At 38.7% G+C, this 129,710-nt stretch overlaps 1 protein-coding gene across 2 annotated transcripts; it reads left to right on the top strand.

Annotated features, from left to right (window-relative positions):
* The first annotated feature begins 18,939 nt into the window (after positions 1–18,939).
* On the top strand, positions 18,940–101,026 carry PRKCI (protein kinase C iota). Of its 2 annotated transcripts, XM_082624228.1 has the most exons (18): positions 18,940–19,285; positions 33,568–33,689; positions 57,993–58,082; positions 59,998–60,048; positions 62,461–62,546; positions 63,810–63,950; positions 66,806–66,860; positions 67,925–67,983; positions 77,538–77,714; positions 80,121–80,218; positions 81,182–81,268; positions 83,100–83,235; positions 88,927–89,014; positions 90,028–90,153; positions 91,307–91,386; positions 93,169–93,258; positions 93,637–93,752; positions 98,374–101,026. In XM_082624228.1, exons 1-18 carry the CDS (start codon positions 19,182–19,184, stop codon positions 98,459–98,461), a joined length of 1,794 nt encoding a protein of 597 aa, XP_082480354.1. In that variant the 5' UTR covers positions 18,940–19,181; the 3' UTR covers positions 98,462–101,026. The 2 variants fall into 2 exon arrangements, with proteins under 2 accessions (XP_082480354.1, XP_082480355.1); XM_082624229.1 differs by lacking the exons at positions 18,940–19,285; positions 33,568–33,689 and adding an exon at positions 57,317–57,335.
* Positions 101,027–129,710: the final 28,684 nt, after the last annotated feature.

Genomic DNA, 129,710 nt, shown 5'->3' with positions numbered 1-129,710 from the left:
ATGTATAGTCCACTTCCATTGATGGTGGAATGCTGCTATGCACACCCAACTTTATGGTCTGGTGGACCAGATGACACTCAGTTCACAATGAGCAGCTTGCATGGTAACTTGGTGACCCATAGTTAAGCATTCAGTCTCTACTAAGGTCCAGTAGCAGGCCAAAAGCTGTTTCTCAAAAGGAGAGTAGTTATCTGCAGAGGGTGATAGGGCTTTGTTCCAAAATCCTGAGGACCTGTTCTGTGACTTCCCTATAGGGCCCTGCCGAAGGCTCCAAACAGCATTCCTATCTGCCGCTACCACTTGGAATGGAGTAACACACCCAAATGAGGAATATGTTGCCTCCAAAATCCAAAGAGGCCCTCTAGGTGTTAGACTTCTTTTTTTGTTTATAGGAGGGGCCAGATGCAACAATTTATCCTTCACCTTAGAAGGGATATTTCAACATGCCCCACACCTCTGGACCTCCTAGAAATTTCACTGACATGGAAGAAGAAATGTCGCTGAATTTTTCTCAGATTTATTTCCCACCTTCTGACACACAAATGTCTTACCAATAAGTTGAGTAGTTGCTACTTTTTGCACACTACGTCCGATCAGCATAATGTCGTCAATGTAATGGACCAGTGGACCAGTGTGATATGATGTGAAAGAAAAAGTTGATCAAAATTCTTGCAAACTGGGGCTTCCCTGGTGGCGCAGTGGTTGGGGGTCCGCCTGCTGATGCAGGGGACACGGGTTCGTGCCCCGGTCCGGGAGGATCCCGCATGCTGCAGAGCGGCTGGTCCCGTGAGCCATGGCTGCTGAGCCTGCGTGTCAGGAGCCTGTGCTCCGCAACGGGAGAGGCCACAACGGTGAGAGGCCCGCGTACCACAAAAAAAAAAAAAAAAAAAAAAAAAAAAAAATTCTTGCAAACTAATTATGACACAGGGTTGCAGGGTTGATTTAGGCCTGATGTAGGATTGTGAAGGTGTATTGCTGGCCTTGCCAGCTGAAAACAAACTGCTTTTGATGGTCTTTACTAACAGGTATCAAGAAAAAAGCATTTGTCAGATCAATAGTTGCACACTAGGTACCAGGGGATATATTAATTTGCCCAACCAATAAAAACCACATCTGGTACAGCAGCTGCAATTGAAGTCACCAACTGGTCAAGCTTAGAGTAATCTACTGTCATTCTCCAAAATCTGTCTGCCTTCTGCACAGGCCAACAGGTAAGTTGAGTGGAGATGTGGTGGCACTAATCTCTGCAATCCCTCCAGGAATATGGTATTGCTTTTGCTTTACTATTTTCCTAGGTAGAGGCAGTTCTACTGGCTTCCACTTGAACTTTACCACCATACTAGTCCTCACTCCACAGGTCAGGGAACCAACGTGGTGATTCTTCCAGGTGCTCAGTGTATCTATTCTTTTTTCGGGGGGGAGCTGTGTCGGGTCTTAGTTGCAGCATGCGGGATCTTTCATTGCGACGTGTGGGTTTCTCTCTAGTTGTGGCACATGGGCTCCAGGACTCATGGGTTCTGTGTTTGTGGCACGTGGGCTTAGTTGCCCCGTGGCATGTGGGATCTTAGTTCTGCCACCAAGGATCGAACCTGTGTCCCCTGCATTGGAAGGCAGATTCTTTACCACTGGACCACCAGGGAAATCCCTCAGTGTATCTATTCTAATTCCTCATTCCAGGACTAGGGAAATAACCATAGGATGGGCTTGGGGACCCACTGGGCCCACTGTGAGACAAACTTGAGATAAAACTCCTTCAATCACCTGACTTCCATAAGCCCCTTCTGTGACTGGTAGACCACAGTGATGTTTGATCTCCTGGAATTAATGTCAGTTCAGAGCCAGCATCCAGTAGTCCTCAGATGGTCTGATTATTTCTTTTTCCTCAGTGCACAGTTACCCTGCTAAAAGGTTGTAGGTCCCTTTGGTGAAGTCTGGAGAAAGATTAACTGTATAAACTTTGGCTCGTGTACCAGTGTCCTTTCTGTCGGGGATGTAGCCTCTTCTTTATTTAAGGGGTACTGAGGTCTGTAAACCAGCTCACGTCTGGGAATTGATTGAAGGGATATGACTCTCTTTTTATGATTCAGGTTAGACTTTTGTTTACTTGACCTAGAACTTTTCTACTGATACTGTTCAAGTAAGAATTTAGTAGGTTTCCTATCTGTTTCACTTCTAGGAATACCATGATCAACTAGCTAATGACATAGGGCTGCACAAGTCAGACTATTCTGATTGCTGCTCTGACTCTGCTGTCCACCAGTGCTGCCAGTTGGTCCCTGCAACCCTAGGATCCAATTACTCCTATTGCATTTAGGTTCCCCAATTCAGTGGCTACAGTTCCCACTGTAAGGTCTGGCCTACAGAGAAGAGCGATCACAGAGCCCTTCATGGATGCTGGAGCTCCCCTCACAAACTGCTATGGAGTGAGTATTTGTGTCCCCCCAGCCTTCAAATGTTGAAGCCCTAATCCCCAATGTGATGGTATTTGGAAACTCTGGGTGGTAATTAGGTCATCAGAGTTGAACCTTTATAAATGGGATTAGTGCTCTTAGAAGAAGAAAGATGAGAGATGATCTCTGTCCACCATGTGAGGATACAGCAACAAGGCGGCCATTGTCTGCAAACTGGGAAGAAGTTTCTCACCAGACACCACATTTGCCAGCACCTTGATCCTGGACTTCCCACTCTCTAGAACTGTGAGAAATAATTGTTTGTTGTTTAAACCACGCAGTCTGTGGTATTTATTATAGCAGCCCAAACTGACTAACACAAGCCCACAGGCCAAATCCAGCCTGTCGCTTCTTTTTATACAGCCCTCAAGCTAAGAATGGTTTCTACATTTTCTAATGATTGAAAAAACTATCTAAGGAAGAATATTTTGTGACGAGTGAGAATTATGTGAAATTTATATTTCAGTGTCCATAAATTAGGTCTCATTGGAACACAGCAATACTCACTCGTTTATGTATTGTCTACAGCTGCTTTCGTGCTTCAAGGGCAGAGTTGAGTACTTGCAACAGACACTGTAATGGTCCACTTGACAGAAAAAGTATGCTGACCTGTGTCCTAAATCACTGATCACCTCGTGCTGGACACTTGCAGGGTAGTTAATATAGTACATACACTGTCCTACACCCCAACTAGACTTGATTGCTGTCCTAATATCCTATATGGGGAGACAGAAGGTCAAGTGGCCCAGATTTGAATTCTGGTAAAGTACTGACCCTCCTTGGGAAACCGCTTCACGTTTTAGTTTATATTTTGTTGTTTTGTTTTGTTTTTTATTTATTTATTTGGTTGCGCCGGGTCTTAGTTGCTTTTTTTTTTTTTGAGGCCTTAGTTTTATAATGTGAAAAAAAGAGGGACAACACCTTACAAGATGGTTGTACAGCCTTAAAAAAACCAAATGTAAAGTCTAAAAAAGTTCTCTTTTTTCTTTTTTTAACTTTTTATCAAAGTCTTCCTTCACCTGAATTTGTTCAATAAATGTTACTGAGTATGCCTAATACTCAACAGGTTTTAAATGCTTGTTGAGGGAATGAATGCTTGAATATTTGGATGAATGAGGACTAAAATTCTAGTATATCCTGTAGGTTGGAATGACGCAGTATATGGACTTGCTTTCTCTTTTCCTTGAAAGTGATACAGTATACTAAAACCAAATACTTTCACTAAAGCAAATAGTACTGAAACTGAAAAGACAGTCTAGCCCCGCCACCTCTCATCTACTCTTACAATAATCAGTATGTTAATCATATGCTTATCAATCTTATCTTCCCTTGTATACCTGTGGTTGGCACTGTTACTAGTTGGCTATGTTTCCCCAGGTGCTGAATAGCAGAAACTGGGAGCTTTAAAGCTTAAAGGGACATTAGACGTCAAGTGACCCATGCTGAGGAAGAATCCACGGCAAAAGCAGAATCTGAACTCTGATCTCCTAACCTCCTATCCATCCAGTCCGGAGTTCTTTGCCTTGTGCCACAATGCCTTACTTCAAGCATGTAGGTACTTGATAAACACTTGAAGCTGCTATGGACTTTCATTTCCATTCTGCTTTTTGCTTAATGTTTACTCAGCATTGTGGCAGCCTGGAAGAGTTGTGCTACGTAGAGCTGTAGAAACAGACAAGCTTAGATTTCAATCCTGACCTTGCCATTCTCTAGCTGTGTGACCTCTTGCAATGTTATCAGTTCCACCTTCAAAATATAACCTCATCATAACGGAATCACTTTGCTGGACACCTGAAACTAACACAACACTGTAACTCAACTGTTTTCAAGAAAAATTTAGATATATATACAAATAAAACCTCATCTCTGGCCACACTATCATGAACACGCATGAAATTATCAAAATACAAACCAAGTCAGTCTGACACTCCTCACCACCTCCACAGTTATCAGCCTAAGCCAGGCCACCATCATCTCTCCCCTGGACCACTGCCAGAGGCTCCTGACAGGTCACCCGGCTTCTATTCTTGCTCCTCTGTAATTTACTCTCCGCAGAGCAGTCTAAGTAAGCTTTACAGCTGTAAATCAGATCACATCACTGTCCTGCTCAAATCATCCAGTGCCCATCACACTCAGCAGAGAGTTTTCTCTTGTTCACTCTGCTCCAGCCTCTCTGGTCTCCTTGCTTTTCCTTATCACACTTGCTACTTCCCAGTTGGGAAAGCCTTTTACACAGGTCTCACTTCCTCACTTCATCCAGGACTCTGCTCAAATACTCCTCAGAGCTCACTCCCCACCACCTAACCCAACGTGGCCTTCTCGTCGCTTTCCTTCCCTTATCTCACTTTACTTTTCTTCATGACACTTCAATGCTCCATATATTATGTTATGTACATATTTGTTTATTTATCTACTACTCCCATCAACCTCCAGGTTATAAACTACACATTTTGTTTACTTCTACATTCCTAGTTCTTTAAACATTAAGTGTTCAATAATTATGCATTGAATAAATGAAGTTTACTTAACTGCTCTAATTCCCAGTTTGCTAATCTGAAAAATGGGGACAGTATTTACCACACTTATTGTACAAGTTGAAAAAAGATGAAATAATGTATCTAAACAGTAGAGCATAATAAACGCTCACTAAGCATAGACGTAATTATTTTAAAATGTTGCCACAAATTATTATGCTTAAAGTAAAGGAAAATAATCCTCCTATTGTATTTCCAAAAGTTATACAATTTTTATGAGGCCGTCCTTACTTTTTCCTTTTTAAGATTTATTTATTATTTATTTATTTATTTTTGGCTGCTTTGGGTCTTAGTTGTGGCACACGGGATCTTCGTTGTGGTGCATGGGCTTCTCTCTAGTTGTGGTGTATGGGTTTTTCTATTCTCTAGTTGTGGTACGTGGGCTCCAGGGTGCATGGGCTCTGTAGTTGTGGCATGAGGGTTCCAGAGCACGTGGGCTCTGTAGTTTGTGGCACGGCGGGCTCTCTAGTTGAGGCATGTGAGCTCAGTAGTTGTGGCACGGGGTCTTAGTTGCCCTGAGACATGTGGGATCTTAGTTCCCTGACCAGGGATCAAACCCGCGTCCCCTGCATTGTAAGGCAGATTCTTTACCACTGGACCACCAGGGAAGTCCCCCTTACTTTTAAAAGTTAGTTAGCAGATACATTTTTTAACATGCATATGCTGTATTTTAAAATATTTAGTGTCCGTATCTGAGAATAGATTTTTGCCTGTGTGCTCCTAATGTATTAAAATAAACAGTGTCATATCAGTTTCATATTAAATCTTAATTGTAATGTTCTATTTATGGTAGATAAGTCTCTCTTAATTACATAAAATGCCAGAGACAACAGGAGGCAGAACAAAATACATTACAGGGAACAAGCAAAGCTAGTGAACAGGAATGAAAAGTTAGAGAAGTTGGGGAAAAGTTATGTAACAGAAGCACACAATGATATAGAACTTAATTTTAATATTTACCTCTAGCAAATCCTGAATACAAAATTGTCCAAAAATCTAAGTAATGCAGAATAGGAAGTGAAAGTCCACTACAATCCACGTCCAAAAATAATCATTAACAGCTTATTTTATATATTTTTTGATTTTCTATCTACTAACATACATATAAGTATATGTATCTCTTTATCAAAAATGGTATTGGACTATATACACTCTTTTGCAACCATTTTCACTTAATAGTATATCCTTCCATGTCGGTGTATGTGGTTTTCTTCCAGTTCCTCAAAGATGTCACTTTGCTTACCTCATGGCCTTCCATACAATCCTGGAATATTCCCTCCCGTACTTTGCAAATCTAGTTCCTTGTTTCCCTTTAATTCTCTGCATAAACGTCATTTCTGTAGAAAGGTTTTTCCAGATCAATTTATAGAGTTCTCCCCACCATTATTCTCTATCACTGCACAATATTTATTCCCCTTGGAGCAGGTACCACAGTTTGTAATTGTTCATTTGTTCACTTATTTTCTTGCCTATTTTTTCTCTCTAAACTGTGAATCTCACAAGGACAGGGAATAAATCTGTTTTCTTCATGACTGTATATTCAGTGCCTTGCACAGTGCCAGGCACCATAGTAAGCTCTAAATAAATGTGTTGAAATAAATAAGTGTGTAAGTAACACACCGAAAAAAGGGTATTTGTTCTTTCACTTCCTGTCCATGATGGATAGAGCATTGCTTTCTTTTTTCCTTCAGTTCTTTACTTATTCTTAGTTAAGAAACAATACTGTACAGTTGACCTTTGAACATCATGAGTTTGAACTGTGCAGGTCCACTTTTACATGGATTTTTTTACATGGATTTTTTTTCAGTAAATGCATACTACAGTACTTACAAGATATGTGATTGGTTGAATCTGTGGTTGTGGAACTATGGATACAGAAGGTCAACTGTAAAGTTATACACAAATTTTTGACAGCACGGAAGTTAGTGCCCCTAACTTCCTACATTGTTCAACTGTACTTATCTTGATTCACACCTGGGATATGTTTTAATCAGGTATGGTAAGGTGACAGACACAAGGACAACTGCTTTTGAAATAAGAGTTTATTATTTACAGTTCCCAAAAAAAGGGAGCATGCCACACCATGCAGGGCCACATGGAGAAGCACCAGGGTCAGTCTGGAGGCAGAAGGAGTGAAAGAGAAAGCATGGTCCAGAGCCTTTATTGTAGTTTCTGCAGAAAGGAATGGATGAGGCAGCATATGAAAGTTTAAGTAAATTTGGGATTGGATAGTTTGAATACTTTCAGCACGCTCTGGTCTATAGCGGTGGTCTCTAGTTGTCCAGTACCTGGCCCTGGGTGGGGAGGGGTGATTTAGAACAGGGGAAATACTGGCTTGGTGTATGAGAATTAAATAAAGGAGGAAGTTGGGGATATGGGCTTTGGATTGGTTGGTTTGCATATGAAAGGCACATTCACAGAGGAAGCCATTTGCTATCTCTAGGATAATTTTTAGAGATAAAAGCCCTGGGAGGGGCAGCCTCTCCTCTGTCAGTAAGACCACCAAGATATCAAAGCATCATAAAATATACAAAATAAAAAGCATGATTAATACATTTCCAACCTAATTTAGGTATCATGAATGCTCATTCCCCAGTTAAATTTTTCAGATGAAAGATATAAACCACATCTGTGTATATAAATCTTTGTCTCATTTAATGCAGGAAGATGGGCAGGGCCTGAAATTTGGAGTTAAGAACCTGAGTTTAAGCACTGATCCTTCCCATTTCCAGCTGAGTGCTCTTAGTCAATCCAATTAACCTCTCTGAACACCAAGTTCATCATAACTAAAGCAGGGATAACAGTAATATTTACCAGAAATGTGATTGTATTTGTCAAAATGTTTTGTAACTACAATGCACCATGTACATGTTTAAAGTTTTACTGCAATATACTGCAGGGACTTTTTCTCAGAATAAGAATTTAGGAGGTTTTTTTTTGTTGTTGTTGTAATTGTAGAAATGTTCAAGGGCAAGACTGGAGGGGGAACACTAAAAATTTATTCAGGAAAAGAATAATAATTCACTGTCTAGTTACATAGTGCAATTTTGGATTAAAGGGTACTTTCCATCCATGGACTTCAAAGAGCTTTGAAACGTTTATTTATTTTTATAATATTTTGAAGTCAGTTAGGTTAAAGTTGTCGTCATTTACTGTCTGAAAGGGAAATAAATACACAGCAAGTTACATAACCTGCTTGAGTCAAAATTAGAACCAAGGCTTTCAATTTTGCCACATAGTGCTCAGACTGGAGCTGCACTGCTCCCCACAATAAGCAAGCACCTTCTTTTGCTGGAATCATCTAAGGTTTTGTTTTATCAAAATGTTTGCTGGATCAAGCAATTTAAGAAACATTAGAAAAGCTGTCATCAAATAATCATTAGCAATTCATTACCAGCAAATAAGCCTCATCAAGTGCTTCTAAGATGTAGGCATTGGTTTTACTTAATGAAGTTAAGAATCTGTGTCCTCTCCTGAGGTCCTAGAATTTTTTTTTTTTTTTTTTTTTTTGCGGCACGTGGGCCTCTCACTGTTGTGGCCTCTCCCGTTGCAGAGCACAGGCTCCGGACGCGCAGGCTCAGCAGCCATGGCTCACGGGCCCAGCCGCTCTGCGGCATGTGGGATCTTCCCGAATCGGGGCACGAACCCGTGTCCCCTGCATCGGCAGGCGGACTCTCAACCACTGCACCACCAGGGAAGCCCAAGGTCCTAGAATTTTTGTCTCTTCTGGGCCATTCTTCCCTCTGCTCTCATCTAAAGAACCAATGTTTTTACATTCCTCTTCTCCCTAAAATTTCAGGTGATTTAGGACTAAATCCAAAGCTCCTTCTGTGGCTTATAGAGTCTTTATTTTCTGACTCTAAAACACCTTCTTCCTCTGCTTCCAATTGCCTTTATACTTAAGCCTCATTAAATTTCTCATCAGGCAGACAAAAGCTAGGCCTTTTCACTGCCCTGCCTTTACACCCAACTTTAACTCACCTAAAATAGCAATAAGGGGAGGCTGAGAGGAGAAAGAGAAGGCTACACTCGTTAACTACAGCTGTCGCTCGGTATCCACCATGAATTGGTTCCAGGACCCCCTCGGATACCAAAATCCATGGGTTCTCACTTCTTTTCTAAAAAATGGCGTAGTATTTCCATATAACCTATGCGCATTCTTCTGTATACTTTAAATCATCTCCAGATTACTTATAATACCTAATGCAATGTAAATGCTATGTAAATATTTGTAAATACAGTGTAAATGCTATGAAATAGTTGCCAGAGCATGGCAAATTCAAATTTGCTTTTTGAAACTTTCTGAAATTTTTTTTTTTTTTTTTTTTGCGTTACGCGGGCCTCTCACTGTTGTGGCCTCTCCCGTTGCGGAGCACAGGCTCCGGACGCGCAGGCTCAGCGGCCATGGCTCACGGGACCAGCCGCTCCGCGGCATGTGGGATCTTCCCAGACCGGGGCACGAACCCGTGTCCCCTGCATCGGCAAGCGGACTCACAACCACTGCGCCACCAGGGAAGCCCTGAAATTTTTTTTTTTTAATATTTTCGATCTACAGTTGGTTGAATCTGTGGAGGCGGAGCCCGAGGATATGGAGGGCCAAGTGTCCTTACTGAGTGCTCTACGTACAGTATCCTATCTAATTTGCACAGCAAACCCATGAAGCAGGTATCATTATCCTCCATTTTGCTGATGAGGGTGCTCATTTTAGTGGGATTAAGTAACCTGTTCAAGGTCATACTGCTAGTAAGTGGCAGGATGAGCTTTGGAACCGAAGTCCACCTGCAAAATACATGCTCTGGCCTCTTCCATATGCTGACCCTCTCCACCCACTATTGTCATCTGGCATTATTCTTCAGGTTCTGCTCAACCTTTTCATCCTTTGGGCTTCACAGCCTCACCCAGATGGAGTTAGTGCTCTCATAGTACTCTGTTTATACTCCTCTAATAATACTTACCATGTATTTACTTTTTTTTTTTTTTGCGGTACGTGGGCCTCTCACTGTTGTGGCCTCTCCCGTTGCGGAGCACAGGCTCCGGACACGCAGGCTCAGCGGCCACAGCTCACGGGCCTAGCCGCTCCGCAGCATGTGGGATCTTCCCGGACCGGGGCATGAACCCGTGTCCCCTGCATCGGCAGGCAGACTCTCAACCACTGCGCCACCAGGGAAGCCCCATGTATTTACTTTTAATTGAGATATAATTCACATAAAATTCATCTGTTTAAAGCATATAACTCAGTGTATATTCACAATGTCATGTAACCATCACTATTATCTAATTCCAGAATATTTTCATCACCCCAGAAGAAACTCCAAGACCTTTAAGCAATCACTCCCCATTCCCCCTTTCCTGAAACCTCTGGCAACCACTAATCTGCTTTCTGTCTCTATAGATTTGTCTATTATGGACATTTAATATGAATGGAATTATACAATACGTAGCCTTTTGTGTCTGGCTTCTTTTGCTTAGCTTAATGTTTTCAAGGTTTATCCACATTGTCATGTGTTTCGGGACTTCATTCCTTTTTTCAGATGAATACTACTTCATTTTAGGGATATACCACATTTTGTTTATCCATTCTTCAATTAATGGCCATTTGGTTCGATTTCACTTTTTAGTTACTGTGAATAATGCTTACATGAACATTTGTGTACTGCTTTTTGTGCAGACGTATGTTTTTAATTCTCTTGGTTATATAACTAGGAAAGGAATTGCTGAGTCATATGGTAACTCAATATTTAACATCTTGAGAAACTGTCAAACTGTTTTCCAAAGTAGCTGCACTTCTTCACATTCCCACCTGCAATGTATGAGGGTTCCAATTTCTGCACACCCTTGCCAACACTTGTTATCATCCGTCTTTTGATTATAGTCAACCTAGTAGGTATGAAGTGATTGAGTTGCATTTCCCTAATGACTAATAATGAATTTTTTTAATGCTTTTATGGCCATTTGTATGTCTTCTTTGGAGAAATGTCTATGCAAATTCTTTGCCCACAAAGAGAAATTAAGTTATTTGTCTTTTGTAGTTGTAAGAGTTACTTGTATATATGAATACTAGTCCCTTATCAGACATATGATTTGCAAATGTTTTCTCCCATTCTATGGGAAGACTTTTCTCTTTCTTGATTGTGTCCTTTGAAATACCAATATTTTAAATTTTGATGAAGTTCAATTTATCTTTTTCTTTTGTTATTTGTGCTTTCGGTGGCAATCTAAGAATCCATTGTCTAATCTAAGGTCACAAAGATTTCCTGCTGTGTTTTTTTCTAAGAGTTTTATAATTTTAGCTCTTATACTTAAATCTTTGATCCATCTTAAGCTAATTTTTGTAAATGGTTGAGGTAGAAGTCCAACTTCATTCTTCTGTATATGGATATTCAATTGTTCCAGCATCATTTGTTAAAACAAATTAACCCCCCCCCCAAAAAAAAGACCTATTTTTTTCCCCCACTGAATTGTCTTGGCCCTTTACATTGACACATGTCTGCTAGTGTGAGCTCCTTGAGGGCAAGGTTTTTTATATTACTACCTGCATGTCTAGCATGGGACTATGATGTAGTAAACCCTTAAAAAACGTGTTCAATAAATGAAAAGCTGATTTGAGAATCCTAGTGTCAACCTACACGGACCAAGTGCCATAGACTTTGCTAGATGCTGGGGAAGTTTTATACATGAACTCACAGTCTAGTAAAGTTTTCAAACCAGAAGTTTCCAAGGGGTCCGAGAATCTTACAATCCTACACTGGAATGGGTCTTGGAGGTCACGGTTCCAGTAAGGAAAAGCAGACCTGACAAGGCTTAATAGCAGCCTGTGGCCTATCTCATGTTAATTTGCCAGAGATCCCAGGTCTCTTTGAAATTACATTATGACTTTACAACTTAACAAAGGATTTTTTTTCAGTTAGGCCTCCATAAAGCATTTTTTCAGTTAGTAGGCCTTGAGAAAGTCCTCTCCAGATGAAAGACCGCTGTTTCTGTTTCATATCACTCTTATCTTCTGAGATAACTGCTATCAGAGATTAAAAAATTTTTTTTCTCCACCCTAGCTGGACATAATCACTCCTTTCTCTGAACTTCTATAGCTCTTACTTGCTCTTCCACAAAATTAGCAATTTGTTTTGTACTGCCCTAGTGCTTTGGATTTTTATGTAATCTTGAATTATTTATCACCGGTTTATGTGTGAACTTCCTAAGTAGACTGCCCCAACTAGACTCAGGGGCAAAAGTTGCATTTTACATTTATTGTATGAAATATAGGGCTTTGTACCTAGTGCACATGCAACAGATATTTCTTTACATTATTTGTGTTTTTATTGAATTCATTTTTAAAATAAGAAGCTATTAGGCTTAAGTTTCATTCTGTTTTTCCCTAGAGGCTCAGGGTGACAGGCTCAAAGGGAGAAGCACCTTCTCTCCTTTGGACAATTACTAGTGACCCTCTACTTGCTTTCCTAGAGGAGTGGAGACACCAGAGAACTAATAATTAGTACATGTACATATTTAAATATTTCTTAATATTACTATTAAAGGTTTTAAAATTCTATGAAAAGGATAAAAGAGATTGGCAGAATTCCCCCCAGAACCCAGTAAATTAAACTAACTCTCAGGGAAACTCTGAGCTGTAGTTTTTAAATTACTGAGTCAGAAAGTAGAGAAACAGGGACTTCCCTGGTGGTCCAGTGGTTAAGACCCCATGCTTCCACTGCAGGGGGCACGGGTTTGATCCTTGGTTGGTGGAACTAAGGTCCTGCATGGCTTGTGGCATGGCCAAAAAAAAAAGTAGAGAAAAGACATCCTGTTTCTCTTCTTATCTGAAGCTTGCTTTCTAGTTATGAGGTGGAAGAAGGAGATGGAATAATCTAGCCTCATATTGAACAGTGCCCTGCAGAACATAACCAGAATCTTTGGAACTGTTTAACTAAGGTAAAATAGAAAAGGTGGCTGAATGGAAGAGTGAGTATATCATGACATGATACTCAGTACACTGCCATGCACCTATGGGAACACAGTGAGCCTGTTAATGGATTATGATAAGAACAGATTACGTGTGGATTAAAGTGATTCTCTACTAACAATGAATCTCCACAGCATTTTAGCATGTGGTGGTTAGATCATGGAAAACAAACAAAAAACAAATCAAAACTAAGAATTTTGTGAAATTAATCATTTTTCCTCATCTGCCAGAAATCACTCAGTCCTTGTTTCAAATTTATGGTATTTTAAAATTAGGCTAAATAATGGAAAACATTGGAACAGTGATAAAGTCACTGTCATTTCAGTTCTTTGGACTTCATTTGTAAAATGAGGTGTAGATTTTTTGTTCTTCAAACTGTCATTGGGGGACCAGAAGCATCAGACCTTTTAAATCAGAATATGCATTTTAACAAAATCCCTGCCTAATCTGTATGGTTATCAAACTTTGAAAAGACTGACCTGGATGATACAAAGTAACTTCCAGCTAGTAAATTCAACCATTCCCGTGATTCTAGTTGGAAGAGTCCACCTTAGGTAAAAGGAGAGTCACTTTCTTAGGAGTTGTGTTTGACTTGAGCAAACAGATTGCTCAGCAAGTTGAACTAATTTTTCAGGTCACAGCTTTAACAAAGCAAACAGAAAATGAAGACTTGTTCTGCTTATTTGGTGTTGTCAGCTTCCTTCCTATGACAGTAAGATTAATTTTAGTATTTAAGTGGACATAAACCAACAGAAAATTATTTCAATATTAAATTAAATAATTTAAAATTTGTCGAATACCAACAATTTTCTAAGTGCCAAAAAGAACTTAGAAGGTAAGATTCCTGCTCTTGAGGCATCTAATAATGCTTTGCTTTAAAAGTCTCAGTGTCTGGAGCCCTTATTAATTTAATTATAGGCTGATTTATAATTTGTTAGTTTCCAGAATGGGAAGCCATACCAATTCAGTAGAACATCTCATGCCTAAATCACAGGGTGATAAGCACGTACAGGTGAACAAACAGGCAGCTTTATCTCTGGAGTGCTGTTCCCCTTGACATTGTACATGGGATTAAGCAGCCAAAAAATCATTACAGACTATAAGCTCTGCTTTTCCCCCTTGCTTTCTCTGTGGCCCAAAACGGGATGTGGTTTAATTCGAGGTCAGCAGAAATTCAATATGAAAAGATTTGAGTCCAGTAGGAAGTAGGTGGAGGTGGTAGAGAAAATGAGCTAGTCCTCTGTGGGAGGGGTGAAGACGGGTTGACAACCTTGTGTGGGAGAGGAGTGTACTCCAGAGGCTGTGAGAGAGAACTAGGTTATTATTTTCTTTTAATATTTATTTATTTATCTTGGCTGCGCTGGGTCTTAGTTGCGGGCTAAGAAGCACGGCATGTGGGCTTCTGAGTTGCAGCATGTGAACTCTAAGTTGAGGCATGCATGCGGGATGTAGTTCCCCCACAAGGGATCGAAACCGCGCCCCCTGCATCGGGAGCGTGGAGTCTCACACACTGGACACCAGGGAAGTCCCCGAGAACTAGGGTACTGAAGGAGGCCAATGCTGGGGTGGGTGAGCTGCTGGAGTGGGGAGAATTTATTAGATAAGGTTTACATTTTCAATTGGATACGCCATCCTCAAGAACAGGTTTGCCTCTTCAAATTGGAGGGTAGCTTACATTTAACGGTTGACTGCTGTTAGGGACAGCATACTTGGTGTGCCAACATCATTAAACAAATGATACTTTGAAAAGAAGTTTGTGTGTTTTGATGGAGGCTTTTTCAACCTGACATTTTACTAGTCAACTTTGTGCCTTTCAGTTAAGCCAGACACAGGTGGGTTCTTCTGGTTCCTAAAGAAGATGAGGTAGCACTCGGGAGCTGTTGCAATTATTCTTTGTCACTTACTGGCGCACTTTCCCATTTTGCATTTTTTCTCTTTATTGGTATGTCCTGACATCCTATCTGGATTGTAACTTTCTTGAAAAGAAGGGGAGAGCATAATGCCTGCACCAACTAACCCCATAGGAGTTAATTATGTTGAGGTTTCTCAGACATCTTTGGCTATTCAGTGACTTTCATTAAGTAAATGTTTTATATTATTTTATTTATTTATTTTGCTGTCTCTTTGGCTTAATGGAACTCTCCACTGATAGTTCATTAAAACAAAGACATTTTATTTCAAAGGCAAAATAAATTAAGGCTCAAACTGCTGTACATCATTATATGTACTGTGGGAGAGAGATTGTGGAACTGCAATGGAAATGAGTGTATGTGGCTGCAGTGAAGGGAGTACCCAGATAAAGCTGGCGGCGTCAATGGGGCAGTGAGAAGGCACAGGAGAAAGAAGGGGGAAAGGGAGTCATGGGGGTATTGTTTGCTATCTATGCTAGCTCAGTAAGGGTAATTAACAGAATAAAAACTAAACTCTTACTAACAGCTGTCAGGACTCCAATCAGGAGTTTGGGTCACAACTTTTGCTCTTGAAGGTTAAGTAAAACAATTAATGTAATACTATTAGCACATGATTACGCAGGACATGTGTCTACTATTTATTATCTCATTCCATTCACCAAGCAGCTTATTTCTTTGCTCCACATTGGGACAGGCACTCTGATAATGACAAAATGAGAGAATGTGGGCCAAAAATATTTTAAATCCCTTAAGCTGGTGGATTTGAGCATTAATTAATTTTTTTGCTATTCAAGTCATCACAGTGATCCAAAAGCAAGTATAATTTAGCTCAGAGCCCAGTATTTATCTCTACAGGTCACAGAGTCCCTCCAAATGATCAGGACTTGCAGTTGAAACACTTTTCTCTCTTTTTAGTGACATGATCAAATGCTTAATGAAACCACAGAAGAATGCTAGGTGAAGGGAGGCAGGCTTACCCAAAGTTGAAGGTACTAGTAAGCACCATTTTAAGTACAACAGAAAGAAAATGGGCCGTGGGAGGCTTTTTCACAATGTTTATCATTGACTTCCCATTTTGTATCATGTGATTCTCAGTTGAGAAACAGGCATCAAAGATCCAGCAGCAGGATTTATTAGATGGCATAAAGAACATGAAAAACAAATTTTCATATTTGATCTATGTACAGCAGGACACACTGGTGAGGCTAGTTAATATTGAATATAAAGGCCTACCTATTCTGAGTAGACATTTTCTTGTTAGAGCAGCTCAATCTACAGAAAGGAAGCCAGATTTTCCTAAAGATATGATTAATGTGATGCCAGGTTTCTTTTAAACCCTTTTAGAGTGTCCTGTTTCTTTAAACTAAAGAGATGGCTCAATAGTTTCTCATATTTTGTTACTAAAAATGACATAATTTCTGTGCCCTGATTATCCTATATGCTTAACTGTCTGTGTCTTGTATCTATTTTATTTATTTTAATTTTTAATTTTTTAATTTTATTTATTTTGTTTTTTGCTGTGTTGGGTCTGTTGCTGCACGCACGCTTTTCTCTAGTTGCAGCAAGTGGGGACTACTCTTCATTGCGGTGTGCGGGCTTCTCATTGCAGTGGTTTCTCTTGTTGCAGAGCCCGGGCTGTAGGCGCGTGGGCTTCAGTAGTTGTGGCACGCGGGCTCAGCAGCTGTGGCTCGCGGGCTCTAGAGTGCACGCTCAGTAGCTGTGGCGCACGGGCTTAGTTGCTCTGCGGCATGTGGGATCTTCCCCAACCAGGGCTCGAACCCATGTCGCCTGCATTGGCAGGCGGATTCTTAACCACTGCGCCACCAGGGAAGCCCCTGTATCTATTTTAATTGCATCACACTGACTTTAAAAATTAATGTCAGAGCACTTCCAGAATGGAAGCATGAGGAGCTCCCTGTATACTCTCCCCAATGAAACCACCATAACTGGTGAAAATTATAAATAAAAAAGGACCATTGGATCAGACTGTAGAACAATTTTATGCCCCAGGGCACTGTCAAAAACACTGGAGCAATCAGTTGCCAATTAGTGGAGGCTAACAGCTGGGAGCCATATCCATAAAGGCAAACCAGCCAAAAGCTTGATAGGGAGATGAGGAAAAGAGACAGTCAAAGAGAACCTGACTAAAACCACTGTCATCCCCCAGGGGAGGGACAAGGAGTCAGGGTGACGGTGTGCATGCCAAAGTTGCACCTTCTGAGGAGAGACATTAGAGGCTGCACACTGCGGAGGAAACAAGAGTCTACTGACCAAGTCTGGCCAACTCACAAATAAACAAGCAAACAACGACAACCACAAGCAGACCTAGAGCCAATCTGGATAGGTCTTCAGAGTTGCTACCATGGAAATGTACAGTTTGCAACAAAAAAACTTATGAGACATACAAAGAAACAGGCAATGGGACCCATACACACAGAAACTGTCTTTGAGAGGACCCATATGTTGGACTTAGCACACAAAGACTTCAAAGCAGCTGTTACAAACATGTCTAAAGAACTAAAGGAAACTATGCTTATGAGTGTAGATTCAAAATTCCTCAACAAAATATTAACAAACCGAATTTAGCAACGTATAAAAACGATTATATGTCATAACCAAGAGGGATTTTTCCCAGGAATGCAAGACTGGCTTACATCTAAAAGTTAATGTAACATATCACACCAAGAGAATAAAGCACAAAACAACATGATAATCTCGATAGACACAGAAAAGGCACTAAACAAAACCCAACACCCTTCATAATAAAAATAGGCCACAAACTAGGAATAGAATGGAACTTCCTCAACCCAATAAAGGGCATCTACAAAAAAACTAAAGCAATAATCACATTTAACGGTGAAAGACTGAAAACTATCCACATAAGACTGAGAACAATACAAGAATGTTAACATACTTCTCTCTATTCAACATAATACTATAAGTTCTATCTAATGCAATCAGGCAAGAAAAATAAAAGACATCCAGATTGGAAAGGAAGATGTAAATCAATCTGTACTCTAAAATGGCATAATCTTGCACACAGGAAATTCTAAGGAATCCACCGAGACACTATTAGAACTAATGAGTTCAGCAAGCTTGTAGGATTCAAGATATATACAAAATCAATTGTATTTCTATGCACTAGTAATGAATAATAAAAAATGAAATTAGGATGGGAATGTAAATCGGCACAGCCACTATGGAAAACGGTCGATATTAACAATGTTTTAACGATGTTAAAAAATGCTGATGCATGGATAGTTGGATGGGTTGACTGATTGGCTAAATATTCATTGTGCACCTGTTCCATGCAGTGGCAATCCACAAGGGCCAAGATATGGGGGGGGGGGCGGCGAAGGAAGAAAAGTCAATCTACCATCATACCTTCCAGTTGAGTTTCTTCCTTTATTACATTCATTATTACATTTGTTACATATATTATACTTAATTCTTTTCATAAAAGAGGCTATGCTGGGCAGTAACCAAATTCTTCTATCCAGAAAAGGTACTGTATGATTGAGATGATTTATGCAATTGGAAGAATTCACCAGAGAACAAAGTCTAGATTGTGACGAACCCCAATCATTTCCAGTGTCCTCAGGTGCCCACGGTGGATTCAGGACTTCCACGCCGACGGCTCCCGTGGCACAAGCTGGAGACACGGTCAGCAAGAAGGCGGGACGCTCTACACGTAAAGAACCTCAAGTCCCAGAATCCCATGGGGACTCCAAGTCCCAGAAACCCGCCCGGCAAATCTACTCCGAGTCCCTAGCCGTCTGACCGCGGACGCGACCAAGACAGGAAACTGGGGTGAGATGCCGCAGAATTTGTCCCACCACCATTTTCCTTGTAGGGAGGGGCTTTTTACAGAACTACAGTTACCTCAGTCTTCACATTCTCTCAGTTACAGCCCACAAAAGGCCCCTGCCGGCAAGTTTTTTGTGATGTTCAGCATCCCCCCTCCTCTCTCCCCTTTTCCTTGCCCCCGTAAGAATGGTTCAGCCGGGCATCTTGAGTTGGATCGATGGTTTCACCCGCCCTTCCCCGGAATGTGGGCCTTTGGAGCGAGTGAGGTGGGAGGGGCGGAGGTGGGAGGCGTGCTGGGCCCCGGCGGCAGCAGAGGCAGTGTCGGCTGCTGGCGGTGGGGGGAGCCGTGCGGTTCCGGCTGCCCCGGCGAGGCGACCTCTGGGCCCGCGCCGCGGGCGTGGAGGACAGGTAGGCGAGCGGGCAGCCGCGGCTCCGGGAGAAACTCGGGCCTCGGAGTCCCCTACGGCGCCCGGTGCGCCCCTCGCACCCTCGGCCTCCAGCGTTGAGGCGGGGGAGGAAGGAGATGCCGACCCAGAGAGACAGCAGTACCATGTCTCACCCGATCGCAGGCGGCGGCGGCAGCGGGGACCATTCTCACCAGGTCCGGGTGAAAGCCTACTACCGCGGGTGAGTGTGTGGGGTGGGGGGTGGGGGTGAGAGGGAAGGGGAGAGGCCAGCTGGACTTGGCCTGGAGGGGGGGCGGGTGTGGGGCTGGAGATGTGGAAGGGATGGGCTGGGCGGGCAAGTCGGGGGACTCGGGATGGGTGACCGAGTGGTCGGGGGAGGAGCACGGGGCACTGGATTGCGGCACCCCCAAGGTGTGGCGCAGGGCGCCCTGGAATCGCGCGGCCGAGGGTCCTGAGCAGGGTCCGAGGGAGGAGCCTTGGAGTAAGTAGGTCCACCTGGTGGGTCCGAGAGACTCGCCTACCAAGAGATTTACAAGAGCTTTACGTCTTTAAGTCTGGATGTATTGGGGGTTGAGAGTTGATTCTGAGTGATGCCTTAGTTAGCTAAGTTTACCATGGGTAAAAGACAGGATTGCTTCAGTTTGTTGACCCTTTTGATTACCAGCAGGCCTAAAGCCTCTGGTTCTCTAAGTAAGGTTTGTCTTTATCACATATAAGAGTTCGTGACGTATATCTGGACTGTGATCAGGCTGCCAGTATATTAGACATAGGAGTTATTATTTGAGTAAAGTTGATACGTTTTCAGGGATATGCATTAGGTACTTATGTCTCGCCAAGATTAGGTTGTATATGTGTAAATTAAAATTTGTGAACGCTTCTTTGTCAGTGTTGCTTCAAGGACTGTCCGATAGGGTGAGATATTGCAAGAAGAGAAGAGGATGAGCACAGGCACAGTTTTAAAATCTGTGATCTTTACTCATATTATTACCTAAGTTATAACTATTGTGGTTACCAGAAATAATCCGGTCCTAAAATCAGTGTATTAAATCATATTCCGTAGTATGACTGTGGTTTGAAATTTCTTTGAGATAAGTATATTTGGGAGCATTAGAAAGTTGAACTGTTAGTGTGAGCATAAAGGTTTGAAACTAAGGGTTAACAGAACACCCAACCCCGTGGCCTGTCTTACTGCTTGTTCAAGCAGAAGTAAATTGCTTTAAAAAACTCAAGCACTAGGAGGTTTGAAAGTGCAGTACATACTTTTACATTCCTTAGAGGATCAGTGAAGATAGTGAACTTTCAAAATGCCTCTCTTGTTTTCATTTCAAAGAAAATATAAGCCCCTAAATGTCTTACTGATTTGATGTAAGGACTTCCTAGTTTGTTTGCTGCAATGAAGCCTCTGACCTCTCTCTGTTCATTAGCTTGACTGTATTCAGGAGTAGTTTAGAGGAGTTATTTTGGACAGTAACAGTGTTTTTGCTTAAATTGATCAGGGAAGTCTTGGTTTTCAAACAATAGCTATGCACTTTGCACTGTGGAGAAAAAAAGCTTTGCTTCCTTTACCTTACCTTTGATTTGACAGATGAGATATTTCACTTTAGAATATGTTCCACTTTATAGTTGACGGTCTGTGAGTTGTTAGGTGCAGAGAATGAAATATAGTACAGTTTCTTTTTTTTAAATAGTGTCTGATTATTGACAGTTTAAAAAACTAGATTAAAAATAAATATACGCACATGGTAGGAAAGTGCAAATTGTTCAGAAGTATAAAATAAAAAGTGTTCCCCATTCGGTCCTCCCAACCTTCAGAGGTAATTACTATTGATAGTTTATTTCTTGTTCTTCTGGAGGTTGCCTTTATTACTTTAAAACTTATACTTCCGTTTGGTGATTTATCAACTTTACATGGTATCTATTGATTCCTTCCTCTGAAAGATGCGGAATTGGATGCACACTACATTTTGCTTCCTCACTCCCTGATGCCTCTCAAGTTTTGATTGTTACAGTATAATTTTTAGTTCTCCGGTTTACCTTTCTGACTTTAAATAATATAAATTTTTGACTTATTAAATTTAGGTAGTTTCCAATGATTCCAACTATGAAACACGAAGAAACTAGTGCTTCTTCCTTTTTTCCTATTTTTATTAGTTTGACAACTGTAAATAGGCCTAGTTAGTAAATTAAAATCATTGTAAGCTTCTCCTTTGGAAAGAAATCAAAGTCTTTAGAATGTAGGTATCATATAATATTTTCTTGGTTTATTGCTCCAATTATTTTTTTTTTTAAAGAGGATAAGGACGGCTTCCCTGGTGGCACAGTGGTTAAGAATCCGCCTGCCAATGCAGGGGACACGGGTTCCAGCCCTGGTCCGGGAAGATCCCACATGCCGCGGAGCAACTAAGCCCGTGCACCACAACTACTGAGTCTGCGCTCTAGAGCCTGCGAGCCACAACTGCTGAGCCTGCGTGCCACAACTACTGAGCCTGCATGCCACAACTACTGAAGCCCGCACGCCTAGAGCCTGTGCTCCACAGCAAGAGAAGCCACTACAATGAGAAGCCCGCGCACCACAACGAAGAGTAGCCCCTGCTCGTGGCAACTAGAGAAAGCCCGTGCGCAGCAACGAAGACCCAATGCAGCCAAACATAAATAAATTAAATAAATTAAAAGTTCCCTTTAAAAAATAAATTAATTAAAAATAAATAAATAAAAGAGCATAAGGACTTATAACCCTTTTACTGCTTGACTAAAACGTCTCCAAGACATTCAAGTTAACATTTTCTTTGCTTGTTTTTAAAAACCTATGAATTTTGCTAAGTAATGAATCAACCCCTTGCCCTTTAGTGCTTCTATTCAACGAAAACTTTCTAATAGTGCCTTCATTCCAAGCCTCATTTAAAGACAACATCAGCACTCTAAATTGTACCAATTTCTGTCCTCTGAAATTACATCTGTTAAGATTATATGTTTATTAACAATAGTCTAAACTGATGGTTATATTACATAGTCAGCTGCCCATTACTACAAATGAAACTAAAATGAGTCACCAGTGAGGATAGTTAATAAACAGATTGGCTAAGTAGAACACCTGCCTGATTTTAAAGTAGAAAATTCTTCCCTTACCATCAAGAAATGTAAGGACAATCTGCATTTGAAAAAGTTTCTTTTCCTTCAGATCATCTGACGGCCATTATCAATTTTCCCCCATCTCCTGCTAACAATATTTCTTTCCAGTGAATATTGAAATCCCAGAATAGCCAGAATATTTTAGTGAAGGAATTGCCGTCTCCTTTCAATGATGTGTTTAGTGTTCTCATGCTGTTTAATTTGTTCTTAGTGCAACTGGGATGTCTCCCTAGATATAGCAGATATTTAATTAGCCTTTTTCTAATTTTTATTCAGGAGATTATTAGCACTGAGAATCTGATTTTACTGGAGGCCACCTAAGAGTGCCTGTCTCCTGGCCTGTACTCCTCTTTCCTCACCACAGGAGCTTGTCAACGAGTGGCCTGCCTTCCTTCAATCATTACCTTGTGGTGTTAGTTTGGAGGAGGAGAAACAGGTTTTGTGGGTTAGTGGTAGATTGCCATTGTGTGTGCTATCGTTCTATAAAGTTACTTGATATTACAGGGTAAAATTTAACAAGGAAATGTCTGGATTACTCATTTCTTTACATTATAAATGTAAGAGAAATTTTGCAAAAAGCTTGTAAAAAAGCTTTTTAAACCAGTGCTGTTGAGCAGTTATGAATCCAGAGGATTCTTTCTGTGAACATCTACAAATAAAAACGATGAACTCCTTGCATATTTGGAAAGTATAGCTAGTTCAGTGAAGTATGCAGGATTTTTCTCACTGTGAACAAGTCTTGGCAAGACTTGTTTTTAAAAGTATTGCAAAATAATTTTAGTGATATACTTTAGCAATGGTTCTAAGGAAATAAAAATGATATATTAAGTTGAAAGTTGGGGGAATGTGAGTCATTGGTCATGGAGCTTCTGACATGTCACCTAACCATAAGGCAGCAGATCCGTAGCTTCACCAGAGAGAAAGAAGGGACATGGTGGCCTGGTGCCAAAACCAAAACAACCCTCTCAGAAATTTGGATTAGATAATGTGGAGATAAATTGCTTGTTAGCAGTGAGGACTGTAGCTGAAGAGCTTTGGGAGAGGCTGGTGAGGCCAGGATCACCCATGTGCAAACTGAAGGGCTGAGGAAACAGGAGAAAAAAGCAGCTCTCTACAGAAAAAAATTTCCTGGGTAGCTTTCTAATACAGCTCCCAAACCTCTTATTAAAGTAACTTGAGTGTTTGTTTCTTTTATGGTTGAAATGAGCCTAATCAAAACACGATTTTAAACATTCCAGTCTTGTTTAGGATTTCACATTTTACCAAAATGTGTTTAAACTCACTCAGTTTAATAAATATTGTTGAACAACTACTATAAGCCAGGCACATGGTACTGGGGTGGGCACAGAGGATGTAGAGTCGATAATACAAGGCTCTGTCCTTGAGGAACCAAGAGACTTGTGGGAGGAAAGACTTTAAAAAGTTAATAAAGGGATGTGTGTGTGCGTGTGTGTGTGTGTGTGTGTGTGTGTAAAGTACGTGCTAGGATGGCTATTGGGGAGAAGTTTGGGGTGAGGGAAGCCCTCCAAGAGGATGAAATGTTGTCTGATGCTTTTAAAGGATAAGTAGGTTTGCCTGGTGGATTATGATGTTGGGTGGGAGGTCATTCCAGGCATTGCACAGCTGCATGATACGTTTGGAGAATTAAGATCAGTTTAGTCTTTAAGTCCCATAGTCATTCCTCATTAGGACATAAAGTGTGAAGTGGGCACCGATGAGAAGTGAGCTAATAAGAAGGTTCACAAGCACTAGGTCATGAAGACTCTCAAATATCATACTTTGGGCTTCAGACTTTTTCTCGTTGGTGAAGGTTTTAAGTAAGAGGGATGCACAATTTAGATTTTTAGTTTAGAAAGGTTATTCTTGGAATCAGTATAGTAGACGAATTAGCAATGGATGAGACTAATCTGGAGGCTTTGGAAGTAGTCCAAGTGAGAGATTCTGAGGAGCTGGAAAAGAGCATATGGATTCAATGGTGATTTTAGGGGGTAGAGTCAATATGAATTAGAATGATTGCCTGTGGAGAAGAGAGAGGGTCTGAGTCAGGCATGGATTTCTCATTTGGAGAGACTAGGGAATAAAAAAGAAAGAGATTTATTAGAGAGGGTAATTAATTACCTGGAGCAAGTACTCAAATTTTGAACTCAGGGTGCTTTGGGAGCATCCAGGCGGAAATGTCTAGAATTAACTGACCAACTGTTTTTTGTGTGCCTGCTCTGTGTCCCCAGCACTCTGCATGACAGCTAACCTATGTAGGAGCATGGCTGAGAATGATGATAGGAACAAAAATGCCTCCAATGGCCAAATACAGATCACAAAGACAAGGCACTAAAGCTAAATTTTACAAATACAGAGATATATAAAGTAGCTTCTCGCCCCCTCTTCGTAGGGATAGCCATTGTTAACAGTTGGGGGTATTCTACATCATATCAATGTATCTGTAAGTGTAGGTGTGTGTATACACACAGACACACCCTTTTATTGTTCCAATAAATGGGTTCATATTTCTATACATGTTTCTTTAACTTGAGTTTTTTCATTCATGGTCATTTTTCCATGTCATGATAGACAGATAAATAGGTAGATACATACAGATAGAGCAATCCACCTCTTTCATTATAATTGGTACATAGTGTTCCATAGTATTGTTATACCATAATTCATTTAATCTTTTTTTCTGATTGATGAACTTTCATTAAATCCCTTTGTCAAATCATGTTGAAGGAACATCCTTATAGTTAATATGTATTCTTGCAAGCATGGTCAAAGATATGCCTGCTTTAAAACTTGATATTATCTTCCAAAAACATATCCATTGACATTCCCAGCAAGTGTATAAATGAAGCATTTTCCTTATGCTCCCGTTGCATGTTATTGGTCTTTAAAATTTTTGCAAATACAATTGGCAAAAAATGCTAACTTTTTTTTTTAACAATATTGAGAGGCAGATATCATTATTTCCATTTTATGGATGATAACTTCGAGGCTTAGTAAAGCATAATACAAAGCTGAGTCTTACCCTTCAGAGAAATTTCCCTTTACCCTTTTACTGTATTGATGGGGCTTTTTAAGATTACTTTTTTCCTTTATTGTCAAATTCATATTTCACAGTTATTCTTTTCAAGTCCGTTTTCTATCTCTTGATTTTTAAAAATGGAAGTTTCATTATGGTTTTCTTATAATTAACAATTAATTTGAGGAGGGATACTTTGAGATTGTATGAATATTTCCCTAAAGCCTTTGACCCAGTGGTTTTACCATCCATGGATAATCCTGCCTCCAAAACTTTTTTTTTTTTTTCTGATTGTACTATATTTAATTTAGGAGAGAAGCTTATGTTGAGAAAGCAGAAGGACTGAATATGGTTCTTTTTCAGGTTTATTTTTAAAAGCAATTAGTCCTAAGGAAAAACTTTAGATTCTATATTTTAGAACATAGGAACATAATGAATGCTTAAAACTGTTTGACTGCTGAAGCAAAGTTAAAAATGCTTTTTTTTTTTTCCTTTTTTAAAAAAAATTCAGCTAAAACTATATCTAAATTTGCCATTTTGGGCATCTTTGTGGTGAAGCAGACTGTATTCTGTTGAAGACCAGTGGTAAGCTAATTTATGCCAACACTGAAGTTAAAACCAGGAAAAAAAAGAATCTTCCATGCATGATTTGTTTTGTACCTTTAGAAGTAATATCTTTATTTTGCAGCTTATTTTTAGCTTTGGTACTATAATAAGGATTTGGTGATTGTGGGGTATATGAACATGGTGCTTTCCAATTACTTGGAGAGTTATTTATAAGAAACTCCCTTAAATGTTTTAGTTCCTGGAACTTAAGGAGTGGCAGTTGATAAATCATGACTCCGTCCTTGAGTCCCTTTAGGATGTATGTACTTATGATATTTAAAGGATTACACAGATGTTTTAAAAATATTTTTATTTTCTGATAAATATTTTACAGCTCTTGAAAAATAAGGTTTCTGAAAATTCCCTATTGTTTGCAGATGTGCTTACGTATGTGTTAATTTTAACTACGTGTGGACCTTAATAAGGAAGTCTTATTTTGATGACATCTGATCATACTAATTTTTTCTCCTTGCATTCAGAAAAGATAATGTCACTCTTGTTCTTTGCCAGGGAAATTCAGTGGGAGCCTTTTCTTCTCTTCTGATTTAATTCTAAAATATACTCTCTCAATCCTCACCCCCTCATACTAGTAACCTTGAGGATATTTTGAAAGAAAAATTGCTTTAAGGTAAGCAGGTTCCCTTTTTTAAAAAAAATTATTTATTTATTTATTTATTTTTGGCTGTGCTGGGTCTTCGTTTCTGTGCGAGGGCTTTCTCTAGTTGTGGCAAGCAGGGGCCACTCTTCATCGCGGTGCGCAGGCCTCTCACTGTCGCGGCCTCTCTTGTTGCGGAGCACAGGCTCCAGACGTGCAGGCTCAGTAGTTGTGGCTCACAGGCCCAGTTGCTCTGCGGCATGTGGGATCCTCCCAGACCAGGGCTCAAACCCGTGTCCCCTGCACTGGCAGGCAGATTCTCAACCACTGCGCCACCAGGGAAGCCCCAGCAGGTTCCCTTTTAATGTCACTAGAAGAAGGAACTATTTTCTTATTATTTTAAAATATAAATTTTAAAAATAATTAAAACAGGGACTTCCCTGGTGGTCCAGTGGTTAAGACTTTGCCTTCCATTGCAGGGGGTGTGGGTTTGATCCCTGGTCAGGGAGCTAAGATCCCCCATGCCTCGCGGCCAAAAAACCAAAACATAAAACAGAAGCAAGGACTTCCCTGGTGGTGCAGTGGTTAAGAATCCGCCTGCCAATGCAGGGGACACGGGTTCGAGCTCTGGTCCAGGAAGATCCCACATGCTGCGGAGCAACTAAGCCTGTGCGCCACAACTACTGAGCCTGCGCTCTAGAGCCCGTGAGCCACAACTACTGAGCCCGTGTGCCACAACTACTGAAGCCCGCATGCCTAGAGCCCGTGGTCCGCAACAAGAGAAGCCACCTCAATGAGAAGCCCACACACCGCAACGAAGAGTAGCCCCCACTTGCTGCAACCAGTGATAGCCTGCCCCCAGCATCGAAGACCCAACACGGCCAAAAATAAATTAAAAAAAAAAAGAAACCAGAAGCAATATTGTAACAAATTCAACAAAGACTTTAAAAATGATCCACATCAAAAAAAATCTTTAAAAAAAATTAAAACAATTTTATTTATTTATATCAGTCATTTAAAATTTGTTTTATATCTTATTTATAATTATCATAAAATCATACCTTTACATGGTAGAAAAAATAATAATATTCCATGCCATTCAGAAAGGTCTAAGTATTGGTTTGGCCAAAAAGTTCGTTCAGGTTTTTCCCTAACATCTTAAAAACTCAAACGAACTTTTTGGCCAACCCAATATAAAGTACATCTTCTTTCTATCTCTAGTCTCTCCTTAATCCCCTGTTCCACAACCTAGAGTTCACTACTATTAAAATTCTGCTTTCGGGCCTCCCTGGTGGCGCAGTGGTTGAGAGTCTGCCTGCCGATGCAGGGGATACGGGTTCGTGCCCCGGTCTGGGAGGATCCCATATGCCGCGGAGCGTCTGGGCCCGTGAGCCATGGCCGCTGAGCCTGTGCGTCCGGAGCCTGTGCTCCGCAACGGGAGAGGCCACAACAGTGAGAGGCCCGCGTACAGCAAAAAAAAAAAAAAAAAAAATCTTCTTTCTTTTATTACATCTGTTAATCAGTGTGGAAGATGAGGAATTTAGCACTTCTTCATTGCCTCCTCTCCTGACTATTTTTAGTTCTTCTTGTGGTTACATTTATAACTTAAATAATATACCTCCTCCCGCTTTTCTTTTTTATTTATAATTGTGGTAAAAAAAATTTTAATTGACCATCTTAACCATTTTTTTTTTTTTTTGAGGTACGCGGGCCGCTCACTGTTGTGGCCTCTCCCATTGCAGAGCACAGGCTCTGGACACGCAGGCTCAACAGCCATGGCTCACGGGCCCAGCCGCTCTGCGGCATGTGGGATCTTCCCGGACCGGGGCACAAACCCGTGTCCCCTGCATCGGCAGGCGTACTCTCAACCACTGCGCCACCAGGGAAGCCCATAACCATTTTTAAGTGTACAGTTGAGCAGTGTTAACTATATTCACATTATTATGTGACCAATCTCCAGAACTTTTTCATTTTGCAAAACTGAAACTACATACTAACAACTCTCCCATTCTCCTCCAACCCCCAACCCCTGGCAACTACTATTCTATTTTCTGTTTCTATGAATTTGACTACTCTAGATACTTCATATAAATGGAGTCATACAGTATTTGTCTTTTTGTGGCTGGCTTATTTCATTTAACATAACATTCTTCAAGCTTCATTCATATTGTAGCATGTGTCAGAATTTCCTTTCTTTTTAATGCTGAGTAATATTTCTTTGTATTTATATATCACATTTAGTTTATGTATTCATCTGTCAGTGGACACTTGGGTTGCCTCCACCTTTTGGCTATTGTCAATAATGCTGCTATGAATGTGGATGTACAAATATCTTTTGGATTCCCTGCTTTCAGTTCTTTTGGATATATGTACCCAGAAGTGGAATTGCTGAATCATATGGAAATACTATTTTTAATTTTTTGAGGAGCATCCATACTGTTTTCTATAGCTGCTGCACCATTTTACATTCCCACCAACAGAGCACAAGGTGCTAATTTCTCCACATCTTTGATTATACTTGTTCTATTTTTTTCATAGTAGCCATCCTAATGGATGTAAGGTGACATTTCATTATGTTTTTTTTTTATTGGCGTATAGTTCATTTACAATGTTGTGTTAACATCTTTATTGGAGTATAATTGCTTTACAGTGGTGTGTTAGTTTCTGCTTTACAACAAAGTGAATCAGTTATACATATACATATACATATATCCCCATATCTCTTCCCTCTTGCGTCTCCCTGAACATCTTTTTCCTAAGCTTGTTGGCCATTTGTATATCCTCTTTGGAGAAGTGTCTGTTCAAGTCCTTTGACTATTTTTAAGTTTCAAGTTATTTGTTTTTTTCTTGTTCCCTGCTTTTACATTTAATTATTAGTTTTAAATGTATTGACTCTCCACTAAGAAAGAGACATTTTTGAATTTACACTTCCTTTTGCTTTCTCTACATCTTGATTTTTCTTGGTAATTTTTATATTGTAAAGGTTTATAACATTATTCTGTTCTTTAACTCCTATTTTTTAAAGTAATTTAAAAAAGCATTTATAATGAATTCTTATGGAAGTGTGATGCACTTGAAAAGCCAAGAAGTGTGCTTAGATGCTTAGAGAAGGAAAAGTAATCTTGTGTCAATAAAACTTCTTTTAAGGGTTCCTGTTAACTTTAGTTTTGGGGGCTGGTATATTTTCTCCATAAATTATCCCATCTGTTTTCAATCATCTAGGATTTTCTCATACTTTTTGGTCTGCTGCTGCTGCCTTTTTCGTGTTCTAAGACTTTGATAAACTTGTCATTTCAGTTTTCTGTCATTTCATTGGGCCCTTAGGATGAAAGCTTATAGATGTTTGTTCTCTCCACCATATTAAACCAGAAGCATCTGTTTTTGTTTTGTTTTGTTTTTCTGTGTAGTTTTTAGAAGGTTGGATTATTTTTATCTAATAAGGGTCTGCTTCTATTTAAAGTGTTATATGAATACATAATGTTTTAAAATTTATTGAACACATTTAGAGTATGCTATATGCTAGGTACTATTATAAGTATTTTAAACATGAATTCACGTAATCCATTAAATCCTTAAAATATCATAGGAGATAATATTATTCTCATTTTATAGATGAGGAAATTGAACCAACAGAGAAGTTAAATAACTCACCTAAGGCTATACAGCTGGTAAGTGATAGAACTGGGATTCAAACCCAAGCATACTGGCTTTAGCTCTCATGGTCTTAACCATTATACTATGGCTGCCTCGTATATGTCATTCCTCCAGACGCTGCTTCAGATATTGGTGATGCAGCAGTGAGCAAAACAAAATGCCTGCTCTCATGGATTTTATGTTTAGCTGGGGGAGACAGACTGTAAAATATGTATAATTTATATATGCTGGCAACGTATTTTCTCTGAAGAATAAAAAAAAATTAACTAGCTTCATACACTAAAGTAGACTCATTTAATCTCGGAAACAAGGGTGACAGTTTTTATTAGCCAAACTCTTTTTTTTTTTAATTAATTAATTTATTATTATTTTTTGGCTGCATTGGGCCTTCGTTGCTGTGCACGGGCTTTCTCTAGTTGTGGCGAGCAGGGGCTACCCTTTGTTGTGGTGGCTTCTCTTGTTGCGGAGCCTGGGTTCTAGGCACGTGGGCTTCAGTAGTTGTGGCTAGCGGGCTTCAGTAGTTGTGGCTCACAGGCTCAGTAGTTGTGGCGCATGGGCTCAGTTGCTCCGTGGCACGTAGGATCTTCCCAGACCAAGGATCGAACCCGTGTCCCCTGCATTGGTAGGTGGATTCTTATCCACTGCACCACCAGGGAAGTCCCTAGCCAAACTCTTAAAAGTGAAATTGACTGACTATACATTATGCTTTTGTCACAAAATAACATCTAATGATAGCTGTGCGTTGGGTGGATGCTGCTGTGGGAGGTGGTGTTGCAGATTAGCATGCAGGTGGTTTTTCAGGAGTGCTTTTGGGGTTGACAGCTATGGAAGAGAAGGGGAGAAGCAAGCTTAGGTAGGAAAAAATCAAGATGCCCTGAAGTCCCTACAGAAGTCTTAGTTGACCCTCCAGGGAGTTCTGAAGATGAGTTGACACTTCAGAGCTTTCCTGAGTCACGGCTGGGACCTTTATACCCCCATATTGAATTGGCTGTTGGTTGTGGACTGACCAGGAAGGGAATTTGACTATAGGCGAGCAGTCACATCTCTGAAGGAGGCTGAAGACTGGGGATGTCTACTGGTAGCACTCCCGGTAGCTGGGATGGCAAATGCTCCATTGCTAATGGGGGATTCTGGAGGTGGGGTGGAGAGCAGGCAGGTCAGATCACAGCATCCACCACGAGTGTCATTAGGAGATGTGGATTTGAATTCGCATTCTGTTTCCTAACTGTGAGACTCTGGCAAATATTCCCCTGTGCTAAGCTTTTTAAATCTGTAAAACAGGATTAGTAGGTCTAGTTTGACAGTTATTATGAAGATCATATAAGATGTTTGTTCAAACACCTGAAACATGCTAAATATTCTGTACATGTTTATAGGCTAAGGAAACATAAACAGTGATATTTCCTTGTCAAGAGTGCACTTTTTAGAAGTTGGGTTTCTCCTGGAAAATACTACTTCTACATTCAGTTAAGAAATATTTGAGTCCCTATTATGTAAATAGTTATGTGAATATATTAAAAAGCAAGAATTTTTATCTTCCAGCTGTTTATAATCTAGCTAAGGATGTGTGTATATAATTAGTTGAATAACAAAAATTGGAACATAAGATACATGTTGGACAGGTTTAGAAATATAGACCATCAGGCTTATGTGGTTGAAAAAGTTTTAATGGAAGTTGATATTGAAGAAAAAAGTTGGTGTTGAAGAAAGAAGGTTGATGTTAAAGAAAGATCCCCACCTCCCTCCTTAAACTGAGGACAGGTCAGGATTAAAACTTGGATCATCAAGGTCTTATGTGTGGCGGTTTGAGTAAACAGGTGTCCGTAATAAAGAGTTTGTGTCGGGAATGGTGCGATCACATTGAGAATAGAAATTGGAACAAGCTTATCAAGAGTCTTAAATACCACAGAGAGAGTTGGAATTACAGATTTAGGAGACCCTTACATAGAGATAATAGTTAAAACATTGAATGTGAATTAGGTTTCAGAAAGAGAGAGACAATGAATATGAGAGAGGTTGTGAAGAATGTCTTGTGATTGGAGATAGAGGAGACTTAATAAGTGTTCAGAATAGTAGAAAGGGAGCCAGGGAAGCAGACTGTTATGAAAGCTAAGGCAAGAGGGTTCCAAGAGGCAGGGGCAGAAAACCATGAGATGCTTAGAAAGAGAATGATTATCCAGAAAAGGCCATTCAGTTTCTATGTGTGGCTTTCTGCTTAAAGCCCCTAAAGACTGCAGTTTTAACTTTTTTGCACATGTCTAAAATTTTTAATACCTTATTTCTTACTCTGTTCTACGTTCCAGCTACACGTGTGCTTGCACAGTCCCTAACACAGTGTCATTTCCTTCCTTTCTTCAACAAATATTTATTGAATACCCATTCTGTGCTAGACACCGCGTTGGCCACTAGGAATATAATGAACAAAATTCCTACTTTAATCAAGTTTACATTCTAGCTGGGGTAGATGGTAGACTATAAACATTGGTTTATCTGTCCAGTGATAGAAGAGGTAGGTCAGAGGGGCAGCTAGGGCCATTCACACAGGGCCTTGTAGACCCTGCTAGAGACTTTGGATTTCCATTTACTTTGGGGAAAGCCATTTGGAGAGTTTAAAACAAAGGAAAGACATGAACTACATTAATTTTGTAAAACCCTTATGACAGAGGTCACTATATGTGTGTTAAATTAAGAGTCATTCGGTCTGTTTGACTTACCTTTGAAAGGATGACTGTGGCTGGCTACGACATGGAGATTAGATCACTGGGAGCCTTCTTATGGCTCCCTGGAGGAAAACCCAGGCTTCTGTTCTAAAACATTTTGTTATGTTTTTAAGTCTCGTTGTGAATAGTTGCTAGGTGGCTTTATTTAAGTACTGTGACTTATCCAACAGTAATATAAAAATAAACACGTTTATGTCAATTTCTTCATCTTTTTTGGTGTCTACCTTAAAATATGAATCCTATTTTAAAACAAATTTTGGCAAATGAGTTGTTAATCTGGGTGATTAATCCGTGGAAGTCAGGGCTGAGGAAGAGGACATGACAGACCTTTGTCAAATTTTTGAAGGGCCATCTCTTGGATGAAGGTAGACTTTTGGGGGAGGGGAGATCTGGGACTAGAGATTGAAAGAGATTTCAGTTAAGTATAATGCAGAGTTTGTCAGTAATAGAGCTGTTTGTGGAGTGGAATGCCTCACAAAAGAGTGAGCTTCTGATAACTAACATTAAAGCAAAAGTGGAACTACTATCTGTTAGAGCAGTTAGGGTAGGCTTCCTGAATGAGGAGGGGAGATTGAATTAAGGTTTCTCACAAAATCACTATTTTTATCTTTAAGCATTATTCAATATTGGTATTTTATTTTTTACAGAGATAGTTTACTGGAAGCGACACAGGCTGGTGCACACACAAAATAACTGAAGTCCATCAAATGGTCAGGCATTCAGTAATATGTAGAGCATTATTAGTCTTAGTCATTGTCTAACTTAAAACTCCTTTTCTTTTTCAGGGATATCATGATAACACATTTTGAACCTTCAATCTCCTTTGAGGGCCTTTGTAGTGAGGTTCGAGACATGTGTTCTTTCGACACCGAACAGCTTTTCACCATGAAATGGATAGATGAAGAAGGTGAGTGAATAAAGAGACGGCTGCCTGTGTGAGCATTTGATTTAAGATACCATTTTGTAATTTTTTTAACAATAAAACTTTCAATCAATCAAAATTTTGTAGCTTTTAGAATCTATTGCTCAAGACTGCACATAAGCAACTTAAATGCAAAGTATATCAGTAGCGCTTAAGGGAAGCAGACTGTGTACTTTTCTTTTTGCTCTCCTTCTATTTGATATTTTTTTATTAGTTATCTATTTTATACATGTTAGTGTTTATATGTCAATCCCAGTCCCCCATTTCATCCCCCCCCACACCCGCTTTCCCCCTTGGTGTCCATACGTTTGTTCTATACATCTGTGTCTCTATTTCTGCCCTGCAAACCAGTTCATCTGTACCATTTTTCTAGATTCCACATATATGCGTTAATATACGATATTTGTTTTTCTCTTTCTGACTTACTTCACTCTGTATGACAGTCTCTAGGTCCATCCACGTCTCTACAAATGACCCAATTTCATTCCGTTTTATGGCTGAGTAATATTCCATTGTATATATGTACCACATCTTCTTTATCCATTCGTCTGTCGATGGACATTTAGGTTGCTTCCATGTCCTGGCTATTGTAAATAAAGCTGCAGTGACCATTGTGGTACATGACTCTTTGAATTATGGTTTTCTCAGGGTATATGCCCCATAGTGGGATTGCTGGGTCATATGGTAATTCTATTTTTAGTTTTTTAAAGACCCTCCACACTGTTCTCCATAGTGGCTGTATCAATTTACATTCCCACCAACAGGGCAAGAGGATTTCCTTTTCTCCACATCCTCTCCAGCATTTGTTGTTTGTAGATTTTCTGATGATGCCCATTCTAACTGGTGTGAGGTGATACCTCATTGTAGCTTTGATTTGCATTTCTCTAATAATTAGTGATGTTGAGCAGCTTTTCATGGGCCTCTTGGCCACCTGTATGTCTTATTTGGAGAAATGTCTATTTAGGTCTTCTGCCCATTTTTGGATTGGGTTGCTTGTTTTTTTTCATATTGAGCTGCTTGAGCTGTATATATATTTTGGAGATTAATCCGTTGGCCATTGATTCATTTGCAAATATTTTCTCCCATTCTGAGGGTTGTCTTTTCGTCTTGTTTATAGTTTCCTTTGCTGTGCAAAGCTTTTAAGTTTCACTAGGTCCCATTTGTTTATTTTTGTTTTTATTTCCATTACTCTAGGAGGTGGGTCAAAAAAGATCTTGCTGTGATTTATGTCAAAGAGTGTTCTTCCTATGTTTTCCTCTAAGAGTTTTATAGTGTCCGGTCTTACATTTAGGTCTTTAATAATCTATTTGAGTTCATTTTAGTGTATGCTGTTAGGGAGTGTTCTAATTTCATTCTTTTACATGTAGCTGCCCAGTGTTCCCAACACCTCTTACTGAAGAGGCTGTCTTTTCTCCACTGCATATCCTTGCCTTCTTTGTCGTAGATTAGTTGACCATAAGTGCATGGGTTTATTTCTGGGTTTTCTATCCTGTTCCATTGATCTATATTTCTGTTTTTGTGCCAGTACCATATTGTCTTGATTACTGTACCTTTGTAGTATAGTCTGAAGTCAGGGAGTCTGATTCCTCCAGCTCTGTTTTTTTCCGTCAAGATTACGTTGGGTATTCAAGGTCTTTTGTGTCTCCATACAAATTTTAAGATTTTTTGTTCTAGTTCTGTAAAAAATGCCACTAGGGATTGCACTGAATCTGTAGATTGCTTTGGGTAGTATAGTCATTTTCACAATGTTGATTCTTCCAATCCAAGAACATGGTATATCTCTCCATCTGTTTGTGTCATCTTTGATTTCTTTCATCAGTGTCTTATAGGTTTCTGAGTACAAGTCTTTTACCTCCTTAGGTAGGTTTATTCCTAGGTCTTTTATTCTTTTTGTTGCAATGGTGAATGGGATTGTTTCCTTAATTTCTCTTTCTGATCTTTCATTGTTAGTGTATAGGAATGCAAGAGATTTCTGTGCATTAATTTTATATCATGCAACATTACCAAATTCATTGATTAGCTCTAGTAGTTTTCTGGTGGCATCTTTAGGATTATCTATGTATAGTATCATGTCATCTGCAAGCAGTGACAGTTTTACTTCTTTTCCAGTTTGGATTCCTTTTATTTCTTTTTCTTCTCTGATTGCCGTGTCTAGGACTTCCAAAACTATGTTGAATAATAGTGGCAAGAGTGGATATCCTTGTCTTATTCCTGATCTTAGAGGAAACGCTTTCAGTTTTTCACTATTGTGAATGATGTGGGTTTGTCATATATGGCCTTTATTATTTTGAGGTAGGTTCACTCTTTGCCCACTTTCTGGAGGGCTTTTATCATAAATGGGTGTTGAATTTTGTCAAAAGCTTTTGATTTAAGGAACCATTTTGTCTTTTTTAAAAATTAATTAATTCATTAAGTTTTGGCTGCGTTGGGTCTTCGTTGCTGCATGCGGGCTTTCTCTAGTTGTGGTGAGCGGGGGCTACCCTTTGTTGTGGTGTGCAGGCTTCTCATTGCAGTGGCTTCTCTCGTTGCGGAGCACAGGCTCTAGGCACGCGGGCTTCAGTAGTTGTGGCACGTGGGCTCAGTTGTTCCATGGCATGTGGGATCTTCCCAGACTAGGGCTCGAACCTGTGCCCACTGCATTGGCAGGCAGATTCTCTACCACTGTGCCACCAGGGAAGCCCTGTTTTTAAAACGTAATAAAAGTCCTAATTAACTTAAGGAGGGAAAGGTATATTAGAAATTTGATGCCATTCTTATTTTCCTTCAAGTATTTCCTTTCAAGTATTTGAGTATCAAAGAGTACAACTTTGTTTTGCCCTTTTTACCCTTAAATATAGTGAAATTAATGTGGCTTTTTTCCAGCAATAAGGTAAACATCTCATTAAATAGTGTTACATTTTAGTTTAATTTTGAATATATGTTGCCTTATATTTTAAGAGATTACTTTCAATAATTTGACAGTACTTTACAGAAAATATTCTTTAAAGAAAATGTTTTAGAAAAAGTGTAAAAATGATTGTGACAACCATTATTTCAAAGGTGGTGGCAAAAACTTGATTCAGAAAACATTTATTGAATATGTGTGTGTTGAGGATAGATACTTTCTATCCTCAAACTCCACAGGGAGATGGACATGTGAAAAACAAATGTGACAGTTGAACCTAAATGCATAGGGGCCTCAGAATACAAAAGAAAGAGCATCCACATATGCCTGAAATATTTGCAAAGTTTGAACTAAACGTATAACAGAGTAAAAGTTTTTGAAGTGGAGTAGGTGAGGGGAGAACCAGAAAGAAAGAATAATATATAAAAAGGCACAGAGGTATGAAGAACATGGTGTGTGGGGAAGAGCAGTAATTCACTAAATTGAAAGTATGGGGAGGCCTCCTTCTGGCGGTCCCATATTGAACTGGAGTTGGAAGAGGTGAGTCTGGTCTCAAAATGGAGGTAAAACCACCACCAGGTCACTCCCAGCCTGCTGCCACCAGGAGGGGGGCCATGATCCAAAGGAACCAACACTGTTGAGAAAACTGCTTATTGGAGGTCTGAGCTTTGAAACTACAGATTATAGTTTAGAGAACATTTTGAGAAATGGGGCACACTTACAGATTGTGCAGTGATGAGAGACCACCAAACAAAACGTCCCAGGACCTCTAGTTTTGTGACTTACTCTAGTGTTGAAGAGATGGATGCACCAGTGAGTGCAGAACCACCAAGGTTGATGGGTGTTTGGTGGAACCAAAGAGAGCTGTTTCTAGAGAGGATTCTGTAAAGCCTGCTGCCCTTCTGAAAGTGAAGAAACTTTTTGTTGGTGGTATTAAAGAAGATACAGAAGAATATGAAAGACTACTTTGAAAAGTATGGCAGGATTGAAACCATAGAAGTTGGTCTTTCAACCATGGAAGACAGGCAGAGTGGAGAAAAGAGGATTTGCTTTTGTAGCTTTTGATGATCATGATACAGTTGATAAAATTGTTGTTCAGAAATACCACCCTATTGGGCCTCCCTGGTGGCGCAGTGGTTGAGAGTCCGCCTGCCGATGCAGGGGACGCGGGTTCGTGCCCCGGTCTGGGAGGATCCCACATGCCGCGGAGCGGCTGGGCCCGTGAGCCATGGCCGCTGAGCCTGCGCATCCGGAGCCTGTGCTCCGCAACGGGAGAGGCCACAACAGTGAGAGGCCCGTGTAACGCAAAAAAAAAAAAAAAAAAAAGAAATACCACCCTATTAACGGGCATAATTGTGAAGTGAAAAAGGCCCTTTTTAAACAAGAAATGCAATCTGCAGGTCTCAAAGAGGTTGTGGAAGTGGATCTGGCAGCTTTGTGGGTTGTGGTGGAAACTTTGGAGGTGGTATAGGGTTTTTGTATTTAACCTGTTAACCAGAAGCTGTGGGAGCCTAGTTACGCTCATGCTGCTTTTTAAGAGACAACTTTTCCCAAAAAGTAATTAAAATATTAATCAATTACTATTCGGATGAGATGCTGATTATTCATAAGGGATATTATTGCTGCCCCAAAAGGGCTTGTTAAAAATTGCGATTTGATGTTAATTCACTTTTTTTAAAAATGACTTTTGAGGGACAGGTTCTTAAGATAAAACTCGTTTCTATTCTTTTTAATTAATTAATTTTAAAAGTTAAGGATGGGGGGCTTCCTTGGTGGCGCAGTGGTTGAGAGTCCACCTGCTGATGCAGGGGACACGGGTTCATGCCCCAGTCCAGGAAGATCCCACATGCCGTGGAGTGGCTAGGCCCGTGAGCCATGGCCGCTGAGCCTGTGCGTCCGGAGCCTGTGCTCCACAACGGGAGAGGCCACAACAGTGAGAGGCCCGCGTACCGCTAAAAAAAAAAAAAAAGTTAAGGATGGGGAGTGGTAAGGAACTTGGGCTAGATCCTTGCTACTCAAAGTGTAGTCTGTGGTACTTAATAGAAAAGGGGGCTCTCTGGCCCCATCACAGACTACTGAATCAGAATCTGCATTTTAACAGGATCTACAGGTGAGTTGCATGAGTATTAAAGTTTGAGAAGCATAGGACTAGATCCCAGAAGGCTTTGAAGACCACATTAGACTTTATTTTACATGATGGAATGTCATTGAAGTGTAGTTGAAAGATGCCTAAATATACTAGTTTTGTATAATGGTTTTCTATTAATTGTAGTACCAATGGAATTTCATTTTAAGGAATGTCATTTTAATATTTAGCTCAATATTTGGGGCTGGCCATTTCTATGTTCCATGATATGAAGAGCCCTGAAAAGATATTCCAGCTTCAAGCTATGGGTAAACTGAAGCCCATTTTCATTTTTTAAGGCCATTTTTTAAAAGTTTCTCTAAAGTAATCCCTGTTTACTGTTTGGGAAAAAAAAGAGATGATCATGAAATTTAAAAAGAAGTCTTCTGTTTGCCCTTTATCTTCTCTCTTCCCTCACCAATCCTAGTCCTAAGGGAGGAAACCACAGCTTAGTATATATCCTTCTAGATATATTCTATGCATATACAAATATTTCTTGTTTCTATACATCACTTATAAGCACACTTTATTCCACACACACAAAAAATGTGTATGAACCATTAAGCAGTACTTTCCTTTTATATTATGTATTGGCTGTTTTTTCATTTCAGTGTGCATCAATTTGCATCATTACCTTTTTTTTAAACACTGCATAATATTCCATATTGTAGATATTTCATGATTTATTTAATCTTTTATTGACAGACATTTGGACTGTTTCCAGTTTTGGGCTAATATAAGTAGTATATAGTGAACATTTTTATATGTAATTTTGTGCTGTTGTGTGGGACTCTCTCTGTAGCAAATGTGCAGAATATGCACATTTTAGGTTTTGGTAGATAGTGACAGTTTGCTCTCTAAGAAAGTTAAAACAATTTATGGCACAACTACATTGAATGAGAGCATCCCTTCACTCCTGCCTTCACCAGCCTCAGATTTTTTGAAAATCTAGCTAGCTAGATTTGTATTTTAAATTTTGTACTATTTAGGAGTAAGCTGAGTTTTCTCATCTATTCATCTACTTTTTGACCTTCTCTATCTAAAAGTTTGTTTAAATATTGTTAATTATAAATGGTGTGGATATTTCACAGCATGTTTTCAGCCTGAAAATGAGACTATATGATTTAGCACAGTGCATAGAATATAGTTATCATAGGGAGTTCCCCGGTGGTCTAGTGGTTAGAACTCGGTACTTTCACTGCGGTGGCCCGGTTGCAGTCCCTGGTAGGGGAACTGGAATCCTGCAAGCCACACAGCGAGGCCAGAAAAAAAAAGAGAAGGAAGAAAGAATATAGTTAGCATCAATAAACTGGTTCTTACCCGAGCCAGTGTTATTTTTATGTTAATCCTGTCGTGATCATTTCATGTCATTTATTTTCCACTTAGGGTTTTTTCATTCAGTGGTTTTCAAACTGTAGTACACATAGGAATCACTAGATAATGCTTCTTTTTTTTAGAAGTTTATTTATTTAATTTACTTATTTTGGCCACACTGCGCAGCTTGTGGGATCTTAGTCCCCTGACCAGGGATTGAACCCGGGCCCTCAGCAGTGAAAGTGTGGGGTCCTAACTACTGGACCACTGTGGAATTCCCTAGATAATGCGTTTTATTAAAAGAAATTGGTTTAGAGACAGTCCATTTAAAATTTTTATAGTACATTTATACTTTGTATTGTCTTTGCCTGGAGAGTTCTGTTCCCAGACTGTCTCCTGGCTGTCTCTTTCTTGTCATTCAGGTCTTAATTCAAATGTCATGTCCTCCAAGAAGCCTCTTAACCCCTATTCACTTTGTATCTTATTTGTATGGTAGAATGTAAGCTCCAGGACAGCAGAGATCCTGTCTTTTCCATGGAGTTCCAGTGCCTAGAGCAGTACTCAATAGTAGCATGCTCAAAAAATATTTGTGAATTTTACAAAGGGTGGTAGCAAGCCTTTCCACAGTTACTTTTATGTCAGTTATTGGAGATTTAAGCATTAGGAGTTGCAGTTTATTCTGTTTTTTCTTAACCTAATAGTGTATTTTAATTAACAGATTCACATAGTAAATTAAATTAATTCTCTGATGAAACAGGCTTATCCTTTTATAGTGTAACTCATATTTCTTTCTCTCTAAATAGCTATTAAGTGTCCTGATTTTCTGGGGAAACTATAAAACTGTAGCCTTTGCCTCATTCAAGTAAAGGTTAAACTTTTCATTAAGGTCTGTTGATTCCCATGTGATCCTTTTTACACTGGTGAATTCTGATACCAGTCTTTTCTTAATTTTAGGCTTACAGAGCCAGTAGTAATTATTTTTGAGCTCCTTGCAATTATTTTTCAGTTGTAATTTTTCATCTTTATTTTTAGCCGTGTAGGCACTGGGGCATGCTTATATGGAGAAGAAATTTTCTCTAGGATCAGTGGAAGACAGGACTATAATTTGATTTCTCTGGTTTATGAGAAACATTGTTCTAGGAGCTAAACATTTAATTGTGGGATTTTATATCAGAGCAAATAAAGATCATACTTCATTTCTTTACACAGATTTATGACAACCATTCTTCTTTGTGTTCAAAACTAGTTTTACTGATTTGATGTGCATGTGAAAAAACTGGTTTGCTTAATCTAACTAAACATTTTAGAATGAATAGTATTTTGTAACAATCATATCCTGTTTCTCATATGCAGTGAGAGTGTGGGGCAGGGCATGAAAAATGTGAGTTTTTAGTTCCCTATATAAGTGTGACTGCTTTTCCTTAAGGATGTGCTTTAAAAATATTACATCTAATATTGAGTATTTTCTAAATTTCTAATTCTATAAATTCTAATTTATTCAGGGTCTGAATACCCAGTTTAAATTTAACTTCCTAACTTGCATTATAAATCTGATTTGATCATGGGGGGAAAAATAGAGTGCCAAGATGCAACAAAACCATACTTAGGATGGCAAGAAACATATTTCTCTGATGTGATGTTTTCCAAACATCTTCAGTCTGGTGTAATTTTAGCTGGTATGTTAAGAACTAAAATAGTAAATCATTCTTCATACTTTTTTTTAATCCCCAGCACTATGCACTGATAGCGGTAATCGTGTCAGAAAAACAGTGAGTGAAAACTTTTTGACTGAATGTATATTCAGTGTAACTTCAGTTATTTAGATAGCAGTATCGTGCCTCCAAACCTGAAAATTCAAAAATGAAAATCAACATCAATAAGAAAGAAAATCCGAGTACCTCTGAGCAGATCTTGTTTTGTAACTGGTATTTTCCTTCTGCTTGGAGAACTTCCTTTAACATTTCTGTAGTGGAGGTTTGCTGGTAATGAATTCTTTTAGCTTTTCTGTATCTTTACTTCTCCTCTAAAAATAGCTTTATTGAGGTATAATTAACATACAATAAACTGTACATATTGTAAGTATACTGTTTGATGAAGTTTGACACCCAGGAAACCATCACCACAAGCAAGGTAGAGAACATATCTATTACCCCTTAATGTTTCCGTCTGCTTTGCAGTTCCTCACTCCTGCTCCTCTATTCCAGGCAACTACTCATCTGCTTTCTGTCCCTATAGATGAGTTTGCATTTTTGGTCTGGCTTCTTTCACTCAGCATAATTATTGATACATGTTTTGTGTGTATCAGTAGTTCTTTTTTTTTTTTTTTTTTTTTTTTTTGCTGAGTGGTATTCCATCATGTGGATATACCACAATTTGTTTATCTGTTCATCTGTTGATGGACATTGAGTGTGTTTCTAGTTTGGGGCTATTATAAATAAAGGTGCTATGGCAATCACATACAAGTCTTTGTATGAATACATATTTCCTTTTCTCTTGGGTAAATACTTAGAGATGGAATGGCTGGATCATATGGTAGGTATATATGCTTTTTTTTTTTTAGTGAAACAGGAAAAGAAAAATTTGAGGAGATGAGATGGGGTACTGCACTCTAGGCATGTTCTCAGGCAGATGGTTTTTAGAAAGGAGTTTATATGGAAGTTGAGGAAATGGATACCTTTAAAAAACTGTCTATGCCTGGTAGTCCCTGGAAAGTCTTCCTGTACTCCCAGGGGGTAGAGGACCCCGCGAGAAGATCGCTAACTTTTTTTTTTTCTTTTATCTTTTTTTTGCCGTATGTGGGCCTCTCACTGTTGTGGCCTCTCCTGTTGCGGAGCACAGGCTTCGGACTCACAGGCTCAACGGCCATGGCTTACGGGCCCAGCCACTCCGCAGCATGTGGGATCTTCCCAGACCGGGGCATGAACCCGTGTCCCCTGCATCGGCAGGCGGACCCTCAACCACTGCGCCACCAGGGAAGCCCGAAGATCGCTAACTTTAAGAAGTCCCCAAGCACTTCTCCTAGCTCTGGCCTCTGCCCCAGCTCCATGCCCCAGACATTCTGCCTAGTAAATTCTGGCTGCTACCATTTATATACCAGGCTGTGGTGATGCCTGAAAGGCAAAAGGATCAGACTGGGGCCCACCTGGGAGAAACCCCTTGCAGTGGTGAGGTGGGGATGTGTTGAGAGGTGAAGCAAGAGAGACCATAGGAGTCCAGCAGGGCACCAGGGCTCTCAGACATGCTGTCAAACATGCTCTGGTCTCTGCGAAGTTCTGTCCTTCTTGTTGGCAACCCCATCTCCAATTGCATTGTCTTCCTTCCCTCTGAAAGAGCCAACTACTACCATAGAATAAGTTTATAGTGTAAACTGTCTTCGCACTCCTATCCCTCCACCCCTAAGCAACCACTAATCTGTCACTTTTTATATGTATACATGACAAAGTATAGTGTTTTTATGTGCTTTTATTTATTTTATTTTAGTTTTTTGGCCATGCTATGTGGGTTGAGGGATTTTAGTTCCCTGACCAGGGATTGAACCCTGGGCCCACTGCAGTGAAAGCACTGAGTCCTAACCACTGGACCGCTAGGGAATTCCCTTTATGTGCTTTTAAATTTATATCAGTGGCATTATTCAGCACATATTTTGAGACTTCCCTTTTTTTTTTCTTTTTACTGGGCCTTATATCTTGAGGTTTATTCATGTAGATGGAGTACTAGTATATTCCTTTTTTAAAATTCTTTTAAAAATTGTCGTAAACCATACATAACACAAAATTTTACCATTTTAACCTTTTTTTAAAATAAATATTTATTTATTTATTTGCTGTGTGCAGTCTTAGTTGCGGCAGGCAGGCTCCATAGTTGTGGCTCATGGACTCCTTAGTTATGGCTTGCGGGCTCCTTAGTTGTGGCACGTGGGCTTCTTAGTTGCAGCATGCGAACTCTTAGTTGTGGCATGCATGCAGGATCTAGTTCCGCAACAAGGGATCGAACCAAGGCCCCTTGCATTGGGAGCACAGAATCTTATCCAGTGCGCCACCAGGGAAGTCCCCATTTTAACCTTTTTTTTTTTTTTTGCCGTACACAGGCCTCTCACTGTTGTGGCCTCTCCCGTTGCAGAGCACAGGCTCTGGACATGCAGGCTCAGTGGCCATGGCTCATGGGCCCAGCCGCTCTGCGGCATGTGGGATCCTCCCGGACCGGGGCACAAACCCGCGTCCCCTGCATCGGCAGGCGGACTCTCAACCACTGCGCCACCAGGGAAGCCCTAACCTTTTTAAAGTGTACAATTCAGTGACATTTAAGCACATTCAGAATGTCATGTAACCATCCTCACTACCCATTTCCAGAACTTTTTATCATCTCAAACAAAAACTCTATACCCATCAAACAATAACTCCCCTCCTCCAGCTCCTCCAGCTCCATTCCCACTCTTCCAGCTCCTGGTAACCTCACTTACACTTTCTCTCTCTATGAATTTGCCTTTCTGTCTCTATGAATTGTCTATGAATTTGCCTCTAGGTCACCTTTGTTTTTTGCTTTTTTTTTTTTTTTTTGGTTTGTTTTTTGTTTTTTGTTTTGGTTTTTTTTTGGCCACACTGCACGGCTTGTGGGATCTTACTTCCCCAACCAGGGATTAAAATCAGGCCCAGGGCCGTGAGAGCGTGGAGTCCTAACCACTGGACTGCCAGGGAATTCCTGAGGTCATCTTTGTTTTTGAAAGATAATTTTGCTGGGTAAATAATTACAGGTTGCTAATTCTTTTTCATTCAACACACTGTTTTGTACTGCACTGTTTCTGATGCAGAATCTGCTGTCATCTTTACCTTTGTTTCTCATGTGTAATGTGTCTCTTTGGTTGCTTTTAAGATTTTTCTCTTTATCACTGGATAAAGCAATTTGATAATGATGGACCTTAGTTCAGTTTTCTTCATGTTTTTTGTCTTGAGATTTGTTGGTCTACTTGGATCCATGGGTCTATAGTTTTCATCAAATTTGGAAAAATTTTGGCCATTATCTCTTCAAATATTGTTTTCTGTCACCAGATTCCTCTCTCAGGGATTCCAGTTACATGTATATTAGACTTCTCAAACTTGTCATAAAGCTCACTAACTCTCTGTTCTTTTATTTTTTTCCTTTTTCAGTCTTTTCCTCTGCATTTCATTTTGTATAGTTTTATAGCTATGTTTTCAAGTTCACTAATCTTTTCTCCTGCAATGTCTAATCTGCCATGAATTCCCTCTAGAGCATTTTTCACTTCAGAAATTGTAGCATTATTTCTAGACATTAAATCTGGGTCTTTTAAAATATCTTCCATGTTTACTTAACATGCTCAATACCCATAGCTTCTGCACATATTGGATATAATTATAACTCTTTTAATGTCCATGTTTACAAGTTCTTATATTGGTGTCAGTCTGGGGTCAATTTCAATTGATTGATCTTTTTCCTGTTATGGGTTATATTTTCCTGCTTCTTCACGTGCCTGCCTATAGTTTATTGGATTCTGGACATTATGACTTTTGCCTTATTGGATGTTGAATATATTTGTATTTGTATAGATATTTTTGAGCTTTGTTCTGGGATGCTCAAAAATAGTAACTTAAATAACCATTTAAGTTACTTGGAAACAGTTGATCCTTCATTGCTTGATTTCCAATATCTTGAACCATTTTTTTTCATTTATTTTGTCTAGTTTTTCTGTTGTTTTAGGAGGAGGGTTAAATCCAGTTCCTGTTAGTTTATCTTCTCCAAAAGTGGAAGTTGAGGATGAGCAGCTTAATAGGATAGCACATGCTTCTGCAACCACTGATTTCCACCTCCCAGAAAAAGGAAGCAAGAAGCCAGAAATCTATTACTATCTGTTATGGGGCCTAATATTGAAAGGATGACCACCTAAATACCATATTATTCTTGGAAAATTTTTGCAAATCTGCATTTTAAGCAATGCAACCCTTTAGGTAATGCTGTGACTTTCAGAAGTGGCATACAGTGTCTTGAACCCAGTATTCAGAGGCAGGGTGGCAGTAAGAAGGTCTTGGTGGGAGCAGAGAGTGAATCTATAAATCTGTGGCAGGCTCAAAGATCAGGAAGAGCTATCATCTATCTATCATCTATCAGGAAGGTGCTATATCAGGCAAATATTAAACGTTGCCAACTTTGGTTTCAGGCTGTGTTGATTCTTCCAAATGTGGGGCACTGAATTCAGCCATATGCTAAAGTACCTAATATAACTAGTGTTATATATGTGTGTCATGTTCATCACCTTGTGAAGTTATCTCATAAATAATTGGATCTTGCATATTTACCAAATGCTTTGAGGTCCACCGCTCTAATTTCTTTGTTTTTATAGGTGAAAAGAAAATGTAAATGCATTGAAAAAAGAGCAGACCTGCTGGTTAATATACAGATTTCATTACCTTTAAATTCGTTGAACTGAGCAGATCTCACTCTGGGTGTATGCCTTTTTTAGGATATGAATTTGGACTTTAGTAATTGAGTGGGCTTTGAAACATAGCTTTCTGTCTCATTTTTGTTTCATGATGACTCTACATGGAATGTTCTGCTTCTGAGTTATGTGTCCTGCTTTATCAGGCATTAAGCAGTTGGCCTGAAAAGGTAATACCTGAACCAAAGACATTCAGTCCAATAAAAACAAAACAGATTTGAGTATATGCAATGTCAGTGATTAACTTTACTTTCACACTTCCTTGTGGTTTTTCAAAAGCATCAATCTCTAGGTACATACTGAAAGCAGATATTTGACCTAACTTAGGTTTCAACCAACAGCAAGCAGAGGCTGGCCTGGCATAAAGACAATATCTAGCAAAAGAGAAAATTTGATTTTTTAAAATATGGTTATTACAATACTTTTAACACTGGTTAATTCCACTCATGGCTTTTAATCAAAGTGCAATATTAAAAGCCACATCTATAATGAACCAAGCATACTATGAGTCACTTTAAATAATATGATCTTTAGTTTTGCCATTATCTTTGCAATGTAGGTAATATAACCCTTGTTTTAACATAGGAGAAAATTGTGATGGGATCTGGAGCCTGGGAGAGAACCTGTATGTAAAATACTGCAGGACACCTCTTTGGGAGATTATTTATTTATTTATTTATTTATTTGCAGTACGCGGGCCTCTCACTGTTGTGGCCTCTCCCGTTGTGGAGCACAGGCTCCGGACGTGCAGGCTCAGCGGCCGTGGCTCACAGGCCCAGCCGCTCCGCGGCACGTGGGATCTTCCCGGACCGGGACACGAACCCGTGTCCCCTGCATCAGCAGGCGGACTCTCAACCACTGCGCCACCAGGGAAGCCCTGGATCTTTGGGAGGTTTTTGATGCTCCTTTTTAAAGTCCTGACTCAGACATTTCCTAAGAACGTAATTTATTTTATATGACATTTATCTAGATGATATACAGCTTGTAATGTCTGGATGTTTTTTCCTTTGCTGCAGGAGCATGTAACCATCTAATTAGGTTGATATGAATTGAGAATACAACATTATTCTCCAACACACGACTCCTTAAAGGCTTTTCTAGACCTTTGATATCTTGTATATGTCAGTTAAGAATTTAATATTAAGTCAATTTTTAAAGTTATAAATAAAACTTCAAAAACTGCATCCATAATCCTATCATCCTGATGCAGAATTGTGTTTATTTTTCATAGAAACTTGTAATCTTTTCAGTGATCCTTTCTTAATTTAGTTGTTCATTTTATATGTATTTTGAATGTTTCCTTTGTGTTGTTTTGTGTTTATTTCTGAAGTTCCTTTTTTGTTTTTCTGTTTTATTTATTTATTTATTTATTTAGGCTGTGCCGGGTCTTAGTTGCGGCATGAGGGATCTTTAGTTGTGGTATGCAGACTTTTTTTTTCTTGAAGATTTATTTATTATTTATTTTTGGCTGCGTCAGGTCTTAGTTGCGGCATGCAGGATCTTCCGTTGCAGTGCACAGGCTCTTCATTGTGGTGTGTGGGCTTCTCTAGTTGTGGCATGCAGGTTTTCTCTCTCTAGTTGTGGCGCATGAGATCCAGGATGCATGGGCTCTGTAGTTTGTGGCACGCAGGCTCTAGTTGAGGCGTGCAAGCTCAGTAGTTGTGGCACGCAGGCTTAGTTGCCCTGTGGCTTGTGGGATCTTAGTTCCCTGACCAGGGATCGAACCCGCGTCCCTTGCATTGTAAGGCAGATTCTTTACCAGTGGACCACCAGGGAAGTCCCATGCGGACTTCTTAGTTGTGGCATGTGGACTTCTTAGTTGCAGCATGTGGACTTCTTTGTTGCAGCATGTGGACTCTTAGTTGTGGCATGTGGGCTTCTTAGTTGCGGCATGCATGCGGGATCTAGTTCCCTGACCAGGAATTGAACCCGGACCCCCTGTATTGGGAGTACTGAGTCTTACCACTGGACCACAAGGGAAGTCCCTGAAGTTCCTTTTTGTTAAGATACTCCCAGTCCATTACAGATAGCATTTACTCAATTTTTGTCTCATCTCTTCTTTTTTCTGTAAATAAGGAAATCAGGGGCCATCTTAAAGAAGTGGTTTACCTGAAGTTGCTCAGAAAGTGAGGTTGTTAAGGTTTGGGTTTTTTTAATTCATACTACTGCCGTAAAATCATCCTAACTGCAGAAGCCACTTGAACTGTGGAAGCCATAATTGCTGGGTGTTGAATTTGGTTCAATCTTATACGTTTTTTTGGAAATGTTTGTAGAAATAGGCCATTAGGACATTGAAAGCAGCTAGTGAGTCTAGAGAAAATTGGATTTAGTGTTTAAATGTTTTAAAAATCAAGATGCTTATAAGGCATTCATTGGTATCATTCATGTGTGATATATATATATATATAGAGAGAGAGACAGACAGAGAGAGAGAGAGAGAGAGATGGAATGATATAATATTTCTCATTGTTTAGAAAACAATCTGAGGTGAGCTTAAATATATTTGCCAGCATGGACTCAGGTCCCTCATCTGGAAAATTAGAAATGAAGCATTCATTATATTTCAGATTCATTCTGTTCCTAGAATTCTTTGACTGTTTCATTCTTTGGAATTAATTTAGTCAACTGGCTTGTTTTTCTTTTTTTTTAAGCTGGCTTATTTTTCTGACTGGAAGAGTAATTTGTATACTTATTGAAATGTGAAATTTTCATTATTCTTTTTTATGTTGCTTTTCTATTTTTAAACTTTGGCCTGCACTTAAATATACTTCTATAGAAGCGAAAGTTATTCTTTAAAACCTATGTCAAAAAATAGAGTGTAATTATGTGACTTACACTTTCATGTGTGTGGCAAATTGGGAGAAATTTGCATAACTGAGAAAGTGAGTCTGTATAAAAGAATTGCTTTTTTTCTTTGAGGCAAGTTAAAACAGACTTTGCTTTTGGACTGGAATATTACTTTGTTATCGAACTCACTTTTATAAAAATGCTGCACTAAATATTTTTAAATAGCTTTATTGAGATATAATTTATCATTTAAAGTGTACAATTCAGTGGTTTTTAGTATATTTGTGCAGAGACTGTGCAGCCGTCACCACAATCAATTTTACAACATTTTCATCACTCAAAAAAGAAACCCCATGCTCATTAGCAGTTACTCTCTATTTCCCCCAAGCTCCTTCCCCCACTGTCCCCAGACCTAGGTAACCACTTATCTAGCTCTTGTTTCTATAAATTTGCCTAATCTAGACATGATATATAAAGTATTAATACTTAATCCTTTTTTAATGGTTAATAGTCTGTTGTATGGATACCACATTTTATTTGTCCATTCATCAATTGATAGACGTTTGGGTTATTTCCACTTTGTGGCTATTATGAGTAATGTTTCTATGAACATTTCGTTACAACTTTTTGTGTGGACATACGTTTTCATACCTCTTGGATATATATCTAGGGGTGGAATTGCTGGGTCATATGGTAACAAATGTTCAACTTTTTGAGGAACTACCAGACTGTTTTTCAAAGCAGCAACACCATTTTACATTCCCACTAGCAGTGTATGAGGATTCCAGTTTCTCTGCATCCTCACCAACACCTGTTATTATCAGTGTACTTGAGTGTTGATCTAAAAATGGTATATCTGGGACTTCCCGGTGGCACAGTGGATGAGACTCCACGTTCCCAATGCAGGGGGCCTGGGTTCGATCCCTGGTCAGAGAACTAGATCCCACACGCATGCCTCAACTAAGAGTTCGCGTGCCGCAACTAAGAGTTTGTGTGCTGCAACTAAGGAGCCCATATGCTACAACTAAGGAGCCCCAGAGCCACAACTAAGGAGCCTGCCTGCCACAACTAAGACCCAGTGCAACCAAATAAATACTAAATAAATAAATAAATAAAAATGCTATATCTATGCAATCTGGTTGAATCATATTGACCTATTTTTCAACTAGTCTCTTAAGATATCAACAACACTAAGACAAATATAAAGTTAGTATATGAGAGAACAAATAGCTTTCCTTTATAAAGGTAATACTCAATCAGAAAGTATATCGGAAGAAAAGATTTCATCCATGTAATAACATAAATTTTTTTTGAATCTAGGAAGAAACTTTAAAGAAATGCATAGAAACCATATAAAGAAAACTTAAAAAAAAACCCATAAGTATACATATAGCTGATTCACTTTGTTGTACAGCAGAAACTAACACAATGTTGTAAAGCAATTATAATCCAATAAAGATGTTAAAAAAAAACCAAAACAACAATTGGGTGCGATAAATAAAACCTGAATAATGGGTTAGGGAGAAGGAACATATAAAAAGTAAACTCCCTATAGATCAATCTGTAAAGAGCACAGTTCCCCCAAAAAATTCTAATAGGATTTTTTAAAAACTGGCAATTTCATCTGGAAAAATAAATGCTCAAGAGTAAATGGGGGGACTTCCCTGGTGGTGCAGTGGTTAAAGAGTCCGCCTACCAATGCAGGGGACTCGGGTTCAATCCCTGGTCCGGGAAGATCTCACATGTCGCGGAGCAACTAAGCCATCTGCCACAACTACTGAGCCTGTGCTGTACAGCCTGCAACCCACAACTACTGAGCCTGCGTACCACAACTACTGAAGCCTGCACACCTAGAGCCCGTGCTCTGCAACAAGAAAAGCCACCGCAATGAGAAGCCCGCACACCACAACGAAGAGTAGCCCCCGCTCACCGCAACTAGAGAAAGCCTGCACAGCAACGAAGACCCAATGCAGCCAAAAATAAATAAATAAAATTTAAAAAAGAATAAATGGGAAAATTCTGAAAAAGGAAATGTAAAGACGGAAGACTTTTCCTAATTCTTTATATTGAAAAACATCATAATCACAGATATAGAAGTAATAACAACTGAGAAAAAATATTTGCAACATTTACAAAGGATTGCTTATCTCTAATATAAGTCAAAAAGAAATAGATGAAGTATCTACTGAAAAAGGTGCAAATAGCTAATTCATAAATGACAAAAAAGCTCAAGGACCACTAATAATTAAAGAAACAAAGATTTTAAAATAAGACATCAGTTTTCATCTATCAGATTAGAAAATAGTTAAAATTTAATCATTACCTGTAAGGGTTAGGAAAAACACACTGTTGGTTGAGTGTATATGTCATAACCTTTTTGGAGTTACTGTCATTCCAAATTTTGAAATAATTGTCAGAATTTTAAATGGGCACACTTTGAGCCAATCATTTCTATTTCTAGGAAATTATCATGAGAAATTATTCAAGCACAAATATTTCAGTTCAAGAATATTTACTATATTATTCACTAATAAATAAGGACTGAAGTACTGACACATGCTACAACTTAGATGAACCTTGAAAACACTCGAAGCAAAAAAAAATCTAGACATAAAAGACCACATATTGTGTGATTCCATTTATATGAAATGTCCAGATAAGGCAAATCTATAGAGGCTGAAAATAATCAGTGGTTGCCTAGGTCTGACAGTGGAAGGAGAGGTTGGGGGGAAATGGGGAGTGACTGCTAATTGGAAGGGTTTTTTTTGAGGAGGGGTTATGAAAGTGTTCTAAAATTGATTATGGTGGTGGTTGCACAGCTCTGTGAATACACTAACGACCACTGAACTGTACACTTCAAATGGGTAGATTGAATGCTGTGTGAATTGTATCTCAATAAAGCTGTTATTAAAAATGAGTAGATTATATCTAGCATTTTTTTTAAAAATGTGAAACATTACCCCCTCAGAAGAGGGGGTAATGTTTCAGAAGAGGTCGCATTTGTCCTGGGTCTTGTAAGATACACAGAATTTCAAGATTCACCTTGAAAGGTGGCAGGAAGGTGTTTGTAACGTAACAAATCACCTCAAAGCCTAGTGGTTTTAAAGAAACCCACCCTTTTATTTTATAGTCTTTTTACACTTCTGTGAGTTGATTGGCTCTGCTGGTCTCACTTGAGGTCTCTCATGCAGTAGCAATTGGATGGCAGCCGGGTTTGGAGTCACGTGGAGGCTCACCTGGGATGCTAGCATAGTAGGTTCTCTTTCTCTCTCTGTGTAGTCTCAGGGCTTCTACTCTCAGAGGCAGCTGAACTTCTTACGTGGTGACTTAGGGCTCCCAAAAGCACAAAAAGCAAAAGATGCCAGATGTTTATAAGGTGGAAGCCTAGAACTGGCACAGCACCACTCTGTGGCTTTTTCTTAGTTAATATAGTGATAGAGCCAGTCCAACCATCACCACCATCCAACTGCAGAACTTTCTCATCTTCCCAAACTGAAACTCTTTACCCATTAATTTTACCCTATAAGGTTACTCTTTACCCAATAAATCTTCATTCTCCTCTCTCCCCCAGCAAATGGCAAGCACCATTCTACCTTGTTTCTGTGAATTTTACTACTCTAGGTACCTTACTGAAGTAGAATCATACAATATTTGTCCTTTAGTAACTGCCTTGTTTCAGTTACCATAGTGTCTTCAAGGTTCATTCATGTTGTAGCATGTGTCAAAATTTGCTTCCTCTTTTTTTTTTCTATTTTATATATACTAGTGTGTATCTGTTAATCCCAAACTCCTAATGTATCCCTCACCCATCCCTTCCCCTTTGGTAACCATAAGATTTTTTTTTTTTTTGGCTTCCTTGTGTGTTCATTGCCACCCGCGCTTTCCTTAGTGGCAGTGAGCGGGGGCAGCTCATCATTGCCGTGTGGGGGCTTCTCATTTTGGTGGCTTCTCGTTGCAGAACATGGGCTCCAGGCATGCGGGCTTCAGTAGTTGTGGCGCACGGGCTTGGTTGCTCTGCGGCATGTGGCATCCTCCCGGACCAGGGGTCGAACCTGTGTCCCCTGCATTGGCAGGTGGATTCTTAACCACTGCGCCACCAGGAAAGCCCCGTAAGATTTTCTATGTCTGTGAGTCTATCTCTGTTTTGTAAATAAGTTCATTTGTATCATTTTTTTAGATTTGATAAATAAGTGATATCATATATTTGTCTTTCTCTGTCTGACTTCACTTAGTGTGATAACCTCTACGTCCATCTATGTTGCTGCAAATGACATTATTTCATTCTTTTTTATGGCTGAGTAATATTCCTTTGTATATACGTATACCACATCTTCTTTATCCATTCTTCTGTCGAGGGACACATAGGTTGCTTCCATATCTTGGGTGTTGTGAATAGTGCTGAAGTGAGCACTAGGGTGCATACATCTGTTTGAATTAGAATTTTCATCTTTTCTAGATATATGCCCAAGAGTGGGATTGCTAGATCATATGATGACTCTATTTTTAGTTTTTTGAGGAACCTCCATACTGTTTTCCATAGTGGCTGCACCAATTTACATTCCTACCAACAGTGTAGGAGGGCTCCCCTTTCTCCACACCCTTTCCAACATTTATTGTTTGTAGACTTTTTGATCATGGCCATTTTGACTGGTGTGAGGTGATACCTCATTGTAGTTTTGATTTGCACTTCCCTGATAGTTAGCAATGCTGAGTGTCTTTTCATTTGCCTGTTGGCCAACAGTATGTCTTCTTTGGAGAAACATCTGTTTAGGTCTTCTGCCCACTTTTTTTTAATATATAAATTTATTTATTTATTTATTTTTGGCTGCGTTGGGTCTTCATTGCTGCATGTGGGCTTTCTCTAGTTGCAGTGAGTGGAGCCTACTCTTTGTGGTGCACGGGCTTCTCATTGGGGTGGCTTCTCTTGTTGTGGAGTGTGAGCTCTATGCGCGTGGGCTTCAGTAGGTGTGGCACATGGGCTCAGTAGTTGTGGCCCGTGGGGTCTAGAGAGCAGGCTCAGTAGTTGTGGCTCACAGGCTTAGTTGCTCTGCAGCATGTGGGATCTTCCCAGACCAGGGCTCAAACCTGTGTCCCCTGCATTGGCAGGCAGATTCTTAATACTGTGCCACCAGGGAAGTCCCTTCTGCCCATTTTTTGATTGGGTTATTTGTTTTTTTGATATTGAGTTGTATGAGCTGTTTATATACAACTTCCTTTTTAAGACTATACTTCTTTTGTGTGTACAGTCATCCCTTGGTGTCCACAGGAGATTGGTTCTAGAGCCTCCCAGGGATACCAAAATCTGGTTATGCTCAAATCCCTTAAATAAAATGGTGTAGTATTTGCATGTAACCTACGTACATTCTTCCATATCCTTTAAATCATCTATAGAGTACCTATAATACCTAATACATTGTAAATGCTATGCAAATAGTTGCCAGTGCATGGCAAATTCTAGTTTTAGTTTTTTTGAACTTTCTGGAATTTTTTTTTCAAATATTTTTGATCTGAGGTTGATTGAATCCACAGATTCAGAACTTATAGATATGGAAGGCCAACTGTATATACCATGTTTTGTTTATCCATTCATCTGTTGTTGGACACTTGGGTTGCTTCTACATTTTGGCTGTTGTGAATAGTGCTGCTATGAACATGGGTGTACAAATATCTGTTGGAGTCTCTGCTTTTAGTTCTTTGGAAGTATACCCAGAAGTGGAATTGCTGGATAATATGGTAATTATATGTTTTATTTTTTGAGGTTGCTGCATCATTGTACATTCCCACCATCAATGCACAAGGGTTCCAGTTTCTCCATATCCTTGCCAACACTTGTTATTGTCTGTGAGTGTTTGTGTGCGTTTTACCAAACCTTATGGGTTTGAAGTGGTATCTCATTGATTTGCATTTTCCTAATGATTAGTGATGTTGAACCTCTTTTCATGTGCTTATTGGCTATTTGTATATCTTCTTTGGAGAAATATCCTTTGCTCATTTATTTATTTTTGTCGTTGTAGAGTTGTAGGAGTTCTTTACATATTTTGAGTGTTAATCCCTTATCAGATGTATCATTTGCAAATATTTCCTCCAATAGGTTGTCTTTTCACTGTGCTGATAGTGTCCTTTTACACACAAAAGTTTTAAATTTTGTTGTGGACCAGTGTATTATTTTTTTTCTTGTGCTTTTGGTGTCACATCCAAGAAATTGTTGCCAAACCCAATGTCGTGAAGCTTTCTCCCTGTGTTTTCCCCCAAGAGTTTTGTAGTTTTAGCTCTTGTGTTTAGGTCTTTGATCCTTTTTTTTTTTTTTTTTTTTTTTTTTGCGGTACGCGGGCCTCTCACTGCTGCGGCCTCTCCCGTTGCGGACCACAGGCTCCGGACGCGCAGGCCCAGCGGCCATGGCTCATGGGCCCAGCCGCTCCGCGGAATGTGGGATCCTCCCGGATTGGGGCACGAACCCGTGTCCCCTGCATCGGCAGGCGGACTCTCAACCACTGCGCCACCAGGGAAGCCCCTTTGATCCATTTTGATTTAATATATAAGAAAAAGGTTCAACTTTATTCTTTTGTATATGGTTATGTTTGGATATTTTATAGTGAATTTTTGTTAGTTTATATAGGTTTATAATGGTATTATGATTATATTAAGGAATTTTAATCTAGTGTTATAGGGATTTGCTCAGAATGACATGGTGGAGGAGGATAAGTGAGTGAGTCCACAGGTGAAACAGGATTTTGTAATATGTTTGAAAATTTCCAAAATAAAAAGTTAAAAGAAGAGTTGGGGACTTCCCTGGCGGCACAGTGGATAAGCTTCCGCCTGCTAATGCAGGGGACACAAGTTCGATCCCTGGTCCAGGAGATCCCACATGCCACAGAGCAACTAAGCCTGTGCTCCACAACTACTGAGCCTACACTCTAGTGCCCCCATGCCATAACTACTGAGCCCGCGCTCCACGACTACTGAAGCCTGTGTGCCTAGAGCCCGTGCTCCGCAACAAGAGAAGCCACTGCAAGGAGAAGCCCACACACCACAACGAAGAGTAGCCCCCGCTTACCGCAACTAGAGAAAGCCTGCGCAGAACTGAAGACCCAACGCAGCCAAAAATAAATTAAATGAAAAAAAAAAAGAGTTGGTAGACCTTTAAAAAAAAGAGTTGGTAGACCAGGAGAATGGTGTTTAGAAACCCAGACACAAAATTTCTGTAAGTGGATAACTTTGTTCGATGGTATAGCGAGGTCAACCAGAGTAAAGACAAAACATGCCATTGATTTCAGCAGCTGCTTCCATGACGTTAGATACAGCAGTTTTAGTAGTGTTTGGACTAAAACCTGATAGCAAAATTTTGAGAAATGCTTGGAAGATAGGAACATGGAGAAAGCAGGGTGGGTTCACTCTTGATAGGAAGAAAAGCTATTTCTAATAAGTCTAAAAGATTATAAATCTATGATTTAAAAAATACAAAAGAAAAGTATGAATTCAAAATTCAAAGTCCCTGTCCTTTTTTCTTCTGTTTCTTCTTGCTCACCCCCTCGTTTCAGTCTGTAGTTTACTCTTGAGACTTGTGGCTACAGAATGAATGGCACCCTGGGCAGGAGAGAGGTTTTTGAGAGGGAGACTCAAACATGCCTTTGCCTGAGAAGAGCTAGTGGAAAGAAAGAAAAAATGAAGATGGAACTGGGGAGGACTAGTGGAATAATGCCCAGAGAAGATAAAGGAAAGGAGGGACTCAGTGGCCAAGTTGGAGAAAGGAACGGAGGCACTCATTTCTTTGAGTCAACAGGAAAGGAAATGACCTCACTTTTCTCTCTGAAGTAGTAGACTGAGTTCCCTGCTGAGAGCGACTGAAGTTTGGACAGGGTTGATGGCATCTCTTGGTGTAACCAGTAACCACAAGAATGAGCAAAAGAATGGCAGCGTTGAGGACCCAGCTGAGGCCCAACTATGTTCAAAATGACTTTTTCATTGAGGAATGCCACCATACAGGGGGGCGTGCCATCTCACTGATTTCCAGGGATGACTCAGTTCACTGGCTGGTTGACTAAGGGAGGTGTTTCTTCCTTGTCCTCTCTGTGTGTAAGTTTACTAAACTAGGCATTTACACTTAAAAGCAATCAAGTAGGACTGCTCTTTAGTCCAGAGTACTTTAGTAGCTATGCTTGTTTTCTGTGAGCCTCTTGAGCAGGCTCTCCGGTGAAGGAAAAATTTGACAAAATGATTAAATAGAGACCTCCTCTGAGCATATTGTGGCGATGAAACCATTTTCACTTCCTCTTTTGACGAAACGGGTAACAGAAAACTTACCCCTGGCTGTTAATCATGTTGCAGTGACAATCAAAAAAAGAAAGAAAGAAAAAGAAACCCAGACACATAGTCAGTGGATAACTTTGTTGTAACTTTTTTTGCACTGACAATCTAAAATGTGGTCAGGGTAGATTCTGTTTGCTATATTTTGAATGTAAACATCATCAAGAATTAAATGGTTTTATACATTTAAAGTTTGGTATCTGTGAACCTCATGTAATATTTTGTAGAAATAGGAGTGGAAGTTATGTTACCTACTTCAGAGAATAGAATTGTCTGAATAAATATCTCAAGTTTAGTCCTTGTCAAATATTTCTCTGTAAGTATGAATTTGTTTTTCCTCAAGATTTTATGTAGTAGAAGTTGTTTACTGGTCATATGTAGAGGATTTTAAAAGTGAGCTTTACTTTTCCTTTTTATATTTTTTAGGAGACCCATGTACAGTATCGTCTCAGTTGGAGTTAGAAGAAGCCTTTAGGCTTTATGAGCTAAACAAGGATTCTGAACTCTTGATTCATGGTAAATGAGTAGTCATTTCCTACTCTTCTAGAACTATACTTCTTTAAAAACATAACCCTGTATCTTTAACCATTTAAAAACATGGTCCTGATGTCATTTTCTTAATCTGTATCCCTCATTTCTATGTAATTGTCCTTGTTCAGTAGTATCTCAAATGCTAGAGAAGACAAAATCGATCAGCTTCTTATAATTTTAGAAAATTTCTTATTTGTGTATACCTTCTTGGGTATTAAACTGTGATCATCTCAGTGTTTTACAGCAAAGTTTTAGCATAGAATTTAAGAATTGAGAGCCCAGTAGAACCTAAGTCATCCCCTTGCAGTTTTGTAATGTATGCAAATGATGGTTTCCAAAGGTAAGATATCTTAAATGTCCTTTCTTTTGTTTAAGGGTTAACTGTGAAACTATTTATGTAGTAATCATAGACATTAGTGTGTTAAAGGTCAGCAAGCCTGAGAGGTGAGTAGTTGTATAGAAGGAGAGACCTAAACTCAGCCATCATGTAACTGGTACATTGTAAACCTGGGTTGTAAATCTAGGTATTCTCTTTCCAAATCTGTGTTCTTTTCATTCTGCCATGCTACCCCTCAAATTTTTTAGGTCATGTAGAATCCACTTAATATGCTTAATATAATTGCAATACATTGGCAGTATTTCACATAACATTTTTGGGAGCCTTAGGAGACTAGACCTAGGGAACTCTTTACAACTTGAAACAAATATAAATCTCCCCTCAATATAATGACTTATTTCAATACTGTGTTATTATTCCTTTGTATTTTCCTTTACAGTGTGATTTTTTTAACAAAATAGTTTGATTTTTGTCTCCCTTCAGAATTTGACATAGTGGCTCCCATGGGATTCATACTCTAATTTGTTGAGATCCTGGAAGAATGTTAGAAGTCTTCCTTTGGTCATCTCTGTCTAGAATAAAACTACAGAGAATGTTTAAAGAAATTATTTGTTTTAAGCTTTATTGCTTTTTATGCTATATCAGAGATCTGTTTTCAGAACTTAGCTTATATTTAACTTTTAAAAATATTCCAGGAACTGTGTTTCCCATACTCTGTGCTCAAAACCATGTCCTTTTTTGTACATCACAGACTACAAAGAGTTGACTAGATGTTTATAAATGTATGATTTCATTATATTCTATCTCTTTATAAAAATGTTTTAAATTAGCATTTTTATAAGTCTATAGCTCCTAAGACAAAACTTACATTTTTGGATTTGGGTACTGTTTTTTTTGTTTTTTTTGTTTTTTTTTCTTTTTGCGGTATGCGGGCCTCTCACTGTTGTGGCCTCTCCCGTTGCGGAGCACAGGCTCCGGACGCGCAGGCTCAGCGGCCATGGCTCACGGGCCCAGCCACTCCGTGGCATATGGGATCCTCCCAGACCGGGGCACGAACCCGTATCCCTTGCATCGGCAGGTGGACTCTCAACCACTGCGCCACCAGGGAGGCCCTGGGTACTGTTTTTAATGTTAATTTATTCCTAAGTTTAGTATACATCTTTAAAAAACTGTAGTGGCTTATGTTTATATTTGTATACACTTTGTAATTTTAATTCTTCATCCTAGCAAATTTGTCACTACAATGAGGATTTAAGGAAGTAGTTAATGATTTCTCTAATGACCAAAAAAAAAATCAATTCGTGATGTAATAAGGATTGGAATGAGTAATTTGAGCTTCTAATGCATTGTTTATGGATATTCACTTTTGTAAGAATTTCTTTTATTATAGCCTTGGTAAAATGGGTCCCTTCCAAAAATAGTACTGACCATATGTTAAGTATCTTGTGTCAAGAGAGGGTCAGGTTTAAATTTAGATCAATTTATGTGATATTTGAATTTAAAATTATGTGTAATTTGTATGTTTTAAATATGCTGTATTAATTTTAGTTTGTTGTTTTTCAGTATTCCCTTGTGTACCAGAACGTCCTGGAATGCCTTGTCCAGGAGAAGATAGTGAGTGTTTGTATACTTCATACCTTTGAATAGAGTTATTTATGATACAGTGGCACGAGAGAAATCAGAAATAGAACTTTTAATTCATTTGATTTCTTTTCCATTCTTCAGTCTAATTTAGAGTATATTAGTAAACTGTCTAAAGTCTCTACTTTTCCCAAATCGAAATGAGGCAGTTTTTATTTTTTTTAATTTAAAAAAACATATTTTTTTATTTGGTTGTGCTGGGTCTTAGTTGCGACAGGCAGGCTCCTTAGTTGCATCTCACCAGCTACTTAGTTGTGGCCTGCAAACTCTTAGTTGCAGCATGCATGTGGTATCTGGTTCCCTGACCAGGGATTGAACCTGAGCCCCCTGCATCGGGAATGCAGAGTCTTAACCACTGCGCCACCAGGAAAGTCCCCAAATGAGGCAGTTTTTAATTACAACTTACTGACATAAATGTCTGTTGTGCATTTGAAAGGAAAATTACGTTGATTTTAAGTCCTTTCCTGTTTTTTTTTTAAATTAATTAGTTTATTTTTGGCTGTGTTGGGTCTTTGTTGCTGAGCTCAGGCTTTTCTCTAGTTGCAGCGAGCAGGGGCTACTCTTCGTTGTGGTGCATGGGCTTCTCATTGCGGTGGCTTCTCTTGTTGCAGAACATGGGCTCTAGGTGCATGGGCTTCAGTAGTTGTGGCACGTGGACTCAGTAGTTGTGGCTCACGGGCTCTAGAGCACAGGCTCAGTAGTTGTGGTGCACGGGCTTAGTTGCTCCGGGGCATGTGGGATCTTCCCGGACCAGGGATCGAACCCGTGTCCCCTGCATTGGCAGACGGATTCTTAACCACTGCGCCACCAGAGATGTCCCCATTTCCTGTTTTTTAATTTTGGAAAATTTCAAACCTATGGAGAAGTTGAAAAAACACAGAAACATTGAAAACAAAGATACCCATATATCTTTACCAAGATTCACCAATTATTAACATTTTCTATGTTTGCTTTATCTCTGTATCTGTGCACACACATGCATACGTGTATTTACATAACAAACACTTGTTTTATTTTTATTTTTTGTGTGTGTACCCTTTGAGAGTAAGCTGATATGACACTTTACCTCTAAATACTTTAGGATGCATCCTTAAGAATTGTTATGAAACTTTCTTTTGAATATCTAAGCTAGTGGTTAGCATTAATGAGATGAATTGAAAGAGGCAACTATTTGGTCTGATGGAATTTGAATATGTTTATATGTATATATTCATATATATATACATATGTGTATATGTATATATATTTGATATTACCGTATATATACCAAATTTGAATTTAATGTATGGTATAATTTATAGGTTGTAGACATTAGGCAACTCATTTTTATTTTTGGTTTCTGTACATATCCATGACTTTAGAAGGAATAGTAGTAAATGTTTTGCTTTGTATTAAGTGAAATAGCTCTTAACTTTTAATTCTGTAACTCTTCGTGCAACTTGGTGAAAAGGAAAAATTAAAGAACTGGGTGTTTGTATATAGTGTTGAATGAGGGCTATGTACTTTATAGGAAGGTGGGGAAATATAAGGAGTAGGTAGGCCTCTGAAGCAGTGGTGAAAAATTTAGGTTTGGATTCAGCTAGGAGTATTTCATTGGGTTTCCAGTGGCAGATGGATTACAGCCAGTGTGGGCTGCCTTCACAGAGGTGTTGGAGAAGCAGCTCTCCTTTGTCCAGGCCAGAGTTTTGGAAGACTTGCCATTATAGCAAATCTTGGTTGCAGAGTCCCATCTGCAAATCTATTATGGGTCTGTAGCACACTTGCCAGATAAAATGTCTTTTCCTACCTTTTCATTGTATTTCGTGCTCACTTTCCCACTTTAAAATTTGCTGGTGGGGATTTTTATACACTCCTCTCCAGTATAATTAATATTACTAAACTAGAGCATGGAGGAAAATTGATAACCATTAAAGTGATCTCTTGGCTCTTTTAATTCCTAGGCAACATTAACATGTTTAAATTTAAGATATATCAGGTTGTAGTTCATGAAAGTTTCTGAAATAAGATGTTCTTTTAGGTTAAGATATTTTTAAATGATTCAGAAAAAAAAAGTGTATGTGTAAATAGAGAAGAAAGCAAATGTGGCAGAATTATAGTAATAGATAAATGTAGGTGAAGGATGGAGATGTTTATTGTTCTATTCTTTCAACTTTTCTGTGGGCTTAAAATTTTTTCAAAATTAAAAGTTAGGGTACAATTAAAAAACAGAAAAGCCTAGTCTCTTGATGACTTTTATTTTTTCACTTTCAGATTTTTATCAATATATATTTTTTTCCTGCAATGAAATGTCATGAAAAAAATCACAGACAATTATAAAATGACTTTATATTCACAGTTGCTCTTTTTTTCTTCCTTTCTTTTTTTTAACTTTTAATCTCTCTTCAGAATCCATCTACCGCCGAGGTGCACGCCGCTGGAGAAAGCTTTATTGTGCAAATGGCCACACTTTTCAAGCCAAGCGTTTCAACAGGGTAAACCTTAGTCTGCTGAATATTGATAATTTGAGAAATCTGGGTTTTTCCTCTCTACTGTTATTCCTTTCTAAAGGAGTAAGTAGGGTGACCTAAAATTCCCAGTTTGCCTGGGTTAGTACATCTGTTATCTTGAGGTAATTTTTAATAGCATCTCCTTGACCCATAAAAATGTTCCAGCTTGGATGATTAGTTATATGGTTACCCTAGCTGTAAGAAAGTTGGATTTTTTTAAATATAATTCAAGACAGCCAGAAAATAAGCAAGGTTTATTTTGCAAACCATTTACTGTTGTAAATTTTTTTTAGTTTTCCCTGTTTTAGAAAATGATAATTGCAGAAGACATTTATCTAGCTTTCAGTATGTACCAGGCACTTTTCTGAATGCTTGCCATATAGTGACTCATTTAATCCCTGCAACAACCTTGTGAGAGAGGTACTACGTATTTCCATTTTATAGATGAAGAAACTGAGGTGCAGGATGGTTAGATAACTTGCCCAAGATGACACGGCTAGTAAGTGGCAGAGCCAAGGTTGGAGATCAGTCTGTCTCCAGAAGTCCATGTTTTTAACTACTGTTGATAACTTATCCATTTCCATTCTAGAACTCGTGCTGTGTTCTCAATTCATTAATGTAATAGAAGCCACCACCCGAGGTTCCCAAATTCCTGTTCCCAGTAGCACTGATATTTAAAAAGCTTTGAAGTGAGAAGTCACTTTAGGTGTTGCTCTTTAAGAGAGCAGTGATGACCTAAATGGGAAGGAAATCCAAAAAAGAGGGGATATATGTATATGCATAGCTGATTCATTTTGCTGTACAGTAGAAACTAACACAACTTTGTAAAGCAACTATACTCCTTAATAAAAATTAATTAAAAAAAAAGAGAGCAGGGCTTCGGTTTGACCTCTGAACAGACTGATAGGTTTATGTTTGCTTGGGAGTCCTTGCACAGCTTTTTCTGCCATGTGTTTTTCAAGTTTAATTCACTTTTCCTATTGTCGTTACTCTGAACTTAATTAGGTGAAGACTGAAAATTCGTGGACTTAGGAAACAACATGGTTGCAAATTTCAGTCTCTTTAAAACAAGCTCTCCTTTCTGTTTATTTTCCCATGATCATCATAGCTTTGGAAAAGTTATGTATGATGAAGGGAATTGAGTTAGAGAAGAAAGCCACTTACTTTCACTATTTTATGAGCAAACTGTTGGGAAATGATTATGACCTTTTTTTTGTTAATAAAATACTGTTGAATTACTTTCTCCAGCGTGCTCATTGTGCCATCTGCACTGACCGAATATGGGGGCTTGGACGTCAGGGATATAAGTGCATCAACTGCAAACTCCTGGTTCATAAGAAGTGCCACAAACTTGTAACAATTGAATGTGGGCGGCATTCTTTGCCACCGGTAAGACACTGTTGTCTAATTTTTGTTTATAGAGCATTTTTGATAACACTGCTAGAACAGAAGGCTAAAATAGGGGGGTGTTAAGGAATCACACAGCTCAACAGTGTTGTTACAGAATGTGGGTAGGAATACTTTAGGAGTCCAGTTAACATGTGAATTTTGGAATTGTTATTACAAATTTGTTTGTAGGATATGGTTAACTTCTTTGTTTGACCTGCTACAAAATGATTTGGTCTAAATTAGGAAAACGTAAGGAGAACCATTTAAAAGATATTTCTCTCTTCTTTAAGCTAAACTCTTTAGTTTATAGCTCGCATTATTCTAGCATCTATACTAAACAGAGGTCAGGTGAGAAGAGTCAGAGTCTTCATGTTAGCTATGTAAAGTGTGAGATTACTGGTGAGTTTTTGCATTTAAAATTTTTATTTTTCACTTTCTATTTTAAATATGAAATTAAAACAAGTTCATTATAGAAAAAATAGAGAATAAAAATGAATAAAGAAAAATTAAACAAAAACCCCCATGAAATCTACCATCTAAAGGTAATTGTCATTTAGTGTATATTCTTCCAGAAGTATGCAAATTTATATGCATAAACATTTAAAATTTTTCTATAGAGTATAATGAACTTCCATATACCAGTCATCCAGCTCCAACAGTTACCACCTCACGACCAATCTCGTTTCATCTATACCCCACCCATTTAACCTGCCCTCATCCTATATTGTTTTGAAACAAATTCCAGATGTATTTCTGTATGTACCTCTAAAAGATAAGGACTGTTTTTTAAAATTAGCTAAAAAATAAATTCCTTATATCAAATATCCATCCAGGCAATGTTCAAAATTTCAGTTGTCACATAAATGTTATAATTTTGTTTTCATAATTTTCATTGTGATGAATCAGGATTTAAATGAAGTTCATATTTGCAATTGATTGACCATATTTACAGTTGATTGATATGTCTTAGATATTTTTAAATTTACTGATTCTTCATCTCTCTCTCTTTTTTCCCTTACAATTTAATTATAGAAGAAACTGTGTTGTCATTTAAAGTGATTCAGAATTTTTCTCTTTGCTTCTCCATGGTTATGTTTAAAATGTTCCCCTGTCCTCTTTATTTTCTGTATATTATAGTTGAATGTAGAGGTTTGATTAGATTCTGGTTTTTGTTTTTTTGTGGGTTGTTTTGAGACTATTTCATAGAAGGTAGTGTGTTTATCCATCAGAAGGCATACAATGTTTGGTTATGTCTCGTACTTTTACATACTTTTTAACAAAAGTGAGGTCATATTTGTACTATTTTCTAACCCATTTTTCTCACTGAACAATAGATTTTGGTCATCTTTCTATATCTATCTATATCTTCATCATTTTTAGCAAAGTATTTTATGTGTTTATACCATAATTTATTTAGTCTGTTCCCCATGATTGAACATTTGAGTTATTTTCTAAATTTTCCTATGAGGAAAATCATAATGAACTTCCTGGTAAATAAATCTTATTATTTCCTTAAGGATTCAGAAGTAGAATTACTGGTTTAAAGGATATGTGTTTTTAAAAAGATCTGGGTTCATCTTTCTAAGTTATCTTTTAGAATGATTATACCATGTTTATTCGTAGTACCTTCTTTGGACATTGTGGAAGTAGGTTATTACTGGTGGCTTGTTGGTAGTAGAATTATTTAGCCAGTTCATGTAAGTTTACAAATGGGTTTATAGTTAGGGAGGTAAAAAGCCAGTTTTAAGGAACAGCAGAAGGCCAAAAATTGTGAACATAATTTATCCAGGTTACTGTTGATATTCTTTTTTTTTTTTTTTTTTTTTTTTTTTTGCGGTACGCGGGCCTCTCACTGCTGTGGCCTCTCCCGTGGCGGAGCACAGGCTCCGGACGCGCAGGCCCAGCGGCCATGGCTCACGGGCCCAGCCGCTCCGCACGGCATGTGGGATCCTCCCGGACCGGGGCACGAACCCGCGTCCCCTGCATCGGCAGGCGGACTCTCAACCACTGCGCCACCAGGGAAGCCCCTGTTGATATTCTTGAGTATTCTTAGGCAATGGAATGACTTGTGTGAGTTCATAAATGTAGAAGGAAAGAGGGCAGTGTTAGTGATTCTATTGATATTTTAGGATGGTGCTAAACACATTGAAAAACCCATGAGCTTATTTTTAAGGCAGGCTTAAAAGTATAACTTTATAACTAATGCTGCTTCTCAAGTTTATTCTTTCTTGCTGGTATTCATTAAACCTTGGTCCAAAATTAATGAATAAGTAAGGTTTTGGTTTCAATTAGCATTGTTCCTGAGGCTACTGGCAGTTAGTTTCTTGGAGGTATTTCTTTTCCTTTTTTGGGTCACTGACCCCTTTGAGAATCTTCAGAAAAATGGGAAACCCATAAAATTTTACATATAATTTCAAGAAGTTTATAGACATCTTGAAGTCTGTTTCTGGACATCAGCTAAGTAACTCTATACTAAGACTCCTTTTGCCAAAGACTTAAAGTGAGTATGTGGAGCTCAAAGGAAGAATAGGTGGTATAGAGGAGAAATAAATCAGAGTATATAGGAGTTTAATTTGATTTCTAATTGATAGTCTGAAATTAGTTTTGTGTTTTTTCTGTGATCTGTAAAATGTGATAACATTACATCATTCATAGGAATGTTGTATGGTTTCACATATAATAAAATTTAAAATAAATTATGTATAGTAATGTAATTCTCACTTATTAAGTTAAGTTTCAAATTTAAATTTTAATATGCTGTGTCTCATCGAAATGATGTTGTTTCTGGATTTATAGAGGTATTGGGGTTTCAAAAGAATTCACTAAGTTACTGTATCTTTGGAAATGATTTGTAGGAACCAATGATGCCCATGGACCAGTCATCCATGCACTCAGACCATGCACAGACAGGTAAGAATGACACTGGCACTAACCATTGCTCATTAACAAAGTGTCATTTAAAGACTTCTTTGTGTGAATCTTATACCTAAATTTAAAGACATTTATATTCTTCCCAAATAAAAGCTAGGTAACCATATTTTGTGGTGTTAACATCAGTCGCAGTAGTTAACATATGTTTGGCATTTTAAAAAGACAACTATGTAAACTACAACAAATGGTTATTTTCTTTAATTCAGATAAATTTCTTTTGAGACCCCTTTATATTCAGCAAACCTACTTTTTTTCAATAATGAAAACATACTGATTTTGTAGACCGTATTGACTATATTCAAGTGACCTGCTTTTATTAAAAACTCTATTATGAGATGAAGAAATGATGTTAAAAGATACAGAGATGCTGTATAGACAATTCAAAAAAGATCGTGTGAGTTCAAATGTCTAAAAAAAACCCAAATGTCTAGTAGATACAAAACCTTAAATATGTCTCTGGGAAATTTGGAGAGCAATTAAATGGGACAGAGCAGCCTGATCTGGGATGAATCAAGAAAAAGAAAACAAGGGAGTTTTTCTGGAAGGACAGAATTTAGTATCTTGTTCATGGAAGAAGCTGGTTGTATGAAATGTAGGCCTTTTTTTTTTTTTTTTTCTTTTTGACCCAAGTAGCTTTAAGGAATAGAAGCCTGGAGTCCAGTTGAGTCCAAACTAGAGACCCTCTATCACTATGCCTCAATCATACTAATATAATTAAGTAGGGTTTATAGAGTCACCCTTTTGGAAGGAATTGATTAATTTGTAAAGAAGAGAAATTTTTTTTAAACAGCAAAAGTATTTGTTAAAATCAGTACTTGGCTATTGATTGGTTCCTCCTCTCTTTACCCTCATTAAAGATTAGAATTTAACTGGTATTTATGTATAATTTGTTATTAGTAGGACAGATACTCAATTTTAAATGATGAACACTTATTCAGAAATAAAAACTAAGAAAAATCAAATCGAGAAAATTTTAAGTGTAACTCAGTTAATGTATACTATGTTTTTCTCTTTTGTTTTTAATGTTTGGGATTTTTTTTTAGTAATTCCATATAATCCTTCAAGTCATGAGAGTTTGGACCAAGTTGGTGAAGAAAAGGAGGTAAGATAATTAATTAGTCTTATGGTACATTATGTCATCAGCTTTTTAATGTGACAGTTTAAAAATATGGCAAATTGACTTGCTTAAATTTTAGATCATAATTTTGTAGGGATGATTTTTAGTGATTCTAGGGGTTTATTCTGAGTTAATTCAATAATTAAATTGCTAAAATCATTTAAATTAAGAAATAATCTGGTGGGATAACTTATATTCATTTAAGATAGCATAATCTAAAAATTATAATGTATTTAAGAATGGCATTTAGAATACTTGGTAGTATTGTTTAAAATATAGATCCTTCCATTTTATGGGCAAATTGTTTATTTAAAATATAAGTCATTAAGCATCTTAACTGCCCATCTTTTTTCTGACTATTAAACATTTTATCAGCTTTTAAAACAGTTTAATTAAAATGATAACCAATTTCTTGAAAAAAGCTTATAGTAAAAATGATTTATCGTGCCTCACACCTTCCACTTCCACTTTGACTTCTGAGAGGCAACCCCTTTTAGGCATTTCTAGTTGTGTCCACAATGTTTATACCTCTCTTTTTCAATTTTTCAACTTTATATATTTCTAACCATGAAAGGTTTAAACTAGTACAATACCCCGCCCCCCGGCTCCCCCCCGCTTTTCTCTTCTCTTTCCAATGTTTGATAGGTGTATCATGTTTTACTCTGGGTAACCTTTTTATTACAGAAAATTTCAAACATCAATAAAAGTAAATAATACTATTCCAAGCTCCTGTGTCCATTACCCAGTTAAAACAATTGTCCGTACATGTTTTGTCTACCAGCTTGCCTCACTCCCGTACTGTTTTGAAGCACATCTATCTGTTGGTTACCTATTTAATCTATCTCAGTTTATTATTCCATCAATTTAGTCAATACCTTGACTCTCCTTTAGCCATCCTTTTTCTTTCTTCCAGCTTTCCTCTTTTAGCTACATATTTACTTTTATGCTGCCAAGGTTATATTAACATTCATAATCTGTCCTGCAAGTGTAACCACATCTTTCATATTTTGTTCATTGGTTGACAATGAGTCATCCAAAGGAGGAAATTCTTAATAATAAGGAACAAATTCTCTGTTCTTCTGGCACCATGAGTTGGTAAAGTTTCCTTTTGTTTGACCCTTGATGTTATTTTATAGCTTTTTGTTCTTTTTGGAATTTCTCATTGCCTTAAATATTATTTATTGGTTTGGTTGTTTACCAAAGACTCATTTGGTTTTATTTTCAAGACTTTTAATACATTTAAAAATTGAAGAATAATATAGAGCAAAGTGCACAAATCATGGGTATATACCTGGGTCAATTTTCACAGAGTGGACACTACATAATGACCACACAGATGAATAAATAGGACCTACTACACATCCCAGGGGCCCATCTTGTGCCTTCTCCATTCCCTCCTCTGACATTCCCTCCTCCCTTCAAGTAACCACAGTCTTAACACCACAGATTAGTTCTGCTCTTTTCCCCAAGCTTTTTATAAATGGAGTCACACAGTATGTTTTGTTTCTGGCTTCTTTTGTTCAATATTGTGTTTGTGAGGTTCAGCCATGTTTTATATAGCAGTATATCATTTATTTTCACTGTTGCTTCAATTTATCTATTCTGTTGACTTCCCCCCACTGGACTGGGATTATTATGATATGCTGCTATGAACATTCTTGTAAATGTAGTTTGGTGCACATATTTAAGCATTTCTGTTAGGTACATAACTAGGAGTGGAATTCCTGAGTCTTGTGTACATTAGTAAATAATGCCAAGCAGTTTCCCAAAGTACTTGTATCAATTTATACTTTCACCAACAATGTGTGAGGGTTTGATTTGCTCCACATCCTCATCAACACGTTGTGTAGTATGTCTTTTAAATTTTAGCCAACCTGTTGAATGTTGTAGTTTTTATGTGCATTTCCCTGCTGCGTACCTTTTCATATATTTATTGACCATTTGGATATAATCTTTAGTTAACTGTCTGTTTATATCTCTTTTAAAAAAGTGAGTGGTCTGCCCTTGTTGTAACGATTTGTGGGAGTTTTTGGTATATTCTCAGCATTAAGCTTTTATCAGTTATATATTGCAAATAGATTCTGCCACTCAATAGCTTGTATTTTCACTGTGTTAATGGTATCATTGATGAACAGATGTTCTTGATTTTTTTCTTTTTAACATCTGCATTGGAGTATAATTGCTTTACAATGTTGTGTTAGTTTCTGCTGTGTAACAAAATGATTCAGCTATATGTATACATATATCCCCATATCCCCTCCCTCTTGCAACTCCCTCCCACCCTCCCTATCTCACCCCTCTAGGTGGTCACAAAGCACCGAGCTGATCTCCCTGTGCTATGCAGCTGCTTCCCACTAGCTATCTATTTTACATTTGGTAGTGTATATATGTCAATGCTACTCTCTCACTTCGTCCCAGCTTACCCTTCCCCCTCCCCGTGTCCTCAAGTCCATTGTCTACGTCTGTGTCTTTATTCCTGTCCTGCCCCTAGGTTCATCAGAACCACTTTTTTTTTAGATTCCATATATATGTGTTAGCCTATGGTATTTGTTTTTCTCTTTCTGACTTACTTTACTCTGTATGACAGACTCTAGGTCCATCCACCTCACTACAAATAACTCAATTTCATTTCTTTTTATGGCTGAATAATATTCCATTGTATATATGTGCCACATCTTCTTTATCCATTCATCTGTTGATGGACGCTTAGGTTGCTTCCATGTCCTGGCTATTGTAAAGAGTGCTGCAGTGAACATTGTGGAGCATGACTCTTTTTGAATTATGGTTTTCTCAGGGTATATGCCCAGTAGTGGGATTGCTGGGTCATATGGTAGTTCTATTTTTAGTTTTTTAAGGAACCTCCATACGGTTCTCCATAGTGGCTGTATCAGTTTACATTCCCACCAGCAGTGCAAGAGGGTTCCCTTTTCTCCACACCCTCTCCAACTTTTACTGTTTGCAGATTTTTTGATGATGGCCATTCTGACTGGTGTGAGGTGATACGTCATTGTAGTTTTGATTTGCATTTCTCTAATTATTAGTGATGTTGAGCAGCATCCTTTCATGTGTTTGTTGGCAATCTGTATATCTTCTTTGGAGAAATGTCTATTTAGGTCTTCTGCCCATTTTTGGATTGGGTTGTTTGTTTATTTGATATTGAGCTGCATGAACTGCTTGTATATTTTGGAGATTAATCCTTTGTCAGTTGCTTCATTTGAAAATATTTTCTCCCATTCTGAGGGCTGTGTACATCTGTCTGTTCTTTTTTGGGTAGAGATTTTGGGGCCTGTTTAAGAAATCTTTGTCTTTTCGAAGATTATTGAAGACATTGAAAAGACTATACTTTCCTCCATTATTCTGCGGAGGTATCTTTTCATCAATTATATGCCCATTACATGGTCTATTTCTGGATTCTTTTTTATTTTCCATCATTTATTTATTCTTATGCTGATATCATGCTGTCATTATTATTCTTTTTTTTTTTGCCGTTCACGGGCCTCTCAGTGTTGTGGCCTCTCCCGTTGCGGAGCAAAGGCTCCGGACGCGCAGGCTCAGCGGCCATGGCTCACGGGCCTAGCCGCTCCGTGGCATGTGGGATCTTCCCGGACCAGGGCACGAACCCGTGTCCCCTGCATCGGCAGGCGGACTCTCAACCACTGCGCCACCAGGGAAGCCCTGTCATTATTATTATAGGTTTATAATAAGTCTTTTATATCTAGTAAAGTTCTACTTTGTTCTGGGAATTATCTTGGCTACTCATACTAGCTTTTTGAATTTCCATGTAAATTTTAGAATTAGCTCACTAGTTTCCAGAGAATCAAGGAAATAAACCAAACCTGTTGATCAATTTCAGGAAAAGTGATATCTACAATATTAAGTCCTCATCCATGAACATGACATGTTCTTCCATTGACTTAGGTCTTCTTTCATTTCTCTCAGTGTTTTATAGTTTTCAAAGTTCTTCCACTAGAGGTATTGGAGGTAAATGGTATTCTTTTAAAATTTAATTGTCTATTTAATATTGTTATATGGAAATAAGGTTTTTTTCCTAAATTGCCTTGTATCCTGAGACCTTGCTAAATTCACTTGTTAATTCTAATAGCTATCTAAAGATACTCTTAGATTTTCTAAATATATGATCATCTTATCATGAATAATAGTTTCATTTCTTCCTTTTCCAATCTTATAGATTTTTTTCAGTTTTCTTACCTTATTGAGTTAGCAAGGACCTCTATAAATGGCCAAAATAATGTTGAAAAGAAGTGACAATCAGATATTATTGTCTTGTTCCACATCTCAGAGGGAAATCTTCCAATATCTTATCATTAAGTTTGATGTTTGCTATAGGTTTTTATTCTGTAGATACCCTTATCAGAATGAGGGACTTTGTCTCTATTCCTAGTTTGCTAAGATTTTTGTTTTCATCTTGAAAAGATGTTGAATTTTTTTTTTTTTTTTTTTTTTGCGGTACGCGGGCCTCTCACTGCTGTGGCCTCTCCCGTTGTGGAGCACAGGCTCCGGACATGCAGGCTCAGCGGCCATGGCTCACGGGCCCAGCCGGTCCACGGCATGTGGTATCTTCCCGGACCGGGGCATGAACCCGTGTCCCCTGCATCGGCAGGCAGACTCTCAACCACTGCGCCACCAGAGAAGCCCAAGATGTTAAACTTTATCAACAACATTTTATGGCATTTGTGGAGTTGATCATGTGTAAATTTCTTTTTTTTTTTTTAATTAAATTTATTTATTTATTTTTTTTGGCTGTGTTGGGTCTTCGTTGCTGCGTGTGGGCTTTCTCTGGTTGCGGCAGGCAGGGGCTACTCTTCATTGCTGTGCACGGGCTTCTCATTGCAGTGGCTTTTCTTATTGCGGAGCATGGGCTCTAGGTGCGTGGGCTTCAGTAGTTGTGGTGCACGGGCTTAGTTGCTCCGCGGCATGTGGGTTCTTCCCCGACCAGGGCTCGAGCCCATATCTCCTGCGTTGGCAGGTGGATTCTTAACCACTGCGCCACCAGGGAAGCCCAATTTCAGTAAATTTCAAATGTTAAGCCTGTTTTTCGTTTCTGGAATAAACTCCCTGTGTCATGATGTATAATTCTCTTTGTATATTGGTAGATCTGATTTGCCAATATTTAATTTAAGTTTTTGAAAAAATTAACAAGAATCATTGACCTGTAATTTTCCCTTTTTGTATTGGATTGTGAAGTTTTGGTATCAAAATAATACTGGGCTCATAAAATGATTTTGGAATTTTTCCTATTCCCAAGGAGAATTCTTATAAGATTGACATTATTTCTTTCTTACATTTTTGGAAGAATTCACCAGAAAAGCACTCTGGGCCTGGAGGGTTTGTTTGTTTTGTTTTGTTTGTTTGTTTGTTTCGTGGGAAGGATTTCATTCTTCGTTCTATTTCTGAATAGATCTAGGGCAATTTAGCTTCTCTGTTTCCTCTTGTGTTATTCCTTGGAATTTGTCTAACCTAAATTTTCAAATTTATTGACACAAAGTTGTTAATTGCTGAGAATATGAAATGATATCCTTTTTTACTCCTGATAAAAAGTTACTGTGCGTTCCCTTTTTCTTCATCAGTTTTGCCAAGGGGATGTCAATTTATTAGTCTTTTCAAAGAACTAACTTTTGGCTCTTTGTTGAATTCTTATATCCTATTCTATTGCATTGATTTCTCTTCTCATTATTTCCTTATGCTTTTTTGTCATTCACTTTTTTTTAATACATTCTTGTTTTAATATTCTTTTCCATTATGGTTTATCACAGGATATTGAATATAGTTCCCTGTGCTATACATTAGGACCTTGTTGTTTATCCATTCTAAATGTAATAGTTTGCATCTGCTAATCCCAAATTCCCAGTTCATCCCTCCCCCACCCCCACTCCTGCCCCCAGCAACCACAAATCTGTTCTCTATGTCTATGAGTCTGTTTCTGTTTTGTAGATAGATTCATTTATGCCATATTTTAGATTCCACATATAAGTGATATCATATGGAATTTGTCTTTCTCTTTCTGACTTACTTAGTATGATAATCTCTAGTTGCATACATGTTGCTGCAAATGGCATTATTTCATTCTCTTTTTTTTTATGGCTGGGTAGTATTCCATGGTATATATGTACCACATCTTCTTTATTCATTCACCTGTTGATGGACATTTAGGTTGTTTCCATGTTTTCGCTATTGTGAACAGTGCTGCTATGAACATAGTGGTGCATGTATCTTTTTGAATTATAGTTTTGTCCAGTTTTGTCTTTTTGAATTATAGTTTTGGTATATTCCTAGGAGTGGGATTGCTAGATTATATGGTAATTCTATTTTTAGTTTTCTGAGGAACTTCCATATAGTTTTCCTAGTGGCTGTACCAACTTACATTCCCACCAACAGTGTAGGATGGTTCCCTTTTCTCCACACCCTCTCCAGCATTTGTTATTTGTAGACTTTTTAATGATGGCCATTCTGACTGGTGTGAGGTGGTATTTCATTGTGGTTTTGATTTGCATCTCTCTAATAATTAGTGATGTTGAGCATCTTTTCATTTGCCTACTGGCCATCTGTGTCATTCACTTTAAATATATCTTAATCTGTATTATGATTTCTTCTTTGATCCATGTATTATTTAAAAGTATTGTTATACTAATTAATTTTCAAATACATGGGAATTTTTTTTATTATTGTATTGAATAGCTTAATTCTGCTGCAGGTCAGAGAATGTATTCTATTCTGTGTGATTTCAGTCTTTTGAACTTTTTTGAAACTTGCTTGAAGACCAAGCACACAGGCATTGGTGAATGTTCCATATGTATTTTTGAATATAATATATTCTGTAGTTGTTGGGTGCAGTATTCTATACAGATCAATTAAGTCAAGAGTAGTAACAGTGTTATTCAGTCTTCTGTTACCTCACTGACTGCATGTTCTTTCTCTACAAACAGGTTTCATTTAGAATTTACCTGTCCCTTTTAGTTTTGTTAGTTTTTGCTTTACATATTTTGAGGCTATGTTATTGAGTACATGTAGATTTAGAATCATAATATCTTACATTGGATTAATGCTTTTTCATAAAGAAATACCCCTCTCTATTTGTAGTAATGCTTCCTTGCCTAAAGTCCTTATGTTAGGTAATTGCTGTGTAACAAATTACCTTAAAATATAGTGGCTTAAAACAACAAAATTTATTATGTCATCATTTCTGTGGGTCAGGAATCCAGCTTCTTGTCTCAGAGTCCCTTAGAGGCTACAATCAGTGTACTGGCAAAGACTGCTGTCGTCTCAAGGCTCAACTGAGGAAGAAACTGCTTCCATACTTACTCACCTCATTGTTGGCAGGATTCAGTTCCTTGCCATGTGGCCTCTCCATAGGGCAGCTCACAGCAAGGTAGTTTGCTTCATCAGAGCAAGCAAGCAATAAGATCCAGAGATTGAATGCCAGCAAAACAGACCTCACAGTCTTTTGTAACCTAGTCTCAGAAGTGCCATCCCTTCATTTTTGCCATATTTTTTTTCATCAGAAGCAAGTCATTAGGTCCAGCCTATACTCGAGGGGATTACACAAGGGCATGAATACTAGGAGGTGGGGATCACTGGGGTCCTCATAGAAGTCAGCCTACCACAGTTGGCTACAGCTACTTTGTCTCATGTTACTTTAGCTACAGCTCTTTTTTGGTTAGTGATTACGTGGTATATAGTTTCTTACCCTTTTACTTTGAACCTTTCTGTACACATATATATCTTATTAACATGATAGAATTGGACTTCCCCCTCTGGTTTGATAGTCCTTAGCTGTAGTATTTAGTGTGTTTTAATATTTATGTATTGTTACATTTAATATAAGTATATTTAAACTAACAACTTATTTGTATTTAAATCTACCAATTTACTATGTTTTCTGTATCATCTATTTATGTTACTTTTCTAGCCTTCTTTTGGGTTAATTTTTTTTTTCTCACCTCTTTTAGCTTGTTTCACATTCTTTTGCTTTTTTATTACTGGTTGTTCTAGAGATTGCATCTTATACCCTTAACTTATTTAAATTTAATTCAAATTATTAATAATACTTTTTACCATTTTCCAGGATATGCAAGGACCTTAGAACACTTTAAATTCACTCATGCTCCCTTCCTGTCTTTACTGCTATTTTTGTCATATTTTAAAATTCTGTATGTTTGTGTTAGTGTTTTTAAACAGTCAATCCTTATTTAGGTTTATCCACATTTTATTCTTTTTGTTCTGCTTTTGTTCCTGTGTGTCTGCCTTCCATATGAGATCATCTTTCTTCTTCTTGAAGAACTCAATATTTCCTTGAGTGAGAACCAACTAGTGACGGATTTCCTTAGTTTTTGTTTGTCTGAAAATGTATTTATTTCATTTTCATTTTGAAGGCTATTTTTACAGGCTGTAGGATTGTAGATAAGCAAGGGGGAGAGGGGGGTTAGCCATTTAAAAGGTGACATGCCACTGTTTTCTGGCTTCTGTCATTTCATTCAGCCTTATTATTGTTTATGTGAAGGAACTGTGCTTTCATTCCATTTGATTCTCTTTTATAGCTTCCAGTTAACCATATTTAAAGTCTATACATTGCTTTATCTTTTTACCATTTTCTGCTTTCTTAATGTGCCCTAATCTGGTTTCTTTCTCTCCTTTTTATTTATTCTTGTTATCAAGTCAGATTATTATTTCTAAATTTTCTTTTGGATAATCATCCTCCTTCAATTTTCATAATACTTTTTTTTTTTTCCTGTTTTGTGCTTACTAGCTTATCTTTCTGAAAATTTGCTCCTTGCTTTTGCTGATACTCTTCACTTCAGAAAATTCATACTTAATTCTCATGGGTATATCTGTTGGTTGTATGCTGGGAATTTTGCAGGCATCTAATAAAAGATTATCTTTAGTCTTCTTTATAAATTTCCAGAAGCCTAAGTTTCTACTTGTGAATGAATTACAGGGCTGACTTTGTCATTCCACAGGAGTCTTGGTATTGTGTAGAAAAGAATGTTTTACATTAGCTGAACTGCCTCATGCTTGTTTTCTGCCTGTAGCTTAACTCAGATTTCATACATTAAGCTTCTGGCAGACTCTTTCATCTTGATGTCCCATTGTAACTTCTAACTTCAGTATGAAAAACTGAGCTCATTATCTCATCAACTCTGTCAATCTTACCGTGTGCTCACACTTTATTTTTCTATCAGTGCCACCTCCAGTCTCCCAGTCACCAAAGTTAGTGTCATTTTTTTATTCATGTGTCTCCACTGCCTCCATACCCAAAAGTTATCAGATTTAAGACATCCTTCAATGTTTCTCAGATTTCAACTCCTTCTCCTTTCCTAACACCACCCCTCTGACCTCAACTCATGAATTCATCCTACCTCTTGAGTAGTTAGATTATATCATTTAGAATGATATAAGAAACTAATTAAGAACTTAAATTAGAAAATATTTTAAAATCTTATAGGTATAACTAGGTGTTAGAAGTATATTGTGTTATGCAAAATACTTCAGGTATAACTGTTTGCTATAAATGTTCTCAACAGGCAATGAACACCAGGGAAAGTGGCAAAGCTTCATCCAGTTTAGGTCTTCAGGATTTTGATTTGCTCCGTGTAATAGGAAGAGGAAGTTATGCCAAAGTACTATTGGTGCGATTAAAAAAAACAGATCGTATTTATGCAATGAAAGTTGTGAAAAAAGAGCTTGTCAATGATGATGAGGTAAGCACAATGATGTTTTATTACCTCTAAACTGTTAAGTTGGCTTAAGTGTACTATTTCAGAAAAAAACTGCCATGAACCAGCCGGAGAAAGAGGATTTCACCGCCCAGGGTCAGAAGGGAAGGGGTAAGGAACTGAAGTAGCACCAACGAATGGGGTCAGAAGGACCAAGACAACTGATGGTTGCAAGGCAAATTTTATTGCGCTACAGTTGCAGATTATATGGACTAGAAAAAGGAAGGTTGCCAGATGGTGGTTTACATTATCTACAGACTGTCTCGGCTCAAGTTTAATTTCCCTGGGAGAAAACCCATAAACCCAGAATCATCAAAACTAACCTGCATGTGCAGGGGAGAGACAGCTTTGCTTGTCTCATTTTACATTCTTTCTGATCTCTCGGCCCTGGTGATTTATCTCCCATGGAATGGAACAAGGAGGAGAACAAGTAGGCACAGTCCCTTCGAGCAGTGGTGGCATGCCTGGCATGTCCGCAGCCTGCTCTCAAGGCTGACTGTTTCCCACAAAAAAACTCAATGTTTATGCCTTATTATTTCAGCCTACTTTTCTAAATACATGCTTCAAACAGATTATTTAAGGTATATTTAAAGTTACCTGATGGGGACCTCCCTGGTGGTGCAGTGGTTAAGAATTCGCCTGCCAGTGCAGGGGACATGGGTTCGATCCCTGGTCTGAGAAGATCCCATATCCTGTGGAGCAACTAAGCCCATGCACCACAACTACTGAGCCTGCACTCTAGAGCCTGCGAGCCACAACTATGTACAGATGTAACAGTTGTAAATAACCTCAAGAGCATAGATAACAGTTACATGTAATAAAATAATTAGTTTTGAGTATCACATTTATTTTCTTTTTGTTTGTTTGTTTTTGTTTTTGCGGTACGCGGGCCTCTCACTGTTGTGGCATCTCCCGTTGCGGAGCACAGGCTCCGGACGCACAGGCTCAGCGGCCATGGCTCACGGGCCCAGCCGCTCCGCGGCATGTGTGATCCTCCCAGACCGGGGCATGAACCCACATCCCCTGCAACGGCAGGCAGACTCTCAACCACTGCGCCACCAGGGAAGCCCCACATTTATTTTCAATATAACTAATTGTAAGTTTGTAGAAGTTAAGGTTAATAATGGTTGTTTCAGAGAGGAAAACATAGGGAGAACACTCTTTGACATAAATCACAGCAAGATCTTTTTTGACACATCTCCTAGAGTAATGGAAATAAAAACAAAAATAAACAAATGGAACCTAATGAAACTTAAAAGCTTTTGCACAGCAAAGGAAACTATAAACAAGATGAAAAGACAACCCTCAGAATGGGAGAAAATATTTGCAAATGAATCAATGGACAACGGATTAATCTCCAAAATACATATACAGCTCATGCAGCTCAATATTAAAAAAACAAGCAACTCAATCCAAAAATGGGCAGAAGACCTAAATAGACATTTCTCCAAAGAAGACATACAGATGGCCAAGAGGCACATGAAAACCTGTTCACCATCACTAATTATTAGAGAAATGCAAATCAAAACTACAATAAAGTATCACCTCACACCAGTTAGACTGGGCATCATCAGAAAATCTACAAACAACAAATGCTGGAGAGGATGTGGAGAAAAGGGAATCCTCTTGCATTGTTGGTGGGAATGTAAATTGATATAGCCACTATGGAGAACAGTATGGAGATTCCTTAAAAAACTAAAAATAGAATTACCATATGACCCAGCAATCCCACTACCGGGCATGTACCCAGAGAAAACCATAACTCAAAAAGACACATGCGCCCCAATGTTCATTGCAGCACTATTCACAATAGTCAAGACATGGAAACAACCTAAATGTCCATTAACAGATGAATGGATAAAGAAGATGTGGTACATATATACAATGGACTATTACTGAGCCACAGCTACTGAGCCCATGCGCCACAACTCCTGAAGCCTGCACGCCTAGAGCCCGTGCTCTGCAACAAGAGAAGCCACAACAATGAGAAGCCCGTGCACCACAATAAAGAGTAGCCCCTGCTCACCACAACTCGAGAAAGGCTGTGTGCAGCAATGAAGACCCAACACAGCCAAAAATAAATAAATAAATAAATAAATAAAGTTATCTGATGATTATTAGATTTTTTAAAAATAAAAATCAAACCATATTATTATCAAGGGCAAGTACTTGAGCTTTGTAAAATTTTCTAGACTGTTGCATAATATCAGAAGATTTACTGGTAGTATTTTCTCTTTGTATATAAATTACTATTTCATGATTATCAATGCTTTTGATATTTAGCCTAGTTAATAATTGCATTTATGGTAATAGAATTACTAGAACAAATTTATCATAGTTTTGATGATATCATTTCAGTTTGACATAGATTTCTTTTGTATTTTAAAATAGGATATTGACTGGGTACAGACAGAGAAGCATGTTTTTGAACAGGCATCTAATCACCCTTTTCTTGTTGGGCTGCATTCTTGCTTCCAGACAGAAAGCAGGTAAGATAGAAAGATAATGGAATGATACCTGGGTTTTACACATTTTGGTGTATTACACAATAAGAACCCTTTCTGCAGTAATTCCTAAAGTGGAAGTCACATGGAGACAGACACAACAGTATTATGCTTGTAATTTCCTGCTACTCATACTCCAACCAGTGATATCAATTTGACATTGAATCAGCATTAGGAAATTACCTGCTTTGGGCAAAAAAAAAAAAAAAAAAAAAGAATAGCCAGGGCTTCCCTGGTGATGCAGTGGTTGAGAGTCTGCCTGCCGATGCATGGGACACGGGTTCGTGCCCCGGTCCGGGAAGATCCCACATGCCGCGGAGCAGCTGGGCCCGTGAGCCATGGCCGCTGAGCCTGTGCTCCGCAATGGGAGAGGCCACAACGGTGAGAGGCCTGCGTACCACAAAAAAAAAAAAAAAAAAAAATAGCCAGGTCATAATTATGGCAGTTGAAATCCAACCTTTTAAATATCACCAAGATTCTAGTTTTAGAACTTAAATGTTCCTAGAGTTTAATTAGGGGGATAGATTCTAACTTCTTTTGCCTTAAGTGACGGTTGAAAATGACTTACACATTGCACATTCTAAAATTGGGGTGGGAGTGAGAGCTCTGGATTGCAAATGGTACTATTGGCTGGGCCACAAAGTTCATTCAGGTTTTTCGTTACGATCTTATGGAAAAACCCAAACGAACTTTTTGGCCAACCCAATACTTTAGAATAGAAGTAGCAGGTTACAAATTATCTTTCTGATTTACTTTCTTGTATCTTCTGTGATTAAACAGCTTTCTACTCCAGTCACCCTTTGTTTCCACCAAATTCCTGTAATTTTTGTTAAGGGTGAATCATGTAGAATGCTCTCTATGCTGTGACTGGTCTCTATAGTTTTAAAATGCAAAGTTACACCACCTTATTTTGGATCTTGGTTTCATGTGTTCTCTCCTGTTTTTTAGATTGTTCTTTGTCATAGAGTATGTTAATGGAGGAGATCTAATGTTTCATATGCAGCGACAAAGAAAACTTCCTGAAGAACATGCCAGGTAAGTTTTTTGTTTATTGTTTGCTTGTGTTGAAGTTTGGTGGGAGGAGCTGTGGGACTTTTTATATGCCAGTGGTTGAAAACAGTAGATAAATCATTTAATTTGATACGAGCTAATTCTTTATAAGTCATGTAAAGGCTAAGCTAAAAGTTAAATTATATTATAATGTGATATATATTACATATATAATATAATTTTAAGCAATTGAGAAGTACAATGTTAAAACAGAAACCTTTAGTCTACGAAACTCAATTATTTTCAAATATTTTATCTATTCAGTATCAGCCACTAAGATAATTAATGAATTTATAAACACTTCTTAATCTTATCAAGTTTGCAGTGATCACTGACAGTTTTTCATTAGAGGATTATTATTCATATATACTTGAGAGTAATAAAACAATTCCTCTTAACCTATTATGTAATCGACTGTTCTTCCATAATTATAATTTCTGAATTGTTCTGCCTTTGGCTTCCCCCACTCTGATCCCATACATGTTGATTAATAAAAGAAAAGAGTATTAAATATCATTTATTTGTTTAGTGCCCTTAATTTGATATTCTTATACAGGATTGTAAGTTGTTGGAGGACTTAGGTGGGGAAGGATCATGGCCTTGGATAAGAAGTTTAATCCATGAGTGCCATGTTTTGTTTTGTTTTTTACTCATAATTAGCAGTAATTCTACCCTTTTGCACTTCACAAGAGTAATGCCAAAATGAAGCATGTGAGTTTGTATGTGTATGTAACAAAGGCTAGAGATTTATTTTAAAAAATAACTTATTTAGTGGACATCTTGCTATTCATTGATATTTCTTGTCAAAAAGAGATAATAGCTTTCAATTTTATAAGAAGGTATAAAGTGTATTAATTGTTCTCGGGGCCAAACTGCTGCTGTTGTTGTTTAATTTACTGTATGTTCATTATTTATTTAGGCTTTAGCAAATGGTCACCCTTCATGGCAAAGCCACAGATGATATTTTGAATTGTGAATATAGCCGGTATTTGTTCCTTGTTTGTTCTGCTGGACTTGGGGAAAATAGTCTTATTTTTATTGTATTAAAGTGCCCGTTCTGGTTTTATATCATCTTTGCTTTTCTAAGAACCAGAGTATAGGATAAGAGCTCAAGTTCCCTATTCTTAGAATTAAGTAGCTGGAAGGTGTGTATTATGTACCTCCAAACATGATCATGATAACATTCACCAAAGCAGCCAGAAACCAGCTAGGGTGTTTCATTTTCATTATTCAGGTCAAAAATTCTGCTTACCGCCAATGAGTTGGTGGCAGTTTTGAAAAGTTCTTTCTGTTGTAAAATAATTTCTTTTAATTCCTTTTCTAGAATTTTGGTATGGATTTTATGGTTTGAGTGGTCAACTTTTGGTATTCTTTCTATTTTAGACTAATCAGTGGTTCTTAGCATTTCGGGAGGTCACTGATCCCTTAGAGAAGTGATGAAAGCTATGGAAACTCTGTAGAAGGTGTCTGTGTACATACAACTTGGCGTCCAGTTGTAGGAGTGTGGACTCTCTGAAGTCCATCCAAGGGCCCAGATTAAGAATCCCTGCTTGAGACTTTCAAATTAAACCTTATGAATAGTATAGGTTTAATTTAGACTGGAACTTTATAATTGTGTTTAGGGCTCAGCTATCTTAAAGTGGCACTTCAATTTGTGTTTTGGTATTGTTCCTAAAAACATTGAGAGAAAAAAATCTTTTGACACGATTTTGATGTTCTGGTTTGCAGATGGGAGTAGAGTTTAAATACCTTTCTGTAGGCACTTACCACAATTTAAAAATTTGAATCAAATGAATAATTTTTCGTTTTATTTTAGATTTTACTCTGCAGAAATCAGTCTAGCATTAAATTATCTTCATGAACGGGGGATAATTTATAGAGATTTGAAATTGGACAACGTGTTGCTGGACTCTGAAGGACACATTAAACTCACTGACTATGGCATGTGTAAGGTGAGGGGAAATTTCTAGTTGTTCAGAAGATCTCAGCAGCTCAGGAAATTGTTTCAGTCAAATAACTCTGTATTTAATGATGGGGAAATAAGTGCTACTTTGTGCTAGAATTCCAAAAAGTATCCTAAACAACGACAAATGTACTGATTTCCTAGCCATTTACAAAATTCCATCTTTTCTGTGAGTGTTATATATGCTATTAGAGTCAAGTTCTTTTTATTGTCTGTAATTTTTTGTCTTCAAAGTTGTGACACTATTGAAGAAAATTTGGAGGTAAAAACTGTCTACAAACCCACAACTTTAAAACAACTGCTTGCATATCACCTTCCAGTTTTTGCCATTTAATTGTGACTCTTAATGATGCACTCAAGATTTTCTTAGGAAATCTAACATTTTTTATATATTTAAATTTAAATATCTGACATAAAATTCAGTAAAGCAAAACAAGAATTTTAGTTACTCTCAGGACATGTCCTTTATTTCTTGCTGTTTTATTCTTTTTGTAACAGTGTTTCATTTACGGGTCCAATCTTTTTCCAGGAAATGTGTAGGGGGCTACTCTCCTTGTCAAAATAGCTGGGACCGAATTATCTTCAGACAGTGAATTTGGCAACAAGCATGTGAATGTGTTAATTGCCTTTCCCCATTCACCTGAGGGAAGTGCCTCCAGAGACTGGTTCTTTTTTTTTTTTTTTTTTTTTTTTTGCGGTACGCGGGCCTCTCACTGTTGTGGCCTCTCCCGTCACTGTTGTGGCTTCTCCCGTCATGGAGCACAGGCTCCGGACGCACAGGCTCAGCGGCCATGGCTCACGGGCCCAGCCACTCTGCAGCATGCGGGATCTTCCGGGACCGGGGCATGAACCCGCGTCCCCTGCATCAGCAGGCGGACTCCCAACCCCTGCGCCACCAGGGAAGCCCCCTGGTTCTTTTTATTCAAAGAAATTTGGGCATCCTGTTTTGCCTGGAAGATATTATTAGAGAAAAATCACTTGATCTTTTTGTTACTCTTAATGAAAAATAATAGTGGTTTGTTATATATTCCCATTCTTTCCAGAGGTCCTCAATCAAGTTAATCACGATCTTTGATAAATCTGAGAGGTTTTATTCAGTAGTTCTTTAAATTGGTTGTCTTGCTTACCTCCTTTTCTGCCTCCTTCTCCAGGAGCTATTTGGTGTTATTAGTAGCAAATGACACCAGGATTGGAACTTGTGTTCAGAGACTTAACCAACAGTACTTTGTCTCTTTTCCAACTAACATATTTACGCCCGATGTTAAACCTTATGGGAAATAAATCCCCTGGAAATTTGAATGTTCTTATCTTATGACTTAACATCAGTATTTAAACTTACCTAATGTCTGACCTTGGGCATATATTGGATAAATTTCTTTTCCTTATAATTATTCTTTGGTAAATCTAAATCATTTAAAAATTTTTTCATAATTTCTCCAGAAATACTTTCTTTAGTTTAATTAATTTAATTTCTTTAGTTTCTCACTAGATACTTTTATATAAAGAATGCAGGGACTTCCCTGGTGGTCCAGCGGTTAAGACTCCACTCTCCCAGTGGAGGGCATCCGGGTTTGATCCCTGTTCAGGGAACTAGATCCCGCATGCCACAACTAAAGATCACGTACTCGGCAATGAAGATCCTGCGTCGCCTAAATAAATAAATATTTTTTTAAAAAAGGGGGGGATTTCCCTGGCATTCCAGTGGTTAAGACTTCGCTTTCCAATGCAGGGGGTGCAGGTTTGATCCCTGATCGGGGAGCTAAGATCCCACATGCCTTGTGGCCAAAATACCAAAACATAAAACAGAAGCAATATTGTAACAAATTCAATAAAGACTTTAAAAAATGTATTAAAAAAGTTTAAAAAGAGTGCAGAGAATAGTGATGACTGGAGGCATATGAAAACTGCAGTTAACATCTTCAGAGTTATGTTTGGAATATTTTATGAACATTGATTTTTTTAATTGACTGAAAAACCAGCTATTTTGTGAATTGATGTGCCTTTAACTATTTTTTATCAGCAGGGTGTGTTATAATAATATCTATGTTATGCTGTAAATAATTTAGCTGATGGGCCTATGTTCAGATATCCAGTCAAAAGGTGAATGATTTAGTATAGTTCTTTTACAAGTTAACAGACTGCATCCCTTGCCTCTGAGTCTTACCCTGAAAGTGCATGTCACTCACCATAAGACTGTATGTCAAGCCATTGCCCATTATACAAAACAACTTAAATCACATTCCTATTTCTTGTACAGGCATACCTCGTTTTACTGTGCTTCACAGATAATTGCGTTTTCTACAAGTTGATGTTTTGTGGCAACCCTGTGTTGTCAGATGATGGTTAGCATTTTTTTTTAAATATTTATTTATTTATTATTTATTTATTTTTGGCTGCATTGGATCTTAGTTGCAGCACACAAAATCTTTTGCTGCAGCACGCAGGCTTCTCTCTAGTTGTGGCGCATGGGCTCCAGAGCATGCGGGCTCAGTAGTTGCAGCGTGCAGGCTTAGTTGCCCTGCAGCATGTGGGATCTTAGTTCCCCGACCAGGGATCGAACCCGCATCCCCTGCGTTGGAAGGCAGATTCTTAACTACTGGACCACCAGGGGAAGTCCTTGTTAGCACTTTTTAGCAATAAAGTTTTTTTTTTAACTTTTATTGAAATATAGTTGATTTACAATGTTGTGTTTAAAGTATTTTTTATTTAAGGTATTCACTTTGTTTTTTAGACATAATGCTTTTGCACACTTAATAGATTACAGTGTAGTGTAAACGTAATTTTTATATGCACTGGGAAACCAAAAATATTCACGTGACTCAATTTATTGTGATGTCATAAATGGGGGTCTGAAAGCAAACTGCAGTATCTCCATGTATGCCTGTATACAAAAATAACATATATATCCCTGTTAGAGATCTTTAAAAAATCCTTGGAGTCACAACATATATTACTAAGTATTTCTTCTAGATGTTTGTGTTAGTGTTATATATAATAGTGTAAAATTTGAAGACAAATACATACATCACGCCCAGAATATCTCTGTAGGAACACATAAGAACCTCATGACAGTGGTTGTCCCTAGGGAGCTGGAACTGGATGCGTCAGGGACAAGAATGGGAGGAAGGCTTGATTTTTAGTGTATATCTTCCCCCCCAACCTTTTTTGTTTGGAATTTTGTGCCATGTAATTTAACAATAGGGAAATGGTTAGATTCTAGGTACATATGTTGAGTTGGATTTGTAGTTATTAATAATAGGAAGTCTGTAATTACGTGGGAAATTACATACCTATAAAGTAAAAAAAAGCAGATGCTTAATTGTATATTTAATATTATTCAGCTTGTATTTAGACTATCTCTTTATTATTTTTAGTTTTAATTGAGGTATGATTGATTTATAGTATTATGTAAGTTTCAGATGTACAACATAGTGATTTACGTTTTTTAAAGATTGTAGTCCATTTATAGTTATTATAAAATTGGACTATATTCCCTGTGCTGTACAATATACCCTTGTAGCTTATTTATTTTATACATAGTAGTTTGTGCCTCAATCTCCTACCTCTATTTTGTGCCTTCCTTCTCCCTCTCCCTCTCCCCACTGGTAGCCACTAGTTTATTCTCTATATCTGTGAGTCTGTTTTTGTTGTTGTTACTATATTCATTTGTTTGTTTTATTTTTTAAATTCCACATATAAGTGATAGCATACAGTATTTGTCTTTCTCTGTCTGACTTATTTCAATAGCATAATAACCCTCCAAGTCTATATATGTTGTTGTTAATGGCAAAATCTCATTCGTTTTTGTGGCTGAGTAGTATTCCAGTAGTATTTTGTCAGTGGTTTCCTTTGCTGTGCAAAAACTTTTAAGTTTAATTAGGTCCCATTTGTTTATTTTGGCTTTTGTTTCCTTTGCCTTAGAAGATAGATCAAAAAATATATATATTGGTACAGTATATGTCAAAGAGTATTCTGCCTATGTTTTCTTTTAGGAGTTTTGTGGTTTCTGGTCTTATATTTAGGTCTTCAATCCATTTTGAGTTTATTTTTGTATATGGTGTGCGAAAATATTCTAATTTCATTCTTTTACATGTGGATGTCCTGTTTTTCCAGCACCACTAATTGAAGAGACTGTCTTTTCTCCATTGTATACTTTTGCTTCCTTTGTCATAGACCAATTAATGACAAGCGAATGGGCTTATTTATGGACTCTGTATTTCTGTTCCATTGACCTATGTGTCTGTTTTTGTGCCAGTACCACACTGTTTTCATTACTGTAGCTTTGTAGTATAGTCTGAAGTCAGAGAGCTTGATTCCTCCAACTCTTTTTCTCAAGATTGTTTTGGCTCTTTCTTATTTGCCTGTGGCCCAAGAATGATCTGAATGATATTAGTCCTTTGAAATATATTGAGGTTTCTTTTATGCCTTAGTATTTGGTCAGTATCCCAAAAGTACTTTAAAAAGGGTATATAATCTATTTTGCATTCAAGGAGTCTCTCCTTCCTTTTCTGTTTCTCCACACATACACATAGATACATATGTATTCTATATGTATGTAAACTATACATATTTTTAACTCTAGCTTTTGTCCAAATCTTTCTCTGCTTACTAATTTTTTTGTTGGTATGACCTTCCATTTTTTTATATAGATGTGTTAAAATTACCTGTCTTGATTGGGGATTGTACTATCAGTCCAGGCTGCTATAACAAGGTACTACAGATTAGGTGGCTTAAGCAACAAACACTTATTTCTCATGGTTCTGGAGTCTGGGAAGTCCAAGATGAAGGTGCTGGCAGATTTGGTGTCTGAAGGCACCCCTCCTGGTTTGCAGAAGAGTAAAGGCATTCTTCGTGGTTTGCAGATGGCTGTCTTCCCATTGTATCCTCAAATGGTGGGGAGAGAGAAAAGGGCTAGCTCTCTTTCTCTTCTTATAAGAACATGAATCCCATCATGGGGCTCAAACCTCATGATCTAATTACCTCCCCAAAGGCCCCCCCTCCTAATGCTATCACATTAGGGCTTCAGCATAAGAATATTAGGGGCACGTAAACATTCAGACAATAGCAGGGATTGTGAAATGCTCTTAATAATTTTGTCCATTTTTACTAGTTGTATTTTGAGGCTGTGTTGTTAGCTACATACAAGTTTGTTTTAACTTCTTGGTGATTTTTCCATTTGTTATTTTGTAGTTTCTCTATTTATACATATTAGTGTGTTTTACCTTAATTTCCTCCATCCTGTAGCTATTAAAATACAAAACCAAAAAACGTGTGCCTTAGGAGAAATGACCAGAAGGGAAACATCATAATGCCAGCAGTGGTTGTGTTAGGAGGTGGGATTTAAAGAGCTTCTTTTCTTCATAAAATATGATTCCTTTTACTCATGTAATTTAAGTTTTTCTGTTACAATTTTACTTGAGTATAAATTATTTTAAGTGCAATTTTTATCTTAATTGAACTGACTCTTTACCTACATCTAGTGAGGACAGGTTTTTTTTAAGGTATTTAGTAAAAACCCATGATTTTAATAATAAAGGCAACTGTGCTAGTGATATTTTATTTAAGCTCAATATATTATTACCTATAGATGCTGACCTTATGTGATAGATGAAATAAAAGAGGTGAATTTAAAACAGATTTTGCATCTTATTATTTTTTTCTTTTTTTTTTTTAATACAAGGAAGGATTACGGCCAGGAGATACAACCAGCACTTTCTGTGGTACTCCTAATTACATTGCTCCTGAAATTTTAAGAGGAGAAGATTATGGTAATAAATTGGTGGTATTTTGGCTGTGTGCTAGAAGGGTGGTTAAATGTGGTACCAATTGCATTATAGTACACTGTAGTATTTCAATACTGAGCTTATTAACATAAACTTTCTTGATCTTCTTAAAACCTACATAAAACCCCCAAATTCTGAAATCAGAGACGGTGGGACCTTGGCAGTATTTGGGGGTGCAAATTTAAATAATATTTTATTAGTAGCAAGCACTTAAGAGTACTAGGCACTATTCTAAGCAGTTTGCATATGTTAACTAAGTTGATCCTCTTAATAATCCTATGAGGTAAGCACTGTTAATTCACATTTTACAAACAAGGAAACTGATATACAGAAAGGTTAAATAACTTGCCCAAGGTCATGTAGCTAGAAAGTGGCAGAGTTGGGATTTAATCAGCCATGTGACTCCAGAGTCATAAACCTCTGGAAGATTGTTCAGATTTCCTGGAGTATTTCCCCCAGGAATCTGAAAGATGGAGGAAAGATTGTCTGCTTTTCAGGAACCAGAGGATATGTTTATCTCAAGAAAACATTTGACCCTTTGGATTCTGGCCCTTTGATTCCAGCAGTTGTAAAGGAGGATGGGTATTTATGATAGCTGCTCATAATCCAGTTCCAAAGTCCTTCAGGGATCTTTAGTCAGCTAGCAGAAGATCACGTTTCAGATCAAGGAAGGTTATTCTCAAATACAATTTCATTATATCCTCAAAACAAAATATTAGATACAGGCTATGAGTTTGAAATTACAGGCATATTTGGGAAGCAAAACTTATGTTCCATTTTCCATATTTTATTTTTAAAGTTATCTTTTAGGTACCTCCCCTTTTTGATAAGTGAAATATTCCTAAAATCCTCGATGCCTACCATGATAGTTGTAATGCATTTCAAGTTTACTTTTTCATTATGTTTATTTTTTTATTATGTAATAAAATGAATCTCAAATTACTGACTTTTTAGAATGCAGAATGGATAATTTGTTGCTTTAAAATTTCTTTTTGAAGGTTTCAGCGTCGACTGGTGGGCTCTTGGAGTACTAATGTTTGAGATGATGGCAGGAAGGTCTCCATTTGATATTGTTGGGAGCTCGGATAACCCTGATCAAAACACAGAGGATTATCTTTTTCAAGGTAACTTGCAGTGTTTTACAGAGATTCACTGTGAATAATCTATTCTAGAGCATGAATGAGGATGGCTCAAGTTATTACTTTGAGTAAGAAAGAGGAAAATAATGTGGACAATATAGTCCTTAACACGTGAGGCTTTGAGTTTGTTTTCGTTGTTGTTGTTTTCATCTATCCTTCCTACCTCTTAGTCTGTTCACATTTGCCAGTTACCTTCTCATACTCAAAAACATAACAAAGAGTTTCCTTCAGATTGTACGTGACAGAGATTGGAGGAAAGAATTGTGTAGCTGGAGAGGACAGTCTTTTCACCTGGACCACGAGGCTGAATGCATAAGTCCAACAGCAATATGGGGAAAAAGCAGAGTACCAAGAAGATAAGAGGGATCAAAAGGTGAAGAAAAAAGCCGCACAATTGGAAATACAAAGAATTGAACAGAACGGAAACAAGCAGACAAGCACAAGGACCCCTCCCCTACCAACACACAGTCCAAAGAAGTGCGAAGACTGCCATAAAATTCTACATTTCATAATTAAGGCCATCACAGGAAATGAATGGATATTTCATGTAATAGGAAATACAGCTGGCTGTGGAATATATGGAAAGACGTTCAACCTCACTACTAATTAGGGGTGTGCACATTAAAACATTAATGAGCTGCCATTTTATACCTACACATTTGGCAAAAACTTTAAAGTCTGATAATACTAGTGCTGGTGAGGATATGAAGCAACTGGAACTCTGGTGGCAGGAGTGAAAATGGACACAACAGCTTTGGAGAATAATTTGGCAACGTCTAATAAAGTTGAATATAGTAATGTGCCACACATTTTACAGATACTAACTCATTTAAACCTCATAACACCCCAATGAATCAAGTATTATTTTTATTCCAATTTTATAGATGAGGAAACTAAGGTAAGGTAGTCAAAGAATAAAACATATGCATATAATAATAAAAACTGTTCAGAGTAGATAGAGGCTGTCTCTGAGAAGGAAGGAGAGGAATGGGATTGGGAAAGTACACAAGATGCCTAGGTAGTGTATGTAATGTCTTTGGTTTTTTCTGCTAGAATGCCTTAAATACCTCATAATAAAACTATAAAGATTAAAGCCCTGTAAAAGTTAAATATAATGCCGTAAATTTTATCTTTCTAGTTATTTTGGAAAAACAAATTCGCATACCACGTTCTTTGTCTGTAAAAGCTGCAAGTGTCCTGAAGAGCTTCCTCAACAAGGTATAAATTGTGTATAAAATCTTTAGTGATTTATCTCTATACAAATGATGAAGCTGGTGAGGAGAGGTTCAGGCAACGTAAAATTCCAAAACATCAGAGTATGTAATTTTTCAGTTAGATCTGGAACTTGTCTCTTCAGCAAAGAGTAGGTTGACAGAATTAGATCCCGAGATGAGGTGTTCTTTCCATTTTGCCAATATAATTTATCCCCGGCTTTATATTACATATGGTGTTTTTAATGTAAGTGAAAAATACCATGTACTCAGGGAAAAATTGCATCTCTGGGGATAGCCTCAATTGTACTTTCAGCTCTGTTTTTCAGTTTTCTTTAGATAATTATTCATAGAATGTCTTAACTTATTGAGCACTTAGTGCAGTAGTGTTCCCTACAAATTCTCATATCACAACCCTATAATTAGATAATATTCAGAAGAAATGAAATGCTATCATTGGCGCTTTAAAAAATCTGAACATCTGAAAATTCTGTTGTTTGTTGCAGTTGGTAGGCTAGAAGAGTTTTAGGATCTATCTAAGATTATGATTCTGAACTATCTTTACTCATAACCCTTCTAACACCAAATGTGTAGGTTTTTTCCACACCAACCAATTTTCCAATTCTTACGTTAAAATCTTATTTTAAATAAATGGTAGGTTAGAAAGTAGGCTGATGTGCATTTATTTGTTTGTTTGTTTGTTTATTTATTTAAAGAGCCCTCTCTCTAACACCAATCTACTTCTTTTTTTTTAAATAAATTTTATTTATTTTTTAATTTTTGGCTGTGTGGGCTTTCCCTGGTTGCAGCGAACGGGGGCTACTCTTTGTTGCAGTGTGTGGGCTTCTCATTGCAGTGGCTTCTCTTGTTGCAGAGCACAGGCTCTAGGTGTGCAGGCTTCAGTAGTTGTGGCACGCGGGCTCAGTAGTTGTGGCACACGGGCTCTAGAGCGCGGGCTCAGTAGTTGTGGCACACGGGCTTAGTTGCTCTGCGGCATGTGGAATCTTCCCGGACCAGGGCTTAAACCACTGTCCCCTGCATTGGCAGGCGGATTCGTAACCACTGCGCCACCAGGGAATCCCTGCATTTATTTTCTAAGATAAATAGATAAGATAATGATGAATTTTAATAAAATAAGAAATTCAAGCTTGTTTTAAATGAGTATTTTATGTGAGGAAAGATTTAAACTGGAAACCTAAGCTTTAACACAGTGAAAAGTGAAGGTGAGAAGTGTCAGTATGCAAAACAAAATGCCTTTTACTGCAAAGAAAAATGGGAACATGTTCTCATTCATGATAATTTTATAAGTTGCAGTCCCCTTCTCAGTCCAGTGATTCAGATAATGGTTGTATCGTTGCGCTATACACAGATTATGGTTGTTGTAATTGGGCATAGGACTTTTAAATTGAGCTAAAAAACAAACTTGTAAAATTTGGGGGGTTGTATATTTTGACTATCGCTCTAACCCATGTCAAAGAAAGAGCTGGATGCTGCCTAGCTGATTCTGCTGCTCTTTTTCCTCCCATTTTTCTTTAGCAAGGTGTGGCGACATCTCTCCACTTGAATTACAAGGATAGCTGGAGAGAGAGCCATGAGGAAATCTTACTTGTCACAAGCTTCAGATACTCATTTGAGTATCTAGTGTTGCACTTTCTAGAAAAGAAAGGTAGACCATTCTGAGTTCACACATAAAGGTATCATATAATAGACACAAAACACAGGTCACAAAGATGATTTATTCTAAAGCAGGATATTCACCCAGTTCTTGAAACATTTCTTTCCACCATAGGACCCAAAGGAACGATTGGGTTGTCATCCTCAAACAGGATTTGCTGATATTCAGGGACACCCATTCTTCCGAAATGTTGATTGGGATATGGTATGTAAATTGTGGACTGTTTTATATATTAGGTTTCATTATTTTCTTGGGCCAAAATTTATTAACTTAAAAGAATATTGAAAAACTAGTATATCACAGCTTAAATAATTTAAAACCACTCTCTTCAGTGCTTTTAAAAAAGCTTTTGAAACAGTAAAAGTTTAGAACATTAATTTAATGGAGCAGGTTGTAATATTATTGAGGCCTGCATCAATGTTCAGATTTGCAAATTATTTCCATCATTGTGAATATTGTAGAACAATGCCTAGGGACTCATTTTAATAAGACTGGGAAATATCTGAAGACAGAGGAGAAATGTAGAGGTGGAATATTTCTAAGAATGCAGGCTTGAGCTGTCATCCACTATGTCTTTTCTAGATGGAGCAAAAGCAGGTGGTACCTCCCTTTAAACCAAATATTTCTGGGGAATTTGGTTTGGACAACTTTGATTCTCAGTTTACTAATGAACCTGTCCAACTCACTCCAGATGATGAGTAAGTAATTCTATAGACTGAAATATTTTTAAAGTTCTTTGAAAGTCCCATTTTTAATGGCTACACAGTGTTTCATTATCCAATTATGCTGGGTTTTTTTTTTGTTTTTTTTTTTTTTTTGCAATACGTGGGCCTCTCACTGTTGTGGCCTCTCCCGTTGCGGAGCACAGGCTCCGGACTCGCAGGCTCAGGGGCCATGGCTCACGGGCCCAGCCACTCCGCGGCATGTGGGATCTTCCCAGACCGGGGCATGAACCTGTGTCCCCTGCATCGGCAGGCAGACCCTCAACCACTGTGCCACCAGGGAAGCCTCTATGCTGTATTTTATCTAACATTCAGTTATGGGATGTTTGAATTATACAATTATCAAAACAGTAATTGTCATTTTCTTCTTTGCTTTATGTGTATTGTCTCTAATTCTCACAACAACCTTGTAAACCTAGTGGTCATCATCTTTGTTCTACAGATGAGGAAACCAAGGCTCAGAGAGGTTAAGCAAAGTTATGCAGCTGTGAGGTGGCAGAGCCAGGATTCAAACCCAAGTCTGACTAAGGCCTGTGCTCTTTCCACTCCACTGCACCGTTTCCCATTTTGATAATGACCATCTTTGTCTGAGTTCCTGAGTATTACCTTAAGATAGATTCCTAGACAGGGAATTATGTCAGAGGGTGCGAAATTTTTAAAGCTCTTGATATGTATTGCCAAATTACTTTTTAAAAAGATTACATCAACATATCAAGTCCAGGCAGCAGTGATCTGACATACTTTTTGTGTTTATGTTGTATCTTTTAAAGTTTAGAATAACTTGGGGATATTTGACCCTTCACCTGTCATTACAGATTCATTCTCTCATCTCATAAAGCCCTTTCGGCTTGGCAGTCATTTTACTTTTACATCTTTTTAGTTCTTGTCACGTTCCTCACTGCAGCTGTTCTAAACTATCTCTACATTTTAGAAGCCTTCAGTCCTACCCCTGCCTTCATCACTCTAAATGGATTAACCTTGCCTTGACTTGACTGCCAGGATTAGACCTCTCTGCTGTGAGCTTACTCCCTTTCCAGCTGTCACCAGACCACCTTGCATCTCAGAATTGCTCTCTAACTCTTCCCAAACTTTTGCTTCTTCCCAGTTCTTGGAAGGCAAGGGGTACTCTCCCCTTTTCCTCCAGGGTTCATTTTTGTCAGTTACCTCCACTACTCTACCTTCCTTTACTTCTCTTTACCAGCTTCTTTCCCTCTACTTATAAACATGTTCAAATATCCTAATTTTTTCCACTTCTTTTCTGCTTTTTTTTTTTTTTTTTTTTTTTTGCGGTACACGGGCCTCTCACTGTTGTGGCCTCTCCCGTTGCGGAGCACAGGCTCCAGACGCGCAGGCTCAGAGGCCGTGGCTCACGGGCCCAGCCGCTCCGCGGCACGTGGGATCTTCCCGGACTGGGGCACGAACCCGTGTCCCCTGCATCGGCAGGCGGACTCAACCACTGTGCCACCAGGGAAGCCCTCCACTTCTTTGAACCACCACATTTTTTTCTCATTTTCCTTTCATCTTTGAGCTTTTTCAAAAATAGTTAATAGATGCTTATGGTAAAAGCAAAATAAGTAAGCACAATCTCTATTAAATTCCTTCAGAGTAGTCAACATTGATTATCTTACACTTTCTTGCTGCCTACACTTTAACCTCTTACAATTTAACCTGCTTTTTCACCTGTTGAAGGTTGAATTGACTTCTTAATTTCTAAATTTTAAAGCATTTTTTTAGTTTTTTAAATTTTTATTTATTTATTTATTTATTTTTGGCTGTGTTGGGTCTTCGTTTCTGTGCGAGGGCTTTCTCTAGTTGTGGCAAGCGGGGGCCACTCTTCATCGCGGTGCGCGGGCCTCTCACTGTCGCGGCCTCTCTTGTTGCGGAGCACAGGGTCCAGACACGCAGGCTCAGTAGTTGTGGCTCACAGGCTTAGTTGCTCTGCGGCATGTGGGATCTTCCCAGACCAGGGCCCGAACCCGTGTCCCTGCATTGGCAGGCGGATTCTCAACCACTGCGCCACCACAGAAGCCCTAAAGCATTTTTTGATCTGCCCCCATCTCCTCTGATGTCAGTAAAGCGTCTGGCACTCATGGCCTGCTTTAGTTGGCACTGCCTACCCTCTTTCTGCGTCATCTCTTTAACCACTTGTCATCTTATTTTCCCTGTCCCCTTGAGATTAGGATCCTCCATGGTTCTGTTCATGACTGCCTTCTCTTTGCTATATGCAGTTTGTACCTTGGAGATTTCAGCCACCCCCGTAGCATGGATACCAGCTATTAAATGACTCCCAGCTAAATTGGCAAACAATTCTTGAGCAAAAGGCACTATGCTAAGTACTGCACATTCAAAGATGATCAAGACATAGGCCAGTCTCTCAGAAAGCTTACTGGCTACTAGAGGAGGGAGAGGTGTACCCAAATCATTATTTCTTGCAGCATTGTGTATTAGAAAGAGCACTGGATTTAACCAAAAGATAGGAATTTGAATCCCGACACCACCTCTTACCAGCTGGGTACCCTGGGTGTGAATTGCATAACTTCTCTGAGCCTGTGTCTTCTCGTATTGCCTACCTCCCAAGATGCTGTGAAGAGTAAATGAGCGGTGGTTTCTAAAGCTCCTAGCCCCTGCCCTGATATCTCTCCTGAGCTGCATTTCCCTCTACTAGTTTAAACATCTCTTCTAGTTTGTCAGATATGCACCTCAAACATATGAAGTCTAAATTGTTCTCACTCGGGTCCTTGTTTTTATTTACCCTTTTCTGCTTGTTGTACCACCGTGCAGTCCTGCATTTGGATTCAAGTGCTGAGTCAGTGGTTGTTGACTCTAACTTTTCCTTACCAAACTATATAATACCTTCAGCAGCCAAGTCCTTGTCTCTTTTTGCTTTACTTCATCACTTGTGTCGTTTCCATTCCCACTGCCATAAGCCCAGCTCAGCTCTCTCAGATCATACGTAGAATATCATGCCATCCTAACTGACTCCTTCTTTACTTTGCAGCCTATTCGGTACACTCAGGAAGTACCACTCCAGTTCTTTAACTCCTTTCATCAGAAACCTTCAGTAACTGCTACATTGCCTAGCAGAAAAAGTCTATCCCCTTGGTTAGTAACTAAGGCCTCCCACCATCTACTTCAGCCTGACTTTCTAGCCATATCTCTCACTATACTCTAACACAAACACTGTGTTCTCATCAGGCTCAGTTACTCACCATTCCCTGATAGCATGCTGTTAACACTTCCTCTCTATTCCTCCTTCCTTTTCACCTATTGAAATCTTCCCCATCTTTCAGAGCTACCTCGGATGTAACCAGACCTTTGATGGATCAAGGTGGACCTACGTAGTGTAAACATCACTGGCGTCTTTGAGCTAGCCATTACCTTCCTTCCAACGTCCTCTGCCACTTAACACCCTTCTATTCCTGTGCTCTAACTCTAATAATTAAACTACTGGCATTCCCCAGACCTAACATAATCTTTCATAATTCCATTCAGTAAGTGTTTGTGGAATGATGCTGCCTTTCTTGATTTCTCCAAGTAGAAGTCACCTTTTTCTTTAGAACTGTGGTTAGAGTACAACTTAGCTTGTCGTGTAGGAAACTTAGCAGGTACTGCTCTCTGTTATGTGAAGTACCTATCTTCCTTCTCTTCTTGAAGGAAGAGACTCAGTCTGTGTGTAACGTGGTGCTCTGCAGTATGGTACGAACATTTTTTTTTTCTTTTAAACATAATTCCTCCGTCATTTTATTTATTTATTTTTGCTGTGTTGGGTCTTCGTTTCTGTGCGAGGGCTTTCTCTAGTTGCGGCAGGCGGGGGCCACTGTTCATCGCGGTGCGTGGGCCTCTCACTATCGCGGCCTCTCTCGTTGCGGAGCACAGGCTCCAGACACGCAGGCTCAGTAATTGTGGCTCACGGGCCCAGCCGCTCTGCGGCATGTGGGATCCTCCCAGACCAGGGCTAGAACCCGTGTCCCCTGCCTTGGCAGGCAGACTCTCAACCACTGCGCCACCAGGGAAGCCCCGGTATGAACATTTAAGTAGTAAAATATTTGATGGAAATACTCTTGTGAATTAAACTAGGAGCCCAGTGTAGCAGAATGCCAGCCTCTCTGCTCCCTGTGACCCACTGTCTCCCTGTGGTGACCCTTCCTCACTCCAGGTCTTTCAGTGTTCTTCTTCCTGTTGTCTTTTCATTTTGGTTAACTTCTTCTGGGCCTTCTCTTCACCATCTTCCATCTGGCTGTTGGGGTGACTACTAAATTGCATACTAATACAGACATGGATGTTAAATTATGAATGTCGTTCAGGTCAAAAGTTAAGATTACCCAGGATTATGACAATTTGTACCTTTGTTTATTCCCATTCTTCAGTTTTGGACTACTTTTTGGTTCTAAACTTGCTCGTGGGATTATTAGTCTTTTTTGATTTTCAACATTCCTGATTCTTCTAGAAAATGTTTTGGGGTTAATCTAAAAACTTGTAGATTTTCCCCCCATATCTTATATAAATTAGCCTTATTTTTAATTTTTTAATCTTATTTTTCCATTTAAGTAAAAAATCAAAGAAATCTTGATGATGAAAATTATTTTTCTTTCAACAGTGACATTGTGAGGAAGATCGATCAGTCTGAATTTGAAGGTTTTGAGTACATTAATCCTCTTTTGATGTCTGCAGAAGAATGTGTCTGATCCTCCTTTCTCAACTATGCATTTTGCTTGTGTTGCCATTTAGTGCATGGATAAACTTGTTACCAGCCTGGATACAAAGAACCATTTTATATTTTTCACCTGCAAAAAAAGCACTCAGTATATTCTATTGTTGGCTGTAAGAGTCAATTATTACATCTAAGTTTAACTGTGGAAAAAAAATGAAACTAGTTTGCAGACAATCATGTCAAAATTTAGTTACACTGGTAATCCAGCAACCTACTGATGAATAACAAAGTTGTCTATTTTGTTTAAAGGAAGTACTGACTAAAAAGAGTATCTGTTGCATTAAGGCACATGGTGGGATTACATCATAAGCCTCCCCTGATTTTTGTCATACTCATGAAGTCATTTAAGTGTTTAATTTTGGAATAAAAGAGTAACGCAAAATACAACTTGTATTACCTACTACTTTCTGAGTTCTGTGTGTTTAAAAACTCAGCTGTAAATTTTATCATTGCCTTAGCAAATTAAATTATTGATTTTTAAGGCAACAATTATAAATTGGTAATAAGAGATGTTGCTTGCTTAGAATGAGGGAATACAGATTCTCCTTGAGGAAGGAAATAGGCACATTTTATTAAGAATCAGATTCCAAATCATTAGCTGTTTTTGAAAAACTGATTCAAGTGATTTCTTTAGTATGTTAAGGGGTTAGTGTCTGAGCTTGTCCCTGTAGTGGGAACTTTAACTGGAGTGTTAATAAATGTAGTTCAAAGAACCCAGGATGCAGTTAAATGGAACACTTCTCAGTATATAAAAAGGAAAAAATAGAAACTTAAAATAGATACAGAAAAGTGCAATGGTAATATTTATTTCTTATTGGACAGTAAATCTCACAGTCGCTTTTTGTGATTTGACTTAAATAATAAGGAAGCACTCACTTGCTACCAAATGTAAAAGCATTCCATTATCCAGTGGACACAGAATGTATACTATTTTTTCCTTATAATTCAGTATACAGGAAAATAATTTATCTTCCAAATAGTGTCTGAACCATGCTTGTTTCTTCCCCAAACCACATTATCCATACTTTCGGATCCTGTTTGTGGAGTCTTCAATGAAACTCAAGAAAAAATAATAAAGTAAACATGAATAAATTTTCAGGATATGCACGTACACTCACACTCATCACAGTTCCAGCTCCTTAAGTGAGTTTTTGTTAAGTAGGTAACACATGTAATCAGAGTAGAATACATTTCAGGGGCAGAGTTCTTCAGATTATTTTTTATTAATATTAGTGTTTAACAATTTATTATTTAAAGTGATGCCAATGATAGCATCCTTCTGTTGTTTATTTTTAATTTTTTTTTATGAAAAGAGACTTAAAAAATAACCATGATCATTTAAATTACTTATAATTGTCCAGTCTTAGTAAAATGTAACTTTTAGGAAAGCTATCTAGTCTTAAATTTAGAATGATTTAAAATATGTAGGCGTTTAATAAATCATCTCTTTTTTGGGGGCACGGGGATGCTGCATTTCATTTGAAATGTAATTTTTCCAAAGTTTCTGGCCATGTACTCTCTTTTCTTTGAATAGCTATGTCTGAAAGCAATGAAAACCTCCAAGGAAATGTTTATATAATTTACATGTTTATTTAAGAGGTATGTATGTTTCTCTTAAGACCTGAAACTTGTTTTAAAACAAAAAGAATATTCACTTCAAATCATAAATTTATAGAAATTTTTGACATATCAGAAATATGTTTATCATCTTGCTTTTAAGTGGTACTGTTTCCCTTAGGGCATTCGTTCTCAAGTTTTAGAATGTGGAATAATCACGTAGTAAGTGTGTTTAATATGCACATTACTGGGCCTGCCTTAGAATTCTGTTGGGTCTTTGGACCTCATTTTGAGAAACATTTTTTTGAGTTTTTCTTTTAGTTTGTCCTTAGTTACATATTAGAGAGAGTATTCATGATAAAACATTTTGAGAAGGGGTGGACAGTTACTATCTTATCTACAGTTTTAAATAAGTTTTGAGTAAATGACTTCTTCAAGTTAGATATCTTCTAAAAAACAATCCATCAGTTTTCTATCAATGTTACAAATGATGAAACATTTTTCTGTGATGAAGTTTTAACCATTATTCAGGGTGGCCTTTTTTTAAAATATTTTTTTAAAAAAAACTAATAAGATTTACTGTGTATATTTTATACAGAATTAAATTACAAATATGTTTTAACTTGTATTCTGATTTTTGTAGTCCTTATGTGCCATGCCAATTCTTTTTGTATTACATAGAAGTTGTTTCAAATTGCTCACCAGGGGACTAAGGCAGTTGACAGAATGGTTGGAATTTTGGTGTTCTAAGAAAAAATTTATTTTGTATAAGCATGTATGTGGTCAGATCACTCTATGTGTATGCAGCCTGAAATGCATATCAGGTATTATGCTTGTTTAGTACCTGTACATTTACTTTTAAAATTTTGTTTTGTTTTGATTTTTGTCATGTAGAATACTGCCTTGGTATAATGTGATCTGTATTTGTGTACCTTTTTTTTTTACTTTCAAATCTTTAAATAAAATGTTTAATACTCATCAAGATTGGAACATGTTTAATATGTAGCATACCAGAGTTTTGTAAAAGAACAAAGGCATATCAAAATTTGTTCAAGAAGAAAAATGAAAATTTTAGAGTTTGGAATTTTGCTGTACTTAAAGCAGCATTGGTAGTTCTGATGCCATATTGTAGACATCTACTCATAAAATACTGTTCAGTATATTTTTAAACTCACCCCTCTATATCTCTTATGTTGGAAAACAAATTAGTAAAAAATCAGCTGAAGAGAGAGCATTTTAACTAGTTTTAAAACTGAACCAAATTTAAACAGATTGAGAACAGCATGTTCTACAGTGATGTATTCTAGAGTTCCAGAACTTCTTTCTTAATTGTAGCTAGTGTCCATATATAAACAGGCATGAGCCTGGTATCCCACACTTACAAACCTCTTTACCATTACTTAAGCCTTTCCTTTCCTTTCCAAGGCGAACGAAATCTTAAGTGCTTTTACTTTTTTCTTAATTGACTTGTTGGAGAGCTAGAGCCTGTATATTAAAACCACCAAAGACTGATCTCCTGTGTCTTCTCTATTATTTTATCCTAATATCCCCTGTACCAAATCATAAATTTGGTTGTTTTCTTTGTGTTAATAAAATCCCGAAACAGAATCCAAAGAGGAGTTTGAAGCTTTAGGGAAATTTTGCATTCAATAGGGCAACCAGTTTCTCCCTGAGAGAGAAAGTCAATCTCCAATCTTTAAAATCCAACAGGTTGGTTTCTGGATAACACCCAACAGCAAGTCATTTGGTATATATGATGGTCTCCCTTCATGGATTTACCCTCCTCTCCACTAGAACTTAAGGAATCAGTTAAGACCCAGATAGTCTGAGTAGTTTGTATCCAAAGTTTATTGTCCCAGAATGTTCATGGTGCTAAATAAGCCTAATAAAAAGAGAATCTCTGCCCTTGATATTCAAGATAGAGAACAGACATACTCAGAAAGATGATTGTCTCCACAGGAAATAGTCCAGTGATAAGAGCCAAATAAATGCAGAAAAATATACATTATGTGGTCATGTTAGGTTACAGGTTTACCAGTGAAACTTGTATGAATTTTACTTGATATTCATATATAATTGATCCATGCTATACTTTTTTTAGATTTATGGTAGATTGCAAAAAGCTTTAAGAATTCATATATACATAATAAAATCTTAGATATTTCTATATACACACACACATACACAATATATACTATACTAGATATACTATATATAAGATTAATATATAAGATTGTTTTTGGCTTTTCTGCTCAGAAATATGAATTGGAATTTACATGGACATGGGAGAGAAAATTATCAGATGCTCCTGCTTAGATTAGATTTTGTAAAGTTCATCTCTAAAATTTATAATTAAGAGGAGCCCAGCTCAGAATTTGAGAGTGATTTTTGGCTTGAAATGTGGCAGTGCAGTTCACCTTTATGCAGCAATTTGTGCCTTACTGGCATTAACACTATTTTTACTCCAATTACTGTTTTTAACATTTTTACTGAAGAAAATGGAATTACAATTCTTCTAAGGATTAAGTGGCTGTTTCGTGTGATCTTTTACAGGCTATCTGAAAGTTCAACTCCATGCCAGATGTGTTCACTAGACTTGAGAGAGCTTTACCTCAAGTTTTTATTGACAGTTAACAGGTCAGAAGCAAATTCTCATTGTGTAAGAAAGGACCCTTTGCGGGTAGAGGCAGGGCTCTTTCACCAGGAAAATTTTGTTCAAGCAAAATTTTTTTCTAAGGTAAATTTCTAAGTAAAATTTTCTAGAAGTAGTGCCACGTAACCAGATTTAAACCTTCCATGTTGTAAACTGTCTACAACGTGGGTGGTTATACTTAGTGACTTTTTACGTTATTCATAGTATATTTAGGGGAAAATATCATGTAAAGATAGTTAAGTACAGAAACCTAGTTCTAACTCACATTTTATGGTCTTACCAGAAAAATTTTTTTCAAGTAAAATTTTTTTCTAAGGTAAATTTCTAAGTAAAATTTTTTTCTAAGGTAAATTTCTAAGTAAAATTTTTTTCTAGGCACTCTTGATTTTTATTTAAAAGTTAGATTTTTAAATTTAAAGATCATGAAAGTGTGTGCACTTGTGCATCATTTGAAAGTTTACTCAATTTGAAACTATTTTAATGAAGAAATCTGAATCTATGTTAATGAGGATACTTTGCTACATTATTATTCCCTTCTTTAAGTTTAAATTTTTATTATATACGTTTATTGAAGGCTATGTAATGTGTCTAGTACTATGCTGATCCTACAGGATTTGGAAAAGTTTTATTGTAAGGAATTTTTTTATGATACAAGGAATAAATTCATTCCAGAAAAGTTGGCTTAGGTTTAAAAGAAAAAAAGTCGGTGTGTGTGTTATCCTTTGAGGTAGGGAATATTTCCTATGATTAAAATAAAAATTAACATTCTCCCCCAAGTCGTGAGGTCTGAAAAACGTGGAAATGGGAGATAGCAGCGTATGTGGTTCTGTCTCAGAATGGTGATTCCATCCACTTCATCACCACCAGGGGCCAGTCTATTGCTGTGATGAAGGTCAGACTTACCAGCACTTTCGCCCTCCGGAGAAGGCAGTATATTCTCTACAAGCTGGTTACCAAGAGGTTCCAGGATTTCATCAGTGCTTATCATGTGTGTTTCGAATTTACAGTTATCTGGGAGTCTGGCAAATTGTCATAGAACTGCTTTGTCTTCTTTAACTCTTCAGGGTGTTAGACCTTCCATATTAATTCAAAACAAATTAGGACCTACTATGTGCCGGGCACTGGGGATATATCAAGCAAGAGTCTAGTCATGTCATATTTCATGAAGTCTGGGCAGTCTTCCATCTGTGAAGGATACCTTTAGCTGAAAATAAAACCAGGGCTGATTTTGGTCATTTAAATATAGAAGAATTCAATTAAAACAAAATGCAAGAAATTGCCCACATTCTTTAGTTGTGGAACTTTCTATATCAATTATTGCATGGCATCACAGGTTTAACCCATGAATGTTTGTAGACCCTCAGAGTATCCATTAAAAACATGATTTCAGGAAAGTTTTGACTATGTTGCTATTTCACAAACACTAAACACTTTTATACTGGAAGTAAATAGTTGAAAGCATCAGTTTGCCAAGGAAAGACATTTTCCTGCTAATTCCGTTGAACATTCATTTCCAGCATGCTTCAGTTCCAGGCAGTTATTTACTTCATTGCCCAAAATAACTCTACAGTGTGCTGTGAGTTGCACTAAACAACCTCACACCTTCTCCTTCACAGATTTTTCATCAAGAAATTTTTAGATTTGTTGTGTTATTGACACCATTTTATAAGCTGCACATTGTAACTTGATAGTAAGAGCAACTAGGAAGTATGAAATCTGTCCACTTACAAAGTATTCTTAAAAGTATAAGAGTTCCTTTTTGTGAGCCTGCTTCTTTTTTGTTATATTCACTAGTTGTACTTTTTAGATTCCAAATACAAGTGATATCATGCAGTATAATGTGAACAAACTAGTGGTTACCGGTGGGAAGAAGGAAGGGGGAAGGGGCAATATCAGGGTAGGAGATTAAGAGATACAAACTATTAGGTACAAAGTAAGCTACAAGGGTATATTGTACAACGTGGGGAATATAGCCAATATTTTATAATAACTATAAGTAGACTATAACCTTTAAAAATTGTGAATCACTGTATTGTACATCTATAACTTATACTGTACATCTATAACTTATATTGTACAACTATACTTCAAAAAAGATTTTAAAACATTTTACCAAAGAATGGGGAATAGGTAAATATATTTTTACAAATTTCTATAGTGATAGAAATAAAGGAAAGAGAAAAAAAAATTCCTTTTTGTATCTCAAAACAGAGGTGAAAGATTGTACTTACGATGAGGCCTCGTGATTTTTATTTCTATCTGATTTTCAGTGATGCCAAAGGAGGTTAAGTTTCCCAAAGAAAGTTGCTCCTCACTGTTGGGTCCATGCAAATAGAAATGGTATTTATGGATTTTAATAGCTGACATGGGCCAGGCATGTGCCAAACATTTCACAGACGTCTCATTTAATCCTAACAATCCCGTGACTGTCTCCCATCCCAGAGCTACTGAACTGAAGTCCGTGTAGGCAAGACCAGAGACTAGCACCTCAGGTGATCTCAAGTTAAACTCAGAGAATTTAATCCACTAGCCTTATTAATATGTTCTATTATTACCATTCAACTGGTGGGGGAAAAAATGGAGTTTTAGGGAGGTTAAGTAACTTGCTCAATCAAGGTCCGTATGATTCCAGTGCCTATTGCCTCTCAAGACAGTTATATAACATTTGCTCCAAATTCTGTCCCCTGAGAAATTACACACAGCTAATTAATGCCCTGTTCTTCAAACTCTCTCTGGCTAACTCCTTCATGGCCATCTCTGTGGGTCTGGCCCCTTCTCTGCAACCCTCCATGTTGGCTCAACCCTGCCAGCCTTTTCCAGTGATGTTGCACTCCATCTTTCCATGCTCAGAGCCTCCCACTTCACAGATATATGAAGTACACTTTCTTGACTGGCCCAGGACTCCTTTCTTTCAAGCACTCAGAACTGTGTGGTAGCCCATCAGAAACTGCTCCTACATCCAACATTTAGTGTGAGCCTGCCCGGTGAAATACTCTGTGTGTGCCTGGCCTCACCCAACCACGACTTCCTCAGATCAAGACGTCCAGGACGCTGCTGATTTCTGGGAAACCAGGGTACCCCCTGAAACACACACACACACACACACACCTCTAATCCACTAGGTGACTGCAAAGGTTTGTTCTTCTAGACATCTTGGACTTAGTTATACCCATATGCTTGTTATTTGTGGTGATGCTTCAAGATGTGACTCCAGCAAGATAGCCTGCCCTGTACTCTCATCCCCATTCTTCTCTGTTCTCGCCCTTCCCAAACTCAACCTTCCTTCTTCCTTTCCCTCCTAACTGTTCTCTGTGCCCACTGGGACCCTCCTTCCTGGATAAATTGACATCAAGGTTCTCAGCCCATTCGTTGCACTCTCCTTCCCCTTCTGAACGAGAACGTTGCTTTTCCTGCCGCCCTCTAAAGGGGAGGCTGCTCATTCTAATGGTTCCCAGGATTCAGCCTTCTTCTGCTCCCTTAAAGCTACTGCATCTATTACTCCTCCACCTTTGTGTAAAAACCCTGCTCCTTCAGGGTCTGTGCTATGTGGCTCAACCCCTTTATCATACATCATCCTCCTGCTCATTCCATTTCATTTGAGGAAGATGTGGTACCTGGCTCGCTGCTCTACCCTAAGGCCAGCCATCTGTAGCAACCAGTGTCTCAATGGACCAGGGATCCAACAACCAATCAAACACCAAATTCCATCCTTTCTTTCTTTCTTTTTTTGTTCCTAACTTTTTTTTTTTTCTGTGTTGGGTCTTCATTGCTGCGTACGGGCTTTCTCTAGTTGCGGCTAGCGGGGTCTACTCTTTGTTGCGGTGTGCGGGCTTCTTATTGAGGTGGCTTCTCTTGTTGCGGACCACGGGCTCTAGGCACGCGGGCTTCAGTAGTTGCGGCTCGCAGGCTCAGTAGTTGTGGCTCGCGGGCTCTAGAGCGCAGGCTCAGTAGTTGTGGCGCACGGGCTTAGCTGTTCCACGGCATGTGGGATCTTCCCAGACCCGGGCTCGAACCCGTGTCCCCTGCACTGGCAGGCGGATTCTTAACCACTGCGCCACCAGGGAAACCCCATTCTTTCTTTCTTATCAGTCTTTTTCCTACCACACTTGTTTCCACCTAAAGATCTTAACACATGCTGTCCCAATGCCTCCTCTCCTTTTGCCCTTTCTCAGGTGGGCATCTTATATCCTTCAGGCATGTGTGTCTCTTCCCCCAAGAGGACAACCTAGGGCCACCTTACTTAGCCCCCTCCACTATTCTCTCTCATTGCACTTTGTTTTCTTGACAGCATCTCTCACAATGTGTAATTGTATGTTGCTGATTTATTTTACCAACATCTGTCACCTCCACCAATCTGTATGTTCCATGAGGGCAGGGGCCACGTCAATTTCATTTACTGTTGCAGTCCCAGCACCTAGAACAATGTTTGGCACATAGACCCTCCAGAAACATTTATTAAATGAATAAATAAATGAGTGAATGAACAAACGTTAGCCGTGTACTTTGGAAAGAGAGAGCTCCCACTGGCTTGTGGTTTCACCATGAATAGAGGTTGGCAGGGAAACTTTCACTGATCCAGCAGAGTTGGGACTAAGGAACCAGTTTTTTGTTTGTGTTTTTGTTTTTGTTTTTGTTTTTGCGGTACGCGGGCCTCTCACTGTTGTGGTCTCTCCCGTTGTGGAGCACAGGCTCCGGACGCGCAGGCTCAGCGGCCATGGCTCACGGGCCCAGCCGTTCCGTGGCATGTGGGATCTTCCCAGACAGGGGCACGAACCCGTGTTCCCTGCATCGGCAGGCGGACTCTCAACCACTGCGCCACCAGGGAAGCCCAGGAACCAGTATTTTTTTATAGACCACGCAGATCATTTTTATGCTTTAATAAAGTCTGGAAAACAGAACCAGGGAAGGGCCTTCACCCACACACTAAATGCTGACCTAGGCTAGAGAACTTCTTGCTATAGTCGGGAAGGTGAGTCATTCTGGGCTTTTGTGGGATTCCCCAACACTGATGTAAACAGAAGCATTTAGAGAAGGCCCTCAATTACTCAGGTAATAAATGGAAATCAAGGGAAAAGGGACTCCTGAAAGGTTGTAGAGACTGAAAGGTGTAGACTAATTTTAGTTTGTAATAAGTTTTCTGTTTTGTATGAGGAATTTTGGAGAGGAGAATTTCAGTTTATAGACTTCCTTTGTTGCCTTAACCAGGTGAATAATCCTATTGAAACTCCTCAATGGCAGCATGTTTCATACTCTGAAGATGATTTCTAGAGGTAAACAGGACATATTATCCCTTCTCTTTGGCCACAGAGGAACTTCAGTTCTTCTCAGGAGAGAAGAAATGATGACCTAGAGAAGTTATTTTTCCTAGCGCAATGAATCCCCAAAGCTGTGGCTTTTGTCTCTTCATTGATCTCCCTGGATGTATCTCAGGTGCTTGCCCTGGGCCAGGCGAGCAGAGGATCTAGTTCAGAAGCTCGTCCAGGTCAGTGTTCACAGACCCAGAAGAATATTCAGTTAGTTCTGTACTCCAGGCTCCTTGTGATGGGATTTCTTGGGGGATGAGGGGGGGATAAGGATGAAAAGAGAGACTGCACCTCTCATTTAGAATCCTATCCCTAGAAGCTCACACAACTACAGGGTCTCAACCACAGACCGTGAGAGTCCTCACGTGGGTGCCCTCTAAAGATAGCAGAGAATGTCCCACCTGGAATCCCCTTTCCTCTCCCCACCCTCCCCCATCCACCTCCTTTACCACAGAGTAACCCACGCCCATCTCTGCTGCTAAGATGGGTAGGGGAAACACAGGGGTTGGAGAAGGGGAGGGAAGAACTGCAATTGCCTTGCTTCTGTTTTCTGTTTGTTTGTTGATTTGGTTTTAATTTGATCACTTTTAAATTTCTTTAAAAAAATCAGACATCTTGCATTGTGAGGATTAATATCCTATGGCTACTTCTCCAGGTCTAGGTTTAAGATTCATACTCTCCCTGCCAGCACGATTCTTGGGTCTTTGGGGCTTAGAAGAGTATCTGTCTCCTTTTAAAACCTGGAGTAACCTTACAAAGTTCCCTTCTATTAATGCTGACTTGACAGAAAGCATGTCTGACTTCCCCTTCCCAATTTCCTATCTCTTTCACTCTCTGACATCAGGCAAAGAGATGTTATAACTGATGGTGGACTGTACTGAACTACTGCTTTTGATATTGTAGGTTGGGTAGGGGTAGGAGTGAGGATCTAAGTGCCATTCCTAACACTGCCTATATGGGAAAAGATCTTCTATGTTCCAAACAAAGAACAGACAAACAAACTAGTGGACCTAGTATTACCATGGAAACAGTCCCTCTGTGTATGTATGGGTGGTCATACACATAACACATATAAAGGCGGTGCCCTGGGGCATTCTGTCTATGACACTCCTTTTGGGACCTTGGGGAATCCCTGGCCTCACTGAGTATTACTTAGGGTAAACTACACTGCTCTAACAAATAGACCCATAAGGTGATGGAAGTTTGTTTCTTCCTCTCCTAACAGTCCAGGGAAGATGCTCTGGGTCTGGAGCTGGGAAGATGAGGCTGTTTCTCATTGACATTCAGGGCACCAGGTCTTAGGTGCCTTAGGGAAGGAAAGATCTAGGAGGCACATTCGTGGGAGGTGTTACAGCCCTGGCTTGGAAGTGACTTGCCTCACGTTGGCTCACATGGCTTTGGCCAGAACTCAGTCCTATGGCCTTTCCTAAAGCAAGGGAGGCTGAGGAATGTCAGCCAGCTGTGCACCCAGGAAGAAGAGGTGGATAGATTTAGAAGGCCTGCCAGCTGTTTTCTCTGTGCTGAGGCTGAGTTCCAGGCTGACCTGCATCAGATGAGAGACCCTGAATTGACCCTTGGAGGGGCATCAGCCTATGATTCAGACTGAGAAGGAAGGGGTAGGAAGTCCTGCACTGATACTCAGAGGGTCACCAGCACAGCCCTGTTTCTGGTGGCTGCAGCTGCCGTGTCCCACTTTGACTTCCTGCTTCAATCCCTGGCTCAGCTGGACTTCCACCTCCTTCCTTTGCTCTCCTCCTGGGCCTGCTCCCAGGAAGTGTGGCCTCAGGCTCCCAGTCTCTCCTTGCTACTGGGATCCACCAGGGAGTTTCCTGGTCCCTTATACACTGGACTCCCTGGCTTTCAGCTCAAATGTCCTGTAAGTCCCCTACTGTTCCTCCTAAAGTGGACAACAGCACCGGGGCTCTGGGCTCTCGTACTGATGCCCCATCCCAGGCTACTGCCCTTTATGGCCTCCCCTTGGCTTTGGCACATTTGGTCTCCTCTTTGTTTCCCTTACCTCCTCCAGACCCCCCTCCTGGCTGACTGCTGGTTTGGGAAGCTGTGCCTTTCACACTTGAAGACACTCAGCTTTTTCTCCCCCCAAACTCCAGACTGCATCTGTGTTAGGTGCCTTCTTCTCCTGCCTGGAGCTCCCTTGCTAGAAATCATCTGTGACCCAGGCAATTCAGAAGATGTATAGACATAAAAAAAACTCAGTAAGAATCCTTCACTTGTCACTTAGCAGATGTCAACAGCTTTGCAATGGTGGAGTTTTTTATGTAGGTGATCTGTCACCTCCTTCCCCATCTAAGTTGGAAACCCTTGGTTTATATTTAATGAATTTCTTGTTATGTCCTAAGTATTGTGGCACATATATACTTTGTTTACTCCACAGCACTTAGCATATACTAAGCACTCACTAAATACTATTAATACTAGCTTTTCCTTCATCCATTTATTATTTTAAGGGATTATAGTGCAGAGTTAGGTGATTTAAAACATTGCTACTCAGCCCTCAAAATAAGTATTACAAATGAAGGAATCATAGAAAAGGCTGAACATATAGCTCTACTGAGGAAGAGTATATTAAAAAACTAAAGAGAAAGGTCATTTAAAGACTAGAAAGAAGTAAAGCTAGATATTTACTATACCATTCTGAAGTGTGCTTTGTCATTGTACTTATAGTGTGGTCTAGCTGTGTTTTTAACAGCATTATAACTACATTTGAAATTTTTTTAACAGCATTATAACTACATTTTGAAATGAGGACCTGTCTCGATAAAAATATGGAAGCTATAAAGAGAAATATCATGTATGCAGCCTAAAAGTTGGCTTGACCAAGAAATTCTTTAGAGATTCATTTATATTGTTTGGCTCAGCGGACCTGGAGAAGGAGTTGTAAGTTATGGAATGGTAGTCCAGATTTGAAAAGGGAGGTCTGCTAGGTCAAAAACAAATTCTTCTTTATAGAATCCAACTCATTTGAAATGAGGGAGAAAACTGATGGATGGTTTAAAAGGAAATGTTTGACTGAAGCCTGCCTGCTGTACCCATAGCTACCTGCCCACCAGAACGTGACTCCCTGGTGACAGCTGCACTAATTATAGAAAACAAGTTGAGTGGAAAAAGATGAATTATGTAAATTTACAATCACTGAGGATCCTGTTGGAGCCTTTAGGAATTTTGATTAATAAAAATAAACCTAGGATTTTCTTACATTGAAAAGCAATTACAAGATGAAGGATAATTTGCTGTAGTCTTAGAATAGCAAGGAAACAACATTTGTTAACGTTTTTATTTCTTACTGCTTATTCATTGTATTACATATAATTACATGTCATTGCATGTGTATCATTTATTACTATAAATTACTTGCTGGTAACAGCCATTTTGTGGATTGGAGAGGAAGTATAAAGTGTGTTTTAGTCTGCATGTTTATATTTTAATTTTTTTTATGAAAAATAATGAAAGGTACCAAAAAAGTCATGTTTTTCATAAACCCATGCTATTAAAAGAGAAGACTGCAACTTTCTCTGCTCCATTTCAACCAGTTCTTTTATTCTAAAATATAAACCTAGCTTAAAAGCTGAGGATTAGAAAACAATCAAGAATGGTAAGCCACTCAATCTTCTAAAAGAAAACATTTTTGTTTGTGTTAATAGATGAGCCACTGAAACTAATACCTTAATAAAGATGCTTAACACGTTTCTTTACACATTTAGAAATTTGATAAACTCAGGCTTAGTGAATCTGTTAAAAAAGCAAGTGAAACTGGCATTTAAAAATTTTTACTAGTGAAATATTACTCAACACAATTTAATATGCTGTAATTTTATTTTATTTTATTTTATTTATTTATTTTTGGCTGTGTTGGGTCTTCGTTGCTGTGTGCGGGGTCTTCGTTGCTGTGTGCAGGCTTTCTCTAGTTGCGGCGAGCAGGGTCTTCTCTTGTTGCAGAGCACAGGCTCTAGGTACACGGGCTTCAGTAGTTGCCGCATGCGGGCTCAGTAGTTGCAGCACACGGGCCCTAGAGTATGTGGGCTTCAGTAGTTATGGCGCACAGGCTCAGTAGTTGTGGTGCAGGCTCTAGAGTGCAGACTCAGTAGTTGTGGTGCATGGGCTTAGTTGCTCCGTGGCATGTGGGATCTTCCCGGACCAGGGATCGAACCCATGTCCCCTTCATTGGCAGGCAGATGCTTAACCACTGCACCACCAGGGAAGTCCCAATATGCTGTAATTTTAAATGACTCTTTTTTTCTACTCAGACACATTGGAAATGCTGGTAAATTGTTTCAGTCGCCAACTCACTGAACAACAACAAAAAAAGACATTACTTGCTACATATCAGGAAGGTGAAGGGTCTACCACTAAGGCAGCACAATTCACAGGAAAGGTTCTCTTCTCACTCCCCATCATCATAGCACTTTGACTAAGCAGGGAAAACACCATTACATCAGAAAACCATGCGAATGCAAAATGATCTATGTTTATTGCCACTCTTAATTCCCAAGTATGTATATTTTAATAATCTACAGTTCAGGGGAGAGTACCCAAGCCTTTTCCCAAAGGCAGATCTCTCACGATTTGTGCTACACTGAAAACCTCTGTACAGACAAAGCACAGCTCAAGGGTACCCGAGTGTTCATATTTAGCACTGACACAGAGCTTTCATCTGTAACGTGCTTTACAAACATTGACTAATTAAGAGGAACAACACCCCTGCAAGGTATTTAGCAGGATGCAAAAATGAAAATTTACAAGAAAGACAGCCAGGATGCATAAATCATGAAGTGTTAAATCAGCATGACCTGGAAACCAGCAAGACTCCCTCCCCCTTTCTTGCCATGACGGTCTTTTAGATTTTATGCCAGGTGATGGTGGTGGTGGGGTGATGTCTGGGTGGGAGGGCTGTGATAAAATTCTAAGTATCACATTTGCAAAGGGAATTGTTCTACTAGCTCAGAGAAGGGGCTTCAAGAATATAATCCATTTAGAAGTACCCGAGAGAATAGGAAATCAATACAGTATTTAATTAATCTACTGCAGATTGACTTCACATAAAGGAACCCCAACCAGGAAAGTATCATGCTAAGAAATCTGACAGTGCACAGTTGGAGAGTCTAAGAGGGAAGGAAAATGGCCTGGGGTATAATCTGCATTTTTCATTCTTTCAGGAGGTGTGGGAGGGCATCATGACTGTCCTGGGGTCTGACTGCAGACTTCCCTCCCCTGTTCTATGAAAGCAGTCTCAACAGGTAACAGCATTACACAATGGTGAGTGGACATGTGCTACCGAGCCCCTGCAATGTGGCTAGTCCAAGAGATGAGCTCTCACTGTAGACTACAAGACAGATTTTGAAGACTTAGTAAAAGAAAAAGAATGTAAAATATTTTATCCATAATTTTAATATTTATTATATGTTTTTTTTTGCTTTATAACAAATTTAATCAGTTATACATATACATATGTTCCCATATCCCCTCCCTTTTGCGTCTCCCTCCCACCCTCCCTATCACCCCTCCAGGCGGTCACAAAGCACCGAGCTGATCTCCCTGTGCTATGCGGCTGCTTCCCACTAGCTATCTACCTTACGTTTGGTAGTGTATATATGTCCATGCCGCTCTTTCGCTTTGTCACAGCTTACCCTTCCCCCTCCCCATATCTTCAAGTCCATTCTCTAGTAGGTCTGTGTCTTTATTCCTGTCTTACCCCTATGTTCTTCATGACATTTTTTTTTCTTAAATTCCATATATATGTGTCAGCATACAGTATTTGTCTTTCTCTTTCTGACTTACTTCACTCTGTATGACAGACTCTAGGTCCATCCACCTCATTACAAATAGCTCAATTTCGTTTCTTTTTATGTCTGAGTAATATTCCATTGTATATATGTGCCACATCTTCTTTATCCATTCATCCGATGATGGACACTTAGGTTGTTTCCATCTCCTGGCTATTGTAAATAGAGCTGCAGTGAACATTTTGGTACATGACTCTTTTTGAATTATGGTTTTCTCAGGGTATATGCCCAGGAGTGGGATTGCTGGGTCATATGGTAGTTTTAAAATGAGAATATTTTGGACATATTGGGTTAAATAAAATATATGAAAATTAACTCTACCTCTTTTCACTTTTAAAAATTGTGGCTGAGGAAGACAGTTACAGGGCTGGAACCCACGCTTCCACTGCCAGGGAAGTCCCTTCACATTACGTTTCTATGAGGCAGTATTGTCTTGGACTTGGAACATAACTCTCAAATATCTTAGATCATGTACTTCATCAGTGAAAAACAATTTTGAAAATGCATCCCCGAATATATAAATTTTTAATTTATAAGTATACTTTATAAACATTAGAGACATACAAAAGCAGAAAGCAAACAGATGGATAGAAGTCTTGATATCTTCTTCTCACACCCTGATGATCACAAGTATACCCCTAGGGTGTGCACAGGCCCTTTGGAAATTGCTACCTTAGAAAGGACCCTTGATGAGGTAAAGGACTCCCACACTCCTTTGGGGAGTAGGGGAAATGGGTGATTATAATTGGAGAGAAACAAAATTACAATAAAATTGTAACAATACACAGATTGCACAAGTACAACCAAAGTAAAATATTATAAATGTAACAACATGAGTAAGAAAAAAATGCAAACAGTAGGCTCCCCTCAGTTGCAGCTGCAGAATTGTTGAGTGGGGGGTGGCCAAGTGAGAGGCCATGAGATCTAGCCAGAAGGTCCCTCTTTGTAGATCTTTACAGAAGATTGGAAGATGTCAACTGTCTGAATCAAAGTTATGGAGGAGGGACTAAGGCATACCCTAGGTGTTGCTTGGTAGCTTCTTCTCTCACCGCTCTCATACGGAAAAGAGGGGCAGATCCTGGGTTTTAAAAATTCACTAAGAAGAGGGGGAAAGGAAAGTGCCAGGGAGGAAGGGAGTGGAGAAAGAGCCGGTGCCTATGTTTTCAGGTCCTATGAGCAGGGGTGTGGAGGTGTGGAGTCCCACTCCATGTAGGACCCCACAAAGTGACAAGATCTTTCTGAGCAGCGTTGGGAGATGCTAAGATTTGAGGGCAGCAGAGAAAGACTCCTGTGCCCAAGTTTGGCCCAAGAACCAAAGAGATTATGGGCTTGGGTGAGGCATGAGGCCTTATGTGTGCTAGAGACCAGAGGACCTGCCCCATATATTCTACAATACACGAGACCATCTGGGACTCCTGGATGACCTTAAGGATGGGAAGAAGCCCAAATCATGACTGAGATTAATTTCCTGGCAGCAGAAATATTTGAATTAAAGATACATAGAAATGTGACACGTTTTTAATGAAAAATATCATAATTATTAAATGTACATAGTTACATAGTTTAAAATGTGAAATAGAGTATATGTATACCTGATTCACTTTGCTGTACCCCTGAAACTAACACATTATAAATCAACTATACTCCAGTAAAAAATTTTTTTAAATGTGAAATAGAAATGAAATGAAAAGTCCCTTGTCCCACCTCCACACTCCAGATTCCCACTTCCTGGGAAGAGCCACCTTCAACTTTTTTAGCTATTTCTTCTCACGCTTACCTCCATAATTCTAAATAAGTATTCTTACTATTTCTGAAGTTTTTGAGTTTTATATATTGCCTAAGAACTTCTCACTATAGAAGATGAAAGTTCACACACACACACACACTTTGCCTCCCCTCTGTCCTCTCAATATAGTTATATCACAATTTTGTAATTTTGGTTATTAATAGAGTATTTACGTTACTATGACTGTGCCAATTTTATTCACAGCAGAGCCAGGTAATGTATTGTAATTTCCTTTCTTGAAAAATTTTTCTTTTTTTCTAAGGTTAATGAGTACCTTAAAATTTTTTTTGGTTTTTTATGAACCTATGAACCACTCATTCATTCTCGAATTTTCTCACTACACAGTAAGCCTCTGTCGATGTGTTCAAACATTAGGAAGTGTGTCATTTTTCTGTCATTTCTCACTTTCCTGCATTAATCTGGACTGGAACATGCTTGTCATCCTGGGGCTTCCTTTCACCATCAGTCTCACATTTCCTTTTGCCCTCATTTCTTGAATTTTTTTTTGTTGTTGTTGTTGTTCTTGTGGGTTTATGCTTACTTTATTCATTTACTTCACTTAAAAATTTTTTTAAAAATTTTTTGGCTGCGTTGGGTCTTCATTGCTGTGCACGGGCTTTCTCTAGTTGTAGCGAGCAGGGGCTACACTTCGTTGCGTGGGCTTCTCATTTGTGGTGGCTTCTCTTGTTGCAGAGCACAGGCTCTAGGCACGCGGGCTTCAGTAGTTGTGGCACGTGGGCTCAGTAGTTGTGGCACACGGACTTAGTTGCTCTGCGGCATGTGGGATCTTTCTGGACTGGGCCTCGAACCCGTGTCCTCTGCATTGGCAGGCAGATTCTTAACCACTGCGCCACCTGAGAAGTCCCCATTTACTTTACTTTTAATGAGGGTTCAAGAAGATGCAGATGTTATTTTTTTTTTCAGGAGTGCTGCTTATCAGGTACTAGTAGGAATGTGACATTTCCCAGTCTCCGTCTTGTAGCGTAAACGTCATAGCAGCCTCACAGAAACAGCAGCACCTGAAAACGAAGTCCATGCATTGATGCAGCACCAGTGACACACTGAAGAAAAGCTCCTTCTCCAGCTGGAGCTGACTCCAACCATCTGCATGACATACTGCAGAGTCAAGTGTAGAGCCCTCTTAAACTCTAGTAACTCACTAATTGGGGCTACAAAAACCACATTGTATAACTCATAGCATCATTCTGTAAGTTCTGGAGAGTAGCTCTTAGTCATATGGGAAAATAAATGCTTCAATGATTGTGGTTCATTTATCTCTCAGAACCAAAGCAGCTCCTATGGCCAAAAGTGGGACACTGAGCAAAACTAAAGTGTAATGCATTGAGATACATCAAATGTGCTAAAATCCATGAGTTCATAAGGACACAAGAAATTAAAACCCAAAAGACTCCTTGGTCATCTTTGGAGGATGCTCATTATTCTGAGAACTGGTAAATAAAAGGAAAGAATCAAACATCCTGCCTTTCCTGAAAAAAAAAAAAACCAAAAAACTGTACTTCAGGTTAACAAATAGATGACAACGGAGAGCTCTTCTTTAAAAAAAACAACAAAAAACTCCAGCTAATAAATGAGGAAAGAGTAAATAAGTGCAACCCCTATTGAAATAATGGATCCAGGCAATGATCATCAATGGTTACTGAAACCATTTTCTGAAAACTGATGGGGAACTTTATCTATCTATCTATCTATCTATCTATCTATTTATGCCACACTGTGCGTCATGCAGGATCTTAGTTCCCTGATCAGGGATCAAACCCGTGCCCCCTGCAGTGGAAGCACAGAGTCCTAACCACTGGACCGGCAGGGAATTCCCCAGTGGAGAACTTTATAATAGATGGATCAGGCTGACAACATCTGGAAACACTGATCAATCTTAATATTACAAAAAAGAGAGAAAAGGAGACAGTATGTGCCTCATGCGATGTAAACAGGAAGTACACAGCACTGCCAATAAAATATTCTTGCCAACAAATTACACACAATCTGATTGTCTCTAGATTTTACTACCACTGTAACAGAAAACAGAGGGAGTGGGAAGATGATAAATTGACATTATAGGGAGGCAGTCAACAAAATCATCAAAAATCAGAATACAGGAAACTCCTATAGGACAAATGACACAGTTTCTTCCACAAATAAATGGCAAGAAAAAAGGAGTACCTGTGGATTAAGAGACTCAAGGAACCCATACCAAGCATGGTATGTGGCTCTTGATTCAAACCTACCAACCATAAAAACAATCAAGCAAGCAAAACTTTATGAGACAACCAGGGACATGTGAACCCTGACTGGATATTTGATGATATTAAGGGATCATTGTTAATCATTTAAGGTATGTCTCTGGTATTGTGATTATTTTTTAAAAACTTCTTGTTGTTTAGAGATACACACCAAAGTAAAGAGTCTCCTATTGCCTGCCTTCCTTGTCCCACAAACTCTTATCCCATCGGGTTGGTTCTCTTTACAACAGTCAGAAAGGCTAGTGTAGATGCTCAGGCCCTCTCTGGCTTGTAACAGAGCTTGCTCTGTGTGAGCCCTTGGCGTCAGCCTAGGTCTTCAAGGAAGAGCCAAGGGAGCTGGCCACTGTGAGTGGTAGTAATTGCTGAGTAATTGTAATTGCTCAGTAATTGCTGAGAATGTGTGCCGGGCCCAACAATAAGGAGTGGTGAGGGCTGTGGTAAATTGGAGCACACTGAAGACATTCAAATGCAATGCTAGAGGGAGGGAGGGAGAGAGAGAGAGAGAGAGAGAGAGGATGAACCAACATCGGAGGCCAAAGAGCATGGATCCAGGCTATAACCTTTAGCCAAATTGGTGATCCCTGCAGCAGACCTAAACCTATACTTGAGCTGAATGTAGACTTTTTTGGAAGTACAACTCTTGGCCCTATCCATCTCTGTGACAGTCAGTACAGAACTCTAGTGCCTACTCACAGTGGATTAGAGAGTGTTATGCTTATCAAACTGACAAAGCAAGAACTGGTAGGAAATGTGCTACCAGGAAAAAGGCAGTCCCTTGAGGAGCCTGTCTGTGTTGATTTAATGACAAGAATCTGTACACCAAGGGTGTCAGCCAGACAGGAAATCCATCCTGGTGGAGAGTCAGAAGTGCCCCAGTTGGACTGACAGGCTGTGGCCACATTGATTGGCTCCAAAGGGCATCGTTATACACACAGGCAAAGGGCGTATCTAGACTTTGCGGTCACCGGAGACTTTCCTGGGGCACTGAAAGGGAGTATAGGGAAGGGGATTAAGGGCCCTAAGAAAGAGGCAGGAAATCGACTTCTTCTTTTCTCCCTGTGATCGATTGATTTTTATTCAATTTAAAAATAATTCTGGGGCTTCCCTGGTGGCTCAGTGGTTGAGAGTCCGCCTGCTGATGCAGGGGACACGGATTCGTGCCCCGGTCCGGGAAGATCCCACGTGCCGCGGAGCGGCTGGGCCCGTGAGCCATGGCCGCTGAGCCTGCGCTTCCGGAGCCTGTGCTCCTCAACGGGAGAGGCCACAACAGTGAGAGGCCCTAGTACCGCAAAAAAACCCAAAAAACAAAAAAAACCACACAATAATAATAATAATAATTCTGAGATCCTTCCTAAATACTAGAGAAATATCAGAATGCGGTAGAGATTATTTATTAAAAAATGGAATTTTTTGGTGTGTTTCAGGATCTTGCTGAAAGGATCATTCATTTATTTGGTGGGTTAGCAGGAAGGCTGACTCTAGCAACTGCTGCACTGTCAAGAACAAACACTTCTTGAGAATACGATGAAAAGGAACCATACCAAACCCTGTGGTGGATACAGGCATGAGTAAGACACAGTTCCTGCCCTGCCAGATCTTACACTACAGTTGAAAATCTGAGATCATAAAATTACACTAAAAAAAAAAATTACACTATAAGACATAATGTGGTAAATGTAAATGACTATGAAATTAGGAAAGGCAGAGATGGACATGCAAAGCTTCACAAAATATATGGGGACTGAAAGCTTTGAAGGGTGGCCTGAATTTCAGTAGGTGTTAAAGGGAGAGAGAGCTTTAATCCCATCTAATTCTGTCATGGTATACCAGATATTGCCAGGGCCTGAATGTCTGCATTCCCTCAAAGAAACTGCCTTGCCCAAAGGCTCTTGCAGGCACTCATGCTTTAATGCCCACAGCCAACTATTCCAGCAGGTTAGGCAAGAGGTGGTTTCCTGACCCAGGACTGTCACTCCCAGGTGTGACCTGACTAGTACAGCCTGGCTTAGAAGGACATTCTGAGCCCATGAGAGTCTTCTTTTTGTTAATTTAAATGTAGAAACATGAAAGAGCTCAAGTGAAAAGATGCCATGGGTAAGTCAAAGTTATGAAGGAAAGAAGGTGGTACCAGGCTCCCTTGGAGCCGAGGGCTCTCTGGGTCCAATAACAGGTGTCCTTATAATCCTCCACCTCTAAGTGACTTGAAGTAAATGGAATGGAAAACTGTTCCTTAACCAAATTATCTGATTAAAATCTATGGGCAAGATGAATGGAAATAGTAACAGTTTTGTTTTGTTTTTTTCTCTCTTCACTCTGAGACTGTCTTGGTACAAATGCCCTGAAAATCACCTTAGTAATTATAAGGTGGACATTGACCTTACATTTGTATGCAAGAGGATGTGACAAATGGCATGTTAGCCAGAACTTCCGGTTTCTCTTTGTTTCACCTCCAACTTCTTTCCCACCCTCCTTCATTTCTTGTCTCATGGATGAAAGGAGAGCAATGAGAAATTAAAGGGGGGAAATAAAATCAAACTAAGTGTAGAGTGAACACAGAACTGTAGCTGGATTCAGTCTAGAAATTTGCTTCTGAGCTTCTGGGGGTATCATGGTTAATAACAACATTTTTAGTATTTGTGAGATAGAAGCAAAACAGTTGAGGCTAAACAGAAGTTTCTCTCATGGGTCCTCATAAAGGGAATACCCATTCTCAACCAACAGATGACAGGTGGCTCTTAGAAAAATCCTACAAAGGAGGGGAACTCTCCTTGTTTTAAGTATGAACATTTTGGATGGTTGATTTGATCCAAGGAAAAAAAAATCTAAGGGGGAGAAAACATAACATGCCTAAGAAGAGTGGATGGCCTTCCAGTACTCTAGGTAATCTTTGATGAACAGCATTCCTCACAACTGTGTTTTGGTAAGAATTAAAGGGCAGAGAGGTTATATCCTGAAGGGAAGAAATTGGATACAGCTGATAACACCAGATGCATATTTCTGACATTTTGATATGTGGAAAATCAACAGCGCAGGTGTCATAGTAGGCATCATTTTCTGGAAGCAAGGGGCCAAACTTGGAGAGGAGAAACCAGAAGATCTTCCAGTTTAGGTAGAAGTCTCAACTGAATATCTGAACAGGTGTGGGGCTGCTAGTGGGGACATAGAGGCCTGTGAGAGACTGGACTCATTTCCTTTTTGGCCGACCATGATCTCTGCAGTGTATACTTTATGGAGGGCCTTAGGAGTCTACATCAGTGTGGATGATTGCTTACAACTAAATAATTCGGTAACATTTATTGGCAAGTTGTTCTCCATTTTCTTACAATTATGCTAATGCAATGTCTTATCTATTTTTTTTTTTTTTTTTTTTTTTGCGGTATGCGGGCCTCTCACTGTTGTGGCCTCCCCCGTTGCGGAGCACAGGCTCCGGATGCGCAGGCCCAGCGGCCATGGCTCACGGGCCCAGCCGCTCCGCGGCATATGGGATCCTCCCAGACCGGGGCACGAACCCATATCCCCTGCATCGGCAGGCGGACTCTCAACCACTGCGCCACCAGGGAGGCCCTGTCTTATCTATTTTTAAATGTGTAAAACATACTGAATACTTGGCACTTGTCCATCCAGGAGAAAGTGACTAAAGCACATGAGAAAAATATTATAGAGAGCTTTTTTTGACACACTGATTTATTTAAAAATCAACAAAGTGGCTAATGGAACTTTGGGGTAGTAATTTCACATTTATATTAACCTTTAATGAGCCCATGTGGTTTCTTTAAAATCTATATTATCTGTGTAAAGAAAACCTATTCATTAGAAACCCAGTCCCTGATTTTGGTAACGGAGCCAATATTCATATCCCATAGAGGTCAATTCTAGTGAGCTTTAACATTCAAGATATTTAACTTTATGAATATAAGACTTTATTATCAACACATTTCCCATGCTGTCAGTTGAAAGAATATGTTGACCACCTACTGTAACTAATTTAACTAGTAAATGATTGAGATATTAATGGATAAAACAATAGAGTTGTTAACATTTTTCTTAGGAAAATAACTTTTATACTTATATTAGGCATATTTGCAAATAATCATTTTACTGCCTGAGGTTTTAATATATAACTTAATTTATTTATAAAGAAAAATGTATATGTCAATTCCAATTGGCTAATTCTATATTTTTCTGTTAAATTGTACAAGGAGAAAGTCTAATTGGCCTAATTAATTCATATGAACTTCTCTGGGCTGGGTTTTTTGGGTCAAAGTCTAGGTTGTTGGCCAGCCTGTGGTTAGGATCCCCACTCCTGACCCACTCAGTGATCACCCTTTGTTCAAGGAAAAGTCTAAGCTCACAGCAAGGGATTGTGAGCAGGGTGGGTTCTGGTATAAGAGGATGGAGGAGTTGCATGCATCATGATTGATGTATTTCACATTAGAATTTTCCAGTCTTTCTGCATTGTTAACAACACTGATACACGACCTTGTTATACATCTTTTTGCATTTGTCCACTAAATTTGTTAGGATGAATTTCCAGAAGAGTAACTGTCAAGGGTCAAATGGTATAAAAAATTTTAATTTTGCTACCTATCTTGCTAAATTTTGACTATTATATTTCTCTTGGTCTCTTAATATTTCACTTACTAAACACCAAGAATATAATTCTCCCTCTTTTCATGTGTGTAAACATGTAAGAAAGAAAAGTTTCGCTTCTGTAATCAGCTCACAAACATGGTTGAGTCTCACAACCTTGTTCTCTTCCTTTTTTTTTTTTCTGTGAAACTGCTTATGAAAGATTTTTAATGTTATTTTGGGAAATATTCCTATCTCTAGAATGTTTTTTTACTTCAAGAAAAGGTTAGGGTGGCTTGACTGCTGCTAGTGAGGCTACCATCCAAGAAGGAGGAAAAGATAAAATTCCAGGTGCTCTTTTTTTCACTTAATTTTGCAAATTTTGTAAAAGACTAATTAAAAAAAACCCCAAACTGCTCTCAGGGTGGTGGAACAGCTGACAAAGTTTGGAAAGTCAGGCCTGGCTGTTCTCTAAGGAAAGTTTGCACTTGCACTTTGCCCTGCCTGCCCGAGTGGCTGGTATGAGCGATCCTGTTCCCATGGGTGTTCCTTGTCACACTTCAGGGAGGAGAATTCTTCCCCGTGCTTTTCTTTATACTTCCCTTGGTGTGGAGCTTCTCAAATTGAGAGGGCAGAGAAACACCTGGGAATTTGTGCAAACTGCAGATTCCTGTGCTGCAGCCCCTGAGATTTTCTAACTTGGTAGTTCTGGGGCCCAAGGACCTATATGTTTAACAAGTTCCTCAGATAACTGGCACAGGTGCTTGATAAACCGCACTTTGAGAAAAATTGCTTCAGGGACTTAATGGGTACTTTTGGGGTGAGAGGAAATGAAAATTAAGTTTTCTATTTAGGGACTTCCCTGGTGGCACAGTGGTTAAGAATACGCCTGCCAATACAGGGGCCATGGGTTTGAGCCCTGGTCCAGGAAGATCCCACATGCCACAGAGCAACTAAGCCCGTGCACCACAACTACTGAGCCTGTGCTCTAGACCCATGAGCCACAACTACTGAGTCTGCGTGCCACAACTACTGAAGCCTGCGAGCTTAGAGCCTGTGCTCCGCAACAAGAGAAGCCACAACAATAAGAAGCCTGAGCACTGTAATGAAGAGTAGCCCCTGCTCAACTAGAGAAAGCCTGCGTGCAGCAACAAAGACCCAAAGCAGCCAAAAATTAATTAATTAATTTTAAAAAAAGATAACTGATGCATAAAAAAAGTTTTCTATTTAAAAAAAATTGTTCTATAAAAAATTGGTTATGCTACTCTGTTTTAGTAAGTCAGTTCTGGGTCTTATCAAACAACTTTCTTAAAGAGAATATTGAAATCTGTCTCCCCAATACTTCACGAACAAGCATGCTATTATTGGCTCTTGCTTTTTCCTACTATGCATCCTGTTTAATTGACTTATGTGTTCACAGTCTTCTATTCCTAAATCCACTGGTTCTCCTGTTCTTTTTGGACCATACCAGAATCCATTGAGGAGCTCTACAGTTTCTCCTGATCCTACTTTAAGAATTAGTATTTTGAAGACTAGTCCCTTGGACAGGTCAGGGAGTATGTGGGGAGGTCATTTGGCTGTCTGCCAGGAAAGGACCAGGCTGATGTTATCTGGGTTAATTAGAACCTGGCTCTTTGCCTTGACGGTTCAGATACTTGATTTTGTCAACAAACAGGACTGGATCTGGTCTGTGAGCAGGTTCACTTCAACCAAACTCACAGCACCTGGTGCACATGACCAGCCTGCCACGCATTTGTTTACAGATGGAAAGGAACTGGAACGTTTCCACCATTCGAGTGCTTTGGGAAGTCCAATCACAATCAGAAGTTTGCTTCCTGGGTAAGAAATCAGAATAAGGGAGGTTCAATACATAATTTGCTTTCTGATACCTTGAGGCTGATGCATTCATTGCCACAACTGAGATAGCCTTGCTAACCTTGCTGACCAGAGCCTTCTGAGGGATACATTTATTTTGTAGATTTGTTCATGCTACCAGTTAAATTTTAATCTGACCAGAGAACTATCTTTTCTCTTCAAAGTGACTTTGCCTCTCTCTGCTTCCCTCCTTTCTTTCTTTTTGTTTATTTTACAGGTAGTTCTTATTATCCTTTATCCCTTTTAATATCCTTTTCCCAAGTTATTGTGTGGAGTAGGAGGTAGAAATGCAGTTTACAATTACTGGGTCAGGCACTTCATAGTTGTGCCCTAGTGTTTCTGCACTGCTCCCAGTTTTCTTTTGATTCTTATCTTGACACTGCAAGCCAACTTTACTATTTGTATCTTGTTACAGAAGAAAACCTATTTTTAATGATTAGAGAGCTGTGCTGTTCAATATGGTAGCCACTAGCCACATATGGTGGCTATTTAGATACATTTTTTAAAAAATTCGGGGAACTCCCTGGCAGTCCAGTGGTTAGGACTCCGTGCTTTCACTGCCGAGGGCACAGGCTCAATCCCTGGTTGGGGAACAAAGATCCTGCAAGTCTCATGGCATAGCCAAAAAAAATTTTTGGTTTCTTAGTTGTACCAGACACATTTCAAGGGCTCAACATGTAGGTAGTGTTCCCTACTGGGCAGCACAGATATAGAACATGTCCATCATTGTAGAAAGTTCTACTGAACAGCACTGGTCCACAGACTCCTACATTTAAAAGAAGTGAGAAGATCCTTAAATATCTCATATGCCAAAGGCAAGAAAAAAATGATTAAAAACAATTTTAGTTGGTTTTTTTTTTGGTTGAGGACTCTATTGCTAATGAGATTTGGCAGTTTATAACTAAGTCCAGTGATACATAAAATTGAAGTGTGTGGGTCTTTCTGCCACTATCCCATCCTTCCACTTCTTCTTCAGGCTGTCTTGTTTGAAAGTAATAGAAACCCACTGTGACTAGCTAAAGCAAAAAAAGGGGATTCTGTTCAAAGCTGCGGGATCATCCAAGGACAGGAGTACAGCTCAGCCTGGAACCAAACTGGAACCTAAGACTTAGGTCTTATCAGCACTCTATCTGCTCCTCTCTGCACCTGCCTCATTTTGGTTTCTCTCTGCAGACCAGCTTACACTGCTTTTCTACTCCATGATACAGCAAGTATGACCACCAATAGCTCCGGAGATTATATTACCTCCATTCACTATGTCAGCTAGGCTGAGGCTAGACTCTTTCAGTGATCATTCCAGTCATCTCTGGGAAGGTGTTCATTGGCCTAGCTCAGCTCAGGTGTCTATTCCTGGTCCGATGGCTGTGACTGGGGGCAAGGTCAACCATAGCTGCAGAAGCCTTGCTGCCATTACCATGTGGTTTAGAGAGTGCGACAGGAGCCAGGAAAAGACACAGCCAGGAAAAGACACAGAGCTTGGCAGCCAACCCCATGGGGGCCACCGCAATTCTCACTGTATCATTTGGTGGCCCAGGACTCCCTTCTTTAGTCATTTACCTGAACTATACCCCCCCTGAACTATTTCCCTCCCTGAACTATACCACGAATACACTCTATTTCCACATCCTCCTCTAAGCAAAGTTTCTTTATCTTGTGTACCAATATAATAGGATTCTGCTAGAAGGCCAATTATTCTGAAATTGACAGCAAACTGTAGCAAAGATTCAGATAAACCTAGAATATCAGTTTCCTCACCTGATAAATGAGGATTATTTTGTCTAGCTTAGGTATTTTTTGAGGCTTAGAGTTTAATAATAATAATATTAATAATAATAATAATAATGCTATTCCCTTCAAAGTAATACATTTTCAGTTTAACCTGGATATTAATGGAAATAAAATATATTATGGGAATTTCAAACACTGTGTCAGAAAGGCAGTGGGGGAGATAAAAACTTTAGTGAAACTGAGGTCATATAATATAAACTTTAATTCTATTTTTTTACATCCAGATTGATCCTGCATAGAACTCCGATTTGAAAATCAAGTATAATCTTTTTCATAATCTGAGCGGAAGGATTTACTTAGCTGTGTGGTCTTGAGCACAATACCGTGCCAGTTTCTTCATCTATAAAATGGGATAATAATAGCCACCTCCTCACTGGCTTGTGAAGATTAAATGAGTTACCATATGTAAAATATAATAGAACAAGAGCCTAGCAATAGTAAACACTATGTAAATGTTAACACTGATTATTATTCTTTGATACATTGTTTCTTAAACTGTAGGTTGGGATGCATTTGTAGCCAATTAAAATACAAAGAAACAGACCAGAGCAGAATAAAATATTAGAGAGCAATGCACATGGTACAGGTATTATTGTGGGTTGTGATAAATATGCCATAACAATTGGTACAATGCTACCTACTCTGTAAGTTTCAATATTTGCTCTTTTTTGGCTAATTTGAATGAATACCAAGAAGAGTGAGAAAATGAAGAATGGAAACTCCACCGATTGGGGGTCAGATGCATTTAGTTCTAACCCCTGTTCTGCCACTGATCAGCAAAGTGGTTTGACACATGACCTGAACTCGACACCTCTTTTATTAAAAAGGGAATTTCTTGTATGTATGTCAAAGGAAAGTGTGAAGCACTGTGAGCCCTTATAGTCCAGCAATACATATGAATTAGACAACACCTCTCAACTTGTCGCTTTTTTTTTTTCTTTTAATTTTATTTATTTATTTTTGGCTGCGTGGGGGGGGTCTTAGTAGCTGTGCATGCACTCTCTCTTGTGGCGAGCGGGGGCTACTCTTCGCTGCAGTGCACGGGCTTCTCGTTGGGGTGGCTTCTCTTGTTGCGGAGCATGGGCTCTAGGCACTCGGGCTCAGTAGTTGTGGCTCGCGGGCTCTAGAGCGCAGGCTCAGTAGTTGTGGCGCACGGGCTTAGTTGCTCCGTGGCATGTGGGATCTTCCCGGACCAGGGCTTGAACTTGTGTCCCCTGCATTGGCAGGCAGATTCTTAACCACTGTGCCACCAGGGAAGCCCCAACTTGTCGCTTTTGAATTATAGCTTGGCAACATCATAGGGCTAATTATGACTCCCTTTTTTTTTTTTTTTTTGGTTTTGAAAAAAAACACACGAAGTTCTCTGATTTGCAATAAATGCAACTTTGCCAAATTCTCTAACCACTCATGAAATTCCCAGAAGTGACAACGAAATACACTTAATATGTCTGTTACATTGATTTTAGAGTTTATTGCAATTTAAGCCTGAAAATTCAAACATTTCTAACATCACCTTTTTCTATTTTACCCTTTCCTTTTTGCTTTCTTTCCCTTACTTCCATTCCAATTCCATAGGGCCCAAGTTCAAACCTGAAGAAAAGGGCTTCCCTGGTGGTGCAGTGGTTAAGAATCCGCCTGCCAGTGCAGGGGACAAGGGTTCGAGCCCTGGTCCGGGAAGATCCCACAAGCCGTGGAGCCACTAAGCTCGTGCACCATGACTAGTGAGCTGGCACTCGAGAGCCCGCGAGCCATAACCACTGAGCCCGTGCGCCTAGAGGCCATACTGCGCAACAAGAGAAGCCACTGCAATGAGAAGCCCGCGCACCGCAACTAAGAGAGTAGCCCCTGCTCGCCACAACTAGAGAAAGCCTGTGCGCAGCAACGAAGACCCAATGCAGCCAAAATAAGTAACATTAAAAAAAAAAAAAAGACCTGAAGAAAAGAATTGCTATGTGACATTATTCAGGAAGAGGAGGTGAATAGTTTTTAAAACATCTGGTTCTCATCTTATTTAAAGCATGAAAATGAGAATTGGAATCTTGTAGATCTAGTATTGATTTGGCAGCTAAGAGAAGAATGGCGCCCCAGAAGGAAGTCTAGTCAATAGGGGAAGGAACTTTGCACTGGCAGGGACAGTAGCATTAAACTAACATGGGGAGTAAAGTGCACAGGGAAGAGGATTGGTAGGAAAAAGATGAAACTGCTCTGAGAAAGTTAAGGATCATCATCATCACCATCATCATCATCATCATAATTCTGACAAGTAGAAATAAATGAAAAGCTACAGAAAAAACTGAGATGGAAAAGGAATTAGTTGAGATTCTTTTGTGAAATTGAAGGAACTTGTAGCATCTGACTTGCTGCTTTAAAATATTTCACACAAGTTTTTTTGTTGTTGTGGATCAAGGAAGGGGGAGAAGAGGCACTAGAGCCATCAAGCTACAACTAGTTTCTCTTGAAAAAGAACAGAAGGTAAGGGAGGGGATATATGCATATGTATGGCTGATTCATTCCGCAGTGCAGTAGAAGCTAACACAATATTGTAAAGCAACTATACTCCAATAAAAATTAAATTAAAAAAAGAATTGATTAATTTAAAATGAATTAATTTAAACTAATTTTTAAAAATTCGAATAACAACAACAGCAAAAAAGAAACCAACTACTGATACGTACAACAACTGGGATGGATCTTAAGGGCATTATATTGAAAGAAAAAAGCCAATTTCAAAGGTCACATATGTATAATTCCATTTATATAACATTCTTGAAATAAGATTATAAAGATGGAAACAGTGGTTTCAAGGGCATAGAGATGGGGAGTGAGGATATGGAATGATGGGTATGACTCTAAAAGGGTAGCATGGGGGATATCTTTGTGATGATGTAATCATTCTGTATCTTGATTTTGGTGGTGGTTACACAAATCTACACATGTGGTAAAATGCCACAGAAGTATATAGACATATTGTGCCAATGTCAGTTTCTGAATAAGTGCAGGTACGCCTAAAGAACTACCTAGACTACCTGGAATGCAACACAGAACAACAGAAAGTAGAAAATATGAAAAAGAGATTACAAAACATGGAGGACAGAGTGAGGAGATTTAATATTATCTAGTTAGTGTTACAGAAGGAGAAATGGGGAAGAGGCAAAACCAGAAGAGATCATATCTGGGCAGTCTCCTGGTGGTCTAGTGGTTAGGATTCGGCACTTTCATTGCCGTGGCCCGGGTTCAATCCCTGGTCGGAGAACTGAGATCCTGCAAGCCATGCAATGTGGCCAAAATAAAATAATAAAAAAATTTTTTAAAAAGAGAGGAAAGAGCAGAAGGTATAAACGAAAACACAAGCCTGTTGGTACGCTCAATAAACATTTATTTGACTTTTCTTCCCCATAATTCATAAAAATAAAATGAATTTACATTGAATGTTTGCACTTTACCCTTTTTTGCTTCCATGTTCTTCATAATTAATATTAGTAGGTCATTATCAATAGATCAGTAAATGGAGACAAGAAGAAAGCATTTACTTCAAACCATTTATCAGGTCAGAGGGCAGAGCTTGGTCTTCAAATTTATAATCTCTAAATTCTTGGCTTCTATTATTACCAGACATCCGTAACTACTGAA

Source organism: Mesoplodon mirus (assembly GCF_964341445.2).
Source record: "Mesoplodon mirus genome assembly, chromosome: 6".
Taxonomy (NCBI): Eukaryota; Metazoa; Chordata; class Mammalia; order Artiodactyla; family Ziphiidae; genus Mesoplodon; species Mesoplodon mirus.
Note: the sequence above shows the minus strand (reverse complement) of the source record. Positions and strands in the feature narration are given on the sequence as shown.

Coding starts and splice junctions, on each gene's coding strand:
- PRKCI (XM_082624228.1), top strand. CDS start 19,182: ATGCCGACCCAGAGAGACAGCAGTACCATGTCTCACCCGATCGCAGGC. Junction 58,083..59,997: donor TTCTGAACTCTTGATTCATG/GTAAATGAGTAG, acceptor GTTGTTTTTCAG/TATTCCCTTGTGTACCAGAA. Junction 62,547..63,809: donor AAGCCAAGCGTTTCAACAGG/GTAAACCTTAGT, acceptor TACTTTCTCCAG/CGTGCTCATTGTGCCATCTG.